Source organism: Meriones unguiculatus, chromosome 4 (assembly GCF_030254825.1).
Source record: "Meriones unguiculatus strain TT.TT164.6M chromosome 4, Bangor_MerUng_6.1, whole genome shotgun sequence".
In the NCBI taxonomy this organism is placed as follows: Eukaryota; Metazoa; Chordata; class Mammalia; order Rodentia; family Muridae; genus Meriones; species Meriones unguiculatus.
In genome coordinates this window covers 131,209,770-131,353,948 of record NC_083352.1, presented here as the reverse complement: position 1 = coordinate 131,353,948, position 144,179 = coordinate 131,209,770, and the positions used below count along the sequence as shown (strand labels likewise).

The following is a 144,179-nucleotide window of genomic DNA, read 5'->3' as shown; positions in this document are numbered from 1 at the left end:
CATCATCAGATTTTGGTGACCCCAATTTTCTCCGTCTTTTCCACCATTAAGACTTGGGAGATATATGTCCTTGGAGACATGAGAATAAAGTCAGAATGGAGTATCATTGTCATAGGGAAGAGCAGGTGACTGTGAGTATGATGTGTGTGTGTGTATTTGTACACACATGTGAATGCATGCATCACTGTTTAATACATTACCTATTTCTTCTTGAATTTTATTATATTTTATGCAAAGAATTGCTGAATAGTCATTGATCCATCTGGTCTCCACAAGTACGCTGTTAGAAATGCATTACTTATCTATATGTTTGAAATGTTGAAATAATTCAGTGTTGATCCTTTGTGAGATAGGTTTGCTACCTTTAAACTGAAGTGACAATGACACCCAAGCCAGCTCAAGTTGTGCTCACATTCTTGATGCCTCTAACAAACCAGATCCTGCATGTGAAAATCCTGTATGTCACTATTAAATTGAAAAAGGCCTGAAATATCAAAACCTCACTTCTGATAGAGAAGGGAATGGGAAAAAGGCAAAGGAATGGTTATTCATGCGTTGGTGACAACCTGCCACCATGAATAACAGCGCCCTTGCTCGCCTCTTCTCGGGGCTCGTAATTTCTTTCCCTGAAGGTGTTTTACCTACACAGGAAGAACTGGGCTGCGGCACGTCTAGTAAAGATTATTTTTAAGGCCTCTTAAAACGCACACGCCTGTGTTGAGGTTACAAGCCTTTCTTTTTGCATACAGCAATGTCCAGCTCATCTCAGCTGCAGGACAAGATAGAGCACAATGATTTGCCATGTTTGGTCCTGGGCTTTGTGACATTCTGGTGATATTAAGAGAACACACTGATGAGAGAACTTCTTCCTGAACATTACAAGCAAAGGAGTACAGATTCAAGCTTTTGCTACCTTAAGCTACCCATGCTATGGGCTCTAAAGGTAAACAGCCGGAGAACATGGGGCCTTTCCACATGAAAGGGCTTGGATGCCATTTGAAGTAAAACACAGCACTGAGAACACCATCAGGCAAAGTGTGGCTTCTGGGTGTTTTTCTGCCCTTCCATTGTTTTAGCAAGGGGTTGCTGCTTTCACCAGTGCTGACAGGCGCTTCAATATGACATGCTGGCCAATGATTTTTTTATGATTTGTTTTCCTCTTTCCTCTTACGAAGGATATTTATAGACCTCTAGCTGCATTTGCTTCCGATTTCCCAACCAGCTATCTTCTTGGGTGTGGATTAAATGTAGATCTGGGTGTTGAGAGATATTTACATAAGTGCTGTTTGTGAACACCAAGGCCGTCCGTCTATTATCGCCGGAACATTTAAATCTTAATGACTGGCATTGTTGTCTAAAAGACGTTGTTTTTCCTGCTGAGAAACTGCATTAGATTCAAGAAAAGGAGCTCATTTCCATTCCCTCAGCAGTCTCTCTAGAAATGACATGCAGTGCTTGAAACTGTTTATTTCCAAATTCGGGCCTCCCTCGCATCAGTCATCAGCTTCAATTACCAGTTTTCCGGAGCCGAGCCGTCAGGCAGCCTGACACCGGGGTCCGGCCTAATTCCCACCTTCTCCAGAGTCAAGAGCATAATGTGCGGATGAAAAGGTGCAAAATAGCCTGGACTTCATTAGCATGCAGGGCCTGGCTGTTCATTTGCTGGCTGCCAATGGAAGTTCTGACACTTGGAGCCTGCTGCAAAATGAGAAAAGTCCTCTTCAGGGGAGATGGGGTCCTTGGTGGTGAGAAAAGGTCATCAAAAAGCCAGCCGCTGTCCTTGCTCCCTGCTCTCCACGACTGCTGATTGATTCCAGGAACACCTCATTACACGCCGGATCAACATATTATTGCCATGTTCTGGGACTGAATTGTTTACAAGTGTCTTTATCGCCAGCAAAGGCCTGCCCGGAGATGCGTGACTACACTCATTTGGCTGTGACCCGCCAATTATGTGTTATCCGATACGTTGCTGGGTATCTTGATCTTTGCCCGGGTCTTCTCCTGGCATCAACACAGTCCCATTTACTACTTCTTTCCACCACTCTTTGGGAAAGTAGCCATTAGTCTGTCAGTGTGTGTGTGTGTGTGTGTGTGTGTTACCTCTGCCACAGGAAATATAAACATCTTTGCTCAATTTCTTGCTGTACATGAGGACCATAGTAATTTGAGGGAAAGAAATTCTTCTCTCTCTCCCCCACATCTCTACCCTTCCCATGGCATTGAGGAAACCCACACAATCTTCTATCAGTATGCACAGCAGAGAGCTGAGCTGCCACTGCCTCTGCTTACATACAGGCCCTACGAGAGAGCTGTCATATTTTATTTGGGCTGAGCCACTGCAAGCCACTGCACAGGACCATTTTAATCTTTCATTACAGACACTTCTATGGCTCCATAAAAGGAAGAGTGGAATAGCAACTCGATTAAAAACTCAGTGAAGAGATTGTGCAAACCCTTTACCCCCAAAAGAAGAGATAGAGCTACAGCTCCTACCAGTGCATTCAGCAAGGACACTTGGTTTCCCTTCCTCCATTGGTGACTATGAGCAAAACTTCATAACCTTGTTGAGATGCAACAACTTTCTTTCATTTTTATGAATACTAGTTAGAAACTTAACGACTGCCAAACACTTGTACCACCTCAAGCCAATAGCATTTAAGGGGCTGTTGCTCTTAGTTTCTGATTGCTCTCTAAACTGGCTTTTTGTGCGTTTTTCAGAGTAGTACACAGAAAAGCAAATTCCAAAACATTTGCCTCTCTTTTCCTGGAAGCGTCCATCCTTGGAAGTAGACACACTCAATAGTGATCAAAATGACACTCAAGAATATAACTACCCTCTGAAAGGTTACAGCTCTGAGTGCATTTATTTCTTGCAATTTGCCAGATAAGTGTGCTATTTATGTTTTTAAAATTAATTTTCTCCAGGCACTTTTTCCCCCTCTCCAATTTTTTTGAGAGGAGTTTTATAAAGAGACGGGGCTCTTTTTGTCCTTTCTGAAATCTCTCTGGCCTGGCTTTTTGACAAATGACTAACTGAAAAGGACAAACAAAGGCACCCTCATCAGAGTGCTTCAGGTAAATTGGAGTCAATGGAGAGATGTTTGCTCCACTGGCATTTAAGCACACTGCAAATTCTGTAGTGTCATCAACCAACAAACAGCCTGGAAGAGAAGATGTTAGGAGGGGTTACTCAAGGTCTCTTTTTGGAGGGATGATTGCACGAGGCTAAGGTTTGGTCAGGGGATAATGACGGAACTAGAGAACTAGAGAGCATGTTTACAGAGGTTCCCAGTGAGGAACAATTGTCAGTGTGTGGAAGACGAAGAGAATGACAACAAAAGTGACTCAAAAGTGAGGTTTACCCACAGGGAAGTGTTTCTTTTATAGTCTTAGATGGTAATGATGTAGCAGGAAGAGTGTTCAATCCATATGTAATTTGGTAGTGAATGTTCCAGGTAAAAGGGACATCTCCAAACTTTATAGCAGCTCACATGCTGTTTCAATCATAAAATAGAATTCCTTTCTCTTGCGGTCTAAGAGCTTCATCCGCTCTATGAATCCCCCCTCCCCAAATCGACACCAAAGTTAATCTTCGATTAACAGGATGGCCAGTAAGTATACCTACTCTGGTATTCTTTCCTATATTTAGGAGTCCCAGGTACACACTTATACTTCTGCTGGTGGGGCGTATGCACACACAGACTGCAAGCACAGTGACATAGTGAAATGATCAGAGAATAACAAAGAAGACTATTGTTCTAAAAGATTTTATTAAATACAATTTTCTGCTTAGAAACAATATATATTTACTTATATATTACTCCAATGATCCTGTGAGTTGAGTGTGGCTACCCTCACTTTACAGATGAAATGTTTCCACATATCTAAAAGAGGTTTTCTATATGCTCAAGAGCACACAGCCACTGACAGAGCAATTTAAACCTAGGTATGATCCATGGCAGACCCTATATTCTATTCTTCCTCCTGCGTAGAGAATATTCACTACAAACCTCCAAGAACCCAAAACAGCACATTTTCTGCACACAAGCTGCACAAAATGGTGCTAGCTGTGACAATGAGTGTGTCAGAAAAACCATCCTTTATTCATCTGGTACCCTTAGCCAAGGAGTTAGCTGAAGCAAGCCCTCTTTGGCTGATATAGTACATTTTTTATATAAAATGATTGTTCAAGCCAAGGATTTTCAGGAAAAACATGTTCAAGGAACTATACAAATATTCCCCACTATACAAATACTCAGAATCAGCTGAGGAAGTCTTGTCAATCTTAGGAGCTTTTGGTCATTCTAGTTGTCTGTAGAGCTTCCTTTGGTGATTGTACCAAAAGAAGAAGAAGAAAAGAATAAGGAGGAAAAGGAAGGAAGGAAGAAAGGAAAGGAGGGAAGGAAGGAGGGAGGGAGGGATTAAGGGAAAGAAGGAGGTGGAAAAGAAAAAAGGAAAGAGAGAGGGAGAAGCTCAAAGTATTCAGTGAACATCTTTGGGTCATGAAAGCCCATTCTTCCACAGGCTTGCTCTGTCTTTGGAAAGTTAACACATAAGAGTCAAATCACAGCATAGGAGATTAGACTCCAGAGAATTGCGGGATATCCACCAACTAACTGCCAAGCCACACAAGCTTTTTCATTTGTTCTGAAAATTTCCCTCTCTTCATATTTACATGTTTCTCTGCATTCTATGAGCATGTGTGCTACTTTCTACTGCCCAGAATAATAAATAAATAAATTTGGTATGTCTTCTGCACCACCAGCCTGGCTGAACTGAAGGGAGATGATTCATCCATGAGAATACCTCATTTTCAGGTGTCCATTCCTCAGCACCAGCTAACCTCTGATCTTCCAGAATATTCATTTGGCTCTACTTTCTTCTGTAAGAGAGAGAGGAACATTGTTCTCATCAGTTAGTTGACACTAAGACACAGATATTCAAATTTGCACCCTCCCTATATCAATTTTACCTCCAACAGTTCTTACTCAACTTTTTAAAAAGGCCACTGCTTGACCAGGGGAAAGAACATCATGGTGAAGCCACTAGCATCTGGGAAGAGGAAGCTGCTCAGGCCCTCCAGGTGACCCATTACATTCACAAGAATTTCTGCATGTAGATTTATGTATGTCATCCAGGTCTCATTTATGATAGGAGGATTTTTAAAAATACTTAATTTTCAAAATTAAGTTGACTATTGTAGGATAAGATACTAGAAATGAGTTTTACTCCTCTAGATGTTAATATAAGAGCAACAGATGCTGGTCCCTCTCTCTGCCTGGCCCTCATGGCTGTGTCCTTTGTACGTGTGCGAACATGAACGAAGAATCCACCACCTGCTCCAAACTGTTCAAAGTATCCTTGGAATTCTAAGTTCTATCTTCTGTCCTGGAAAACTCAGCAGTAAGTTGTCAGTCACAAAGAATTTCACAAGACAGTAAATAATTAAGGAAAACTTAACAAGTACAGCTAATAAATGTCCTTACAGTTTGGGTGGGGGAGTGGACTAAAGATATTTGTGGACTAGCATGTTGGCAATGGCTTCCTATGTGATGTGTGATAGAAATGTGTCCTGCAGCCTGCATGGGCAAGGTGGACAGTCCTCAAGTTCCTCCCAGCTCATGAAACGCCTTTCATCAGGGAAAGTAGCCAGTTTCTCTTGCATCTAGCCCAACTCCTTTGAGTGCTTTGACCTATAAAATGAGACCAGAGTGACATCTCTTGGATCTTGGACTGTCTAGGCCTTCCAAAGACCCACGTTCTCCATGGCTTTTCTCTTACAGTCCAGTTGTGCAGGTGAAATATGTTTGTTAGGCCATAGAATGATAACAGGCCGTGTGAGTATAGGCTCTGGGAGATGAGTGATCATCTTAGAATTTCTACACAAAGGCTGACCCTCTATGAAGAAATGTCTTGTAAGTTCTGCCTGAATTTCTGACCCACAGAAAATGTTGCTTTAAGCTGTGAAGTCACAGAGTGGTTGGTTAAAAAGAAAAAAAAAAGTAGATACATGATATTATTCAGCATTAATAAAGGTAATTCGAGAGTAAGTAACTGATTTCCCCATTAAAAGACAAAAGTAAAATAAAAAACAAACTCATATGGTAGTTGAGAAACTCTTAAGTCTGCAAACCAATCCAGCTGGAGTAGGCATTTCATATTAGGAGCTAAAAGAATACATATTAATGGTGAACCCAAATAACTTTAATACAGAAAGTGGATCTTAAGGTCATTTATTTAAAGTGCTCAGTGGTGGGTGTCTTGTCTGTACTCTTTTCCTTTTTATGCATCAGTGTGTAGCAGTTCAGTGTCCACTCACCAGCACCTTGGTTTTCCCTTCTGAAGCCAACCTGGCCTATGCAATAGGCCAGAGTGTTTATGAAGTCATGCTCACAAAGAATGGCCTTCAGCCAATAGCAGGGGTGGCTGGAGCATGAAGACTCCAACTCACATGGGCTCACAGTCTCCCTGGGTCTTCCGAAGAGTTAAATTCTAGTAGTCCACAATGACAGTTTGTTTTACAACATACTCTAGTGGAAGTCCTCTTTCCTGACACCCTAAAGTTGCCTTTCTTTCCATCTCTCAACTAATGGTGCTTTCTGGGGTCATCCTCTAAAACACTGCTTACTTTTCAAGAAATACAAACTATTATATTCTCCTTCCATAGTTAAAAAACAAAACAAAACAAAGCTAGGGAATAATATTTTTTTCTGGATATGTGACATTAAAAACATGAACAAAACAATGAAAGTTGTAAGTCAAAGTAGAAATTCATTTCTCCCTGTACAATATCTCAGAGTAAAAGAGATGACTCTGATCCAGGAGGGCACCGTGGGACCACAGAGCTTCCATCAGCATCCTTCCCAGAGAGCGAAAAGGAAGAGAGAGGCATGTGTGAACAACAAATGTGCAAACCAATCTGCTTGTGTCCTGTTGGTGAGAATGTAGTCATGCGGGCCATATACACATGCAAAGGAGGCTAAGAAATACAGTTTAGATGGACAAGAAGAGATCACAAATTGGTGAAAAGTGGCACACTGTAGTTTACAGCATAGAAAAATAGACAATTACTTGAGTGCCTGAAGTTAATGAGTGTACAGGAGCTTTTCTGCCCACCACCTTTCTTCTTTATATTCCCACTTTGATTCCAGCCATGCTAGGGAAAGTCTCAAATGCCACGCTGACGGATCTGATACTATATGGGTCTAACTCCCCTCATCACAGAATTAGCATAGCAGAACATGCTCCTGAATTCTTTCTCTGGCTAGGTTTACTGGACCTGCCTCACTACAATCCTGCCCAAGATAGAAAAGGAAATAACTGGGGATCTAGCAGATAGTGACCAGAAACTTTGACAATCATCTCTGGAGAACGTTGGCTTGCTTCTGTAGTTTCCAAACGTCCGAAACCCACAAAGACATATCCTTTTGGGCCAATATCACAGATAGAGATAACACTTAACTTAGGAAAGTTCATTTAGGTATTAAAATAGAAGACAATGAGAACAGACCCTTTATTTGGGTGATCCTGTTCATTGCTTTTTTGTGAATCACGTTTTTTCAAATTCAAATTTTTATAAATTTTGAGTGTTAAGCTGACCACATATGTAAACAAATATTTTTTTTCAGATCAACAGAAGTAAATAAGTTAAAAGAATTTGTTTACAGAAAGAATTTCATGACTATGCATTATTCATAGCTTTCAAGGAAAAGTTGTATATCTTAAAGAGCCTACCTTTGCTTTCCAGCACTAGAAAAAAAATTCTTCATTTTAATAAAGAACACACTGAATCTTTAAAACACCATTCTGCCTCTTGGCCATTAACTTTTCCCCAAGACATAAGGTATGCATTTTCTTTTTCAACATTGGTAAGAAATTACAAAAGTTTGTGAGTATTTTTATTCTTAAATTTAAAACTACATTCATTCATTCATTCGTTCATTCATTCATTTGGAGGAAGAGAAAAAGAGAACACATGTGCCGTGGCATGTGTATGGAAGTCAGAGAACAATTTGTGGGATTCAGTTCTCTCTTTCCATCACGTGTGGCTTGAAGATTGAAATTCAGGTACTCAAGCTTGGCGGCAAATGTCTTTCTTTGCCTGCTGAGCTGTCTTACGAAACCCCAAGACTTTTGTCCCTTACATCACCAAATACCACTCATTGCAACAGCTCCAATATTTTGAGATGCTCGTGAACAAGAGGAGGAAGAGCTATGTCTGATTTGAACTCTACACAGCAAGTTGGTTACCTCCACACACACTGGACCAGTTTCTGGTTATGCTCAAGCCTCTCCAAAGATATAGCTGCATTAGGAGACTGTATTCGCAACACATGTTTCATCAACAAAGAGCCAAATATTTCTAAAGGCGATTGTTCCAAACTTTGAGGGTGTCCAGGAAGCTGTTCTGAACTTAGTTTCATTAGTAGAAAAATAATCTCAACTTTTCCTGTTTTGTGTCTTTACTCACATAATCAAAGATACAATCAGTCATCTGCCTTCTTGTTTACTAACCACTTTCCTGCCTATGCTGCTTTAAAAAAATACTCAGGCATGTAAGGAAGATGAATATGGAGTATAAAAGAACCCAAAGGGGTAGGTTGTGTGCATAAAAATGAGTAACACCAGAGCTGGAGACTGAACAGTTGAATATGTTGGTGTTTAAAATTAGAATGGCTCCCCAAAGAATTGATAATGTTCCATTTAAGGAAAAAAAATGTTTTCAAATCATACTGGGAGACTAGAGAAGTCTGAATCAAAGTCAGAAATTAATAATAATAATAAAAAGATACAGATACCCCCAATCGTAAATAACAGAGACAGTTTGTATGCATGTAAAAGCCTGCAAGGCCCCACTGTATCTACAGTTCTGTGAGAGAAACCTAATGAAATGTAAGAATAAAATGTTAAAAATAGAAATGAATGCACCTAGGAGAAATACGACTGTCCTATTCGTGTGCTTCAATGACTTGTGTTCTGGAAAAGTAATTCTTCAATTGAGCCCAGGCAAGCATTGTATTCATTGTAAACTTGTATGTTTAGACCTAGAGCCTGAAGGGTTTGCCTGCCTTTAAAGCTCAGTGCTATCAGGGGCTCATTAGAGTAGAAGGATAAAGGTCTATCGCATTACTGGCTCGACAGTACTCACAACTTCTGGGTAGTTTTCAGTGGCTTCAAGTACTTAGATTGTCAGCGGTGTGGGAAATAGAAAGTAGAATACCGAATGCATGAGGTGTGTACATCAAACGTGTGGAAATGTATAGACGGAGATAAAGACTCTTGTGGAAGCCCCTGTTATATTGAAGCCACTGCAGAACAATTCCAGGGTAAATACAGATTTGTTGTAGACAGCTGCACTGCACAGGTTGCAGGAATTAGAGTGGTCTAAGTCTCATTCAAGATCAAATGGCTCCTTTCTAAACTTTATATCTGGAGGAGGCTTCACCAAGGGTGGCGGGAAGATAAAAGAACATAATGACAACCATGACATCTTCAGTGTTGCAGGCAGGAACAGAGAGGGGTAGGTGTCTAAATTTGGACTGGGTTTGACATAGGACAGCATCATCTTATAATGGCTGTTTCTCTATTAGGGCCAACGTAAAGCTTTGTGGGGCCCTCTCCATCTGCCTTGTGCACACCTGAGCTTTGTGAGAAGCTGCTTTCAAGATACTGCTGGATGAATCATGGCGGGATGGAAGAGGTATGTTCAAAGAGCATGGGGGCCAAGAGAACTCACCTACCCTCCAGTCCTGCCTACTTTCTGTATGCATTTTAAAAAACAAATAACCATTGTATGTAGAGAGAAAAATGAAAGGCACCAGAACCAACATAGTGGAAAATTAATCTCCATCAGCTCCTCCCCCACACCTTGGCTTTATTCTAGCTGTGATCCCCCAAAACTGTTCCCTGAGCTGTATTTTTTTCCCATGTTACAAGTTCAGTCACTCAGCTGTAAATGGGTTAAAGGAAACACCCTGCACCTCTCAACACTCTCCCCAACACCCCAAGTCTTTCCTACACACAGCGAGCGAGCGGTTCAGTTCGCCCACCCCCAAGACTGCTCTTTCGTCACGGGCAGAGTCCCTGATAAACGACCTGCCCTAACCCTCAACACCCAGGCTGTGTCTTTTTTTTTTTTTTTTTTAAGGGTTAGGGTTATTACTCAATGATAATGACTTATTTTACGCATTATCTTCTGCTGATGTTTAAAAGATAGGACATTTGTCAGGTTGGGAGCCTGAGCCCCTCAGAGGACTACCGGAGACCCTGCCAAAACGTTTCAAACTGAATAGTCATTGGGCAGCCAGATAATTCAGAAACTATTTGTATGAGCTGTTTATCAAATTATTAACCGCACAGATGTTGTTTGGTTGAAGAGCAGCTGAATCCGCTCTCTGGCAGCCGCGGAGACAAAGGTCTCCAGGAATAATTGGAGATGTGCACGGAATATTAAATTAATTTACTGCTCTTAATTCTTATGCAAATTTTGACCTCTGATGGTGCCTATCAATTACCCCGAGCGCAGTGAAAGCGAAGGCGACAGTTTCTTTTCTTTGCTTTGCTTTTTTTTTTTTTCTTTTAAGAACTCGAAAAAGGAAATATTTGCAATAAGCAGACCGTAGGAGCTCTGCGTAACTGGAATTGTTTAATTGAATTTCCAAGTTTTAGGGATGTCCGTGGAGGATAAAACCCCAGGGTGCAGAAGAGGGGTGCAGGGGCCAGAGGAATTTGTAGGTTTGGTTGCATAGCAGAAAAAATATATGTATACAGTACTGAGTAGAGAACGGTGCGTCAAATAAGATGGGAATTTGCAGGCTGCCTGGGGCCTTAGTTCTCAGGGCCTGGAGGACCTTGTCCTGGCTGGCAAGGCGGTGGCACAAGAGCTCACTTCTGGAAACCCGCAAGCACAACGTCCAGCGCCCAGGCGCCTTTGCGTGGCGTTTGCTGGACCGCTGCTTGCGGCGTCGCTGACTTCTTTAACTGTTTTCCCATCTTCAGCGTCCTCAATCAAAAACACTTAAACAAAATCCTTTGTTTGAAAACCCAGATCTTTACGCCGCGCTCCCACATTCAACTGCACTGAAATCCCGGGTGGGCCGAAATAAGGTGTGATTGTCTCCTGTGTGGACACCCAACTCGTTTCCCTGAATTGAGCAAATGCCAGGGCTTTGTCTGCACTTGTGGCTTAAACGCTGTGTGGTTTCTGCGCCCGGGTGGTGGGCTGTGAAGACTAGGGTCTCCGAGTCTTTCATCAGCGTTCTAATAAGGAAAACCAAATCGGGCGCATAATGTCATCAGCCCTGGCCCGACCTTGCGGGGACCTCCGCAGCCCGAAGATGTCGCCAGCGGCCCCCGGCGCAGCCGCGACTCGTCGCCTTTCAGCTCTCGGCGGTCCCCACAAAAGCCAGACAACAATATCAATTAATCATGCAGCGGGCAAACAAGGAGATTTATCCCGCGACAAACAGCCCCGCCGAGAGCCGCTGAATGGGCGTGATTAGCATGTGAAAAGACAAGCAAAACTCCGTGGTTCAACAGCTAAAGAGCAATTTGATGGGACTGGGATGGGGAAATTACTTGATTAGCGTCCGTCGGAAGAGAGCACGGTTCCAGCCCTTCAGCCTGGAATCCAACTGCGGAACAAAACGCGCTGGTAAACGCGGCGACCTGGGGACGGCGCGCGAGCGAGGGTGGCGCGGGGACGGCGCTGACACGCGAGCGGCCGTGGGGGGCGGTAATGGTGGGCGAAGTGGCTGACCGGCTTAGCCACTCCCCAACGCGACCGGAGCGTGACAGCAGTCCCGCCGCCTTCACCTAGGCTCCGGGCCTGGACGGGGCGGGCGCGACTGCCCCAGCTGGTGTGGCCTGCAGGTCCCTAATTTGCACTCTCCGGACTCCGGCGTGTGAGGAGGGAACGGTCCTTCCTCGTCCCCCCGGAAGCCTCCATGGGTGTCCCCGCCCCACCCCCACCCCGGGGCAGTCCGCTGCCCAGCCCCAAACCAGTTGCTGCGGCGCGCGGCTGTGCCATGGGAAGCCGTGAGGTTCGGCTTGCGCAGGCAGTGAACTCTGCTTTAGGGCCGCTTTTCCCGAACCTCCGAACTTAACCGCTCTGTTCCAGCCTCTTAAAAACAGCCCTTCCGGCCTTAGCATTTGGCAAAAAGGGGGCGGGGGGTTGGGTCGTGCGGCCCCCCGGGAGGAGGTGGGGAGTTGAAAGGGGCACTCCGGTCGAGGATGGCCGGCCTGGAGGCTCGCGGGTGGGCCAAGCGCGGCGCGAGGAACCACACCGCCGCCTTGGCCTTAACCGCAGCCTGGGGCGGACGCCAGATTTCTCCCTGGGATCTGGAGTTCAGTCCCAAGCCTGCCTTGGGTCCCTATACACAAAGCCAGACCAAGAGGCGCGGGGAGCCGAGCCCTACGCTTTCCTCCCCAGTTCCAGGGGGCGGCACCCAAGGCTCATGACCCAAATTTTTATTTGGGCCTCTTGGACAGAGTTTTATCGACGAGGAAGAAGTTGATCTGACCAAACGCTGTGGAGGCTAAGGGTTCTCACAACAAGGCCAAAGGCAGAGTGAGAGCGCAGTGAAGCCCTCTGCTCCCCAACAGCCCGTCTCAGGTGGACAGCCCACGTTCGCTGGACACCGCCGACCCTGCCCGGAGCGCCTTCCCCACCCGGAGGGGAAGGCGCTCCTGGAACCTTCCCTAAAGGCGCACACCCGCACCTCCCTTCTCCCTGGCTCCTCCCAGTCCCACCGAAAGGGAAAGGCTCTCCAGGAGGTCGCCAACCGCACAGTCTAACTAGCCCCCCAGGAGACTGTCTTGCTCCTGCCAGCAATGGGGGCGCGCCGAGGCGAGCCCTCAGGACCCTCCCTTCATTTTACCTAGGAGAGGAGGAATCTAACCCACCTTCCCGAAGTACATAAACACAAAGAAAGGCTCCCAAGGACAGGTCTGCCAAAACTATTGTCTTACACACACTCCGTTCCTTCGCATGAAGGAACCAACAAGCAAGGAGCCTTTTTTTTTTTTTTTTAAGTGCACGAGGTTGGTATGGATCACCCCGCCAGCAGAACAACGGTCGTTTAGTTGACCAGTGCAATCAAGCCATAGCAAAAACCGGTCAACGCTCAGAGGGCTTTTGTTTTCCTTCCAAAAATGTCAGTGGTGGTGGGTGCTCAGCCAGCCAATGTTCTCTGCTGACTTCCGGTCCTCTCCTCTTTCCCACTCTCCAACGCAACCTTCCGCCTTCTGCCATCGAGGCGGACCCTGGGGGTTCTGGGTCTTAGACCGGCTCTAGCGGCGAGCGTAGAAAGCAGTGCCGTGTTGGCGGTGGTGCCCTTTGGGTCTGGGGAAAAGATACCCGGGGACCGGAAGGGCGAGGCAGGGCTAGCGAAGCCCAGACCTAGCGGTCCTCGAGTACGCTAACCCTGCAAGGCGGCTTAGCGGGACGCAGAGACAGAGGTGTCCCGCACCATCTAATGAACGCTACCGCGCCGTGTGTTCGAGGCGCTTCCGGGGCTGACTAACGGGGTGCATTTTAATTCCAGAGTCAAGTGGTGGAGCCATCTCAAAGTTGGAAGCGGGGCGGGGGTGGGGCGGGGGCGCGGCGGAGACTGCCCAGAGTTGCTTTATAGTTATTTTTGTAAGTTCTGCCCGGTACCCACAGTATTGGCCTGAAAAGCAAAAGAGGCCGCTGCAATTTATTCCAATGGGCGGTTTTTAAGAAGCTGGCAATTTGAACCGGCTGGGTGTTATTTAGTGCGATATGAAATCAAATGATCCTATTTCTCAAATAACAGTGTCTGTGCGGAGAAGTGAATCCTCTGAAAGGGTAATTGTCTGCTGATGGTGTTTCCCATTATACCCGATCTTGGCCTAAATGATGTTGGGCCGCAGGGCGGAGAGTGGGGTGAAATCAATGCACGCCAGCTCGCTCTCCGGAGGAAGAAAAGGTCCCTGTGGGGCTTACCCGCAAGTCCAGCGAACAATGCCGCCGGTTGCACCACCGATTTGGTCTGCAGATCTCCGACATCGTCAAACTGAAGTGATCTTAGAAATAAGAGAATAAAACTGACTCTCCTTTCGAAACTTTAGGGATCCTTCGTGTCTCGGCACGGTTGAGTCAATAAAACCCAGTTTGGTTTTATCTCCAGTTGGGAAAGAAAACCCAGTTCGGCCATGCTCCCACCTCCCTGCCTCAAGTTAACACCGAGAACGCGGAGCAGTTCTTTCCAAGGCGCGTTCTCTGGGCCCTTCCCGTCGGGTGGCATCGGAGCCCGCATTAGTCTCCAACCAGGCAGCGTTTGTTGCCACAGTGTGTGCAGCTGGCGGGGAGAGAAAGGTTGACACAGGACTTTAAAATTTATTAGATCCAAGCTACGGTTTCTGGCCGAAGCTGATATGGGGTAGCCGTGTCGGAGTGAAGCACGGAAAGGAAAAAAAATCGAAGGATTGGTTTAGTAACTAGAACAGAAGTGACTCGCTGGAAACTTCTTGTTGGCCTTGGGGCGTGTCAGCACCTCGGAGTCGAACAAAGGCGATATTCTGGGCGGCCTTTCTTCAAAATTCTGCCTTATCTGCTGAGGCAACAGCTTTGACTATAAACCGTCCTTAATTATTACTTAACACACCTTGAGGGGAATGGCCTCTTGAAAGTCTGAGCCCCGTGAAGAAAAAGGAGATCTTGGCAGGACCAGGTTTTAAGCCACTTAAGGCCAAGGACCAAATCAGCTTTCAGGCACTTCCCCTTCACCCCCACCCCCCACTCTTCAGAACTTTTCCCATTCACCACCCACCCTTCAGAATTTTTTTTCTTCCCTAATGAAAAAAAAATCCTGAAATTGTAGAGAGTCTACATCTGTTAAGTTGGAGGCATTTCAGGCCACCCTCTTAACATCGGTGTATCGGGCTTGTTTCTGCTCTAGATGGGTAGGTTTCTTTTCATTTTCTTTGGGTATGTGTAAGTATATTTGCCTGCACAATAAGAGACCCACATGGACATACATGGACATACACGTTTTTATATAGCGACTTATTTTCAGGTGTGTTATTAGTAATTTTCTCCCCTCGTTGGTGCTATTTTTAAATGCTCATAGAAATTGGGGGGGGGTCGGTTTTTTTTCATATCTAGGAAGCTTACAACCTTTTCTCTGAAGGAGATGTGGCCACCACATCCGTGGCCAAAAGCCTCTGACACCAGCACGCTTCCCCGCGGTCTCGCCCTTCGCCCTGGTCGAGTGAAAGCGGGCATCTTGGTTTCCACTCGCGCTTTCCCCCTGGATACCGTTTCTGGGCTGAAAGTTCAACCCAGCTAGGGGTCATCTGGAGTTCTGAACATGTGCTTTCATTTTCACCCTTCTGCTTTCACTCTCAGCAAATCTCTGGGGTGCAGTTTCTTAGGGTCCGCTCAGGGGGGCCTACCCATCCCTGCCTAAACGGTAAAGCCTAAAATAAGATTAGGAAAGAAGAGGTGGCGCTCCCGTTGTCCCACCAGCAGCCTCTCAGGACCCCTCTGAAGTGGCGTTCCCCAGCTTGGCTGGACCGAACGGAAGGGACGCTAGCCACCTGCCTCGCCCCAGGCCCAGCGGAACGCGGAACGCGTAGCGACAGGCTCGGCCGAGTGACAGCCTCCGCCCTTTTAGGGGCGCTGCCTGCGCTCACTCTCCTTGCGAGGTCAGTGGTAATCACACCCGAATCTCAGCTGAGCCCCCTTCAAAAAGCAAAGGAGCCCGTTTCCCCCACGATTCAGGCTCCCTTCTCCAAACAATTAGAAACCCCGAGTTCCAGTTTGGTTGGAGTCTCTGCGCGTCCCCGCGCCTCGGTATGCTGAGGCAGCTGAGCACGCCTTCTGGGTTGAACCCCGGGATGGCGTGAAGCCCGCTCGGCACTAGACTTGGCCAGGGTCTCCCGGCTCAGGAAGAGTGGCTTCGGGCGGTCCCACCCGACGGTCACCAGGCCTGTGCACAGCAGAAGCCACTTAAGTCAAGGTGCGCGGGGGCAGGGGCCAGGTGGAGACCCAGAGTTCCAGGCCTAGCGTCCCTTCCTTCCAGCAGCGTCGTAGCCCCAGAAACATCCCAGACTGCTGCGGAAGGAAGACTTAAGATCTGGCCGTTTTCCTGCGACCAACGGCTTCGCAACGAGAAGAGCTGCGCTGCGCTGACCCACGCTGCCGAACGTCCACACCTCCCCTCCCCTCGGCCAGCGACCCCTTCCCCCACCCGGCTTCCTCCTCCTTCCCCTCCCCAGACCCACTGACCTTGGGAAGGCGCCGGCCCACCTTGGCGGAGCCTCTCCAGGCAGCGTTGGAAGTGAGTGCGCGGCTCACGCGCTGCCGGTACCCGCTGGCTGGTCCCTGTCCCCTACCGCGGCCGGGAGTGCGCGGAGCTCCCATCCCCCCACGCCTTATAATTTAATCACATGAGATATTAAATGATCAAGCCGCTCATTAATCATCGCTCGAGTTATTGAGACTGAGCACGGCGCCTTGTGTTTTGACAGCCCAGAACTGTTCACCCAGCTCCGGGTGCGTCTGGGTTTGGGGGAGGGGGCTCTCTAACCACTCCTAAGAGACACGTGAGCCCCACGCGGATTGATGAGACCTCTTGCTTAGAAAAAGATTTGGAAAACGCAGCCCCGGCTTTAGAGTTCAGCTGAGTTTGTCGGAAGCGCAAACGCATCCTTCCCGGCCCATTTTCTTAAAATTCAGATTTTAATCTGGATGATTTACATAGATGATGGTTGACTTTAATCAGTAGTATCCTCATTATCAGTTTTTCAGGGGAGGGTGAATTTGACTGAATCCCAGCATCTTCTTTACTCACTGTGGATGGTGGGAAGTTGAAGTGGTTGAAAATCAGATGGAGCCAGATCAGTGAAGACATTTCCAACCATAACTTCCTTAACTCCAGTGCGATGAGGTTGTCCTGTTTTTCTGCACACTGCAAAGGAGAATAAAGAAAAAATGTTTATAATTTTTACAGTTAAATGTCTGTTTGAAGGTTTCATTTTTAAACCATAAACTCATTTCATTTTCATGCTTCCCTCTTTTCCATTTTTACTAACTGGATCCTCTAAAATAAACAAACTAATCAATGTCACGTTATGATTTAATTGTACACACAAGAAACAAGTGCCTATCAGGAGTTTTCTTGGGTAGAGCAGTGTGGCCAGCCTTCAGCATTTAGGCTCACAGACCCACAGAAAAAATAACATAAAGAAAGCCATTCCCATCTCCAGAAGGGTGACAGGGACACTCATCTGTCAAACAACATGGACGTTTTAAGCCATCCACTCTGAAACTCACCTTTAGAAGAAATCGCTCATGCCCAGTCTCCCAAAGCTGAGCATGGAGTGCCAGGAGGGGTCAGTCTCTGTGAGAACAGGCTTCGGGGAAGCTCAGTATCAGTTAAAGCTTTAAAGTTTTCCGAGCAAATCTTAGCTCCAGCCAATTTGTTTCCTCTTTAAAAACATAAAATAGGCCAAGTGGTGTGCTGCTCCTCCAGCACTCGGGAGGTAGAGAAAAAGAATCAGGAGTTCAAGGTTATTTGTAAATGAAAAGCTAGTTTGAGTTCAGCATGACCTACAGAAGACCTTTCAAAAAAAAAAAAGACCCACCTAAACCAAATCAATAAATAAAAATATAAAATAAAACAAATAGTAACCCAGGGTATGCTCAAAATCCTTAGAAGCTAAATTAGGTTTAATTTTCCTCCCAGAGTATGGGGCCAGTTTAGTCAGCAAGTAACCACACAAAGCCTGGTCCTGCCGTTCTGTTTCATCACTGAATACCATCAATAATATTAAACGTGTCTAAGACTATTCATGAGATATTTTCTCTCCTGTTAGTCTGTTGTCTGCATTTTTCTACCCTGCTCACTAACACACAAAGAGATAGGTATCAAGACCCAACACACATACATGCACTGCTAAGTGAAATTCATAAATCCTACAGAAGTTAGAGCAGGGGACAGAAAACAGAATATGGCATGATTTCTTTTTCATAAGCTAATGGAGAAAAAAATATCTTGACTATCTTTATCCTGGAAGTCACACCTGCATCTTTTCCAAAAACGACAGGGACACGTGTTGTCAAGGACTAAGAAATCACTGTGTATCCTAGGAGTTAAAGTGGGCTGTTGGCAAACGCCTGTGTCAGAGGACTTTGTTCTAAACATGGACACTTTGAACATAACCTGAATTAGTGGCCTTACTATTATCCTCTTCCGAAATGTGGATTGAGGAACTATGCTACTTTAAATGCTTCAGAACAATGAAAACAAAACATTTAATTGATTAGAAGCCTCAACATGGGGGGGAAATATTTCCATTTACTTGTTTGCACTGTCATTCTTTTGGTTTTGTTTTGTTTTTGACTTTTTGAAACAAGGCTTTTCTAAGTAGGCCAGGCTAGCCTAGAATTAATGGTTCTTCTGCCTTTCTGGGCCTGGGATTAAAAGTCTGTGCCACCACATCAGTTTCTACTGCTGCCTCTGTACACATCATTCCAGGGATGTCAGAGGGGTGCTTATGGAATATGAGCTTCATACAGGGACTTGATGGAACTTGTTCACAACTCCCAGCCAAGGCAGGAATTCACATTTCTCACTTCCCAGCCCAGTGCTCTTGTTTAGGAAAGCTAATTGTTGTAACTTTTAAATTAGATATGCCTTGTAGACTCTCTGCATCATCCAGTTTTGTTTTCTGAACCTTTTTCAGAATATGAAAAATACCTGGGAAGTAACCTCACTAATGGGAAGGCCACAGCCAATCAGTTAAATGCCCTGAAAGTAAAAGCACACTTCCTGGAACAGTTCTATCTCATGTCAACTCCTGTCTGAGTTTCTGGTGGCCTGTAGGTTTCAGATTTGTCAAGCCTTGCATTCACAGGCACCAACCCATTTAAATTTATATGCATACTCACACACAATCATTCTTTAATACCCACCAGATAGATATTTACTGTTAGACTCTCCAAAGATAAATAAAATAAAATAAAATCCATGGGTGTTCAAATTCTATGTAAAAAGTCACAATATTTACATACAATCAGGACACATGTTCTTTACATACTTTATTTGAGAGAAAGGACTTAGGTATGTGATTCTAATTGGCCTAAAACTGGTCATATAGACCAGGTTGGCCCTGAACTTACAGTGATTTTTCTGCCTGACTCCTGAGTGCTGGAATTGCAGAAGTGTAAACTCAAGGCCAGCTTCTGGCCTATATTTTAAATCATCTCTAGCAACAGTATTTAAGTAGTTGATACATTGTACTGTTTGTGGATTGATGAAAAGAAAAACAGGTCTATTCAGTACAGGGGACACCTTTGTTGGCCTACCTCAACACAACAACAAAGGTGTGACATAAAAAAAAAAAAAAAAAAAACACTGGGATTCAGCAGATAAAAGGACTTGCTTCCCAAGCCTGGAAGCTGAGTTCCAGCCCCTGAACCCAGGTAAAGGTGGAAGGAAAGAATTCACTCCACAAAGTTGTCCTCTGACCTCCACATGGGCACTATGGCACTATGGCATACACACCATGGCCCCTCCCCCCATGTAGAAATAAACACAATAATGAATGTTAAAGTGCTTTCTATTCCCAGTTGGCTAAATCAAAAGATGTGATACAAACCCAAAGATTCAGAGGATGACTCTCTCTCTCTGTGGGCATGCATATGCACACTCATGCGTGAGTGCGTGTGTGTGTGTGTGTGTGTGTGTGTGCTTGTGTGTGTCTCTGTGTTAAAGATTTCTTCTCTGGCAGAGCATGGTGGTACATGCATTTAGCCCTAGCACTCAGGAAACAGCATTCAGGTGGATCTGTGTAAATTCCAAGCCAGCCTGGTCTACAAATAGAATCCCAGGACAGCCAAAGTCACACAGAGAACTCATGTCTCAACAGAACAACAACAACGGAAACAAAAACAAGATTGCTTCTTTAGAGAACTGTGATATAGGCCATGGGCAAGACCCCCCTAGCTGAACCCAGGAACGTAAGAACTAATGGCCAACCTTTCTCAGAAGCCAGAAGGGAAGTGCTGGCGGCTCCATCCTGAACCTCTGTACCTCAGCTTCATCGTCTCCATAGTGATCTTTTCCTACACTGAATTTTCAGTGCTCCCCAAACATACTTCTCAAAATACCCAAGGATTATTCATGAGCGATTTCACAATCCTTAAATTTATAGTGTGCATTTTGTTCTTGCTAAGACAAGCAAAATACAAAACAATGAATAAAACCCTGTAAGACAATATGAACAGATAAGTGAATCATAAAAAATGTATAGTCTGCAGAGGTTATGAAGTCAGACAGTTGGTTGGTTAATGTGAAGGAGATTATTTTGTTTTCATGACCAGGTTGTTTAAATAAACATCAAATATTCTGTGGCTTCATGATAGTTTTTGTTGATGCTTTTGTACCTAGTGACATTGACCTAAATTCTATAGACTTTCTAAAGAACAAGAAGTCACAATTTTCTTTAACAATATAGCCAAAACATACTGATAAACATACTTAATAAAGAAACAAACTTAATAAAGTATTAAAAATAGTTAACAAAGAAGGCAAGAAGTCTGATTATTCTACTATTCTTGGATTCTTAGTTCTAACTTTTTTTTTTTTTTTAGATTTTTAAGGGTGATGAAACTTTGTATTTCACTACTACCTCCAAAGCTGATAAAATCTTCATTAACAATAAAGTAAAAGAAATGACTTTATTTATTTAAGTAGATTTATTGATGTGTGTGTGTGTGTGTGTGTGTGCGCGCACACACACACTAGTTTGTTAGAGTTGATTCTTTTCTTCTACCATTTGGGTCCCAAGGTCAAACTCAGGTCATCCAGCTTGACAGCAACCATTTTTACCTGCTAAGACATCTCAATAGCCCAACATCTTTTTGTCCTTTTATTGTTCAAAGATAATGATGACATCATTTCCAACATGTACATTAGACATATTCTTACAGAGAAATTCATATGTGAAATAGTAAAAAAGCTTAAGAAAAAGAAGAAATTAGCCAGGCCTTTTGTCACAGAGCTATCATCACAGCCACTCAGGAGGCTGTGTCAGTAGAATTATAAGTCCAAGGACTGCCCAAGTAACTTAGTAAGAACCTGTCTCAAAATAAAAAGCTTTTAAAAGGCTAAGGTAGTAGCTCAGTGATAGAGCTCTTGGCTAGCATGTGAGTATCCCCAAGTTCAGTCCCCAGTGTTAGAAAAGGAAGAAAGAAGAAGGAAAGGAGAGAGGGATGAAGACAGAAGGAAAGGAAAAAGAGAAAGGAAATGAGAAGGAGGGAAAAGGAGAGAAGTGTAGAAGAGAAGAAGGAAGAGAAGGAAGGGGGGGGGGTAGGGTGGGCCTTAGAGAAGGTAGTGAATTATATAGAATGTTGACTTACTGTTCTAACATTTTCTAGAAACTAAGCTTATTCTGTGTGCTTTTAGGTAACTAGTTTTTCATATTTTGTATTTTTACTTCTGGAGTATAAAATTATTTTATCTCATTTTATTTTTCCTTTTTTATTTTCTTCAGACAGAGCTTCTGTCACTGATGACCCCATGTCCAGTGTTATCACCATGGCCACCACAGCCAATGGTTGATGCTAACTTTATTGAGCATTACAAGTCTCACTGTAAGTGGCTCCCAGCAGCCAAAACCAGCTGGTGATCCAAGAAAAGATTCAGGTTTAGGTCCCAAAAGCCATTTAAGGCTAATGTCTCAAAGATAGAGGAATGGAAATGGTTTAGGGTGTTAATAAAACAATCCCATGGAAATAGAGGGAGGGCCTTCCAGCAGTAGAACACATCTGTAAGGGTGACATAGTGCTATAGGTTTCAGAAAGCCCAGAGGTGTTTGTCAGTAGCTCTCACAGAAGCATAGCAACACATGCTTCTGTTGCTGGAGTTGTTAGGGTCAGACCCTGGAACCTGGCAGCCGAACAAGCTAGGTTTGGCAACCTGCCCTCAATATGCCATTGAAAGAGACAAGTAATGGTAAAAAAGTGAATAAAGGGACTTAATTGATATGGCCACATTAGGAAGTGGGACAGACGCCCTCAAGTCCATCTTTGACATAAGGTTCAGGTTCAAATAGAGGACAAGAGGTATATATAACTAACTAGTCCTGGTCAAGCTGTGCCCGTCCATCACTGACCTGTTATTGTCTGAGCTGCAAGTCTCTCTGGAAAGGTGGCCTAATATTTTCAGAGCTGCCCCTCTGGTTAGCACCAGGCTTGTGGAGGAAATTCCAACCTCTTGGGGGACCAATGATTTAATAGTATGATTGCTAAAGGAAAAGACACAAATGTCTCTCTTTACAAATGTTTGCTCCTGCCACAGTGGCTCCACTGTCACGAGCACAGAACATGAGCATAGCTGACAAATGACCCTTAGAGTAGTGCAACCACGGTGGGGCTGTCACCGTTGTCTACCCTGGTGACATTTCAAAGTTGAGTCTACAAATTAGAAGTTACTGCATTAAATATCACCATCACTATCACAGCACATGAAACAAAATGAACTTCTCAGTGGAGGGCTGCTTAGATGAATTGTGTCAGGTAGTACCCACAACAGGAAATGCCTCACGGCTATCTGGAATCTTGAGGTGCAGGGCAGGAGAAGTGGCTCAGCAGGCACGAGAGCTTGCTGTGCTTTGTAGAGGACACGGCTTCAGCTTTCGGCACCCAAATCAGATGGCTCACAACTATGTGCAGCTTCAGTTCCAGGGTATCCAGCACCCTCTTCTGGCCCCCTCAAGCACCTGCCTGTGGTGCACACACATAGACCCCAGTGCACACATATGCACATAACATAATAAAAGATAAAATAAATCTTGATGTAGGCATATAGATGTCTAAATATCTCTCCAAGACACATTAGCCAAAACACGAAATACAAAACAGTGAGTAAAAAGTAGTTCGTGGAGCTGGCCAGACGGCTCAGCAGGACTGATGACCTGGTTTTGATATCCAGAACTCCACATGGTGGAAGGAAAGAGTTGTCATTGACTTCCACAGGCAAATACAGCATGTGTCCCCTCTACCCTCAAAAAATTAAAAAATTATATTTAAAGTAAGCTGGGTGTGGTGGCATACGCCTGTAACCCCAGCATTTGTAGAGGCAGAGGCAGGCAGATCTCTGTGAGTTCGAGGCCAACCTGGTCTACAAAGCAAGTCCAGGATAGCCAGGGCTACACAGAGACAAAACAACAAAACAAAATTCAATTAATATCATATCTACCTAGAGACACAGACAGGTATGTGTTTTTAATAGCTTAAGAATGCCACAGTAAGAAAGCAGGGGGATTGGGGATTTAGCTCAGTGGTAGAGTGCTTTCCTAGCAAGCTCAAGGCCCTGGGTTTGGTCCTCAGTTCTGAAAAAAAAAAAAAAAAACAATAACAAAGAATAGGAACTCTTAGAAGCCAGCCTCCACATAAAAGCGGAAACAAAAATCTAGGCCATTGCATGAGGCAGGACCATGAGGTAAACAAGGCCCAGTCCTTTGACCCCACTCTCTGCTGCCCACAGCTTGTTTTCTTTCCTTCCAAACAAACAACAGCAGCTGGTGTTGAATGAATACTCTATCAGGCATAATTAAAAAACAAACAAACAAACAAAAACCATCATACCATTTACCACATCTAATCTTCTCAACAGCCCTGAGAAAGGAGGGGATTGATACTGCCACCATTGTAAAAAGTGACAGATTTGGGACACAGTAGCGATAAGCTTTCTGCCCAAGGCACACAGTTTGTAAGAGCAGGCAACAGTTTACCACATGGATGACGCATCTGAGTCAAAATTCCCAACCTCTGTTCAACCACACCTCAAGGACACAGTGTAAGAGCCTGGAGGAGGGAGAATGTTCTCCGTGGCTTCACCATCGAGGTGCCCCAGGAGTGAATGAAGCCTACATTTCTACAAAGACTCATGGATAACTGAGCACAATGAGAAGTGCAACATTCTCCACCGGTGCCTTCTCACCCTGTAAACACGAACATGTAGCTTTCAAATTAAATGGCATTCATTATGCAAAACTCCTTAGTTTTAACCTGCCTGTCAGAGCACCGTCATGAGAGAAGCTGAGAGTGTCTCTTTGTTTCCAACCCTTGTAGTTAGGAGTACTTGTTGAACCCTGATGAGGAGTGCATCCAAGTGGCAAACAATTACGAAATCCACCAAATGATTTTTGAGGAGAATCTTGGCATTGTAAGATCAATTCACGTGTGTTGTCAGCACCTACAACCTGCCACGCATACACCCAGGGCTGCGGACCTGACCCTGCCTGGTGCACAAAGCCGTGGTCCAGATACTCGGGGGGCAAAGTGTACAAGGATTTGGTGCTTTAGGTCTAGCCCCTCAGTGGTAGCCCACAGAGGTACAGTCATGGAGAAATCAGAGGGGCTGATTCAAGGACTTAATTGTACTCTAGGTAGACAAGGGCAGTTGGACAAAGGGCAGCGCTAGCATACTTCCACAATATCCAACCCAGTACTGAAAAAGTGAGTCTAGCTCATTAAGAAATACCTCTAACATTTAATTTTCCTGCTTCTGCTCTTGTAGTCTGTATTTTGGCTATTACTTAGTGTTCTGGTAACTCAGTTATCTTTGAGACTCTTTTAGTTGTTTCACTGATTTGAAACAAAATGAGGAAATTTATTCATTGGCATTTTTATTACTTACTAATGTTGCCAGGATTAAAACCAGGGCCTCATACATGAATTCTCTGTTCTTTTATTGGACCGCCAATATCTTACTCTCAATGTCTCAGAGCAAAGTGCTCTTAGCAGTCCCATACCTTTCCATATTGGTCAAGCTTCACTAGAGAAACAGAACCAGCAGGAGACACGTTGGGAGGTAGGGTGGGAATTGACTTATGGACTGTAGGAGAAATCATCATTATTTCCTTTTTAGCTGAGTGGATCAGACCCATCTGGGTATGGAGATGCTGTGGCTTAGATTCGAATTCAGTGCATCCCCCGGGTGTTCATGTGTTGGAAGCTAAGTCTCCATCATGGTCTTGGTCTGGAAGAGGTAACTCATTTCCCGGATGGTACTTAATGCGGAGTGACTATGTCATCACTGTGGATGCTCCTTTCAGAAGACAGTTCAACTTTGTGAGACTGTAAGCTGGTCTCCTAGGAGTGTGCTGCTACTAAAACTACCTAGAACCTGATGATCTCACTGTCTTCCTGCATCACCATGTGATCTCTGTCATAGCTGCTTCATCATTCTAATGTCATCTGATATTAGGCCCTTGCCAGAGACTAAATCAAGAAGCCATTTGACCTTGGTCTTACAGCCTTTCAAAATACAAATGAATAAACCTCTTTCATTTAGAAAGTACCCAGCCCCCTATATCTTGATAGCCTAGAAAAATGAACTAAGAGAGGGTCATCTACTTTTGTCAAAGTCTCCTGATTTAAATATTAAACACATTTAAGAAAACAATTTTATGGCAACATCTAGACTCATGATTGATCAAAATAGCACCATGGCCTAGCTGGATTCTCACATAAAATTGATTATTATACCTCCCTTCTTGTTCCTATCGCCTTTCACCCAGTGTCTTATCTCGCTTCCTAGTTCCTGCCTTCCCACTGTCTGGCGTCTTGCTGTCTTCTCTTTCTCTTTTTCTCCAATGTTTCCACTTTATGCCTAGTTCTGTACTGTCCAAGACAACCTTTCAGAGAATTCCATCTTGAACTTCTAGCTTCTAGAATGTGACACAACGAAGCCCATTGCTTTAGCCACCTACACTGTGGTACTTTGCTGTAGCAGCGCTAGCATACTTCCACAATATCCAACCCAGTACTGAATTAGCTGTAGGAGATACAGAAAAAACGAAGGCAGGGGCTGGAAAGACGGTTAAGACAGCTGGCTGCTCTTGCAGAAGATCTCGGTTCTATTTCAAGTACCCACAAGCTCACAACTGCCTGTACCTCCAGCTCCAATGGGATCCAACACCCTCTTCTGGATTCTGAGGAACTCCTTCCACACTCCCACCCTGTGTGTGTGCATGTGGAAAAAGGGGTAGAACGTTTACCTAACATGCACAAAGGCTCAATTAAAAAAAAAAAAAAAGAAGACACAACATTTCTCTTTTAAAAGGTAAAATTCCCATTTCAACATATTCTCAAAATCTGTGTCATCATTTCATTAGAATAGTCTGGGTGTTGGGGTTGGGATTGGGGCCTAGTCACTCACAGGCCTCTAAGGGCTTACAAAAGGTATGTGCTTTTTTTTTTTTTTTTGTAGTGAAACTTAATTATATATGTACAAGTTACTTTTCTCATTGCTGTGACCAAATCCTGACAGAAGCAACTTAAGAAGGATTAGTTCTGGCTCATGGGTTAAGAGGGAGTTGTCCCCCATGGTAGGGTAGGAATGGCAGAGTTCATGATGGCCAAAGTGTGCAGCTGCAGCATCTCATGTCTGGATAGACCCAGGAGACAAGGAACGGGGAATTTTGACATTCTTATTTTCTTTGTTTCTATTCAGTCTAGCCCTGCAGCCTGTCGGATGCTACAGGCTACATTCAGCATGAACCTTTCCCTTCAGTTAAATCTCTCTGGGAAAAGCCGCATTGCAGAGATGTGTCTCCTAGGTGATTCCAAATCCAATCAAGCTGACAGTGAAGGCTAATCATCACACTAAGATCTGTAAAACAAACCCTGGTATACTAGCCCTGGATCATGTGGATAAACGGGTTGATGCAGCAACTAAAAGCTACATCAATGCTCATCTAACAGCTGGAGGAGCGGGTCCTGCACTGGCTGTGCATATCACAGGCCAGTTCTGGCCCTTCTCTGGCCACTCCATGCAAGAAAAGGAGACCCCAGAGCCAAGTGCATACCCACAGAGGTTCACAAACACACATCTCCTAGAACACAGTCCCAGGTACTCAAACTCTGAGTGGGCATTTCCCACTCAGAGGTTCCTTAACTGCTTCCCAGGGCTTTCCTGCACCATTCTTGCAGGGAGCCATCACTAGTGTTCAGCTTTAGGCCAAATGAAGGCTGAGATACACTTGCTGCTGCAGGTGGGATTTGTCGACTGGGAGAAGGCAGAGCACACACAGCCCTGCTGTGAATGAAGCGGCTCATTCTGCAACCCTGAACCTGGGATGGGAAATTAGGGAATGGATTAGGAAAGAGTCAGAGAGCTATAGATTCCACCCTGGATTTCCACGTTCTTATATTGGTCAAGACAGGAGCAGAGACCGTATTTTGCTTATAGCCTGTTTTGCTGGCTTACGACATTTTAATTAAATAAATTGTGTGTGTGTGTGTGTGTGTGTGTGTGTGTGTTAGAGTGCATAAGTGGAGGTCAGAGGACAACTCTGGGGAATCAAATCAAACTCACATTGTCACACCTGCAAAGAAAGCATCTTTCATTTGCTAAGCCATTTCCCTAGTCCACATGTTTTTTTTTTTTTTTGTTGTTGTTGTTTTGTTTTGTTTTTGTTTTTTTAAGATAGGGTCTATCAGGCCTGTCTGGAATCAGAGATCCTCCTGTCTCACCCACTGCTTCCTGGATTCCTGGTGGGACCTGGAAAGGATCATCCTGAGTGAGTTGTCCCAGAAGCAAAAAGATACACACGGTATATACTCACTCATATGAACATACAACATAGGATAAACCCACTAAAATCGGTACATCTAAACAAACTAAGCAAAAGAGAAGACCCTAACTAAAACGCTCAATCCCCATCCTGAAAGGCAAAGAGGATGGACATCAGAAGAAGAAGAAAAAAACAGGAAACAACCTAGGAACCTGCTACAGAGGGCCATGCAGACTATCAAAGCAGATGCTGAGCCTGATAGCCAACTGGCAGGCAGAGTGAATGGAATTTTATGTAAGAAGTGGGAAATAGCAAGAGCTAGAGAGGACAGGAACTCCACAAGGAGAGCAACAGAACAAGAAAATTTGAACACAGGGAACTTCCCAGAGACTCATACTCCAACCAAGGACTATGCATGGAGATAACCTAGAACCCCTGCACAGATGTAGCCCATGGCAGTTTAGTGTCCAAGTGGGTTACATAGTGATGGGAGGAGGGACTGCCTCTGACATAAACTGATTGGCCTGCTCTTTGATCACCTCCCCCTCAGGGGGGAGGAGCCTTACCAGGCCACAGAAGAAGACAATGCAGCCATTCCTGATGTGATCTGATAGACTAAGATCAGAAGGAAGGAGAGGAGGACCTCCCCTATCAGTGGACTTGGGGAGGAGCATGCATGCAGAAAGGGGAGGAAGGGTGGGATCAGGAGGGGAGGAGGGAGGGGCTTATGGGGGGATACAAAATGAATAAAGTGTAATTAATAATAATAAAAAAATTGAAAAAAAAATAGTTGACCAAAAAACAAAACAAAACAAAACAAAAAAACCTAAAGGCCTTTGTCTCCCGGGGCCACTCTTTGCTGACCAGCAGGGGTGACCCCATTGCACAATGGTTAATAAACCTCTTGCTTTTGCAAAAAAAAAAAAAAAAAAAAAAAAAAAAAAAGATAGGTCTATCAGGCCTGTCTGGAATCAGAGATCCTCCTGTCTCACCCACTGCTTCCTGGATTACATGGATACTTTGCCCAGCACAGATTAATTTGTACCTTTCAACATTTAGGCAGACATTTGTTGACCTCTGAGCATTGCATTGCTTTCCCTGCTGACCAATTTAGTATTTTAAGTCAGAGTATGATAGACATGTGCAGGGGACAGGAGCGCATTATGTCCTGGGATGAAACGTGGACAAATGCTGCCGGAAATACCTGGGATTTATTATGTCTAGATTTTCAATTGAGTTTTGGTAATTGCACATTCCAGGAATGGTTTACTGTTGCCAAACTTTTTGACATACACTCCTCACCTCCACCCCATGGAGTCCTGGCTCACCATTAAAGAAGTTTTGGGGGCTGGAGAGATGGCTCAGAGGTTAAGTACTCTGGTTGTTCTTCCAGAGGTCCTGAGTTCAATTCCCAGCAACCACATGGTGGCTCACAACCATCTGTAATGAGATCTGGTGCCCTCTTCTGGCTGCAGTATACATGCAGGCAGAACACAGTACACATAATACATAAATACATCTTAAAAAAAAAGAGAAGCTATGAATTAAGTGACTCTTTGCCTGAAAGTAAAACCACTGACTTGAGAAAAGAAACCTAAAAATATCTAGAATATGGAGACACCGTGATTACATGTATATGTGTGAAACTTTTTTTTTTCCTCTTCCAAGTGGGTTTTAGGATACAGTTGTCTTTCTTCAGGAAACTTTTTGCCATGTTGATGGAGGCAATGATAAAAGCTGATTCTATGTTCTTGGCCTTTAAAACCACTATTCCATCTGAAATTATCTAAGGCTAAGGTAATCTTGCCGTAGCAGCCTGCCTAATTCATTCCAGGGCACCCAGGCTTTTCCATCATCACAGCTCAGCTCTGGGACACAGGATTTATGCCATGGCGATCTGACTGGCCCGAGGCCTTTCTGGAGGACTGGCTGCAGAAGTTAATTGTCTTATTCCGAAGCAACTAGTGAGAAATCAAATCTTTCTCTCCTGCAAAGGTTGACAGCAACCTGACAGTGAAAAACATTCCAAGGACAGGATGGGACAGCATAAGTTGTTGAGTATTTGTTTTTTTTTTTAATTATTTATTGTGTGTGTTTTAATTAATTAATTAATTAATTGGAGACAGGGTTTTTCTGTGTAGTCTTGGTTTTCCTTGAACTCACTCTGTAGACCAGGCTGGCCTCGAACCGACAGATATCTGCCTGCCTCTGCCCCTACCACCCGGTGTATTTGGGGGTTTGTTTGTTTCTTCTAGCTTTTTGTCTTGCTTTTTATTTTTTTTAAATTTACTTATTTTTTTATAAGTTACAGTTTATTCACGTTGTATCCCAGCTGTAACCCCCTCCCTCATGCCCTCCCAAACCCACCCTCTCTCCTTCTTCTCCTCCCATGCCCCTCCCCACGTCCACTGATAGGAGAGGTCCTCTTCCCCTTCCCTATGACCCTAGCCTATCAAGTCTCATCAAGACTGTCTGCGTTGTCTTCCCCTGGGCCTGGTAAGACTGCCCTCCACCCCCATCAGGGGGAGGTGATCAAAGAGCCAGCCACTGAGTTCATGTCAGAGACAGTCCCTGTTCCCTTTACTAAGAAACCCACTTGGAAACTGAGCTGCCATGGGTTTGTTTTGCTTTTTAAGTGCTGGTGGCCAAAGAACCTTGCCACAGTGTCTCTCAGCCTGCAAATTCTAAGATGGTAAAGGGTGAAAAGCAGGAAACTGCATCTGATAAAATGAATGCAGTTAGGATGATTCTGCAGCAGGAGCAGGGAAGAGATACACAGCTGTAGCAGAGAGAAGACACAGTTCTCTGGGCTTAAGTAGACTGTACCAACAGGGCTCTCCGCCCTGCACCTCGCGGCAGATTGCCCCGCCTCCTCGACGCTCCGCCTCCTCGACGCCCCGCCTCCGCCACGCCCTCTTCATGCGGCCTGGCTTCTTGTTTACCCGCGGTGCATGCTGGGGCGGTCTCCTTTGGCAACGCAGGCCCTCCGGCTGTCCCGAGGCAATGCCGCGAGGGCGCGGTGGCGGTGGCGGCGGCGGTGGCGTGCGCCATGCCCCCGCCGCTTCCGCGCCCTTGGCGAACGCCAGCTACTACGAAAGGGTGGGCCAGCTCCAGCAGGCACTGCGGGACAGGTACGGCCGCGGGACGGGGCAGGGAATCGGCGGCGCCACTGAGAGCTTCGGGGTACCCTGTCCAGGTTCCTTCCCCTTTCCCGCCAGTAGTTCACCAGGCTTGGGGACTCGCTTGCCGCCTCCCCTCCCCCCCCCCAGCTCCTGATGGCGTCAGGAGCACAAAGTTTACTAAAGATGCCCTCATATTTGAGTTAAGCGCACAGAGACTATAACCTCCCATGGCAATTGAAGCCTGGTCCCTCAGCCTGAGGATGCGGCCGGAAGTGAGAGTGGGAGGTTTTGTTTGTTTGTTTTGGTTTGGTTTGGTTTTTTGCCTGCCAGTCTTGATCAAGCCTTGTGAATTTCTCTAGTCCTCTTCTACACGCCCTCTTCACTCTTCAATTTGTCATGCTACTTTGACAGCTGCACTGCATCAATGATGACAAGTCCAGAAACGCAGGCTGGAGACAGAGACAGAGAGACAGAGAGTGAGAGAGAGACAGAGAGAGAGAGAAAGAGACACACACAGAGAGAGAGAGAGAGAGAGAGAGAGAGAGAGAGAGAGAGAGAGGAGAGAGGGAGGTGTTCGAACCAGGAACGCAGGCTGAGTGTGTCTGGGGCTGCCTAAATTTCTCGTAAAGGGATGAAATTTTTAACGATTTTAGCTTGGAGGGTTGGAATTACCTTTGATTAAGACATAAAAAGATGGGAACCATTGGAAACGGCTAGATCTAAGAATGCATAAATAGAGAAAATCATAAAGCAACTGACTATAAATAACCACATGAAAGATAAGTTGTTGGAACACTTATTTATCTGCCAAATTAATTGGACTTAGAAATCTCATTAGTTGACAAGAAAGGAAATGGATTTTTGGATCTCTTGATAAACAAAAACATTTAATGAGTGTTAAAGTTACAGAATCATTCAGATGGAAGGGGAGCTGTAACAGTTCTGAGATGATAACAGTAATTGCAGGTGGGTAAAGTAAGTGGTTTTGTAAAGGTGTTGCATCTTATGCTAGATTGAATTTTTGTCAGTTCTTTTGCTTTTGTAAAGTATTTACCACAGGCCTTAACTGTCCTTTCCATGTTTTATCTTCTTTCTACATCCTGTTCTCTTTCTGACACACTCCTGCTTGCCTACCCTAAGGATCTCTTAATCTCCCACTTAAAAAAATTAACCAGTTATGGGTATACTGGTGGTAGTGTATGCTGAAGAAACAGAGATAGAAGGACCACAGGTTCAAGGCCAGCCTGGGATACATGAGTGCCAGGGCAGCACAGTGAGACTCTGTCTCAAATATGTGTATGTGTGTGGGTGTATCTTTTTTCAACACTTTGTCTTCAGCACGCTTTCTGCATTCTCAGAGAGAGCACAGCTGACTTTTTCTTTCTTTCTTTTTTTTTTTTTGCCAACGGTGAGAATTTTAGGAGGGAAGAAACAGCAAGTAACAGACCCTTTGGCATGCAGTGCAGTATATTGGTGGAGGAGGTGTTTTGTAAAATATTTGAATCCATGAGTGAAATCCAGGAGTCAATGAGCTAGTGTCTAGGTGTTACATAGAACCCATGGGCTCACATTTTCACTAAATAATGACCCTTTCCCAATTATCCAAGCTGGTATTAAATGTCTGCATGCCAGATAATTAAAAAAGCAAGACCTTTTGTTTCAGTGTCTTTTGCTCACTGCCTATTGTAGTTGAAGAGTGGTGAAGTTACCTTGGGCCTTTACTTATTTGTGTTTCATAGCCAAAAATCTGATCTTAGAATATTGCTGACTTAGATGACATTCTTTTTGAACTGATAATGGTGAGTTATTTTTGCCTCCTATGCTAGGAACACCTGGCTGTTTATGGTCCTTATGGTACGATAACTGTGTAATGATTATCCACTTTATGGTTAGCACTTCTTGCTTTAATTATTAAGCAAGATAAGGTTGTTGAAGTTATATAAGAAACGAGTCAAATTTTATGGCCTGTTCAGGGTCCTGCATTTGAAGATTTGTTTTTATTTTTAAGTCTGTATAAATCTGTTGCCGTGTGTGATCATTTTTCATTTTAAGAATCTCTAAGTAACTTTAATTAATGCATGCTACACACAGGTAGAAGCAAACAACTTTAGAGAGAGCACTACAGTAAAAATATGGGCGTAGAGGAATTTTAGTTCAGAACATGGCTGTTCTGGCAAGAGATCACATCCAAAGACCTTCTAGGTCTATGTGATCCAGCTGGAATATAAACATGCCTTTAATCCAGGAGACAGAGGCAAGCAGATTGAGTTCAAGGCCAGCCTGGTATAGAGCAAGTTTCAGGTAAAGAAAAGCTTAGATCCAGGCATGGTGGTAACTGTGTCTAATACCAAACAATGAAGGGAAAGTTACTTTGTAGAAGGAAGCACCCATGTTTGAAAGTGATGTCTAATTGAGTGACAGAAGCAGTGAGGAATCAGAAAGATTTGACAGAATAGAGAAGCCCAACTCTCAAAAAAAAAAAAAAAATTAAAAAAGAGAGAAAAAAAGGGAAGTTACCTTATGGTCAGTGAGAGAGAAGAGACAGTTTTACTGGGACAGTAACAGAGAGATGGGTTGCGGAGAGAGAACTCAGTTGAAGACTGAATAAGCCAGAAAATGAAGAGGAGCCAGGAGATTAGAGTAGATCTCTGGAGTTAGTTTGAGGTCAAGCAGAGCAATTCAGAGGCTGAGAGAAAAGCCAGGTTGAATAAGTCAGCTGGGAGAGGAGTTTGAGCCACGATAGCTGGCTCAGTAAGTACGAGAAAGGGCGAGTTTATTAAGCAGTAAGTCTCAGAGGTTGAAAACATTTTAGGCTTAGGTTAGATGGTAGAGGCTAGAAGCTTCCAGGACTAGGCCGAGGCAGTAAGCCTCCGAGACAACAATTGAACCAGGAGAAGAAGAGTTCCTTTTAAACATGGGAACATGAGTGCCCATGACAAGTTGTGAGACCTTAAAGAATAAAGGGTCATCTGGCCTTTTTGAATCTTGGTTCTTCATTAGAACATGGGGACTAGATTCATATGTGAAATAAGGACTCACTTTTTTTTTTTTTTTTTTTTTTTTTAAAGCTTGGGCTGGTGAAATGGGTCAGGAAATAGAGGTACATGCTTCCAAACTTAGTGACCTGAGTTTGACCCCCAGATCCACAAGGTGGGAGGAGAGAACCGACTCATGAAAGTTACTCTCTGGCCGTGGCTGCGTGGCCGCACACATACCCACACACACCCACACATTATAAAATTAAAAGCCAGTCTCAGCATAGGGACCACTGTCTCTTACAAGTCTGTGGTCATCTGAAATATTGCTAATTGATAGCAGTCAGAAATGCTTTATCAGTTTGGAAACTTTGAGGAAGCAGAGATTTAACAGCTCCAGTGAACACAGTTCTCCCTTCTCGGCCTTTTTAGAGGCAGTCATTGAAATGTTAGTTGATCTCATAGTTGAGCTTTTCCTTTGAAACTGTTGTGTTTTGAACCCCAGCCATTTTCTCTGTATTCACACATAGGTGTAATTTTATAGCTTGAATGTTTTTCTATGTGTATGTAGTGCTTTCTCTGCATTGTCCTGAAAGTCAGTAATTGAATCTAAAAGAGTCTAATGGAGCACATGCTGCAGTGTGTATAGTGCCCACAAGTGTGGTAGAAACATATAAGTGGGACTGACGCTTAACAATTACTGTATATAAAAACATCCTCTGAAAGCTCCATTAACCAGCCCAGGTATTTTCAATGGTGATATTGATTCAGGGTAAACATATCATAATGGCCCAGAATTGACACTGAGATACTAGCTGAGTAGAGTTGAGGGCGATGGAAAATTGTAGTATTGAGGCACAAACAGAATAAGAGCCTTAAAATGAAGAAAATTCAGCCTTGTAAGAACAGCCCAGCTGTGAAAACCCAGTGGATGGGTCCCAGTGACTGAAGCATGGGCTATGAAAGCATCTCAGATCTTGCCATTTCAGAGATTCTGACACAAAGATTTGATCTGTAGGCATTACATGGTTAGCCTACCAATAAGCCTTCCTTCCGACTTCTTTCAGGTAGATATCCAGTTTTCAGGCCTTAGGTTTAAACACATGAAGGATTAACCATTGGGAGATGGAGCAGCATGGAGGAGGGAGTTGGGTGAGGCATTGACAAGATCAGCACCATTTTTACATGGAAGGGAGTCACAATGTGTCTGTGGTTGCTAAGATATAAACTGTTAGGGGAGAGGAAGTGTGACCAGCAGGTGTCTGTATCCACAGAGGATGGAACTGAGAGAACAAAGCACTTTACACCATTACTAAAAAGAACTTGAAATTTCTGGGGTGATGGAGTTTCAAAGAAACTGACCCCTTTTCACTATATACTGCAGATTCATTTTTAAAATTATGCTAAAATAAAACCAAACTTACAGCAGAGTTTCAAACATGGGACAGACACAGCATTTCCTTCACCCAGATTCTCTTGAAGTCCCAGTGATATCATATTTTCGGGTACTCTTCCCATACACCTATCTAAAGGGACTGCTGTTTTCTGAAATGTTTGAAACTGCAGATATGGTGGTCCTTGTCACTGAAATCTTCAATATACTTACAAAAAGACAATGCTCTTCTCTATGGCCACACTGCAGCTGTCCCAGTTACCCTGCAGTCTCTCCGTGTCTGTCCGCACTCTCAGGCCAGACAGCACTTGTCCTAGAAAAGCCTCTTTTCTTTCTGTTTCTTTCTGGTGTAGAGTTTTAGTGGGAAACATGGTTTTCATTTGGAGTGCCATGCCTCTTCTTGCAATGATTTTTTTTGTTTTGTTTTGTTTTGTTCCTGACAATGTCTTAAGTATAACATGTTTTCTAGACAGTGACCCCCAAGCTGGGTCTGTTAGCTGATTCCTCATGATCAAACTTCAGCATTTAGTCTCGGCAGTAACACCATGGCAGCATAGCATCCTAGGTGCACTTACAGGATCTTTCTGTCCTTGTAACTTAAGCACAGCTTTCGGTACCATCTAGTCATTCATTTTCATGAGTCAAGTACTAGTTGGTTATAAAACCCTTGAAGATTTAATAATCAAGATCTCAATACAGATTTCTAACGTGGAAATAAATCTACCATGTCCTTTTTACTTTTATTCTTTTCAGTCTTTTGTTTGCTTGCTTTTTGAGACAAGGTCTCGTGTGTCTCTGGCTAGCCTCGAACATTTTTTTTTTTTACTTTGAGAATGCTTGTCAGTTTTTGTTTTTCAGATAGGTTTTTCACTGTGTACTCCAGGCTGGCCACATTGTCCTGAACTTCTGGCACAGATTTATAGGCACGTACTGTGCAGTGTTCTGCTGATGTCAAGATTCTTGAGTTTTTACTTCCTATCAGTTTTCCCTTTGTTTCTCCTCTTTGCTTGGTGATAGCTCTTTGTTTCAGCCACCCATGACATTATCTCCCCTTTTTTAAAATAATTTATTTAATTCTTATTTTATGTGCATTAGGGTAAAGGTATCAGATCCATTACAGACAGTTGTGAGTTGCCATGTGGGTGCTGGGAATTGAACCTGGGTCCTTTGGAAGAGTAGTCGGTGCTCTTAACCACTGAGCCATCTCTCCAGCCCCTTTCTCCCTTTTTTTAACTAGATGGATGGGACAGTCTCACAAAAGTGTCATTTCAGAGAACACCATGGTCTAAATCCATTAGCTTATACAATATAGTGACTTTTTTATTTTTATTACAGTGAAAAGAAGAGACTGGTCCTGGAAAACCAGCTTTATGAATACAACAAGTCTGATAAGTACAGGTAAGAGATGACAGCTGTTAGTTAAAACGTAATATCTGTAACTATGTGTGGTAACCGTTAATCCTAGTGCTCTGGAGACAGCAGCAGGCAGATCTCTGTGTGTTTGAGGTCAACCTGGACTATAGAGTGTGTTCCAGGCCTTCTAGGGCTATATGGAGACCCTGTTTCAAAACAGGAAAGAAAATTAACCCCTACTTTAATATCATAATTTCTGTAGTTGAAATATTTTTATTATTCTTTGATTTTTCTTGTATGCTAATTTGAAGTAAATGCTATAGTTTTATATTACAGTTAATAAATATTTTATTTTTATGATTTAGTTTTTGTGTTAGTTCAGAAATATGGTTTTGCATAAATACTTTAAAATAAGATAGTATAGTCTTGTTGGTTTTGTGGGTTTTTTGTTTGTGTGTTTGTTTCTTTTGGTTTTCGAGGCAGGGTTTCTTCTCTGTGTAGTTCTGGCTGTCCTGGAACTCACTCTATAGAGCAGGCTGGCCCTTAAACTCAGAGATCTGCCTGACTCTGCCTCTAAGTGCTGGTATTAAGGCATGCACCAGCACCAGGCTGCCTTTTTTATTTTTATTTAAACATTTTTAGCTTTTGCAGTGAGTAAGGCATGTAATTCTTACAGCTGATCTCTTAGCTTTTATCCATCTTTCCGCCCTTTCCTCAAAAACTGTTGCCCCTAAGAGGACTGCCTTGTTTCTCTCAGTTAGGGCAGCAGGTTGTTTTGAAAGGTTCCTTTTACTTTTCCTCATAGTATTCGTCATGCTGCAATTACCTGTTTGTCTTCCTGTTAACTGTGGTTAGACAGTTTTCATACTTGCACAGCTAAGTATATAGATGATTGCGTGGATGCATGCATGACTTCCATGACCAGCTTTAGCAAGAATAGCCACGAATGAGGACTAGAATTTGGATGGAGAAAGCATGGTTACTAACCAGCTTTACTAAGTACCTAGGTCAAAGTATGTCAGCGTCTTCCTCCATTACTGTCATTTGTTTCAAAAATGTAGGTATGGGCAGTAAAAACAGTGGCAGATTGTTTTATCCAGAAGGAAAAATGAAGGCAGCCAACCAAGTTAAAGCCCAGTATCATTAGCACGATAAATAATCTTCTGGGCTGGGGAGATGGCTCAGCAAGTGAGTCTGGCTCTGTAAGCCTGAGGACCTGAGTTCAGATTCTCAGAGTGCACATAAAGCCACACGTGGCGGTACACATGGAGATGGTAGGCAGAGACCAGAGCAGCCCCAGAATCTGAGCCAGCTCGTGTGGTGTAAGTGGTGGTGAACAACAGGAGACTGTCTCAAACAAGGTGGGGACTGGCACGTGAGGGTGTCCTCTGACTTACACACTTATACAGAAACACTTCCCCTCCTCCCCCTGGCCCCAGAGATGGGGGGGGATTTCTTAAAACTTGATGGCATAAAGGTAGAGGTTTAAGATCTGTTACTGGGGTTGAAGAGATGGCTCAGAATTAAGAGCACTGTCTGTTCTTCCAAAGGTCCGGAGTTCAATTCCCAGCACCCGTATGGTAGCTCACAACCATCCATAATGAGCTCTGGTGCCCTCTTCTGGTGTGCAGGAACATATGCAGACAGAACTATAAATAATAAAATTTAAAAAAAACATCTGTTACTGATTAATTTTGGAAATTCCCAGCACCTTCAAAAATCTACTGGAAAAGTAAATATTTATGTGGATGAGATAATATAAAATATCTTATTGGATCAGTAATATAACTGTTCCATAATAAGTGCTCATTTGTGGTTCAGATAAAGGAAATTAGCATATTGGCTATGAGAAGAAAAAGTTGTGTACTTTGAGCTGTCTAGTATGTCTTTTAGTATTACAACTTGGGTAAGAGTCTCCAAAGGTTTTCACAGAATTTATATATTATTATATAAACATATTTTAGTAATATGTTGTTGTAATGTCTAATACATTTTTACATTATTTAAATGAAAGTTTCTGTATTTTATCTTTTGTTTTGTTTTTGTTTTGAGACAGGGTTTTTCTGTGTAGCCTTGGCTGTCTTGGACTCACTTTGTAGTCCAGGCTGGCCTCAAATTCATGGAGCTCTCCTCCCTCTACCTCCACAAGTGCTGGAATTACAGGCATGCACTGCCACACCTGGCTCAGTTTTTGTATTTAAGATTTCAAATTTTGTTAATTTTGTGGACTAAAGTTTATGGTTTGATTATGTATGTGCAATTAATTTAGAAATTGTCTGACATATAAATGCTGCTCATAGGTTGTCTCTGCATCTGAATATGGCTGAGACGCCACTCTTGAAACCATATTTCAGTTCAAGAAATAAATCCAAAGCCTGGCATGGCAGTGCACCCTTTTAATCCCAGCACTCAGAAGGCAGAGGCAGGCTGATCTCTTTACAGTCAGGCTGGTCTATAGATCTTAATTTTGTTAAATTTGATTTCTGTTACTAAAGAGCTACTTTTTTGTTTTTAAAGAGCTAAGATGAAATGCACAAAACTAAAGAAATACCTGAAGGAAATATGTGAATCTGAAAGGAGGGCTCGTGTTCGAAACCAAGGCTATTTACAGAAGTTCGAGCGTGTCCAGGCTTATGTTGAACAGTTGACCGTAAATACAGAGAAGCTTCAAAGACTGAAGGTAACATCTTGTTTTCTACAGTGTGTTTTGGAAAGCTTTTCCAGAGCAGTGGCAGGCAGCACTTTCAGTCTAAACAGGGTGATTTGTTGGTAGAATGTGTGAAGTTCAAGCAGCATTCAGGTTCCTTTTGGAAACTGATTCCCTCTTTAGATTAAGTCCTTGTTTTTTGCTTGTTTGTTTCTGTTTTTCATCTTTTTGTTCTCAGCTGGTCTCTTTAGGTCAAGTCCACTAGGGCTGGGGAGCACTGGGAGTAGAAATGTCCCTTCTGGGTTCTGTGCCACACTGACTGCTTTCCAGGCTCCCTTTATTCCGGCACCTTAGTCCTTGCAGTACGTGTCTATATGGTGTTCTGCATGTTTCAAGGTTGCAAGGCCAGACACTCAAATTTCTTCCCTGCTGTTTGCAAAGGTTAGCCCAACAAAATACTGAGAGAAGTTGTTTGAGTGTTTTTCCCCTTGTGCTCTAGCCTAATTGTATTGCAAAAATTTCAAATTTACAGAAAAGCGAAAGGACTTTTTCTAATGGACACACATTCTCCACTAGATGCAATAGTTATGATTATTTGCTGTATTTGCTTTGTATGCACGGTGGGCTTTCCTTTCTGAGCAAAGTCCCCTGCTTACATCATGACACTCCTCCTAAGCTCTTAAGCACAAAGGCAGTCTCCTGTACAGATTCATGTTATCATCCTTAAAACTAAATAATCCACAGTATTATTTCATACTCAGCTGCTACTCACAATTATCCAGTTCTTTTAAAAGGGGAACACATTAGAGTTTACTTGTTATTTGAGATATATGTTATCACTGTGACCTTTAAAGTCTATTTTAATCTAATTTCAAATGTTTTTATTGTTTTATTGTTTTCAATGACATTGGCCCTTTTGAGGAAGTCAGCCAGTTGCTGGTCACTTGGAATTCAAGTTATGGTTTCCTGTTCCAGGATCTGCCCCCACCGCCTACCCCATCCCCCATGCACTGGAAATGTGGTTTAGACTAGCACTACTTGGCAGAACTTCCTACAGTGCTGAGAATGCTCCGTGTCTATGCAGTGTTCTCTGATACGGCATCGACTAGCCATCCATACACGGCTGTCAGGCCCTGATGATGTGGCTTGACACTGTGCTGCAGTTTAGTTGATCTGAGTTAATAGTCACAGGTGAAGCATGCCCCCTGCCATGTCCAGTAAAGGAGTCCCTGGTGTCAAGTAGTCCCACAGGAGTAAGTCAGTCTCTGAGCTGTTGGGTAAGATGGTGATCTCCAGAGGCCTGTTTTAAGGTTCCTTACCCTCTTCCCCTTAGAGCATAGTATATAATCTGTGGAGTGATGGCATCACTGGAAGATCATGTTCTTCACCAGCAGTTTGCCTACTCTTTGCAGATCTGTGCATGAGTCTTCCTGAGAGAATTATCGTAATGGAGGTTGTCAGAGTGGCAATTTTTCAATTGTATCTTCCATTAACTGACTTTCTTCTGTAACAAAGAGTAATTTTTTTCCTTGCCCCTCCCTCTTTTTTTTCTTTAATAAAGATTTATTTGTTATGTATACAGTGTTCTGCCTGCATGTATGCCTGCAGGGCATCAGATCTCATTATAGATGGTTATGAGCCACCATGTAGTTGCTGGGAATTGAACTCGGGACCTCTGGAAGAGCAGCCAGTGCTCTTAACCTCTGAGCCATCTCTCCAGCCCCCCTTCCTCTTTTTCAATAGCATGAATGTTTATTTAATTAGTATATTATCAAGATTTATTTTTGTTTCTGTTCTTCTAAACATAGCCAGTAGAACTCTATTTTTGGCATTGGGGATTGAAACTAGTACCTTAAACATGCTCAGCACGTCCTGAGCTACACTTGCAGCCACTGGGAGTCCTTAGATGGCTCCTGTGTCCTTTCTGTATGACCCTTTGGATTCTGAGCCTTTTTTCCTTTGGGGCAGAGCAAGATGCTATAAGTATGCCTTGGTCTTCTCTGCCTCAGACAGACTTAGCCTTTTACCTAAGGAGTTTAAGCAGAGAGCAGAGTTGAAGAATCCCCGTTCTGGGATTAGCTGTGTTTAAGCTTTAGCAAGTTTTGCCTCTTAGTATTCCAGCCAAGTGCTTAAAGTTGAGGAGCAGTTGCCATTTTCCACACTGTAAACTATTCAGAGATTTCACATAGAAAGTAAAGCAGCGGACAAAGCAGGGATAAAGGAAACAATAGAAAATTCCCTCTTATTTTTATATTGTGGCCTTATCCCATTATTGATTTCTTCTTATAATCAATTGTAGAAGGAAAGATTTGCAATCTTATAAATCTCTATAATTTTTTCTTTTTATTCTTTTTGCCTGGCTACAATACTTTTATTTTTTTATTTATTACAATTTATTCACTTTGTATCCCAGCTGTAGCCCCCTCCCTCATCCCTTCCCAATGTCTCCCTCTTCTTCTCCCATGTCCCTCCCCCAGTCCACTGATAGGGTAGGTCCTCCTCTCCTTCCATCTGACCCTAGCCTCTCAGGTCTCATCAAGTCTGGTTGCATTGTCTTCTTTTGTGGCCTGATAAGGCTGCTCCCCACCAGGGGAAAGTGATCAAAGAGCAGGCCACTGAGTTCATGTCAGAGACAGTCCCTGTTCCCCTTACTAGGGAACACACTTGGAGACTGAGCTGCCATGGGCTACATCTGTGCAAGGGTTCTAGGTTATCTCCATGCATGGTCCTTGGTTGGAGTATCAGTCTTAGAAAAGACTCCTGGTTCTGTTGCTCTCCTTGTGGAGCTCCTGTCCCCACCGGGTCTTTCTATCTCCCCCTTCTTTCTTAAGATTATATTGAGAGTTTTCGTTAATAATAGATATGTTTTAAAAACTTGTGAAATGTGTTAGGAAAGAATATCAGCATAGGGCACCACTTTTCAGAAAAGAACAGCAAACTATATAAGAATGTGGAAAGTTTTACTTACAATATATTTTAAAAATCACATAGATTAGGTTGATTTGAATTTTGGATAAGAAGTCCTTTTTTGAAACAATTCTGTTGATCACTAAAAGAATAGACCATGTAGCTACGTTTGGAAGAACTATATGAGAGCCACTTAGCACTGGGATTTGTCAGACACTCTGAATCCAAAGCTGCATGCTTGGTGTATGCCACGGACCCCGAACACTAATGTCAGAAACTCAGCGAGTGATACCGTTAATTCAGCTGTAAGCAGAGGTTTGTTATGGGAGTTGTTGGTCTTTTTTGCCAGTCCCCAGCTTGGCTGTAGGTATGACAAAGTCATCTGTTCATTGTTATCAGATCTTTACCTCCTTTGCTGAGGACCTTGGGCAAATTACTTAAAGAGAAAGATGTTCCGAGGGCATTGCCTACAACTCCAAATGCTACAGAGTTTGTCCTTAAACAGAGCATAGTTAGTATGCATGAACTTCAAATCAGAAGAATTCCAAGAATAGAATAAGTTAAAGCAGTTTTTTTTTTTTTTTTTGAGAGGTGGAGGTTTTTCTTCAGTTGCATTCCGTTAGTTTCTCCTCCTTTGTAGAGATAAGCCCACCTTATTGTATATAGAAAGCTAAAGTCTTTTAAAATGGCCTAAAAGCTGAAAGAGAATGAGCTGATCTAATGGCTCAGGTTATGATTTTCTTCTGTGGCTCTGGAGCAGTTTGAGGTGAGAACTGATGGGCAGATGCTGGACAATTAGTCTCAGACTCCTAGAGACAGGAAAGCCTCCTGGGGTTTTGAGAAGCCCTAGACAGATACCTAGATACTGGAACTGTGGAGCACCAAGGAAGGTTCCAGAGACATATATGGAGTATTTATTTGCTAAGATATATACAGCCTCCCACACTCATGTCAGAGCATTCAGGAAGGGTCATCACCAGGGCAAGACTCACGTGAAACTTCTGTCTTCAGTCTGAGGTGGTAGCCTAGGTTTTAGGAGCTGGGCTCTGTTTGCTCGCTGCTTCTGGCCTCAGCCTGTGATGTAGCCCCCACTCCCCCTGCTTACATACACATGTCCTCTCTTCCCATCTGTTCCACCCACTATCTTTGCTCCCTCTCCCGTCTCTGTATCTATCTTCCCACTGTTTCTCTGCATCTTTTTCTGCTTGACATGCTCACACTTTCTCATGGTCACACATACCCATGGTGCTTTATTTAACCTGCTGAACAAATTGCATTTTCTTCCATGTCCCACATTATTTCACACATGCCTTTGGTTTTTTGTTGTTGTTGTTGTTATGTGTGTGTGTGTGTTTTGTCCTGCCTTAAGTCTGTTTTATCTCTGTACTTCCTTCATGTTTTTTTTTTTATAATTTTTTTATCCATCTTTTATTTTTTTCTACTGTGGTTTTCTGTCTTAGTATTTCAGTGCTGTTTCCTACCCAGAATGTCATTCATAGTAAATCTAAGTAAGCACTGAGACTTGAGTGCAAATTAAGTCTTGCATGTTTTTGGACTGGTTCTCTTATGATCTGTAACTACCTAGGTAAGAACTAATGTAGTGTTAATTATATCCGATGTATACCTTTCTAGAAAGCATTTATGTTAATAGCAAGTCATTCCAAAGATATAGTCTCATTGTATAGAGATGATTTTCCTGGACAATTTTCATGAGGTTATATGTTGAGAACAAATCTTTTGAGTGCTTATTTAGATTGCTACTAAGCATGTGACAAATACTGTAGGCAAGCTATGATCTGAAGGGGCAAATCTCATTTTCAACACCTCAGTGTCTTTTCTTGTTAGTATATGTGTTAGTTGTGTAAGGCATCCTCTCTCGTGTCTTCCAGTGAGATTCCACTATCTAGGGGGAAGTACTGGAAAACTTAGGGGGAGAGAAAGCCAAAGATTTACCTGAGAGTCCAATTGAACAAGCTGTCGCTGTGCCCATCTTCAGTTACAGCATGTGGAAGTGGGGCTGCTCGTCTTAACCATCTGTTTCATTCACCTGACGCCCCAGTCTGTAACTGAGAACCAGCTGTGCAATTCTAGAAACCGGGGAAGAAAGAAAGAAAGTAGTAGGGAAAAGATTGGTGGTGGTCAGGCAAGCAGCAGTTTGGGGAAGGGAAGCTGAAGGAGTGAAATGAGAATACAGAGGAAGCGTGGGGAGAAGGGACATGTGTCATGAGCGTGGAGAGATATCCCAGAAACGTGAACTATCTGTACGAATACCTGTCTCCTCATCGTATGGTCCAGCTTGTTGTTAGCAGCTCCTAGCGATTCAGTTGACATCAATGCTTGACATGATGTGAACGGAGAGGTCCTCTTAAGTTTGGGTGAACAGCATCACCAGTGTCAGGAAGCTGCACAGTCATGGACAGAGCGTTGTTAGCACAGGGCTTAACTCAGTACTGTTTGTTTATTAAAACGGTCCCTCAGGCTGGGGGAAATGGTGAAGGGGCCAACCTAGGGATTCTAGACTCGGTGATGCTGCTGGAACAAGAGGTGCCTTGCCCTCAGATCAGCAAAGCTAACCATGAAAAGTCCTTGTGTCAGAAAGGAAATGAAGACTAGAGGAGTCTATGCCACAGAGATAGGAGATAGTCCAAGCCCTGATGTTTTAAAGAAACAGGAAAAAAACACATAAGGGCCTATCAGATAAGAGATAAAGAATGAAGCAAGAGAGTGACTACTGGAGGTTAAAGATGCAAAAAAGGTTACTTCTTCTGACATCACATTAGGCATTTTGTCACATTAGACATTTTTAGTAAGAACAGTCTTGGGAAAATTAATCTGCATAATATTTTAGAAATAAGCTTTAAAAATAAAAAAAATGTTTCAAGACAAGTCTTGTTGTGCAGCCCAGCCACATGTGGATTCACCATCCTCCTGCCTCTGCCTTCCCCAGAGGCCTACGTTGTGCTTGGTGTGCATCCTCCTTACTGAACTCTTAAAAGTAGCAGAATTCTTTGCTTAACTGCTGCTGGAGAGAAGGTGAAACTAGGGAGCCCTGTGCTTGGAAACGTTCTAGCATTCAGAACATCAGGTAATTATGTATAAATTTATGGTAGCACAACTCTGGTTTCAAAATTTATTAAACATTTTTTCTTTGATCCATAATTTAGAAAGAGTACCATAGTTCAGTAACATTTTCAAGTGTGTTTTGAGAACAATCTAGATCAGGCTTTTGAGGTTACATTTCTTCCTGTTCTCTTGAAGCCCTTATGCAGTTATCATTTGCATTATAATTCAACATAATAAATTGAATAAAACACTTTTGCTTTTGTGAGAAAGTGCTCTGTGTTTGGGAAGTGGCTCTGAAATGATTCCCCAACAACCAGTCTGGTCTAGTACTCACTAATCATAACCATATATATATGCACACACATATAACGGGGCAATTTTATGTGTTTATATTTTATGTCTTTATTCTTTATTGTAATCCATCTCCTGTCCCTTTTAAGATATTTTTCCTGGTATCTAACAAGTATTTAAAGCTTTTGGACTTAAGAACTGAGTATGTCAGAGTTCAGAGGTGTACATACAGAGCAGAAACATGTAAACTGTATTATGGTAACTGCCTTATTCCATGATTTTTGTTTACTTTATCATCTGATTATATCATTTGCCCTTGTTTTATGAAAACTTTAGCTACATATCTATTTGATCATTGCTATCCTCTGTCATGCTAATAGCACCTGTTAGAAGAAAAAGTCCCTCCATGTTATTAAAAATGCAAAAATGCATAATAGCTTTTCAAATGTTGAGGTAAACGTTCAGTTTGGGTTATTGTTACTTACGCATTTTTTTTTGGTCTGCCAAAACCAATTTTAGACCTATTTTCTGTTCAGGCTAAGAGCTAAGGAAGCAGCCTTTTATCCATTATCTCATAGGTATGTTTCTAATTGTCTCACCGCTTAATGCAGAAACGTCCTGATACTTATCTGTGATGGGCCGCAATCAGCGGCTTTTTAAAGCGTTAAGTAGTAGTATACTGAATCAAAGTACTTTTCATGCTGTTCATTTTAGAGAAAGGCATTTTCTGATCGAATCATTTTCATCAGTTATAGTGAGGTAGTGATGTAGACCTCTTGGTGAAGTTACCGATGCTCGAGCAAGCTTGATTCTGACGGTCTGGCTATTCTTCCTAGAAAAGAAAACTGATTGAAATTGATGACCTAGCAAATAGTATACCGAATTTTCTGTGACTTTGTGGATCATGATAATTTAAGGTTTAATGTGTAATAACAAATCTTAGGATTTATTTTTCTCTTTTTTAAGCTTTAAAAATAGATACCTAATGTCTAACTTTTATAATCAAGTAACTAGATTTTCTTGATAGCTTAAAGAAAATACCAAGATATTGATGTGTGTGTGTGTGTATGTGTGTGTGTGTTGAGGTCTTATTCCATAAACAGATGAGAAACTAAGAAAAAAATCCATTAAGCCTTGTTTTCCTTTAAAATGTATGTAATGTTTTGTGGAGTTCAACTTTGGTACATATTGTTTGTGAAGCTGCCTGTTTTCTAAGATAAGCTGAAGCTCTTGGCAGTGTCAGCTTTTTTCTCTATTGTTTTATGTTGCAAAGATGGCAAGATATAGGGGAATTTTACTTGTAATAGCATCTACCACAAAATCAAACTTTGTTTGTATTTAGACTGAATATGAGGCTGAAATGAAGAGGATGCGCTTACTGTTGAAAGACAACATGGGAACAAAGGACGAAGACAGAGCAAAGGTAGCACAATAAAGCGATGAATTTTATGTTTCTAGACAATATTTAGAAACCTTGTATGTTGAGATTTTTAAATAAAATAATCTTATTATAAAGATTTTTGATAGAACCATGATTATCTAAATAATTTTGCTTATAGGATATTGTTTTAATGTCTAATTTAATTAAATTTGCCAAACAACAGTCACTTGGACTTAAGATTTCAAAAAACCTCAGGGTTGTAGAAGGTAAATTGTATTTTCATCATTAGTGTTTTGTAGCTACTTTTTATTGGATTGAGAAATGTTTTAAATGAAAATAAACTAAGTATGGTGCTTTGATTCTTTCCTTTGTATATATAATTTTGTACATTTGAACCTTCGCACAGACAAAGTGGAAAGAAAAGATTGCATATCTAAGCAATAGACAAAAAGACCGGCAAGGAATTCTTAAATAAATTCCGCTATGTATCTGCTGTAATACAGGCTTCTAATCCTTCCGCCTATCTCCATATAAATGATTCTGCTCAAGACCATAGATGTTTTTCTTCACTAAAAGCAGTAAAGCTCTTTTAGATGAAATGTCTAAAAACATCTTGTAATAACTTGGAGCATGCTGGCAAGAGTAGTCACTTGTGACTATGTGTGAAACCCCCTCAGCCAGTCGATATTGTAATAAGCAAAAATGGTAGCATCACTCCATTATTCAGAGAAGCCAACAGCGTGCTTGTTCCTTAGGCTGCAGCATTCATTAAGAAAAGCTTACTGGGCTGAAAGCTGGAAACAGATGATAACGGGATATGATTTTCATATTTAATGCTTTCCTTGGAAGAGTATGTGTGCTACAGATTGATAGAAGAATCAACTGCTACTTTACTAAAAGACTTTCAGGTTTGCCCTATAGCTACCGATGGAATCATTCAGCCAAGAAATTAACTTTTTCTCCTTTTACCTGCTTTATATATCTGCTAAGCAGGCTGCCTGGCTGCCAGTAAATGTTATTATGCAGTTAACTGTTTGGTATTTAAGACTCTTATCAGAAAAGAAACAGAGGCCACACTATTTTGTTTTTATGGTAGGAGGAAGGTTTTAGTGTGCCTTTCTTCCTTGCATTAGCAGGCATTAATCTGAGTTTACAGGAAGTTTTAGTTTTCTTTTCCCATAGATTAAAAAGTTAAAAAGCTAGAATTTAGAGTATTCTTTAAACAGTATGATACCAAACACCAAGCACCAGCAACCTTGGTGTATGTGTGTGTGTGTGTGTGTGTGTGTGTGTGTGTGTGTAAAGGCCTTTAATGATAAGTGATTTATACAACGTTAGATATAGGGCAAATGTGGTGTGATGTGATAGACTTTCCAGACCAGACTGACAGTTTCTGTTTGACATTTGGTCAGGAAATAATTGACGTACTTTTAATCTACAAGCCAGTTTGTTCTTTTTCTGCTGTTCTTGATAGACATGTTCCAGTTTGTCTGTTCTCTGTTGTTTCTGATAGACACATTCTTAGTATGGCTGTATCAATGACACTTAAGTAAAATGGGAGAGAGCCACCCTACCCTCCATTTGCACTACTGTCTCTTTACCTTGCCTATAGTTATGGAGTTTCCACTTGATAATTACAACAGGGTATTTTCTTTGTACTGAAAGCTGTCATCTCCTCAAAAGCTTTGACTATTGGTTGTAATAAGAATCAATTAGATAACATTTTGAGGAATTTGTATCTTGCCTTTTCTAATTTTCCCTTGATAGCTAATCAATTAAAAGGTAAACACACTGTAGCAAAATCATGGCTTAGTTAATCCTCATTAAATGCTAATTCCTGAATGAGTCCTTATCTTCTGAATTATGTTGTCTTTTGATTGTAATCCTAGCTCTCCCTCATTAGGCAGTCATAGGAATCTGTCTCTGTGTCCACTCACTGGTATCTGGGACTTTCTAATGCATAGTATAGTTGTGCAACTATTCTGTTTGACAAGCCACAGTAGGCCTCTTTAAGAATGTCTTAATTCCTGCTTGTGAGATACTTCTCACAGAGCAGTGTTCTTTCTGAGACACAGGGAAGTATGCAATAAGTGCTAGTTAGTTACAAGGATGAACTTGAGCTGTAGGAGAGAGGTGAGGCTGCTTCTTCTGCAGTGCATACACAAGCCTTTATAGAGGAAATGGTGCTTGGCAGGCCCTGAAGGATGAGCAGGACAGTCGTCTTCGGCAGTGTGCACTGTTGGGAGTGGTAGCATTGCTGATAAAGGGGTAGGATAGGGAAGCTAGGAGGTAATGACCTTCAGCTTAATTGGGCTGAAATCCAAAGAGATTGTGGGATACACTAGAAAATGAACTTGGACAGGTGTATCGTGAAATCCAGGTACCCATAACCAAGACTCTGTTCAAGAACTGAGCTTTCCTCCTGGAACAGTAATGTGTGCCTGTGTACGTACTAGTGTGTGCTGGGGCAGACAAAGAAGTATAGACTGGTTATATCACTGGACTGAAGCAGGCCTGGAAATCAGGGTCAGGATAGGTGCCAAGAATGAAAGCTATTAGGGTAGCCATTGCAGAAGAAATCATTGATGGAGGAGAGAGGCTAGATCAAAGCTGTAAGGCTATATCATAAAAAAAAAAAAAAAGATGGCTTTGGGGTGTAGCTCAGTTAGAGTGCTTCCCAGCATGCATACGTCTCTGGTTTCAGTCTATCAGTATCCTGTAAATCAGGTGTGGTACGCACCTGTAACTCCTGTACCTGGGAGGTAGAGGTAGGAAAATCAGACATTTAAAGGACTCTGCAGGGCTAGAAAACTGCGTGGGACCAGAGACGCTCATCACAGGACTGACGGTTACTTGGGAGTGCTCCCTCTGCTGTTGTAGGGATCGTGGGATGACGGCCCTGTAGGTTGCTGCTCCACTCCTTACAGCAGTCATGCTCTTCTGCTATGCTAGGTGCTGCCCTGGTGCTGGACGTGGTTGTTGTCTCATTGTAGAGCAAGGCCAAAAAAGGTTAGTTAGCCTCCCCCGGCTATGCAGATGGAGCTAAAATTCAAAGCAGGCCATTTTGCAATAATGCCTTCCAACATACTTTGGGGAAAATGCTCCTTAGGACAGATTCTCAGTGAGATGAAAGAAGCTTTTGGTGCTGCATTTTTACCTTGGGAATGAATTGGTCTGTCTTGGTTCTGTAAGTTCAGCTGAATAAAATGAACCATAGTGAGCACAGGGCCCACCTCCAAACTGTTCCAGTTGCCTTGGTTGCACAGAAGAAGATGTTTGAATGGAGAAAGCCCACACATACACCAGGGTCAAGGTGAGCCTGCTGGACACGATAGAGTGTTGTAGCAGCATTAGCCACCAGCTTGAGTTCATCTGAGCAGAGGTGACCTATCTGCTACTGGGAGCAGCCCTGCTGTAGGAGAGGCAGAGCCTCAGTGTTAAGAGGGTGAGGACAGTTCTTCCTTGCCCAAGGGGGTGACTGCTGTTCTCAGCATCTGAGCACTGTACATAAAACCAGCACAGCCTGTGCAATGTCAGGTTCATAGCCAAGAGCTGAGGGAATAGTCAGTTTGTGGAAGGGAAACTGATATCAGTGCCATGGGATCAGGGAAAGGAATCCTAAAGCTCAAGTGCCCCTGTCGAAAGAGCAAATAACTTGGGACTCTTCTGGAAGCAAATACCAAGACAAGGATTTATTGCAAGTAGTTACAAGAGGTAGGCCCAGAAGCACAATCCAGGAGGCAGGAAAGTGGATGAGAAGGGAAAGCAGCCAGTGAGTGTATGATTGAGTAGGTTATCACTGTAGCACCTGACACTCAGATCCACTGGAGACCTTCAGAAGACTATACAAAACATGTTCCAGAAGCACCCTGCCCTAGGGGAGGAGAAGGAAGACTTTTGTCCTCCAGCTTAGCCACTGAGCTGTGTGTCTGGCTCCACTTCTGGACTGCTATGTGGCTGTCAACAGACGAGCAGATGCTCAGCGGCCAGGGAGCACAGGTACGGTAGGAGAATACCAGGCATGTACGAGGCTAATGAGGCCCAGGAGTTTGGGACTGGCCCTCTTCCAACTGCTGTGGGAAATAAGCAGAAAAGCTTATTACTAACAGATATGTAGAAAGGCCTTGGTTTTTTTGTTTTTGTTTTTTACCTTAGCAGTTTTTTCCTTAGCAGTTCACAGTGCTGCACTCACCAATAGCTTTCTGAGTCATTGCTCAAATGGAAAAATACAGGCTCATTTTAGAATGAGTCTGAGCACTTCCCTTTGTGGGGATGGTGACCTTTCCTTCTGTCATCCTCAAAGTTAAGATGGCATCTGACTCTGAGCTATGACAGGTAGAAGATAGTCATTCTGTGTCCAGCTTGGGGTCTTTTCTGTTATTTTTTTCAGCTGAGGACTGAACACCAGCTCCTAGAAACGTGTTGCAAGTGCTCTACCACTGAGTCTCATCCCCAACACTTTTTTTTTTTTTCGGACAGGGTTTCTCTGTGTAGCCTTCACTGTCCTGGACTCACTTTGTAGACCAGGCTGGCCTTGAACTCACAGAGATCCGCCTGCCTCTGCCTCCCAGCATGCTGGGATTACAGGTATATGCCACCAAGCCCGGCTTTTTTCTTGGCTTTTTAATTTATATGCTGGTAATTCAGAAGACAATTAGAATCTATGCTCGATTATGGTACTTTCTCAAGAAGGTTGAGTTATTTAAACAAATTCAAAGCCCTCGACAAAGTAGGTACAAAGACCCATTTTTTCAGGGTTGTGTAGGAAATGCTCTTCTCTCTCAGCTCACAGACTGAGAGGGCGTTATTAGCCTGCTGAGAGCAAGGGAGAGGGCTGTTCTCTCTCTGAGAGATGTGCCCTGTTTCATTGGCAGTCACAGGCGCATGGAGCCTGCACTATTGGCATTCTGCCTCCTAAGTGTCTAAAGGGAAGTGTGGTTCTAATCGTCACTAACATCACATGGTCTTACTGTGTTTCTGTTCTCATTCTAGGGGTTTGTATTCAGGTCTGTATGAGTGTGTGTGTGTGAGTATACATATCTATAAACAACCTTACAAAACCTAAAGTATTTTACTATTTACTTCCAAAGTCAGGAAATGAGTGCTCCTAGAAATGAGTGCTCCCAGGTCCCACAATGGTGAGTGCTACAGCCTGAATCCAGACCCCAAAAGAACCGACTAATCTGGAGTCTTAAAAAAACAAAACAAAACATATTTTTTGTTTTCAAAGTTTATTTTAGTCAAGAATCTTAATATGTCATCAACCCCACTTTTTAATTACTGTATAAAATAATTTGCTTAAGAAAATTATGGGAAAGGCCCACTCTTGAAGGAATCTCTTCCCCGTAATGCAAAGGTCGTCTGTGGGAACATTCTGCCACACAGTCGTTTTCCTTTGCTCACCTCTGTGGTGGGGTATGTGAGAGCATGTTAAGTTGCAAAGGCTCTTACAAGTGGGAAACTTAAAATCCTAGCTACAGGGGAATGTCTTGTGGAGCGAGGAAGAAGGTGAAAACATGAATGAGAAGGGCAAGAGAAGTAGGAGCGGTTTAGCAAAGACAGGTGTGTTTGTGGGAAATGGTATCTTTCCTCCTCTGTCATGACACAAGGGAAGCTCCAGAGGAAAACATACATTGTTTTGTTTTTTTGTTGTCTTAGCATCCTCTACAAATCTCATGTGCTTATATTCAGTAAAATACTACATCATTAGAAAAGCTGTTCTGTGTGCAGCTGAAAGCTTGCTGTGACATCTCCTGTTCTGTTCTGCATTCAGCTTGTTGCTTCTCCTTCCCCTGGCTATAGAGGGAAAATCCATTAAGAAAAATTAAAATGCTCCTAGCAGTTTCAAAACACCAATGTGAACAAATACATCATTTTCTAATAGAATAAGGACCAAGACTTAATCTGCTTTGAAACTGTAGTTTATACATCAGTTCTAAGCTTGTTGATATCTATATGCCTGTCCCTTTTCTCTCCCCCAGTGAAAATAGCTGTTAGCCTCTGGTCAGCAGTAAGCTGTGTTCATTTGCTTTGCTCTTATTCTCCCTAGCTCCCCCAAGTTTTAAGAGGTGGAAGATGGATAGCTGGGGCAGGAAAAAGAAGAAGAAAGCAGAAATCTCAGATGATGGATTTACTGCCAGTTTATAACTACAGAGCAATAGAAGGGCACAGACAAGCTAATCATTATGTCAGGTCCTTAAGTACTGACGCATGCACCTTCTTTTGGCAGTAATGGCTGTCTCTTAGAAGCCTTTGAATGCCTAATGCTGGCACACTGTTAACAACACAGGAATTGGGAATTCTTGCTCAGAAACTGCTCTGAGAAGACTCATAACTTAAGGTTTTCCTGATTATTTTTAAAAGAAAAGAAAAAAAATCTGTCTTAGAACCTGATGATAGCAAATGGGAGAGCTGCCATCCAACAGAAGATCACCTGTCTTTCACCAGAGTGTTTGTTTTGTGAATGTGAAGTCAGTTCAAGCAGTGACCAACCCTGTAGCGAGTGGCAGTTACCCACAAGCTTCTCCTGCAGTTTTGTTAAGGAAGCTTAAACAGTTGCTGGTAGGAGTGTAAACACATATCAGCCACTTTAGGAAACAGGTTAGCAACTCTTAAATACAGAGAATGATTGTATTAACCATGAATTCCATACCTATTTACTTGAAAACATATCTGCCCTAAATCTTGTACTGAAGTTCACAGCAGTAGCATTTTCAATAGCCAAAGTAGTAATAATGCAAATGTTTCTGACTTGATGAAAGGATAAACAAAATATGGCATACATATATATAAATGACATAAGATTACATATAGATATAAATCATATATATGATATATCTATATCATGATTAAGTCATGAACAGGAAAATACTGATACATGTTACACCATGAATGAACCTTGAAAATATTATGCTAAGTTCAAAAAAAAGTCAAAGAGATCACATACTGTATAATTCCATTTATATAAATTGCGTAGTATAGGCAAATATATAAAGTTAGAAAAATTAGCTGTTGCCAAGGTGTTGAGCTGGGTAGAAAGTATTGAGGGAGATTTTCTGGGCTTTCTTCTTTGAGTGATACAAAAGGTTCTAAAATTATAGCAGTGGTTATATAATTCTGTGAAAACACTGAATACTATAAACTGATCAATTGTGTACTTTGAAAAGGTAGCTTTTATAATATGTAAGTTATATTTTGATAAAACCAGGTTTAAAAGTTCAAATCAAGTTGAATTTATGAAATTGAAAGAATAGGACAGTAACTATAATTACATTTCTGACATAGTCTTACACAAGCACATTTTATTACTGTGTTTAGAATGATCTTTCCTCAGGTATAGCTTTGTTTATTTGTTGGTTTTCATTCACCACATCTTAGCATTTTCCTCATTCTTTTACTTTCATGTCCCTCATTTTGCTGATATCATAGGGCTTCCTGATTTTGTATGTATATGAACTATGTCTCCATAGTGGGGTGTTTGTTTGTTTGTTTCCTGTTAGGTTTAGCTCCTTAAGATGAATTTCCACACAGAGTTGCTGAATCCAAGAGAAGTATATTTAGAACTCTCACTGCTAGATTTTTCTTTTCAAATATAAATATATGTGAGACCGGCCTCAAATTTGTAGTCTTCCTACCTCTGCCATCCAAGTGCTAGGATTACAAAATATGCACAGTTGTGCTCAGCCTATAATTTTAGAAGTAATTTTAAGATTTGCAGAAATGTTACGGAAGCAGTGTGAGGAGGGCCTCTGGCCCCACACCCTGTCCCCACCACGGTCAGCAGCCCATGCTGCAGTGGCAGAACGCATACTTAGGACGCAAAACAGGAGCGTGGTTTACTAATAAGTGAACTTCTGGCTCCATTTAGCTTTTGCCAGGTTTTCTATTAATATCTCTGGGCCCAGTTCAGTAGTTTATATTAAAATTTGATTTCGACCACATTATTTATTTAGTGTTTGTGTGTGCATGTGTTTATGTGTGTAGACTTTCGTACAACATGGTGCACATGTAGGAGTCGGGACAACTTACGGGAGCTGAGTCTGCTCTTTCACACAGCGAGTCTCAGGGATTGAACTAAGGCCGTCAGATTTGGTGGCAGGCGCTTTTTCTCAATATGATTTTTAAAAATTTAATGTAACATATAAAATGATATTACATTGTTTTCAGTCTTGTTTTAAAGAACCACCCTTCAAGAGAGTATCTCAAATTATTTTGTTTACTAGGAAGAAAACTAGGACTCAATCAACGCCCACCCCTCTCACTCTCATTCTTCTTGCTCCTTACAAAGTAGAAACATTCTTTTGTGATTATATTACACAAATGAATAGTATAAATGAAATCTTAAGGAAACATCAGTCAAATACATTGAGAGACACTATGCAGGCAGATAACCTATATTCTTAAAAAATGTCAAAGTCAAGAATGAGAAAGAAGCACTAGCCATCTGCTGCAGATTAATAGAGACTCAGGAAACACGAGCTTAAACTGAGTCTTCAACTTAGAACAAAGGTAACTAGATATAAAGGACATTATTTGGGCAATTGACAAAAACTATTAATTACAAAATAGAGAACAAAATTATATCCTAATTAAATTTCCTGATTATGATAATGAAGCCCACCCACCAGGACAAAAAGTGCGCCTCATGAGCTTTGGAAACACACAGAACCAGAATACATGTCTAAGTGCACACTCACATGTGTATAGAGCAGGGAAGAGTGGCTAAGAAATGGTGAAAATACAAACAGTTGGTCAACATTGCTAGGCTACTTTTTTCTATGATTCTTGCAACTTTTTGTAAGTTTGAAATTGTATCAGATTCTAAATTCTCAGACACAGGTGCACATATGTGTTCACACACATCACTTCAATTAAATAAGCAGTGCCAGCTGGACATTCAACAGACCAAACCAAAAACTTAGGAACTCCCTCTTGAGTCTCTATAGATGCTCAAGAGTTGGCTGTTTGGGTTCTGGTGAATGATGTCCCACAGTGAACTTTCATTTTCATGTGCAGTAAGTATGCTCTTATCATAGCTCCTAACTTAACACAGGTCCCTAAAATCTAATGTTGTCATTCACTGGTATGTTCCTAGAGTTTGTGGATAACTCCAGTATTTTGGCAATTTTGGCCATGCTTGGCTGAATCAGAGAGCACTGAACTACTGACAGGGGCATTGTTTTCACTTCCTTTGGGTCTGAAGCTTTACTGTAAAATCTCATTATGTACCACTTTTCCTCATTGTAAGATGGACATCTTAGGTTGTTTCTGGCATTTGGCTTAGTTCTCTGGATTTTGCCCAGTGAGAATTGACTTGAAGTCTTTTGTTTCTCTTAGTGGGTCAGAGAGGTTGAGAATTATTGGTTGTAGGGAGTATCTCAGTGACACTTCAGTTGGTCTTTGCCATGTGACTTTTATGCCTGAGATGTAGTTGGCCTTTTGATTTGTGTCTTCATCTTTCTTAGAGTGAAAAAGAGAGAGAGACCATTAGAACTGCTGTATCCTCCATGGACTGGGTTAGTAGCCAATGTGATAATTCCCTAAATTGATAATTTGTTTGTTTGGTTGGTTGGTTTTCAAGACAGTGTTTCTCTGTGTAGCCTTCGCTGTCATGGACTCACTGTGTAGACCAGGCTGATCTTGAACGAACAGAAATATGCCTGCTTCTGCCTCCTGAATACTGGGATTAATGGCATGTGCTACCACACCCAGCTCCGTAACTGATCCTTAAAGTGAAAAACCAAAGGTCTCTGAGACATGTGTCTGTGATCAGTGATGCCTTGGATCACTGTTAGGCTTCTAGTTCAAAGCCCTGACACAGTCTGCTGGACACTCCACAGTAGGAGCCCATTTCTTGGAACCATGTATTTGAAAAATTGTTTGTTTAGAATAAGGAAAGTATTTGTTGAACTAGAGTAGTAGTAAAACAGTTAATTTTTGCTTACCAGAGATACTGTCTCTGGGATGAAAACTTCTGAAATTCAGACGGGTCATAGAGGAAGGCTTCTCTCTTTCCTCTAGACAGCGTGTCTGTCCCACTGTATTTTCATATTATTTACACTCTCAATAGGCACAAGCATACTTTTCCTAATCTTAAATTAGACATATAACTTTTGGGGGAGGGAAGTAAGGGTTTTTTGTTCACCCCTTCCAAATGTTTTATCTGAAGTGCCTGCACCTTTTTCCCAGCAGTGATGAGTCCACTGTCTTCATATCCTTAGCCACACTTGATATTGCTTAACTTCTTATGTGGCAGTTACTGTGGTCTGAATCTTTGTGTCATTCCCCCAGTGCAGATACTGAGAACCTCGCCCCCGAGATGATAGTGTTGGAGAAGTGGTTAAGGCAGAAGTGCATAACACACATAAATGATGCTAGTAATCTACTGAAAAGGTCTCTCTGAGTTTGAGCCTTGAACCACTTGAGAACATGGACCTAAAGTCTGCTACTGCTTTTTGATCTTGCCCTTTGACTCTATTAGGGGGATAGATATCTGATATTGTGAACTCCCTACTCTTTGTTTTTTTAATATTTATTAATTCAACTTTTAATAAAAACTAGCTTTTCTATGACCCCAGCTAGTTCCTCAATAATTGAGACAAAGACTTACTGATTTATTTAAACAAGCTTTATACACAGTAAGGGGCAGGTATGAGTTAAGCTAATTTTCTAAGCTAGTCTAGCTACCTCCTAGCCATGCTCCCCAAGTTACTTGTCAAATTCATCCTGACCAGTCTGGATCTGCTCCATCAGGCCATGTCCTCTTTCTCCACCTTCCTTCTCTCTCCTTTCTCCTTTCTCTTCTCTCCTCCACCGTGTGGTCTTTTTCTGAGGTCCCCAAGCCTGGGAACCAAAGTTCTGCCTACTTGTCTTCTGCCCAGTTACAGGCTGTCCAGCCTTCTTTATTAAACAATCAGAGATAATTAGGGAGCAAGTTTATGAACAAAGACCAGTGTACATAAGAGTGCACACTCCAGACTGCAGCCAGATCTTGGGGCCCAGAATTTATCATTTGTATACATAGCACCAGACCAACCCCCAACAATTCTTCTTTATGTGATGCTTGGTTCAGTTTGCTCTCTTTCACTGAGAATTTTTCACCATTATGCATACTAGTGATCTTGAGGTTTTTCTGTGGTATCTTTGCCTCATTTTTGTGAAGAATCAGCCTCAGATATTTACTCCTTGTCTGCTTTTAGAAAAGCTTGGAAATGTTTGGCATACATCTTTCTTTAAACATGTGGTAGAACCCAGTTCCTGGACTTGTTCTTGTGGAAAGTTATGATCACTTGACCTATAAGTCTGTTCAGATTTTCTGCTTTTTCTTGAATCAGTTTTGGTAGTACCTTTCTAAGAATTTATTCAATTGCTGGGGTATTTCAAGTTATTAGTATAAACTTATTCCTGGTTCTCTCTCTCTCTCTTTTTTTAAGGGAAAAATTAGTAACTACCTACCCACTTACATTTCTGATTTTAATGAATTGAGTCATTGCTGTTTTGTTTTTTGTTTTGCTCTTTTTCTTAATGAGTCTGTTTGAAAGGTTTTTAATTGATTGGTCTTGTCAAAGAATCATCCTTTGATTTGTTGCTTCCCCTTTTGTGTCTCTGTTCTCTAAATGTTATCTGTGCAGTAATCTTTCCTATTTCTTGCCTTCTGTCTGCTTTGGCCTTAATTTTTCCCTTTAAAGCTAATGAGTATAGATTTTTTTAGTTTTCCCTGCTTTACTTTGTTGAGCTCTGTCTGTAGGTTCATGCCTTTCATCTAATCTGGGAAGCTTTCGTGTTGCTTCTTCAGAACTCCTCTTGTTGGAAGGCATTGTATGGGACCGTGCTGCCTGACCACCTTCAGCATGGTGGGTTTTCCCGGCCCAGCTAAGCCAAGTCTTTCGCTGAGTCTGCAAGAAGACTCAGTTTCAGAAGGGAATGGAACAAAGCAGAAAGATCAAGAGAAACATCCCTGGGGCTGCAGAGATGGCTTGGTCAGAATACTTGGCTGTAACAAGCATGAGGACCTGAGTTCAGATCTCTAGCATGTAATGTAAAAAAGCCAGCACAGTGATATATGTGTGTAATCCCAGCACTAGGGAAGCAGAGAAAGTGGAGAGCCCTGGAGTTTGCTGCTCAGATAGCCCCAGGTTCAGACAGACCTTGTCTCAAAAAATAAGAAAAAAGTGAGGAAGAAATCTGACATTGACCTCTGGCCTCCATATGCATACGTACATCTGCAAAAACATGTACACATAGGCATATCCCCCAACCCCTGTTTCTGGAGCAATCTTTGGAGCCACCTACCTCCAGCACTTTTTCAAAGCTACATTAATGCATATTTTTCCCACTTTGGCACTCTTATTACAAGATACAGACTGTCCAGAAGTAAAAGGATTTGGAAATAGCTGTAGCTCTGCCTTTGTGAAGTGTGAGTCTGAAGGTGTTGCCAAGAGGGTTGTGGAAGCAACAAACAACTACCATTTCAGTGAAAGACTTCAGCTGTGTTGTTTTATGCCAGCAGAAAAAGTACATGTAGAGCTTTTTAAAGAGTAGAATGTGCCATTTTCTTAGCCATCATATCCAGCGGTGAAACAGGATAATCAGAATTGGAAATGTGGGCAAAAAATAGAAGAATGACTTAAAAAGAAACAAAAGTTACTCCGGAAGAGATTAGCTGAAGAAAGAATTCATTATAGTTTTCCCCATCCGCTTTACCTTGTATGCAAAAGGAGGTTTCAGGCTTATAGAAGAAAAAAGAGAAAAGAGCTTCATAGGGCACTCAACTCTCCTGAGAACACTGGAGCTAGCTAGCCTGCCCTACTCCAGTTTGTATACCATTTTTGGAAAGACAAAAAAAAATCAGAAGTGGCTGAAATGAGTCATGATAAAGATATTGGAATTGCTTTTAAACAGTCTATGTCCATTGTAAAAGAAAACATCCAGGAACCTCCACACCTATCCACTCAGGGAAACAAAGACAAAGAGAAAAAGCAATCAGTTATTCTAAGTGCAAGTGCATGTGTTCTGAAACAAACAAACAAAAAACAACAACAAAACACCCCAGTGATCTCATCATAAGGGCAAACTATTTTTTTTTTTTTTTAACACTAAACCACAAGCGGTGACAAGACTTTTGGAGGAGAACATACTGTTTGTTCTGTGAGTAAGGAGAGCAGTGAGTGCTTTGGCTGCTGTGCCCTTCCTGAAGTCTAGGGGTGTGTTCCGGGGCAGTTGTGGGGCTTGCTTTGTCCTCACCCTCCATCTTCTAGTTTTCAGATTTGTGGTTCTCTGTAGAGTGAACTCTGGCTGAGTAAAAGGATCACCATTAGCTGTAACCCTTCATCACCAGTGAAGAAAGATCCCAGTCCCCTTTGACCATCTGTTCAGTGGTTGCCCACTTAACCCAAAACCAGTCTGAGACTTCAGCATCTGGTGGCTGAAGTGGTAAGATATATGGCAGTGAGAAGATAGTTCAGGTGTTAGTACAGGTTTGTTTTTGTAGTCAAGCGCTAATACAGATTCAGAAATAGTCTGTTTTCAATGAAAATGTTTCTTTAGTTTTTGGTGGGCTACCCTGATTTGGTAACTACCATTTTGCTTTGGTAGTATGGAATCATGTTCCAGATTCAAACCATGGCTGAAAAATAAACCTTTCTGATAGGGTTTGTTTACAGGTCAGGCTTAGGGGCAGTAGAGAATAATACCTTTTCACTTATGTTTAAGTTTCTGGTGCCCTTGAAATGTGCTTATGCCAAAGTTATAAAGATATTGCCACAACCCTCGCACTCCATAGCTTTTCCTTTCACCTGGGACTTTAACACATTTGCTATGGTGACTGGTGTTCTGAGTCTGCAGTTTTCTTCTTCTTTTTTTTTTTTTTTTTGTCTCAGATTGTGCAATCTCAGTGTACCTATCTCAACATTGCTAATTCTTCTGTCTGTTTAGATCTGCTGTTTTGCCCTTCTAATTCATCATTCCAATGATTGCACTTTTCAACTGTAGAATTTCTTCGTGGTCCTTTTTTAATAATTTATGCTATGGTTTATGCTATGGTTTAAATCTAGGTTTAAATCTTATGCTATGGTTTAAATCTAGGTTTTACTCATACCTGGAAAGTGAGCTACATCTCTAGCCCTATAATTTATTTTGAGAAAGTATCTCAATGTGTAGGCCTGGCTGGCCTGTAATTCTTCATGTAGACCAGGCTGCCCTTGAACTCCCAGGGATCTGCCTGTCTCTGCCAGAGTGCTGGGATTAAAGTGGTACCCTACACATCAAGCTAATTCTTTTGAGATAGTATTTCATGTATGTCACAAATTCTCTATGTGGCTAGACGGGCTTTGAATTTATTCTTCTGTCTCTACCTTCCAATTTCTGGGATTACAAGTGTGCCTGGCCCTATAAAATACATCTTTATAATATTCTCTATTTGACATTATTCTCTTATTTAAAATGTCTCTGTCTTCTTTGTCTACCTGTCTGTCTCTCCTGCTCCTCCCACTTTTGAGGTGGATCTCGGTAAACATACCTGCTGGCTTCAAAGCCATTCATCTGGGTGCCTCAAGTGTCAGCCTCTGGAGGCTGGCATAATTTAAATTCTTTGGAGATCATTTTATTTAACTGCTTAAACTTATACAGCTGATTATAGTTACTTTAATGCCTTTATCTAGAAAGTTTAATACCTGGACTTCCTCAGAGATAGTTTCTACAGACTAGAAATGCTAATTGTGTAAGAGACAGTGTTTATTATTTATTTTTATTTCATTTTTAACTAATTAAATGTGGCAGTTCAGAAATTTCTACCCTTCCAGAATTTGTCGTTAATTGCTGTTTGTTTTGTGACCTAGTTATGTAGAATTTGTGTTATTTATCATGTGTGGTCACTGAGGTTTCTATTAAATTTACTTAATAACCATTAGCTTTCTTTAATGACTGAGACTAGGAGTCTCACATCTTTGCTAAGGGGGTCTGGGTATACATTGGACATACCTACACTACTCTGAGCAGGTCACAGCTCCACCTTGGCCTTCAGGTCTTGCTTAGAGCCTCAAAATGAGCTAGAATTGAGAGCCCAAGCACTTACTTCCTAGAAAGTCGAAGTCATCTGGAGTCCCAGGAGTGTACCAGAACCCTCCAGTGTCCCCCCTCCCCACAGGCACTTTGACTACCTTTCTTTCTGAAATGTGTGTAGCCTTTTGTGCTACCCACAGCCTTAGGCAGCTTCCACATTAAATAACTGCTTCTGATTATTTTCAACAAACTCAGCTCAGGAACAAAGCTGTTTGCACTGGGTTAGCTCAAAGGTAGGTCAAGTCCAAATAGACTCTTGTATGAAGTCCCCCAAGGAACTACCAGATAGTCAAATGATGACTGTTGTCTGGAAATGGGGCCTTGAGAGAATTCTGCCTCCATTCCTCGTCAGCAGTTGCTTGGCTGGTTTTCTCTGAGTCCAATTGGCCAAGTTGGCTGACACAGAAGCTTCCTGTTCTCTTCAAGATCTAACTGGTTCTCTTCAACAAATGCTCCCGGATTTCTAGAAAGCTGGTTAAGCTCCAGAGTTCTGAAGAGTTTTTCAGGGCTGTCACCTCTGTTGCAGAGTGGAGGGTTTAGTGCTCTTGATTCCATCACCTTTCTCTGGCATCTTTGATGTTGACTTCAGAGTTGGGGGTGGGTAGTGTTTTGTTTGTTATTCCAGGGTTGGGAGAGCGAGCCAATGTTTGAAGAGAAATGTGGCCTGGATTCTGTCATCATTCTCTCTAGACATTTCTTGTCTTGCAGTTAGGAGCTTATTACTTCCATTTGTAAAGCAAAGGTGTAGAGACAACATTTTGCATCTCCCCACCTACAGAGTAAGCCTCTGGGAAGTGAGGCCCCTCCTGCCTTGGGAGTGCTCTGGCCCTCTGTGAGAAAAGCACTTAGCTTCATGCTTGGAAGATTTCATGCTTCTTGCTTGTTTCCTGATTGGCACCATGTCCCCTGTTCAAGCCTTGCCCTCTGCTCGGCTGTGCCGGTCTTGTCTCCTTCTCCTCTACACTTTGAAGACTAGTCTCAGATTTCACACAAACATTCTAAGAAATTTAGATTACTAAAAATTGAAACAGCTTGAAGATGGTTAGGACATTTTGATGTTATTTTGATTACAAATTGCGAATACCTATATATGTTGTGACATGCTTTATTGCCATTGTGAAGGTTACCAGTGAAAGGTTTTATTTTACACACAACACTTGAAATAGAGTTTGAACCTTCTCACTGTCTGTCCTGTGTGCTTCCCTGGTTTTGTTTTGTTTTTGTTTTTGTTTTTGTTTGTTTGTTTATTTAATTCTGTCAAGTTCCTTTACAATAGTGCTGAATGATCTCTTTATAGAGTACTTTTAAAACTCACTACTTTTCAGGAAATGACACTGGAATAAGATATGCATAACCTAAAATTTACTAATTTCATTTTATTTTGGCCATGCCCTTCAGCTGGATTAAATGCACACATTTTGTTTTTCAGAAATGAATTCTATTGTTCTTCGGCAATAGTTGCTTTCTACAGCAACATTGTTTTTACAAAAATAATCTGGTGTGGTAGAGGTGAATTCATTAAGTGGGAAGGCATGTTTTACCTGTGATAGGGGTTGATTTCAGTGGTTATGCTTCCCCTCTCTCCTTCCCTCCATACTTAACTATCATATGCAACATGTGTAACTCACACCTCTTTTGCAGGATGCAGTGCAGGCAGGAATTAACTCAAGGACAGCCATGTCAAGAGGATTGTATCAACCAGCAGCAATCTTTATGGGCCGCCAAATGTCAGCCATCTCAAGCATTGAAGATTTCAGTGCAGAGCAGAAATCTAACCAACCCACAAAGAACTTTATAATCCCTGACCCACATTCACACCAACAGACAGCCCCGAGCAGTTGTGTGACAGACAGCTGTGTAGCACAAACTAACGGTGACACACAGTGCTTAAACAAGGCTGACAACGTGGATGGAAAGGCATCTCTTCAGATGGGCGAGAGAACGCCACTCACAAGCTGTGCATTGTCTGAGGAAGAACTAACTCGGTGCTTGGAGATAGGAAGCAGCACACGTCACAGTGAGGGTAATTTATCTGAAGGCAGAAAGTCTGCCGAACCCCATTCCTTGTTGCAGGAAAGATTAAGTCCAGAGAACAGAACCGCTGATTTAAAGTGTGACAGTTCCAGCAGATCGGAGGGATCAGACGGAGAAATACTGACACAAGAACATATTGAAGTCGGGGAAGAAAGAGCCAGCCCGCTGGTCCCGCTGATATCAGTTTCAGAGCACCGTGCATCTGCAAATAAATGGGCTGGAGAGAAGCATTCCGCGTGGGGAGGCCTCTCAGGCGAGATGACAGACCAAGGTTGTTTTTTTTTGTTTGTTGTTTTTGTTTTTTAGTGCTGATTTTTCTCAGTGCTTAGCTTTTTTGGTCATGAGCTATAATTTTATCTCTTTGAGCAAAGAAATGACTTTGCCACTAAGTTCCATTCTAATGACTTCTTACATGTGTTCATGGAAATGCTTCAAAAGATAAATTCACCAGTTTTTAAAATCGTATGTTTAAAAGGCATTTAAAATATTTTTGAGGGTTAAGGGTGTTCAGCTCATGGGAGATGTGTACTTCCATAGGAGGCCCTAGGTCACCACCACTAGACTTAGACCCTTCCAAACAGATAATTTTTGAAAAGATGTAAATACTGTAATTGTGGATTGTTTCTACATTTTAAATGCGACTGTATGTGTGTGTGTGTAAGCATCCTTATAGGGGAGAAGGCATACCTGTGTGTGCATGTGGCGGGAAGACAGAGGACAAGCTTGGGTGTCAACTTTAGAAAGAAAGGCTAGTGTTTCTTTGAGATGGGGCTTCTCGTTGGCCTGGAGTTCACCAGTTGGTCCAGACTGACTGGCTAGTGAACCACAAGAATCCCCGTGCCTCCGCCTAACCAGGGCTGGAGATGTAAGCACCCCACTCCGGGCCCTGTCTTCATGTGCACGCAGGGCACTGAACTCAGACCCTCATGCTTCTCAGGCAAGCACTTTATTGACTGAGCTGTCTCCCAGTCCTGTGTTTCTGTATGTTTGCTGCTTTTGTTTTTGCTTTCCTTTTTTAAACAGAGTCTCATTATATAGCCCTGGCAGGCCTGGAACTCTTTATGTAGACCAAGTAGGTTGACCTTGGACTCTGGAGGTCCTCCTGCAGAGCTTAGGGTGTGCATCACCACACCTGGCGGACTTCTATCCATTTTTTTTAAGGGATGAAATTCTGTTCTGTTACTTGGATCCTCTCAGAACACTGTGACCATCAATGCATACATTTTTCCTCTTGCAGATGATCTTGCCCGTGGGGACCCGAAGTCACAAGAGGTCTTCCTACACATGCGAGCAGAGCAGGAGGAGGAAAGTTCATGCAGCAGCAGTGACCTCACAGTTTCTGTAAGTGAAGATGATCTGATTTTAGAGAATCTGGAGTTACTGCCAAATCCAGGAGCCAAGAGGGAGGGTGACCATGAAATGCAGGCCACACGATCAGCCTACACTGAGCAGCAGAGAGATTCGCTCTTCACTGACTATGTTTTGCGGACCCAAGGCTTTCCTGATTCAAAGAAGGAATCCTCCCTGGACTCACCAAGACAGTAAGCCCGTCTTTTTCTCATAGTCATTCTGTGCTTAGCTGTATACGGTGTTTAGAGTCCACTCCACTTGGAAAATATTATTGAGCACTAGCTAAGATTGTGTAAGTTGTCTAATCTTATAAGTAGGTTTTAGGTAAACTCTCATTTGCTTTTTTTTCTTCTTTCTTCCTATCCTTTTTGCAAATTTTAAGATAACTTTTAAAAGTCTGAGTGTCATTGAACTGTGGTGATTGGCAGTTTATAATTATATCCAGGCAATCCCTGGTAAATTTACAAGTCACTAAACCTAACCCTTATCCTTATTTTTTTTCAGCCCCTACCATTATTCTTTTTTTTTTTTTTTTAATGATGTTGACATTTTGCTCCCAACAGAAGAAAGAAGTAGCTAAACTTATTAGGAACTCAACTTTGGGAACTCAGAACTTTGTATCTAAGTATGTACTTAATCCTTGTATTGCTTTTCATACTTCTCCTTGCATCTCTAAGTCAGACTTTTCTGGGTGTAAATATTGGAATCCCTGGTGCTCAATAGTGCATCAGTGTAGTACATTTTGAACAATTACAATGTCCAACTCATAAAAGCTAAGGTATGTATTTTTACACACACACACACACACACACACACACACACACTCCTTCACAAAGAGAGAGTGCTTGCCCCCCCCAAATCCTGACCCCCAGCTTTCAGTTGCACTAACATATTAGTTGCCTTCCATCCTAGCAGTTTGGGTAGTAAATGTCAAAGTGGGTGTTCTTCTAAGAGTTGGTGCAGAGTACACGCCCTGTGCATAGAAGTGGCACAGGGCTCCACAGAAGTGGTTGCTGTCTGAGAAATTGGATGCCTTGGAGAGGGAAGCCTGGAGGATTTTTCTATTATCATGCTTTTTTCATCAAAGAGCTGTAGGTGTTACATAATATACAAGTACAGCAGAAACATGACTAGAGATAGAATGTTTCTATTTTGTGTTTTCAGGCTTGTTTTTATGGCAACATGCTGAGCAAGATGGTACCTCAGTAGGCTAACTATGGACCAGTATATTTATCTGGGACTTGGTGGTTTACTGAGGTAAAAAAAAAAAAAGTTGGAAGATGCTGAAGTCAAGACTATTCTATGTCCTAATGTCCTGCATGAATAACTTTTTCCTATAATCCTAAATGTAAGGATTTTCCAAAATAGTTTTCAGATCATCATTAGAAAAAAGGGCATTTGGTGAATTTTTCAATATTCATACCAATAAACTCCCCACCTCAAAATGAAGAGGTCAGTCACCAGTGGTTATTACTATGCTGTCAGATTTGAGCCTGTTGATTTTCTGTGGTGAAAGCACTCTCTAGAAATTAGATTTAAAGGGATTTTCTTTTTATTGCATTTATATATTTAGTGTTCATGTGGTGGGGGCAATGCCAGTCTGACACAGAGCTGCACTCGGACCCATACAAGTACTGTGCAGGTGTCTTTTTTCCATCATGTGTGCTGGCATTCCACTGGATAGAGGCATAGGGCCCAGTCCATCTCTTAGGCTCTCAAAGTTATGTTGCAAAGGAAGGAGAACATGGGATGGGAAGCATTTGGTCATCTTTTACAGTCTGCTCTAGCATTTCAGGCCAAATTCAGATGAAGGAAATCTCATTGTGGCTCCAAAGAATTAAGAAAGGTTTTGTAGGCAGTGCAGTTTGTGGACGTTTGGATAGGCTTTAAGTTAGGAGGAAAAGGGGAGGGCAGGTCTAGAGGAATCAGGTATGCAGACACAAAGGATCCCGAGGGATCGGTGAGTCCTACCCCTATCCCCTGTGAGAACTCACTGAGGAGGGGTTCTGGGAGGTAAGGGCAAGTAGAGGTGGACCTTGACTAATGAATTTGGAGTTCATTTTCTGTGTCGTGTGGGACTGTTGAAGATTATTTTAGGAGAAGGACAGTGAGAGGAGTGCCTACTTTACAAGGATTAATATAAAAGCATCGACTCCCGCAGGATTAATCCTCTACTTGGTGGGCAGAATTCTGAGATGGCTTCAAGATTCCTGACCCCTGCTATACATCACCTGTGTGGCCCTCCAGCCTCAAATGTCAGAGTTTGGTAGATTTCATTCCTCTAAACTATTCTATGTTATAGGACAGATAAAGGGTTCTGCAGACTTCATGAAGGTCCTGAATCAGTTGACTTTGGGCTAATCATGATGATCCAGGTGGGTCTGACCTAATCAGATGAAACTATAAAAGAGATTGGATTTTGAGCAGATGTGATAGACTCAAAGAAACAAAATGCCATCTTGTGGCAGGGAATAGTTTTTATACCTTCCAGGGACCAAACATTTCAGTTCTCCAGAAGCAAGGAAAGGAATTCATGGAATTGAACCTTAGGTGAGATTGCAGCCCCCAAAGACACCTTAATTTCAGGCTGGTGAGACTTGAACAAAGGGCCTTATTCAATTATATCAAGATCCTGATTCAGATACCGTGAGGTATTAAATTTGTGTTAGGTACCAGAGTGCTGGTGATTTGCTGCGCAGTGGTAGAAGGTGAAAATAAGAATTGGAAGTGAGGTTTGCATGTCTGCAAGGACTGTGTGAGCAGAAGCAGCTGTCCATAGTGACAGTGAGGTTAACTCCATATGTTTACGGTTCAGTATGAGAGCACATGGTGATAATCTACACACGCAAGGGGAGCCCAGTAGCCAAGGTAACCTGGCTCGCCCTCACCCTTCACCTACATTTTCTGATCTAAGTGTAGATCATGGCCAGTAGATGGAGACCAGAAAAGTTATGTGCACACGTACATCAACCAGCAGTTTGTCTCTGTTGTTTCTCTAGAAGGTATAGCATGTATTGATCTTTATGTTTTGTTCTACTTACAAACACACATATCCACATCATAGTCGTATGCAGAATGCGTTAGAATAGTTTCACTGTCTAGAATCTCCTGTGCTCCATCTACACAGCTCTTCTCCATGATCCTGAGCTATTGGCAAGCACTATCCATTCTTAAATATTTAACTTTTTCTTTACTTTTTAAGGTTATAATATATTACATTATTCCTTTCTTCCTTTCCTGCACCTCCCATGTACCCCTACCCTTGCTCTCTTTCAAATTTGTGGCCTCTCTTTCTTTGTTTTTTTTTGTTGTTGTTGTTGTTATGTGTGTGTGTGTGTGTTTTCCAAAACACATAAATACAATGAGCTCAGTCTGTATAATGTTACTTCTCTGTGTGTTTCCAGGGATGACCATTTTGTGTTGGATAACCAATTGATCTGATCTTCCCTGGGGAAGACTGTTTCTCTCTCAGCATTCCTTAGTTGCCTGTAGTTCTTTGTCTAGGCTTGAGGCTTCATGGGCATTCCCTTGTCCATTTTGGCATGTTTATTATATTATAGTTCTTATTCATGTCACATTTTAACAGGCATGTTCATGAGACTTTGTGGGTATAGCTTCTGACATTCCTAAGAGGCACCATCTCATAGCAAAGTACCTGTTCTCTGGCTCTAACAGTCTTCCCTCCCCTCTTCTGCAATGTCCCTGAGCCCTAGATACATAGTTGTGTTTTAGATGTTTGCGGCAAACTAGGTTCCACAACTGTGCGTTCTAGTTGGCATGGTTTTTTAAGTATTGCTCTTTTTCCTATCTCTATAGCCTTAGCTTTTCAGTGTATCAGAGGTGAAAGCATGTGGCATGTAGTCTTTCAGACTGACTTTCTTTTGAGCAGCATTCGTCCTAGGTTTCTGTGGCTTGATGGCTTCTCTCTTTCTTTGTTCCTTCCTTTCGTCCTTTCTTTCTTTCTTTCTTTCTCTCTTTCATTCTTTCTTTCTTTTTCTTTCTCTCTCTTTCTCTCTTTCTCTCTCTTTCTCTCTTTCCTTCTCTTTCTCTCTCTTTCTTTCTCTCTTTCTTTCTTTCTCTCTTTCTTTCTTTCTCTCTCTCTCTCTCTCTCTCTCTCTCTCTCTTTTTCTTCTTTTTTTCCTTGAGACAGGGTTTCTCTGTCTAATACAGCCCTGGCTAACCTGGACTCACTTTGTAGACCAAGCTGACCTTGAACTCACAGAGATCCGCCTGCCTCTGCCTCCCAGATCCCAGAGTGCTGGGATTACAGGCATGTGCCACCATGCCTGGCTTCTTTCTAACAATGAATTATATTCTACCGTCTGGAGATATCACAATTTATGTATCCATTTATTTATTACTGGACATCTTGGTGTCTTACAGGTTTTGTCAGTTATAAAGAAAACTACCGTAAAAGCCCATGTACAGGTTTTTCTAAACATACAGACTTTCCACTTAATTGGATAATCAAGAGAGCAACTGCTGGGCCATATTACAAAGTCTCTGTTTAAAAGAAACTTTAAAATTACTGTACCATTTTACATTATTACCAGCAGTGAATGAGAATTTTTGTTGTTACAATTTGCATCAGCATTTGCATTTGGTTTTCTTGTATTTTGTTTTGTTGGTTCTATTTTTAAAATTTTAATCATTAATTGGATATGTAGTATCAGTATTTAATGTACAATTTATTAATATGAAGTGATATTGAGATTTTTTTCATATACTTATTTTGTATCTATATGTCTTTAATGAATCTGTATAGATCTCTTGTACATTTAAAACTGTTTACTTTTTAAAAGATACTTTATGTGTATAGAGTTTTGCCTACATGTATGTCTCTGAATTACATGTATATCACTGCACACAGAGGCTAGAAAAGGGCATCGGATCCCCTGGAACAGTAGTGACAGGTGGTTTTGAGCCTCCATGTGGTTATGAGACTTGAACCCAGGTCCTCTTGAAGATCAACAACTGCCCTTAACTACTGAGACATCTCTTTAGCCCTCTCCTATCCATTTTTAATTTTGTGATTTTTTTATTGTTGAATTTTAATGAAAATGTCTCTGTTTTGAGTAATAGCTTTACATTTTAAGTTCTAGTTTTTTATGAAAAGGAATATGTCTTCTCGTAGACTATGGCTTTATGGGGTTTGTTCTTTATTTTCAGAAAAGAGATTGCAGAGATTTGGTATAATTCATTTTCTAAATGTTTGCTAGAATTCACCAATGAAGCAATTGGCAGATTAAACATTAGTTCAGCTTATGTAATTGCTGTAGGCCTATTTAAATGACCTATTTCTCTTTGTATGTGATAGCTCCTATCCTTCAAACAATCTGTCCATTTCATCTGATTATCATATGGGTAAACATATACTTGTTCATACTGTTCTTTTAGGCTCCTTTTGATATTTGTAACATCAGTAATGAAGATCTGTCATTTCTCAATTTTGTGACTTCTGTTATTTGTTTTCTATCATGCTAGCCTGGTATAAATATTTGTTTTATCACCATCACCACCCCCAAACACACACATACACACAATTTCTGTGTTGAAATTCTAACTCCCAACATGACTGTATATGGAATAAGACCTGTGAGAAGGTCCCAGAGGTTACCTGAAGTCATAAAAGTGGCTGGCACCTTAATCTCAGGGCTGGTGTCCTCAGAACACCAGAGCTCTCCTCTGCACGTGAGGACACAGATAGAAGGTGGCCACCTGCAGGCCTTCTCAGGAACTGAAGTGGTCACCCTGATCTTGGACTTTCCATCCCCCAAAATATGAAAATTACAAATGAGTTGTTTTATCCACCAAGTCTGTGGTATCTCAGATATGCTCTAAAAGCATACTTATTAATCATAATAATTATTTTATTATTTTAGATTTGTCAGGGCACGTGGTGTTCTTGGTATATGCCCTGTGTGAGTTTCAGAATAGATTGTGGTGGTGTTGGATGTAGCGGTCCACACATTTCAGCGATAGCTAACTAATGTTGCTGTTTAGTTTGCCCACTTCATGACTGACTGTTCACAGGGCCAGTCAGCTACTGATGGAGGTGAGTGTACGCCTCAAACTATAATTATGGATTTATCTCTCTTTAAGATTCTACCAGTTTTAACCTATTCATTTTGGTTCATTAAACATGTACATATTTCTAGGTGTAGAATATTTTTGGCATTTATCTTTGTTTTTTTTTTTTTTTTTTACATATACTTTTCTAGATTATGGTTTGGGATGTGCTAGTTACCTTGGAATTCTTGGCCATTGTTGCTCTAGGTGTTTTCTCTGTCCCTCTACTCATTCGCTCTCCTGGTACCCCCACAGTATGCACGTCATATCCTCTGCGCCAGTCCACAGTTCTTGTCTAGTCAGTTACCTTCTTTCCTTCTTTCTCTTTACTTGTCAATCTCAGGCTTATTTTGACATTATCTTCAAGGTCACTGAATCTCATGCTTTTCCTCCCCAAGTCTTCTATTTCGCCTATGTTGACTCCAAACTGCTGTGCTCAAGGAAGAAAGAAAAAATAACCTTTGTCTTGACATCTCAACTGGCCACTGATGGTTTTATTTCTTTCTAATTGTTTCTGTAATGCTAGGAATCAAACCCAGATCTTGTGCATTCTAGGCAAACTGCCACTGAGCTGCATCCTTAGCCTCTTTGATTCTTTTCTTTTTAAAAACATGTCAACTTTTTATTCTCTCTTTCTTCCCCTCACCTTCCCTCTCCTCCCCTTTCTCCCTCTGAGTGTGTAGGCATGTACCAGTACCATCACACACCCATGGAGGTCAGAGGACAGCTTTTGGCTGTAAGTTCTCTCTCCCATCTGAGAATCTAAGGATTGAACTCAGGCCATCAGTTTTGCCCACTGGGCACCTTTACCTGCTAAACAACCTTGCTGTCCCCTCCTCCAGTGCTCTTTTTAATTATCTCATTTCTAATAAGCTCACCACAGACTTCTTAAAAAGCAGAGTTGGGGTTTATCACAAACATTTTGACATAGATTTAAGCATGGGTGTGTACAGAAAAGTGCTCAGGATAGGGTGACGTACACTCAGGTACATCACAGGCCTTCTGTATTGAGTTTGACTCTTACCTTTTTTGTTTTGAAATTTTGTAGATGAGATGGACATGGTGGTCCCTCCCTGCCAGCACTTGGGAGGCTGAAACAGGAAGACTAAGCTAGCCTAGCGTAATAATGAGGTGGAGGGCTGCCTAGGTTACAAAGTCTGACCATGTCTCAGTGAATAACACTAACAAAGCCAGAACAGTGATGAGGAGAAGAGGAGGATAGACTATCTAAAATTATTCTCTCTATGCCTATACAGTAAAATAAAATTATTCTCTTTTCTATTTATACTCCCATAATTGAAAGGTTAGTTTAAGTTCCCACTTTGATGTAACCAAAATTTCCTCATCATTTGCTAAGCTCAAAGCTCTATACTGTGAAAGATGACATTTTTGACAGCTCAAACTGGCTGCAGATTCTTCGGTGTTCCTTTGAATTTGGGTGGATTTATACATGCTTTAGACATGGAGCATGATGGAATAGCCACTACATGGCTTATAACAGCCACGTTATAACAGGCAGCTAATTATATCAGGCTATACACCTTTCTGCCATGTTTGCCAGAACATTTAGTTTTTGAGCCTTGAGTTTTCCATCCTATCAGAAGTCTGACTGTTGAGGCTGCTGCACTAAAAAAATGCTGCATGGATGCGTAGTATTAGTATCCAGCTGAGCGTTCCCCTTCCAGCGCTCCCACCAAGGTGTCAGACACAGAGGCAGCCTTCTGGGACTTGATTAAATGGGTCTTTCCACAGTGTCATGGACTGACCTTCATGATAATGTGACACAGAAGTTCCATTAGTCAAGCTCCACCTAGTTCCTAACTTAAAAAAATCATGAGATACAGTGAGTTGAAGTTTTAAGCCACTGAGTTTTGGGTGTGTGTAGCTGGTTATGAACCTGTAAGTAACTGAGTAAGCAGTATATAAATTGGACAGTAAGCATTAAGCCCCTGATGTAACCAGGATTGTTCTCACCCCTGTGATAGTATTGATTGTACCTGTGTAGAGGTGGAAAGGAAAGAAATATAAACTGATGAACATTCTGCATGAAAAGTATCGTGAAAAAAGGAATTAGGATCCTAAATGGTTAGAAACACATGGATACCTTTAATGGAAGATAATAAGAGAAAGTCCTTCTGGTAGGTCAAATTTGGGGGGAAACCCTATCTGGGGGGAAGGGGATCAAGAAGAAGACATTGTAAGGGACAGGGTATGAGCAGGTTATAGATTTGCTATTTTAATATACTTCTTAAATGTTTTTTAAACAAAAATAACTTGAATTGCTGAAAAGCCTCCATAAGCGTTCTTTTTTTCAAATGTAGCTTTCTAAGCTTGTTGTGTATTCAGCTATTAATTATCTTGATGTGTCAGAATACTATTGAATATATATTCACATAACAGGAGCACTGTCTCAGAATGTCTTAAACAACAAGCACATTTGTTTTGTCAGACTTGTAATATCCCTTGGTTCTTTGTTCATTTTTTGTCAACAAAACCTCAGGTACTTCCATTTCTCTGCTCAGTCATTCTTGACATATTGTAAAATGGCAATAGCAATTTTATTGTGGATGGAATCCTCAATCTCTAGTGTGACGGTATGTGGAGGTGAAGCCTTTAAGAAGTAATTAGGTTTGGATGAGGTCACAAGAGTAGGGTTCTCACTGAAGAATTAAGTACCCTTAAGAGAAGAGACACAGGAAAGCTCCTTTTTCCACCGTGTGAGACCATAGGAAGAAGGTAGCCATTTGCAAATAAATCTAGGAGTGGTTCCTCTTCAGGCCTACCACTTGATTTTAGGCTTCCCAGCCTCTAGAATTGAGATGTGTAGATTTGGGTCATTAAAGCCCTTTGTCTGCAGCACGTTGTTGTAGTACTCTGAGAAGTCTCACATACCAGGGATCTCATCTAGACTCTTCAACTTTCAAAGATAAGATTCTCTTTCTGTCTGTCTTGTTTTCATTTTCTTTTGTGAAGAACAGGGGAAACCTTCAGCTGACTTCTCTTCATATCATATTTGGTCACAGGCCCATTATGAAAAATAATATTGGCAGTATGTATGTATTATAATTGATTTGAAGTAAAGAAGACTTTTTTTGGCAGAAGACCAAATAGTATTTTATTTAAAATAGTAGGCTCTCTCTCCTCCTTTTCCTCTTCTTTCTTGCCTTCCTCACTTTAACTTATATTCAAGGGCTATATAGCAGGCTATGTCTAGATTTGACACCCCAGATTATACTAATAGTTTCCTGACCCCTGGCTTAGACTTTTTAGGATCCACTCCTGACTTGAGCATGGAGCCTTTCCCCTCTGAGTTATGTGAGGAGATGTTGAATACTCATCAAAGATGAGGTCCCATAAAAAGGAAGAAGGGGAAGGGACATTGAGTAGTCACTTGTGCTGCCACTGAAGTTACTCAAAAGAGGAGCTTGTAGGGCACAGTATGGTTGAGTGGCAGAGTGTGTTTTAGCACACATGAGGCACTGGGGAAGAAAAAGAGAAGTCGTGGCTGTAAGAAACAGCCAGGGGCTAGAGAGATGGCTCAGCCATTAAAGGCTAGGCTCACAACCGAAAAGATAAGAAACAGCCAGACAGAGGAGCGTGATATGAAGACAGAACTCCACGCAGGGAATTTTCTTTTGCTTTTAGTACTAGACACTGAACCTAGAACCTGACCTTGCACTAAGCTGTTTAGGCCAGCCTTACACTCACTGTAGCCCAGGCAGCCCTGGAACTATGGTCCTGTTGTCTCAGCCTTCATAGCACCTTGATCACAGGCCTGTGTTGCCAGGCCCAGCTCTAGGAAGGCTCTTGACATGTGAGTCTGGTGGCTTTATAGTGAGAATGACACATTTGACAATTTTATAATAAAAGAATACTATTTTTATAATCAAAGAAAAGAAGTAAAGTAAATAAGCCCTCAAATGATGTTTTGTAGATGTTGTAAGTTGAATTGTGTGATACCTGCACAACCCAATAAGTTACTGATAAAAATCGCTATCATATACACTCTAGATTGGTGAGTTTTATAATATGTGAATTGTATCTTAATAAAACTGCTTAATAAAGACAGCATCTCCTGGGCCTGGAGAAGTGGCTCAGCAGTGAAGAGCACTTGTTGCTCTTGCAAAGGACCCAGGTTCAGTTCCAAGAACCCACATGTACAGCTCACAGCCATCTGTTACCCTAGTTCCAGGGGATCCAGTATCCTCTTCTGACCTCTTTTGGCATGAGGCACACACAAGGTGCACTTACATACATTCAGGCAAATACATACATGTAAGACAAATATATTTTAAAATTATAAAAGAAAAACTGTGTCCTGAACCTAAAACTTAAATACATAGACCATAGGTATGAGGTGTTTGCTCATGGAGGCAAAAGTACCTTCTGTTCTATGTTGGTATCACATGTCACAACTTTCATTGTTGACCTTGGAAATCATTATGTAATAGAGATGCTTTTAATAACCATTAAAACACACACACACACACACACACACACACACACACAAATATCCTTCACTCTGTCCAAAATATGCTATAGTTTATAGACAAATATTTAGCATATGTATAGTAAAAGTAAAAGTGAAAAGAAACAGTTTTATATCATATTTTATATGTACTATCCTTTGATGTCTTTTAAAAATTCATTGTCTCTGTGTCCATTAGGGCTCTTTTTCTTGTATATAGTAGAGAATCTATTTTGAGCTGGTTTAAGTGAGGTGGGAGGCAAGTGGACAAGGCTAAGAACCCAACAGTCCCATCTTCTACTGCCTTTGCCCACGGCCCAGTAGGGCCAGTGGGTTCAGATTCCCATTTCATGGCTTCATTGCTCCTAGATTTGGTCAGTTGTCAGGCACTGTAACCTAAGGTCTTTGTCCTAGAATGCTAAATCAGAATTTCTCCTTGACGTGACCATATCACATACCCATTCCTCACATAGTCACACTAGCAAGTAGAGTGCATCATTAGTTTCTCCCTGGCCCCCATGGCTCACCTTGAGCCTCACCCAGTTACATGGGCTTTGGGAAGAGGGGGCTGTCAACTCATCAGAACCTGAGTTCTGTTCCTAGTAGCTGTATGGTAGCTCACAGCACTTTATCCCTCTTCATCACTGACTTCACTTCTCCTCATTGCCATCCTCCTTTGGTTCCACATGGCCCACCTTCCCTTTCATTCTCTTTTTAATTTATTGCCTTTGAAGAAAAGCCTTTGAATCTATTGGTGACATACTTGTGTAAAAAAACCAGATTCATTTAAGGAAAGGATCTGATGTCTCCTGGTAATGACAGGAACTACATTCATGAAGTCTTATCAATATGACTGCCCAAACATGATCTGAACAAGAATGACATGCCAAAGTGGATGGGAAAAATCTACTAGGCCTGATCCCTACAAAAAGAATAACAGGCAACTAAGGAATGCTGGGAGCTGAAGAAATAGTCTTCTCCAGGAAAGAACACGCCAATTGGCTCTCCTGACAATGTACATAGAAGTAACATTATATAGACTGAACATGGTGCATTTAGGAGTACATATGAACATATACACCACACACTCACACACAATAACAGTGAAAATGCAGCCACACATTTGAAAGAGCAAGGAGGAATATATGGGAGGGTTTTGAGGGAAGAGAGGGGCCCTTCCCCTAACTGAGGCGCCTAGTCTAGTCTCAATAGAAGACACACCTGTTCTTATTGCAACTTTATATGCCTAGGCCCGAGGGAGGCCTCCAGTTTTGAAGAGAGAGGGAGGAGGAGTAAATGAGGGTTAGGAGAGTAGGATGTCCAGGAGAGGAGGGAGAGGGACTGAGGTAGGGATGTAAAGTTAATTAAAAAAAGAAACATCCTGCTGACCTAACATTCCCTGAATTCAGATACCAAGAGAAGTGTGTTCATCTGGTGCCCAGATTACACCTAGGAGAGCTGGTAACTTTTGTTTTCTTACTACATTTGGCCTGGTGCCTGTTACAATTCACGTGTTTGTTTATTCATAACAATGTGGTTTTCCACTTTCTCCTTATCTTGTCTTTTGGTTGGTGGCTTCTTTCAGTGGCTTCTCAGATGAAGAAGTATTTGAATCTTTCAGTCCAATACAGTGTTGACTGACTCCTTGAAGGGTTCAACTGTAACCCAGCACAGGCTCTTCAGAAGTCCTGCTTTGCTTCTCCCATACTGAGTACTGAACAGCGGGAGGCACATGGTAATGGAAGGCATTTAGTGCTTTGGAGAGTATTCTCCCTGGCTACTGTCACTTCCTTGTCCCCCTGAAGGTGGGCCTAGGGCAGAGTCAACACTGGAAGGACAGGCCCCACTCCCCAGAGGAAGATGATGCTCTGTGCTGGACCTCACTCTCATTCCTTGAAGTTAATTGGCTTACATAGAAACTCTTTTATTGGGGAAAAGTGACGTACTTCTAGGACTTATGGGGTTTGTCTATATCTTCATTTTGTTTTGTTTGAGATAGTCTCGCTGTATAACCCAGACTGGCCTTGATTGAACTCACATCCTCCCACCTCAGCCCCTGAAATGAAGATACAGGCCTGTGTCATTAGGTCCATCTTATTTTAGAGTTGTGAATGTTGCAAACCTAACTGCAATTTCCCTTTCCCATAACCTTCATGTCCGTTCTGAGTCCTGACCCCATGTCTGCCGCCCTGCTCCCCCCCTCCTTCCTTTACACATGCCCCTGGGTCTGTGTGTGTTTGTACACACAGAGTGTAACAGCACAACAGACTCGGTTGCTTTGCTTTTTCTGCATTTTCAGTCATTAGGCCCCAGCAAAAATGATTCTACCGTGACCATGTGAGGTGTCTTTTTTTCTACAAGGACATTCTAGAGCAGAGTTCTCAGCCTGTGGCTTGTGACCCCTTTGGGGATTGAATGACCTTTTCACAGGGGCCACCTAGACCACCAGAAAACACAGATGTTTACATTATGATTCACAACAGTAGCAAAAGTACAGTTACGAAGTAGCAACAAACATAATTGTTTTGGTGGTGGTCACCACAGCATGAGGATGTGTGAAGGGGCCGCAGTATTAGGCCGGCTGAGAAACACTGCTCTGGAGCAGAACCACCTCAGACAGCATCTAGTAAATGCTTGGAAGTAATATGCCTATAGCATTTTTAAGACTTCCAGAATACAGGGTTCAGTTATGCTGAATTTGGGAAAGGTATGAAGTTGTGTGATTATTACCCCTGGAAACTCTGTTTTTCATCGGATTGTAACGGTAAGTTTAGCTTTTGTTTGCTTTGGAGGTCCGTTTATTCTTTGTTGGAAAATTCAGCTAACACCCTTATAATTAAACCCCTCTGCCAATAGGTCAATAATGTTTTAAAAGAAACCTACGGAAGTAAGAATACACTTTTCAATCTTCATTTCTACCCATTTGCGGCTAGGATTTTTTTAGTCCAAAGTGTGGAATCCATAGTTATCAAAGAAATAATGGCGTGAAAACACTAAAAGACATCTACAGCTACCATTAATGATTTTTGGCTACTATAAACACTGACAGGTTCAGGCTGGTTATCTCTGCTCAAGGGTGGAGAGAAACATCCATTATAAATTCTCCCAGGCCTTCCAGCTCCTCATTAAGAAACTTTGGGGGGGAAAATGCAGTACAAGAGGGGCCTGGTTCTGAGGATGGAAGTGGAACAGAATGATGAGGTCTGTGGGGAGGCCGAAGGCGAGGAAAGGCAAGGGTGTTGCTTGTGCAGTTTTGGCGACAATGAAGGGGACCTCAGTTCAGCTGGACGGCACCTTACAAAATGTAGCCCATAATTCGAGCTGTCAGCTTAATCACAGTGCTTCCAGGTAAAGAGAAGGAGCCCTTGTTTCCTGGGGAAAGAGAAGCAGTGTTGTTTGCTGACCCCTGCTCTTCAGCCTGCCACAGACCGCCCTGCTCTGCTGGCCTTTGTGTTGCTGTCCCCTCCTTCTCTCCTTCTGGTCATTGTGCTCCCTTCAAGTGGCCCCCTGGAAGGGACCACCCAGGGGGCTGTACAATAGGGATCGAGGTAGCCACCAAAACATAGGTTTTGTAAGACAGCCAGTCAAAAGAAAAATACTGTTTAACTATGTATGTGTTTGTCCCTTCTACAATCGTTTTGTGTAGCACACAAAACCCGTATACACACTTCACAGTGGCCTCACATACAGTGGCTCCAGCCGTCAGGTGTCAGGCTTGAGATAGTCACAGCTAGTTTATTTTCCCAGGCACTGATTCTTGCTATGGTGTTATTTACATTCTTGGATTTATTGCCAGGAAATTTGATATCAAAACAAACAAGTTGCATTGGCTTTATTTATATTATCAGTAGTCCTCAGATCTGGCGGCTGGACACTATTCTCAAATAAAATTTGTCTGTGATATTACTTAACAAAAGCTGGCAGCCTGGAATTCAGTCCTCAATGGCCATTTACACCTCTAAAAGGATTAACTCTAGCCAGTTTTCCACTGTTTAAATCTTAATTTGCATCCTTCCTAGAGGTAGCACTTTATAGACCTTCAGTACCTGTAGGTGAGAGGTCACTAAACCTCTCTGTGACTAGTGAAGGTGCTAAACAGCTTTGGGTGACAGTGTGCTACACAGATTGAATTAGTATCTCAGACTTGCCTTTTGGCCCATTAGCTCTGTTATAGCCGGTGCGGCCCTTGTGTGCGCTGCGTGAATACATTCTCCTACAGCTGAAGAGGACTTTAAATGTGAGCTGTCGTCAAATTTCTGTAGGACTGAAATATAAGAAAAAAGAGAAAGAGCGAGAAGAATGGTAGTTTTAAAAAGTAATCTTTTCTGTCTACACTGCATAGTTGCAGTTTAAGGGTGCCCCTTGTTTAGCTTGCCCTGTAAGCAGCGGATGAGTCTGTCCTCTCACCAACACAAAGCAGTGGCTGTGTGAGCCTTGCCAGCCCAGCACTGACCTGCAGTGATTCTCAGAATACAGAAGGGGTGCAAAGGAAGCTAGGTCACGAGTATAATGGGGAAGAAAGAGTTATGATTTAACTGATACAATAAAAGATACTTGGTAGGAATGGAAATAGAAAACTAGGGATATTTTAATGGCTACCTCATCATCAATGCCACTCTTTCTCCATTATAAAACAGTTGGTCATTTATTCACCATACATGTAATTTTACCCATGAGAGTTCTAGCCACTGAAATCATTGAGGTGAAACAATTATATAGATTGTTGATAGTGCAGTTTTGAGGATAGGAAATATAATTTCAAAGAATCCTACAGTCTCCAGATTCTCCATGGAACACTTGCCAGACAGAGGGACGGTAGAGAGTTGTTTTGTAAGAAAATACCACTGCTTTAGTAAGTGCTAAGAGAATTTAGAGGCACAATAGCACTCGCTGCTCATCCCAGCAGTAGGAAAGCTGAGGCAGTAGTACTAGTTCCCGGCTGGGCTGGAATTGAAGGCGCAAAGCGAGAGGATATTGAAGAGCTTAAGGGTATTTGGAAGTGACAACAGTGTCTTGGTGCATTGAACCTTGAAGAAAAGTTTTCGGGTGTTCCAGAAGAGCTGAGCCAGGCAGAGAGCTTTTGGAGGCTCCAAGGAAACAACCATAATTAGATTAGTTTCAATTTTTTCTTACTTTCAGAGTTTGTGGGACAATGACTGGATCTGTTCATTCAGCCTCACAAGGGTAAGAGGTGTTTGAGGAGGGAAATAATTTTAAAGGATGAATATCTGTTCTTTTTGCTTTTATGTATCTGTATATATACGTCTGATAAGAACAGAAGAACATCCAGAAAAGAGCCCATCCTTGATTTGTACTTAAAAAGGAACTTCTAGTATATGAGTTTGCCCAGCAAGTTAATTTTAAATATATTTATTAAAAAACAAAAACAGAAAACATGGACACACAGACCAAAGTTTCTCAATGGGCTTTTGGTCTTTTTGCCCTTGTGAGGCTGATTGAAGTTTAGGGAAGAAAAGAAAAAAGCTGCCCAGAGCTTTTACAAAGAATATTCTAGTTTTGCATACCTGAACCTTCCCTTCTTACTGAGAATTGTGCTGCCTACTGGTTTTGTCCCTCTCACAGAGACAGCTTAAGAAAGGAAACACTTACTTGGTTCATAATTCTTAGTCCATCATGACAGAGTCTGTAGCAGAAGGAACGTGTGGCTGAGCTCCTTGTGTCATGGTGAACAGGAAGCAGAAAGGACTAGAAGTAAGGCCAGGTTTTAACCCTTAAGGCCCATTCTCAGTGGTCTATGTCCCCTAGCTGGATCCCAAAGCAGCACCCCCTTTGGGGACAGTTCACATTCAAACTACGACGGGAACCATTTGACCTCAGCTGCAACCAAAGCGGATCACCTCCCCCCAACCCTCTTCCTCTTGGCTTTGCCTATTAGTGGCTGTGGTAGCTGTGGCAGGGAGAGGGGGAAACTGGGACTGGAGGAAAGGAGGCCAGGGCTCCCGGAACCTGGACCAGGAAGAAAGATAGGGCCAAACTTATGAGTGGTGGAAATTTTCATCAGACACTGGAATTGGAAGGTCAGTTGCCTTTTTCCTTTCTTACCTCTGTAGATGTGGGCTGTTCCTAAATTACTCACTCAGTACTCAGGATATGCTCTTTAAAAGATGATGGCTTTTGTTGTTGTTCATTTGGAAGTTGAGTTTCCTTCCTGTGGTGGTTTGAATAAGAATGGCCCCCATAGGCACATAAATTTGAATGCTTAGCTTCCAGAAGTAGCACTCTTTGAGAAGAATTAGAAGGATTAGGAGGTGTGGTTTTGTTAGAATGGGTGTGGCCTCATTGGAGGAATTATGTCACTAGGGGTGGGCTTTGAAGTTTGAGAGGTCCAGGAACTCTCACTTTTTCTTTTTACTTTGGGATCAGGATATCACTCTCAGCTAGTTTTTGAGCATCACTCCTGCCTGCTGCCAGGCTCCCTGCTAGGATCATACTAGACTAAGGCTCTGAAATTGTAACTGAACCCACCTAAATGCTTTCTTTTGTAAGAGTTACCTAGATTGTGGTGTCTCTTCACAGTGGTAGAACAGTGACTAAGACACTTCTCTAAAGTTTTATTCTAGGTGTGAACAAATATAGTGTTTTATGATTATTTCACCTTATTTAAAATATTATTTAAAACTTTAAACAAGTAACATTATGTAATTGAGCTTGACACTATTTATGACCATTTGAGGCTGTTTTTCCTCATGGAAAATAAAACAGCAGGTCAAGCATACTTCACAGCAACTGAAACACAAAACTGAAGTCTCCAAAAGATAACCCTCACAGAAACATGAAGAAGTCATCAGGTAGAGATGAAGAAAAGGACATTATTTCTGTAGTCCTTCATACAGGAATTTAATATCTTTGACACTAAGGAATCCTCAGCACGTAATACTAACATTAAAGAAAAATACAGTATCATTTTTCTTTTCTATGATTAAAAAATTATTCCTTAGTTCATGTGTTCAGCCTGAATTGGCATTGTTTTCTTTCCAGTTGTCTCCAGGATTCTTTATTTTATCTCATCGCTCCTGGTGGTCTTATTCACCTGCCTGGTGACATTCACCATTGACTCCGGGATCTCTTACTACTCTGAAACTGGCTTACTTCTGGGGGACCCTCTTCTTCTTTAGGCCAGGTATTCTTCTGGAATGAAGTGGCTACTTGATGAAGCCAGGAAGAGCCAGGATCCAGATTCTACCTGGGCAATAAGCCTTTTTTTTTTTTTTAGGAACAATAAGTTAGATTGGTCTGAAAGGTTTAGGGAAGTAGACTTAAGTTGGGTGATGGACCCAACAAAGGGCCTGGCCTAGAAATGAAGAAAGCCAGGCAAAAGCTTGGAACTTGGCTGCAACTGGAACACCAGTGTCATGGGTGACAATCAAGAAGTGGCTTGAATCTAGTGGCTCATTTTCATTTCCTTTTCTCTAAAGATCTGCTTCAGAATTGGGATGAACTGAGTCTGCCCTTATTGCTCTCCCTGTAGCAGTCAGCCTGCAGTCTTCTTTAGCTCTGTGATGTCTGGTACATGACCATCACATCAGTTCTGTAACATGCCTAAATCACCACTAATTACCAACAAGCAGGTTAGCACATTGCTAAATAAGTGTTTTTGGTTTCTTTTTTGTTTTTTTTGTTTTTGTTTTTAAGTAATCCTCGTTTTCTTTTCTGTATATGTATACTGGGTATTCAACCCTCAATGTGAGGAGCTACTTCAAAGCAGAAACACTGTTTTGGCTTTAGCATTTTCTCTCATAGTAGTTCAGAATCATGCTTCCCACCAGTAGACATTGTTTGTCTTTTGGGAGGTTTCTTGGTACAGTGACAGAGCTCATCTGAAGTAGTGGCCAAATCGTTAAGATTCTCCCAGTGGGTAAAGTAGCCACCTTTACTCTCCATACCTTCCATTTCTCACTAAAATTAAAGAAACTTTACTGCAGGGGAATCTGAATGGAAAATAATAGTCATTTTCTGCACGTAGGAATAGAAGATGTAACCCACACTTCAGCCAGAAAATTGCAATTTCTTAGCAGTGACAATTTAAATAAATTTTGTAGGCTGTGGAGATGTAACTTCGTAATGATTGACAGTATAAAATTAGCCTTTTCTGCTGTTAAGATTATCGGCATTCCCATCAGTTATATGGGATGTGGAATGAGATTGCCTAGCTGTGGATTTGAACCTCATTAAAGTCATCAAAGGGTTAAAAGTTACTTCCTCCAGTGGGTGTAAAACTGTCACAAATACACAAACAAGTTTTTCAAATTGCCCCGTTTTACATCTTTGTAGAGAGATGTGTCGTGGCTGCATTTTTATGTCTAGATTATATTACAGATATATTTCAATAAACCACAAAGAACTACCGGAGCCTCTAGAAACAGGCAGTCTGTGCTTAAATAAACATCTCGGGCGGCACCTGTTTTATTTTATAGGCTCTGTAATCACAGTGACATTCTGAAAGAAGACCTTGAAGCTTGCAGAACAGCTGCCCTTCACAACTTCCTAGACTTGAAGCTGGGGTTAACAGCAGTGCAGGAGAAAAAGGTATCTGGCATGAAATGGCTGCTGTGGTGAGGCAGCCATCTTGTCCCAGTGCTTCAAAATCAAACCATTGACTAGTAGTGAAAATTAGCCCACATCGCCAGCGCTTGCCGCCATCAGTTCAGCCTTTTGGCAGACATCTATTTTTCTATAAATGTATTTGTTTCTTATTATTAGTGAACTGACATCCTCAGCACCTTCTGGTAGTAATGTTTCTGAGGTTTGGTTTGTTCATAAATATAAAAACATATACTTTAGTGGGCAGGGGGAGGGAGATGTAGCCTTTCAGTCTGGTGAGAAACCCAGGATTTTTCTACCATAGCTACCAACAAGGAGGTCCACAGCAGATCTAAGCACTAGGTGTGTTCCCAGAGTCCAAGTTTACTCCAGATATAGACCCATTAGTCCAAAGATGGTTCTTAAAATGTGAGTCTCAGGACTAGAGTATCAACAGGAGCTGAGAACTTCTATTTGAAAAGCACTTCGTTCAGCCCTACCCTAGACCCAGTGATTCAGGAACTCTGAGGGTGGGGCCCAGCCATCTGGGCCTTAATGAGCCCTTATTATTTAAAGTCCTTCAGTTTAAGAACTTGAAAAGAGTGTAAGCCTGGGATAGGGAAAAAGGGGCGCTACTGGTTTCTAGAGTGGGTGAAACATGAGCCAAGATTCATATACTTCCTTACTGTGTTAGAAATCTATTCCAGACCCTTTATGGTCTTAGAAGCTTTGTTGCATCTGGGTGGTTTTGTTTATAGCATCATATGTATCATATGGGATCTGTAGTAGGGACCTAATGCATTGGCATAAGTGTTGCCAGTGTCACAGCTCTGCGTTTAGGAAAAGGGCTGCCTATATCTCTTCTTACAACATATCCTCACTGTTTACTTGTAGAGAACAAATTATTGCCCAGGAATTAACAGTGCTTGCTTGTTAAAGACTATTGATGGATGGTGTCCTAGTTACTTTTCTCTTGCAATAATAGAAGCATTATATGAAACACCAAGACAAGAGCAACTTACATAAGGAAGGGTTTATTTGGGTCTTACGTTTCCAGAGGTATAGGATCCATCATGGCAGGGAGCATAGTAACAGGCAGAAAGACAGGCATGGCATTAGAACAGCAGCTAAGATTTCACATCTAGATGCTCAAACAGGAGGCAGAGAAAGACACCAGGAATGGCGAGAATCTTTAACACCCCAAAGCCTGTCCCGGTGACACACCTCCTCCAATAAGGCCTCACCTTCTAATCCTTCCCAAACTGTTCCGTCAACTGGGGACCAAGTATGCAAACATGTAAGTCTCTAGGGACAATTCTCATTTAGATCACCACAGTTGGAACCTATGAGCTAAGAAACAGAGCAGCTTTGTATCTGTTTGGCTTCCATCCAGTGCTGTCTTCTCTATCTTTCAGGGACCACATAGGCTGTTTTATGTTAGTGATGATTGTAAATAGGGAAGAGAAGTACATTTTTTTAAGAGTAAAATTCAACTTATATCTAACATACATGGGGTTCCATCGTGGGCTAGGTAGAAGTCAGGATAATTGTCTCTGGAGAGATCTTAACAGAGAAAACTTCATTGGATTGGGTGGCCCAATTTACAATACTTCTGCATTTTCATTTATGATCTCTGAGCTGGAGGAAGCTAGAAGTAAGCTTCCTGTTTGTTAACTTCTCTTTTTCTATCACATTTTTATCATGCAGAATAAAAGCTACTGTCTTAAAATCCTGCTTTACAAGGTGATGAAAGAAGCTAGCTTGGAGGGGTCTTTCTAAGCTTTGTGGGTTGATTGGTGATTACAGGTTACAAGTCTCTTTAACCAATCTCATTACTTTTTATCGCTTTTATATCTGTTTATATACAATTTGGCATAATCCGCTGTTGTGATATAGAAAGTGTATTTGCATTTATAATAAATGAATAATAAATTTATAATAAATAATAGGTGTAGCTCCTAAGTGTGAGAATGCGGTGATAAGATGGTCTACATTGGCTAAACTGGGATTGTTCGTCCAGAATAGAGTATTGATTTCCATTATGAAAGATTTAGTTTCCTATGGTCTACAAGCTATATATAAACGTCAGCCTTCCATAAGATGTGATTCCTTATGACAACACAAATTGTAAAATTAATAGTTTCCAAGACTTTTCTCTACTGTGATCATTCTTTAAAATCAGATGAAGCCAGAAATGTGTGCTGTCAACGTTATGCTCTGTTGCAGTTAGAATTGCCGTGTATGTTGTCAGCAGGGATGCTGTTTATAAAGCACTGATCATCACTGGCTCACTCTCTAGCCTTGGGGAAAAAAATGCTAAGTGTTTGTGGCCTTGGGAGACAAACAGTCAGATTTTGAAACACAAATTCTTTCTGATTAATTTAAATCACCAAGCCCCCCTCTGCCTTTTTTGCAACAACTTTGCTGCATCCTTAGTTCCCAGGAGTTCCAGCAGGGAACTTCCCCAAATGAAGTATTCTTCTCTGATGATCTTCCCAGGGCCACAATAGTTAACAGGCCAGCTTGGTGAGCCATTCCAGAAATGCAGATTTGGAGAGAATGGTTTGCTTCTGTTGTCTGACAGTTAATGTCACAAATGCCATAGAATTATAAGGCAGGAAAGGCAGAAAGGCTTAGCAGGTTATGAAAACCTAAAAGCCTACTGAATAGATGAATGTTGGTATGACTGTGGTCCTGCTTTGCTCCTGGCAAAACATGGCACTCATAAATGTCTTACTAATTGTGCTCATAAAGTAGGATACCTGTCCTAGAACACACTCCAGAAGATAATGTGAAGATTTTTAATTCCTAGTCACAAAAAGAAACAACAAGAAGAAAAAAAGATAAAATCACTGCTTTCATTGGTTTTAGTTAAGCCAAGAATTAATTTTATGTTATGCCAAGAGGTTCGTATGCAAAGCTTACTGTTACTAAGTAGAGGGCTAAATTCGTATTTTAGACTTTTATGAATTAATATGATTCACATCATTTGGATATAAAATTATTTAAATTTTCTGGTTTTTTTCTTCAGCAAAACACTTTAATTAGTTTTATCATATATGAAAAATGTTGTTAAGACTTCTATCATTTGGTGTATTTTTTCCAGGTGCAACTAATTCTCTCTCTTAGTATCTACTTCCAAATATAATTATTCTCTTAAGCTAAGGGAGTGAGCTTTACGTTATTTGTAAAGGATGTAAAATTTCCTCTGCTTTATTTTACTTAAATTCAGAATAAAACTCAGGACAGCATTACTTTGCATTTAAAACAGTGGTCAAATTGTGAATGTGTAATAAGTCAGTTGGAGTTAAGGAAAAGCTGATACCTTCGTTTGGATTAGAGAAGTATATAAATTATGTGACATCAAACTTCATTTTTTGCATTACAATGTAAATAAATTTTCTTTCAAATTTTTGTACCACTTTGTAGGTTTTCACACTTAGTGTGTTCATGTAGAGACTGAGAAAAACTCTGTTGAAGGACAGTTGTAAACTCTTTGCCCCAGGTTTCCTGAGATTAGTCAGGAAAGTGTGATGGTTAGCTCAGCTTTCCAGAAGTCCTGTGTCTCCTTTAGCCACTCATTTCCTGTTTGGCCTGTCACAACCCAGTTAATTGACTTTGTCTTTTTGTAGAAATAAATACATTAATTAGAAGAAACTAACCAGGCTGGACTCAGAAGGAGGCTGCAGCTGGAGTGTAGTAACAAAAGTCCCCCACCTTGACTTTGCCTCTGTAGAAAAGCATGTGGTCTAAACATCAGAGCAAGCTTCTCCCGTAATTTAATTTACCTAATTGCAAATATCGTTCACTCTAATTAAACTTGCTTTCAACTATAAGTAATTGAATTACTTGTTACATCAAAGATACTTCATAAAATGTGTAGGTGACAAGTCAGTGCATTTTCCAGTAGGAAAATCTAGTAAGAAATAGAAGTAAAAGTTGCTTCATCTCATAGAGCCATTGAGGTGTGCTAGGAACCACATCATCAAGTGCTTTCTATCAAATGAGTGGGAAGTCTTGAGTCATCCTTGAGAGTTTTGGAGAAATCTAAGACCTCACCCATCTTATTCCAATTGAGGAAAACTTTGGTTTGGGTCAAACATGATTGTGTTATAACAGGACATGTTAAAGAAGATTCTGGGCCAGGCATATTGATGCACACCTTTAATCCCAATACTCAGGAGGCAGAAGCAATTAGATCTCTGAGGTTGATACCAAATCTGGTCTACATAATGTATTCCAGGGCAGCCAAGGTGAACAAACAAAAAGATCATGAATTAAACCTATAATTGCATTTTATCATGAACATTTTCAAATAAAGACAGGCGTGGTAGCACACACATGTAATCCCAGGACTTGGGAGTTAAAAACAAGAGATTTGATGAGTTTAGGCCAACCTGAGCTGCATAATGAGCTACTGGAGAGAAAGGGGAGGGAGAGATAAGGGTAGAGAGGCAGAGAATATGAAAATGACCAAAAGAGATGAGAACAAAACAAAAGAAAAGGAAAGCCCCCTCTGGGACCCCAGAGGTAGTGTCAGGGGAGTAGGAGACTATTCTGGCTGTTAGCATGCACAGCATCTCAAGATAAATGAAAAACAAGTCCAGAACCACACAGTGTTCCATGTACTGGAAATCTGGCCTGAACCGTCGGCCATAGACTGCAATAAAACTCTCTAGGTCTCTAGAAGAGGGCCAAGCAGTGGCGAAGGCTTAAAGGTGCTGGGATCTAGTGAAGGCCAGCAGAAAGCTTGCTGACAGCTTTTCTGTTACGTGGAGATGAAAAGATGCCTTTAGTTATGGTACCCACTGCTGAGCTTAGATACCCTGAGATTTCGGGGCCAGTGACACAAAGAACAACACAGGAAGTATAAGCACCACAGAGGTTCTGACCCAAATAACCAGAAAAGGAAAAACAAGATGACTTGAGATAGTCCGTGTCCGCACTCTGGTGAGTGACCACATAGAGACAGATACCATTTAATATCCAGTATGAAATGTTATACATTACTTTGTTCTGTACATTTCTCGCTTTGCAAATTTTTAAAGACAGGCTTCCTCAAAGGGCACATTTTGGCCTGGGGCTGAGGTGCTCCCTGCTTTAGCTTCCTTGGTGCTGAAATTATTTTAGGTTGCATGATTGCATTTCTTCATTCCTTTTAGAAAACTAGAAAATAAACATGTTTAGTTATCTATGTTTGAGCACCTGATAAATAGACCTCAAACCAAAATTGGTCAGAAGAGATAAGGTAGTTTCATATTGATTGAGGAAATAGTCCTTTAAGAAGCTATTATAATTCTAAACATATATGCACTGAATATTGGTATACCTAGTTTCATAAAACAAGCACTGCTGGATGTAGCCATATATGTACTCAATACAATAATTACGGGTACTTCAGTTCCCTGCTCTCACCAATAGACAGGTCAGATAGACCATAAAAATTAACAAAGGTATGCCTCAGTGTTTAGTGTACTTGTTGCTATTCCAGACTATCTAACTTAGGTTCTTAGTACCAGCACGGTGGCTCATAGCCATGTGTAACTCCAGTTCCAGGAGATCTGACACCTCCACAAGTACATACACACAGGTAAACGTGCACACGTGTACATACACAGAATTTTTTAATCTTTTAAAATTTAGCAAATAGAGATGACATAGATCAAATGATTTAGAAGAACTCTTTATATTATCCCATCCAAACACTGTAGAATACAGGAGCTGATGAAACTGAAGATATCGGTAAACACAAAGCAATTTTTAACAAATATAAGAAAATCAAAATAATTTGATATAGTTTGTTTGATCCTAATAGAATAAATTAGAAATTAGTAGCAGGAGCAGCTACAGAAGTACACAGATTCATAGAGACTGAGCAGCATACTACTGAATGGTGAATGAATGTGTCATTGATGAAATCAGGAAGACATTTTTAAAATTTCCAGAATCAAATGAGACTGAAAATAGGATGTACTAAACCTATAGGTTATAAGGAAAAGAGCTCTAACAAAGAAGATTAGAGCTATAATGCCTACATTAAAAAAGAAAACTCAATTTAATGATGCATCTTAAAGGTCTTAGAAAACATAAATAAATAAACTCCAAACTGGTAGATTAAAAGAATTAAGCAAGATCTAAGCAGAAAGTCATGAAATGAAAACTAAAAGAGTGATACCAAGAATTAATTAAACAAAAACTTAGTTTTTTGAAAGATAAGATTTCTAAGCCCTTAACCAATGTAACAGTGAGAGAGAGACAGACAGACAGACATTTGCCAGTCTGTCATGTTGTCTATAGTCCCAGTCAGTATGGAGGAGGAGGAAGAGGAGAAAAGAGAATTGCACTAAGTTTGAGGTCAGCCAGGGCTATATAGTGACAGGCTGGGGGTGTTAGTGAGGAGGCTAAATTAATAAAAATTAGTAAAATTTGATATGAAAAGTTAGACAGTGAAAGTCAGAGGTTAGGTAGGTAGGGCATGCTAGTGGAGTCACAGTTTCTGTTCTCAAGTTTACTGCAAAGTCATAGAACAAAACAGCTAGATCAAAAACAGACATCTTGGTCAGTGAATAGAATAGAGGACCCACATTAAACCCACATAGCTACAGTCGCCTGGCTCTGACAGTGTCCAAAAATGCACATTGGAGAAGAGACAGCTGCTCCAACAATGCTAGAAAATTGGATATCTACGTGTAGAAGAATAAAACTGGAGTCCTGTCTCTCACCCTGAAGAAAATTTAAAAATCTGTTTAAGTGTTTCAGTGTAATACTTGAAAGTCAGAAAGTGTTATAGGAAATGGGGGTGGGGGACCTCAAGGTGTAGACAAAAGCAAGGACTTTCTGAAAAGGATTCCAGTAACTCAGGAATGTTATTGCATGAAGCAAAAAAAAAAAAAAGCTACATACCAAAGGAAATGCTCAAGTAAAGAAGCAGCTGCAGAATGGGAGAGATTTTGCTAGACATCTCCTGACGGAGTTAACCTTTAAACTATAGAAAGAACTAAAAAAAAAAAAAAAAAAAAACACCCTACTAAAACAAAAGCAAAACACCCAGGCAATCAATAAACAAATGTAATATATGTTATAAAGGGCCAGTACACCTCTGAAAGCTGTTGAGCAGCCTTAGCCATTAGGGGAATGCAATGAAATGTACGCTGAGAGTCGGTCTTACTCAAGTGAGATTGATCCCTAAGCAAGCAGCAAAGGTAAGGATGTAGGGCATGGGGAAGGTTGGTGGGAGAAACTTTCACACTGGTGATAGAAATGAAAGTGAGTCCAGCTGCTGTTGAAATCGGTGTGGGAGTCCCTCAGAGAACTACAGACAGCACTACACAGGGGCCTGTTACACCAGTCCTAGGTATTTGTCCAAAGGACTTTTAAGTCAACATGCCATGTGGGTACTTGTACATGCATGTTCACTGTAGAACTTCACAGTCGCCGTTAGGAAATCAGCCTAGGTGTCTGACAACAGATAATGCGTAAACAAAATGTAATGCATATGAACTGTTTATTCCACCATAAAGAATGAAACTATAATGGTCTTTGATGGGAAATAAGTGGAGTGGCAGTCATTTTATTAAGCAAAATAAGCCAGACTCAGACAAATAGTATATGCCTTCAATCACTTCTGGATCCACTTCCGCATCCTAGATTATATAGAACTACATCAAATAATACCCATACCTACACCCGAGAGAGAGAGAGAGAGAGAGTGTAGTCCAAAACATTTTTAAGGTTTGTTTATATTTGTTTTTACATGAATCAGTGTTTTTGTTTTTGTTTTTTAATGAATTTATTGTATTTCAGTGCATTGCAGTCAGTATCCCTTTTGCTGCTCAAGTTCTTCCACCTCTGGCCTGAGGGTGGAGGACGAGCTGAGTCTTTTGACACATCTCAGTGATTTTGGGGAATGTCCTTAGTTTCTGGTGCTTCGTGATGTTTTGGGTTCATCTGATGAGTTTCCTGCAACCAGACTGGAAGGGAGCCTCTCTTGAAAGGAGATGCATTTAGTTTAAGAAGGACAAGTGGTACTGTTGTACTCACACTTCCTTCTTAACTTTCCATAATGGTACTGTCATTGTTTTCATTGTTAAGTAGGCCATAATAAAAATGTCACATAAGGATGTTGTTGAGATGGAGATATGAGTAATGTCACTTACTGACACCAAGCATGGCTGTGTGTGGGTCTTAAAATATGCTGTCTCTAGGTCACAGTTTAGATCATTTTGTCAGACTCAGTAGGCATTAGTTATCTTGGCTTTGCAAAACTTCCTGACTGTTTCTGTATGCACTCAAAGCTGAAAATTCTTGTTAGCAATGATACCAAAACAAAACAAGTTTTTAAAAAAAGAGAGGTTTGGGAAAGATAACTTAATGGATCAAGAGATATGTAGATCCTAGAGAATAGAAGACACCCAGTGGCCTCTGGCCTCCACATGTGCACACATAAGTGAGCACAACCAGAAATAAAATACACATATACACACACTTAGACTTACACACACATACATCACACACACACACACACACACACACACACACACACACACACAGGGGATTTGAACACAGTTTTGTAGTCTCAAATATGTTAGGTTCTTCTTGATATACGTTGTTCTTGTAACTTGCCTATGAGGCCTTTAAAAATGTGAGAATACTCTTTAATTCACCAATTTCTACATGTACTTATGGATCTGTAGTGTGTTTCCCACTTATTTCTGTTTTACAGAGCTGAACAAGTACCAGATTGGCACTTACTGAAGACACAAGAGCAGTGTGTGAAGGAACGTGATAATTCTCTTAAGGAAGAGGTATGTAGTGAGGCTGTTTTCTTAGTAAAAAACAAAGGTTAGAGTTAGTAAGAACTTTTCTTTAGATAAGTTCCAAGATTATATAAGCTATTCTTCTGGGGAAGTAATATATTCTGAATAATAAACATATTTGAAAAAATAGTAACAGTAGTAAATGAGGTATTGTGACTGGCTGATATTTTTAACTTTCTAATCTTGGATTTTTGTGTGTGTTTTGTGGAAGGCTCTAACTCCTGACTTAATGTTAATTCAGGTCCCGGAGATGGCTTAAACATATCTACCAAAGCGTCTTCACAATTTAGGAGCATCTGGAACATTCTGATTTCTATTTGTATGCCATACTTTAAAATGTGATAAAGTCACTCATGTTAAACCAACAAATACATTTTTGATCCCTTATTGTACATTGTGCACAAGTATTAGACCAGATCCAGTAGGAAGGGAGAAATACATGAGACGCGGCACTCTCCTTCTGAGGCTGGTTACCAGGGCGCACATGATAAAACGGCAAAGAATGTGTGCTCTCAGAAAGGGAGCCCAGCTACCTGGGGAAGCAGTGAGAGAAGAGCTTACAATGGAGGGAGCATGGAGACATGTAAGGTGACCTTTAGAGATAGGCTTTTGACTAAGTGGGGCTGGGGAAACTGTCTCTGGGGTGACAGAGAAGGGCTGTTAGGAACCAAAGAATAGACTAGGACACCTAACACAGACGAGGCAATAGAACCACTGTTGTTGTTGTTGTTGTTTAAGTTCATTTTTAATTGTGTGTGAGGGTGTGAGGGCGTGAGGGCGTCTGTATGTGGGAACACAAGTGAATGCACGTGCCTGTGGAAGCCTGAAGAGGGTTACGTATCTCCTGGAGTTTGGAATGCTGCTGGAGACCTTTGAGCTAATACAATTTCTCCTAAAATTGGACTAAACAGGCAGTTTCTGAACCATGAAGGTATGGCTGAAGAAATGTACAACACCAAGGAATAGTGTTTTTACCAAAATGATGGCATGCCTTGTAAACCTCAGGACAACATCTTGTTTCACTTTCTGAAGCTGTTTTGATATATGTAGCGCACACATGTGCATGAGGGAGAGAGAGATGCTGGGAATTGAAGCCAGAATCTTGTTCATGTTAAGCACATGTTTACCATTACTCCATATCCCAGCCCATATCATCCTTCCATGATTAGCTAAATAGGGTATCTGAGTAGTTTCTGTGTATTGAAAAAGGATAGATATTTAGTAGATGTGATGGGTTAAATCTTTCTCATTAGAGAAAATCTTAAAAGTAACTGATTTTGAAAATTTAAGAAAGCTCCATTAGAAAATTCAAAATCTAATGAAGTGCAGGAATATTTACTTTGATCTCTTGGGTAAATGGCTAATTAAACAGCCACATGTAAATGATGTTTACCTGTGGGTCCCTGTGCTGTCTGCTCCAGTCAATCCCTTCTCTTGAGTAAACACATGACCAAAGCCATAGAAACTCCCTGTCCCCTAGAGACCAGATAAGATCTGTCAGCACCCGCACAACCTGGTAGGCAATTACATAATTGAGCTGCCTGCTTTTAATTCAGAAAAATTTGTAATTACTTTATGTGTGTGTGGGGGGGGTGAGTTGGGATTGTCATTGAAATACAAAGTGGCTTAATGCTCCTTTTCTCCCAAGTGAGGGCTGTTTCCACATGGGAGAACTTTGACACAGAACACTTACTGATGTCACTCAGAATTGGTCTGGTGCTGCCCACACACAGATTTTATTTACCGGAAGACATGGTCCCTACATGATGGACTGTTTTCTGATATCTCTTATATATTCATTCCCTGGCTCTTGTGATTATTTCTGTCTTTTAATTGCTGCACAAGTAAAGCCCCTTCCTTTAACTTAACTATAACTGGTACTGGTGCATGTGTTTTTCTTTAAACACTGAAAATTATTTCCCTGTAAGCAAGAGGAAGGATTATGAGGAAGTGGTAGTTGAACCTGGGAGCTGTCATCTGCTGCCGTTACACCTCAGAAGCTGTGTGAGAGCCACTGTGTGCATGTAAAAGAGAATTTAATTCTGCTAAGTGCTCTCACCCTTAGTTTCTCTTTGGGCTCATGTTGCCCTTATAAAAGTAAGATTCCTTTAGAATTGGATGTGATTTCTTTGAAGAAACAAACAGAAAAATAAAACAAAATTTTGAAATGTCAAACAGAAAACTGCCTCTGTGCTACTGTCCATAAATAATACTGTTGATATGAGGTATGGCCTTTAATATTTAAAGTATTTGTAACTAGGGCTAAGACTATAGCTCAGTGTTAGAGCACTTGCTTTCCACACACAAAGCCCTGGGTTCAATCTCTGGTAAAACACACACACACACACACACACACACACACACACACACACACAAGCAAATGTTGCACTGTCTAGGTATGAGACTTCCTTTCCTGCTTGCCACAAAGTGAATTTCCTTTCATAGTATCACGTATTCTTCTGTTTCATTTTGAATGGCTTTATATAGTCCCTGTCCACTATACAAAGCCCCGCCCTGCCCACCATGCACAGTCTCCTGACTATTTTTCTTTTACTTGCCTGTTGAACATTTAAATTTATTTCCCCCCACTAAGAAAGGCTTAGCGAATATTTGCACAATTCAGGTTTTCAAATATTTCATATTTCCTTAGAATGAACTTGTAGGTACAGAATAATCAAGTCAAAGATATATATATATATATATCTTTCAGATCTTTTTCTATGCATTACCAGATCTTACTCTGGAAAGGTCGTGAAGTTAAAAAAGAAATAATGGATGAATAAAGCATTTGTTTGAGTTCTTTCTAAAATTAAATGCACAAAAAATTTTGGAACCATTTTGAGAGGTGAAAAATGACATTCCATTTTTGTGTTCACTTGACCTTGCTCTGATGCGGTCAACCCCTACTTCCTCACTGTTCATTTTCTACTAGGTGAATGATATTTTATCTTTACTGATATATAAGAACTTTTAAAATATACATATGTACATTTTGTGGCAGTATTTTTGGCACCTTGATCTTTGCTTTTTATGTTTTGGGTATGGTGTCTGTTCACTAATAGTTTCATGTATCTACTTACACATTTTTATGTATTTGAATATAGTAATTGACAAACTTGGGGATATACTTTAAGAGTCACCCCAGATGATTCTTGTAGTTCCAAACATAACAGGATCCGTATTTAAACTGAACTCTGATGAAATTCTAGAAGAATTAAGCCAGCAAGTTTAAGAATACCACTCAGTGACACTCATAGAAAAGCGGAGACAACATTAGCTCTGAAATATAAATGTGTCAACACCAGTCATTTTACAGATGGTGTGTGCCCTGGCCTTTCATTCCCAAACCTGTCTTCTGGTTCTAGGAAGACCAGGGACCCGCTTGATGGTATTGGCCAAGGCTTCAGACTGCTGAGAGCAGTGGAGCACCCCCATTCTCCTTTCAAGGACTCCACAGAAATCTAATTAGAAGAGAGCCTTTATTAGTGGCAGACAGGTGTAAACCTGTGCATGGGCTGTTTGTAAGCATGATTCATGGGGAAAAGCCAGTGCAAAAATTGTTTCAGAAGGTGAGTCTGCAGAAGCCGTTCAGTCCCACCGCGAGGTGTGCCAAGCAGCTTGTTGCTCTACTCTGCACTGGGTCTTCGCTCCTGTGCAGTACGAGGGCGTCTCCTCAATAATAGATAAGCTCCTTCCAAGCGAGAGGTCCTCAGAAGGTGCACAGTTCTGGAACATCTGCAGAACACATGCCCTAAAAACATGTCCTGAGAGATGGCTCATTCAGTAAAGAGAACCTAGGTTTCATCTCTAGGACCCATGTTAAAAAAAAAAATCCGAGAATGTTGCTGCATACTTAGAAATTTTGTTTTTTAAATGTATGCTAAAACAGTACTGTTAAGAGATTAAGAAATTATTCTGTGTAGTGGTGGCACACGCCTTTAATCCCAGCACTGATCTGAGGCAGACGTAGGCGGATCTCTGTAAATTCAAGGCAAGCCTGGTCTACAAAGTGAACAGCCAAGGCTCTGCAGAATAACCTTGTCTCAAAAAACAAAAGTAAGAAAAAAGAAAGTGTTACCAATTGTATCACACAGTATATTTAGAAACACACACTCGAAGTTCTATCAGAATGTATAGATTATTTTAAACCCAAGAAAATAAAAAGTTATGGATTTAACTGTCAGATTTCTAAAGGTGAAGTTTGGTTTTGAATTCATACTTTAAGATGCTTAGCTTATAGCTAGGCTTTCTGGGCACAGGCAAATACAATCAGGGTGGGTCTAAAAGTACCTTGGGCAGTATAAGGATGCTGTCCAAGGAGGCTTTCCTTCTTCCTTGCAGCCCTGAGGAGCAGACAGTGAAGAGGTGTGTATAGGCTGCGAGGCTGTGAGAATGATAGCTGGTGATGGGAACCAGCCTGGGCCTAGCTTCGGGGGCAAGGCACCATGTCCGTATCCCAGTCTGCTGAAAAAGAAGTCCTGAGCAGTTCATCTACATAGACTTGTCAGAATTGAAGTAAAATCCAGGGACAGTTTATGCAAATGAAGGCAAGAACCTAACCACCTAACCATTAACACTGCAGCGCAAGGCCCTAGCTACAACGCTAACTTAACACCAGAGCCACTGGCTAAAAACTACAACTCCTTAACACACCACCCCAGACCCGTTTCTCTAGCTTCTATCATAAGCCCTGGGTCCAGAAGCATTACCTGCCCTAAGAAAGTCAGAAGGAAAAAGCCTTGCAGCAAGGTTAGAGCCAAAGGCAGTGGCCTTGAGCTAAATCTCAGGGCTTGCTCTTCCTTTCTCTGCTTCAGTGGCCTTCACATCTGAACATCTTTTCTTTCTGCTATGCTAACCACCAAGAATTGTGTATTTCTTCCTTATTCACTGAAAGATTGCCTGTCACCCAGATACTCAACTACATAGAACCTGAGGACCTTTGTCTAATTCTACCAGCCATATTGGCCTGTGATATCTTGGGCCATTTCTTACAGATTTGGGAGGACACTGCCTCATATTTTCTATAATCGTCAATCAACAGGTCACCGCCACTATCATGAGGGTGGGGCAAATCACCAGTTTCTAACAGAGTGTGTACTCTGGCAGTGGACAGTGTGATAGCAGTTGTCTGGCAGATATCCAGCTCTCATGATTAGTGTATTGTTACATCCTAGGAACAAAGTGCTGACCTCGAAGTTAGAAGACTTAGTTAAGGAGGCTCTGATTAAGATCACTTTCCCTGTACAAATGGGATAGTTAGTGTCCTTTGTAAAAGGATATGGGGTGGAGGGTAGCAGGGGAGTTTCCCCAGCTCCTCAGGATATTCCAAGGCAAGCGTAGACTTTTAGCCTTGGCTAAAATTTAAGACTCAAAAGCAGGTCAGTTATCTTTTTGCTGAGTGTATTTTTCTTCTTTAATTCATTTTTATTTTATAGTTATTTATAGATATGTGTGCCTATATGTGCACTTCAGGCATGCAGCATCTACCGTGTTCTGAAGAGGGAGGCAGAGCCCCAGGAACCGAAATTGCAGGCTGCCTGACAGAGGTGCAGGGCACCAAACCACGTCCTCGGCAAGGACAGCAAGTGTGTTTAAGTGCTGAGCCATAGAGCCCCAGACCCTAACAGATCCAACTCTCGGCCATGAGTCTAGAAAGCGGGACTCACGCACGGAGAGAGCAAAACTTCCCTTCAGAAAGGAAGGCTGAGGGTCTGCTTTTATGTATACCAGAGGGAGACTAGGCTGTCTCAGATAAGCAAAGGTGATCTCAGCTCACAGATCTGTTTCTCAAGTAGGACATTTGTGTAGTACATAAGGTTCAGTCTTCAAAAACATTATTGTGAATGAAAATTGATACATGGAATTAAATTGTGCTGGCAAATTTAACTAATTTTTATCATATATTTCGATTGTGTGTTCCCTTTCCTCAACTCCGCCCAGGTCCTCCCCACCTTCCTACTCACCCAGCTTCTTGCTGGTTCTCTCTCTTCCTCTCTCCTCCTCTCTTATTTTGATCTTAAAGACATTTTAACATCAGGGAACAAATCAAATTCTAAGTAAAGTTTAGCTTAAAATATATTTTAAATCTGAGTCTTTGAGAGCAAGGGGAATACGGTTCTTGTTTGTTTTGATTTTTTTTTTGTGTGTGTGTGCTTTCTTTGAAACACTGTAGGCAACAGCATTATTGAAAAAAGTCCTTACAGAAGAATGTGACCGTAGGTCAGCTATTCACAGTAATGAATCATCTTGCAGCATGCCGTCTATTCTGAAGGACAATGACGGAATAAAGGAGGCAAAACCCACTCTGCGGCTCAACAGTGTTCTTACAAGGGAACAAGGTAACTATTGTTTGCAGTGTCCACAGCAAAAAGGCATTCAGAGGCAGTGCCACATCCTCTTTCTCGAGGCATACATATAAAATGCCACTAACCAAAGCCTTTCTCAGTGTTAGGCGCATGGTGTGTTTCTTGTTCTGTGGTATACTCCAGTTAATGTGTATGATCTCAGTCTGAGGAGTGGAAATCCTAAGTGCAGTTGTGTTGAGACCTAGTGAAATAAATGCTTACAGAGTAGGAAATCTTAAACCAATCACCTACCGTACCTTTTAGACAAGACGTAAGTTAACAAAAAACTGTTAAGTGAAGAGATAGTGAAAAGTAAAAGAGTCATATCAAAACTCCACATACAGGGACTGGAGAGACGGCTCAGTGGTTAAGGGCACTGGCTGTGGAGGATTCAGGTTCTGCTCTCAGTATCCACACGGCAGTTCACAGCTGTGTATTTACTCCTGCTCTTATCTGGCCTCCAACAGGCACCGGGCACGGCATACATGTGGTGCACATACATATATACATACATGCAGGCAAAACGTTCTTGCACACAAAATAAATCCTAAAACACACAGGACCAGGAGTATAGCTCAGTGGTGGAGTGCATGCTTAGCATGTGTGAAGCCCCAGTTTCTACTCCAGTGCTGAAGAATAAGTCTGCTTCATAATTGTGGTTTTAACTTTTAGAAGTTTCAAGTGGCTGCGGAGATGAGAGCAAGGAAGAAAGCATAGCTGCGGCTCCAGTCACAGGTAAAGCTACAAGTGCCACCGGTTTCAGTCACTGAATGCAGTCTTACTGCGTAACCAGACATTCAAGGTTAGCCGTTGGTGGGTCCAGTGACTTAGCGAGGTGGAGAGAAAATAATCTCAACTACTACGTGTGAGCTGTGTTACCTACCAAGGTGGTAAATAGCCATGTCCACCGAGCTCTTCAGCTTGCCATTGAACACTCAGCCTGGAAACATCCTCTGTCATACAGCTCTGCAGCACCTGTAGCCATGAGAGACCTGTCAGTTGGCCAGGGTGAGCGTCCACTTACTAGATGACAAACTATAGATGTTTCTGATTTTAATTTTTTTCTTTCCTGTAGTATTTGAACTTAAAACTACTTAAAGCTAATGTTCTAAAAAATAAGGTAGATAGAAGTTTGCTAGTGCCTCAGGTACAAAAGCTATCTGGCAATTTAAAGCTCTCACTAGTCATGCTTCATCCATTAAGACCTATTAAGACTTCTGCACGTGTATTAGGCGTGTTTATAGGTGGAATCTCAATTGTATCATTACATGTTTTGGCTTAGAACATTAGGAGGCAGCAATTAGTATTCCGCACAGAACCGTATTTGTTATACATGTAAACTTATTAGATCCTTATTTTGAAAGTGGCGTGCTGCTTCATTATAAATTCAGAGGTCTGGCTTTCAGTATTTATGCAGGCAAATACACCATTGTTGAGGTTCTGAGGCATGCGTCTGCATATGAGGTACTTTCATTCTTGTTGACAAGCAAAAAATGGAGTTTCTATGAGAGCACTTATTATGTGTTTGTAACATTTCACTCCCTTATACCTTTATTTTTAAACATCTCCCCCCCCCCAGTGATGTTCATTGTGTTTTTACTTGTCGATTTGAGAAAATGCTGGTGGGGGGGGTCCCTGTGATTTGTTTGTTTGTTTTTATTGTTGTTAATACAAGAAATGAAGATGATCCCTAAATTGCAGATATCCACGAGGTCATTTGGTTATCTTTTTCTTATATTTACCTTTGAGTGCATAGGTATTTAATGGCCCCTGAATGCATTTCAATTAGGACTATAAGCCTGTAATCACAAAGGGTCGTCTGTAAAATAAGCCATAGTTCTCAGAGCCCACCCTCCATCTATCAGTAGTTGGCAGAGAATACTATGCTTTAGTGTATACAGGACTATATTGAAGACTCTCAGAAGAATTTGAAGGAAACTGAAAAGTGTGAGTTGCCATTTCACAAATGGGTTATATAGTTGAAGTTCTTTTTTGTTTGTTTGTTCATTTGTTTATTGGTTCTTTAGGGGGGTTAAGACAGGGTTTTTCTGGGTAGCCCTGGATGTCCTAGAACTTTCTGTGTATTACCAGGCTGGGTGAAGTCTTCTTAATGGCTAACATTATTATTATTATTATTATTATTATTATTATTATTATTATTATTATTATTATTATTTGTAAAGCATGCCATGGAACACACATATCCACATATATGGGACCTTTAAAAAAATAGCAGGTACAATTGGAATATCAGCTTTCTCAATACAGTGTAATCATCCTTGTTGGTTTTCTGCATCACATGTTTTTTTTTTTAGGGGGGAGGAACCTTCCTAATAAATGAAACTGATTTCTAATGAGGCTTGAGGCTACTCTGCTCAAATCACATTGGGGTATTAAGATTGGAAGCTACTAATAAAACTCTTCCTCCGGTTGACCGGAAAGTTATAATGGTAACTTCCGTGTTCAAAATGCTCTTCAATGTGCTTCTTTCTCTGTGGACTTGCTGGCCTTACACTTATTTTAGAAAGAAATAGGAAAGCAAGAGGGCAAGGCGAAATCTAGGGCAGGTTCTAGGCTGGGTGGAAGACTCTGAAGTTACACTGTTCTGAGAATGAGTCATGAAACGTTAACACGAGAAAGGCACATTAGCTCTCTCTGTGTATTTGAGGAGCTGCTATGTGCAAAGCAGATCACTTACAAGGCATAACTATGGAGTGTAGATCAGTAACAAAGGCATGTTCTAGCTCTTCATTTAATACAATGAAGCTAAGAATCTTCCAGGTATGAGATTCTGGCTTAAGAGCCTGAATCGCAGCAAGCCCTGTGGACGTTTGTTATAGCGCATGTCATTCTTTCATTCTGAGGCTGATTCCCACTGTACACTAAGGGAATCAATGTGCCCACATTCTAACATCTCTAGTTCCCCTTCTTACTTGTATGTCCTCCCACACTTAAGCCTTTTTAGCAGAGAAGTTCATCCTTAAAGATTTCTCTACACTTACAAAGGCATCTGCTTTGTTAGTTGTCATAGAAAAAGTGTTTTCTTCACCAAGATTTATATGGAATGTCTCTCGGACAGCACACATTCCCTGCTTGACAAGATGGAGTATTCCATAGGCTAGTCTATTGTTAACAGTCTACCCCTTTTTACTTGTGTAGTGTTATTACTGAAGAATCCAGATGAAGCAAATATTAATGTTATACCTATAAATGTGTGTTTCCCTCTATGATAGGTAATACACCATTTGCATGTTTAAATTATTAGCCCATTACTTGGACTTAATCTTGGGATACCCAAGGACAGAAAGGACTGCCCCTGCCCTCAGTAAGCCACAGCCATTTCTAACCCTTATAACAGTCCTTTAGGACTCAATTTGAGTAACTCATTCTGCTGGTCAAACAGAAACAAAGGTTGGGGCCAGGTCAGTGGATATGGAATCCAAGTCAAACTTGAGGATTTGATGTTTTCATTCCTCCATCCTGACTTGTTTTAGCAGGAGAAAGGCAGCTGTACCAGGGCATTTGGGTCACTTAGATCTTAGTGTTTATTAGCAAAAGGTGAGCCTACCATGGATGATCTGGGGAACAGTGATGGGCAGCCATACCTTCCCTTTCTCTTTGGCTACACCTGGAAGAGTGAACTGCTTGCGGAATTTCCAAGGCTGGACTAAGTGGCTCTCTATAAAGTGGGGCAGGTGTGAGCACAGCTGGACCTCTGAGGCCATGTGGAGGGCATAGGGTGTTCTAGTCCATTACCCTGGAAACAGTCAAGCCAGGAAGAAAGTGATGCTTAGTAAGATCATAAGAGAACATGTTCCTCTGAAGTACTCACATCCACAGTGATGGCATTTTTATTTGTATTCACCCCAGTATCCCTTTCAGTACCAAGCTTTCATCTAAGCAAATGATACAACTTATATTAAACATAAAAACCCAGCACCTTACATACTGTGTGCTACACAGTGGATCCTTAATTTGTCAAACAAATGAATGAAAATGGGGAATTAAGGAGTTTCCTTAAATGCTTGTTGATTCAGTCCAGAACTCTGTCTCTTTCAATCATTCACTCCCCCACCACTTTTCCCACCCCACGTGCCCATCCTGGCAAAACTCATCTCCTTAAGCTGCATGTGAAAAGGGCTGTCGGCTTTTATCTCAAGAGGATTAAGCCTCTAAGAATGTCCATTCAGCCTCTCATTCTTTTAACACCAATTCTGTTGGTCAAGCTGTGTTAAAAGTGTTGCTTCACTATGCCATTCCTCCTCCATATTCTTTGGCCAGCTGGAATACTCTCCATCGTCACACTGAAGCATCCATGGAGAAGCTTTACAGGGCAGCATCTGCTTGCAGGGTGATGCTTGGGTTCTGGACACCACCTTCCCAAACCTTAAAGCCTCTGTTTTATACCAGGCTGAAAGGAAGCTGGAAGCGTACAATGGCCAGGTTGTCACTGGTGACTGGATTTACCCCGGGAGAAAAGAATGCTGTGACAAGTTTGGGCCACCCAAGTGTAATGGCATATAACCCCCAGGACAGCAAGTTCACTAAGAATGCTTTTTCTTGTCTTGTCCCAGAAGTGCTTTACCCAGAAGAATTAGTTAAGATGTGTTATCTTTTGTGCCTGGGTCAGGGAATTTCCAATGAACGTGAAACCAGAGCATCGTCTGCTTTATCGTTGTTCATGGTAGCCAGCATCTCTGTCAGCCTGCCAGCACCTCTGCCACTGAGCCTATTACCTGCTGCTTGCACTTGGGGGACAGAGGCGTTTAACGTGGATGTGAAAGATTAAAAAGACCTTGCTGAGGGCTGCTGTTGGTTAGTGTGCCTGCATTGGAGGACATGTGCTCATAACTGAGGGTTCTCCCAGTGAATATGTAATATAATTCCATGTGGGCTTTCCGTGCTGTGCTACATCAGAACTTCCCTGTAGGTACAAGGTATAAGCATTTTATTACACACTCAGTTCTGTTTTCCGGGTTGAGAATTATGGAATAGGATTCTCCAAACTGGATGAGGAGTTGTAAAATGACCTTTATTTTACACAGGCAGTTCAAATTGAGAGAAGAGGTCAGGATTTAGACATTTTGATAAAATCAGGAGTCAGGGAGAACATTGTTTTCCTCAAGCTGCTGTGGCGGTGCCAAAAGCTCACCAGGTGAAGTGCCCTGCACTCCTAGCCCCAGATGATCCTTAGCTACAACAAGAGACGCAGTGGCACTAAGGGAAAGCTTCCCTGAGTGATACATTTCAAAAGTGAAAACAAAAATAGCAGGATGATTCTGTCACAGTTTAGGATGCAGAAAGCCAAGGTACCACCAGGGTGGAGCTCCAGGGAAGAATTCTTCCCAGCTCTGAGGTTCTGGTTTGCCTCTGGGCAAACACAAACACTGGAGAGATGCAACAACCTCCTTTGTTGTGTCTGCGTCTGCTCCTCTTACCAAGTAGATAACCAGTCATTGGGCTTAGGGTCCTATGAAAGTGCAGGAAGATGCCATCTTACCCTCCTTAACTGTGTCTATTACCAAATAGGATCACATTCTGAGGTTTGAGTGGATTTGAATTTGGAGCCCACTATAGGGTTTGAGGAGGGCTTTCTTCATAGTTTACATTTCTAGCATTTGGGTCACCTCATACCCATTATTCCTGGCCATTCTATAAGTAACAAAGATAATGTTAATATTTCTGATTCTTCCCATCATAGAAATTATTGAGTATCAGTTGCTAGAAATGTTTTTATAAAACTGTTTTGGACTGAGAATGTAACTCAGTAGTAGAGCTCCTACTTAGCTTGCATGAGCCCATGCATTCAATTGCCAGCACTGGAAAGAATGTTTCTATTCTTTCCACTGGAATGTACCGTTAAAACCCAGCTTTTAACAGAGAGCACTAAAGTTTTTAAAAGTTAAAGGATCCCTGAATTTGAGAGCCGAAAATTAACCTCCTGTGATTAAACAGTGGTAAGCAACAAGCCGTTTGGTTGTGAAGTTTTGCAGGAAGTACAGTTACCCCTCATATACAAGGGGAATAGGCTCCAGGACCGCCTTGAATACCAAACTGCACACATGCTCAACACCTGTATAGAAGATGGCTTGTTATTTCCATCTGGTTTACAGGTCTCCTTCCACATGTGTTAAATCATCTCTGGATTACTTTTAGCACCTAATATGATGTAATGGGACATAATAGTGTACGTTAGGAGGTAATGACAAGAAAAAAAGTTTGTAAATACCCAATACTAACACTTTTTTTTTTCCAAAATATTTTTAATCCATGTTTGGTTTGGATCGGCGGATGTGGGACTGAAGGACACAGAGAGGCAAATCTAGTGCCCTCAGAACTGTTTCAGTTCAGCTTGGGAGCAGCTATGAAAGGTCAGTGACATGCCCAGCATTTATTTTTAGGGTTAATTGTTGAGTTGCTGCCCAGAAATTAAGAGTAGAGCGTAAATCTCTTGTCTGAGGCTGCAACAGGCAACCCCTGTGACTTAGGAGTGTTCCTTGTGCATCAGCAGCACTCATGAAAAAAGCAGGGAAACCTCACAGTGCATCTGCTGAGCCATGTCTCTGGGGAACACTGTTAGCACAGGAGGTCCGGATGTGGAGGTTTCCCTGGGCAGACCCATGCTGATGCTGCCCGCACCCATAGACCTGTGCATAGCCTTTTTTCCTCGTCTAAATACACAAGCATCTTCTATATTTTCTGAATTGTATTGGCACCCATATTTAAATATTTTTTCATTTTTATTTGAGCAGATTAGTAGATACTTAATTTATGGCCTTAAAATGATAACCTGTGTCTTTTCAATTAATTTTAGAAATATAACTTTTGCTTTTAATGTTATTTTGCAAAAGCAACTGGGTTTGCTTCATCTGCAGTGCATCTAATATAACATGAAAAAAAATTTAACGTGTAAAAATACATAAAAACTATAAATAGAACCTTAGCGGGCTTTACACAGAAAGCATTTTTCAATTTTAATTTTTAAAATTTCTACCCACTTCATATAGGAACAGTACTTATTCGTCCTTAGTTGAACGCCCCAGTTCTATGTGGGTTCAAGGTCTGGTTTCCTTGCTGCGGTGATAGTATTGTTTGTATCTCCTTTTGTTATTCCTTTCCAGACCCAACTCTTTTTTTTTTTTTTTCTTTTTTCATTAAGGATTTCTGCAAAAGCAATGGGCAGATTCCTTGCCTCCATATATTCCTTAGAGGCTGGTGAAACACATGTGTATCTTGTAATGGGCTGTTAAAAGCACTTGTTCATCAGATATTTTCTTTTTATTTGTAGATTTAGGAGTATTTTAGCAGGTGTACATTTGCATATAAAAGAGAATAAAAGATAAGAAGTTGAGGCTTTTTCTTTTTCCCCTCCTCAGCGTCATCTCTCTCCTACCCCCTTCATTCAGCATGTTGTCACCTTTTTTTCTCTAGCTGCTTCTATTTCCTAGACCCAAAATGCATATCAAAAAGAAAAAAAAGCGTATTAGAGACCCCTCAGCTTTGCAGGAAGATGGATGATTGTGTTCTGGCAGCTTATGTAACAAAGTAGGGGAAATATATTTATCTCATTGTGTCATCAGCCTGGAATTAGAAAACAGGATAGGTTTTAATTTATTGGCTGGATACTACATGGGACATAGACCCTTTACCTTGTTGTATGTTTTAAATTGCAATATTTTCTACTTTTTAAGCTAAAATTTGATATAGAGTTGGTGCTTGACTGCAGGATTCAGAACCAAAAACTTGAATATGCATAAACATATAACGTTTCTGTGTACGAAGAGAATTGCCTTCTTTTAAAATGTTGGTTTCATCTAATTGCTTTTATTACTCTATAATTTTGAGTGATTAACATTACAAATGAAAGAAGTGTTTCCCTGGAGTTCCAAGACACAGGCTGCTATGTACATCAAGCCTTTAACAGCTACCTACCTCGTCCTCAGATTTATGCCTTACTTCCAGCCTGGATTAGGTTAGATGCTTTGGCCCTTATCCTTTGTTTGTAGCAGCCTCGTTTTCACTTCTGCACGTTACTGTTTCTCCCTTATTCATGTTACCACTCCTTTTATAACTGGATGGCCAAGGCAGCACACTGCAGCTTTAACTGCTTGATTCCTTACTCTCTCTTTTCCTTCCAGAAGAGCCTGGGCCCAAGTTACCAAAAAACTCCCAGGCCTTGCTTGGCCTTTTTGCACCGTGAAGTTGGCTTCCTGGCTAAGTCTCCTAGACTGTCGAGGGGGTGGAGAACCTCTAGGAAAAGTACGCTCTTGCCGGAAAGAGTCTGAAGCTGGTCCACAACACTTAACACCTCCCAGCTCACACAGCCTCTCCGGGTAGTGTTCAGTGAGAGCTTTCCCTAGCATCTGACATGTACCTTTGGCTGCAGCTTCTCTGACCCCGCTGCGCACACAGCTTTGCTGTCTGCAGGCAGGCACCCTCTCCTTAGCCCTTGGGATTAGATTTTTCACTGAACCCGACCTACTGCCTCTGCCCTTCCTGAGATCTTTGCATTCTCCCTCCCCTCTTTTAGAGCCACACACTCCAGGATAGGGGCCTGAGACTCAGGGCCTAGAGCAGCCTGGAGTGACCTGCCTACCCAGGATGCTGCTTATGCAGGCTTGGAATGGAGAGAAGCTATTCATTTTAATAGTGATCTGTGTGTAGACCCAGATCCACTTAAATGACTGAAATGAGTGCAAATAAGCTCTGAAAATTTGTCCCTGGGTCTTAATATTTAGGTGCAATGCAGTTTTTATTTGCAGCATTCAATTGGGAGGTAGTGGTAGGAAATAGCAAATTTGAAGCCAATTTGGGTTTCACAGGAGACCTAATTAAGGAAAATATGCATCTGAGAAATGCTAGCCCCATAGAAGAATATAAGAAACAGTTGCAAATAGTTGAAAGTAGAATGTTTCTCTGCTTTTCTTCATCTATAGAAACAAAAGCCTACCAGTTACTGAAGAAGTCTACCCTTCAGGATAATTCAAATGAAACTGAAGAGAGATTTGGAAGTCAATTTTCAAGTAAGTAGGGGCAGATTCAACACTTGCATCCTATGGCAGGAGGCTCAGGGTAGCAGCCAGGACTGTAATGGAAGAAGCATGGTTTTAGAGTTTGCTTTGTAATGAGTGGTACTGAGTTTGAGTGAGCAAGAACTCTTTCACCCGAGCAGATGAGCATTTGGAAGAATTCTCCCTTCTGGGTACATGGGACCCAGCATGGCAATAGCTCTCATAGACGCGATGACTCTCCTTGGTGTTTCCTGCATCTTTTCATCAACCAGGACAGACGCTGCTCCAAGATTCTCTGCCTCCATCTCCTCATCCCTCAGTCATCAGATGGGCAGCTTTGTCCATGTCCGCTCTTATAATGAAAGGACTGTAAATCCCAAGAAAGCTAACATTTAGGTCTAAATATACTTCCTTTAATCTACGATTTTATTTCAAATTTAGTGTTCTTATATTCCCCCACTATACATGTGCTATTTTCGTGGCTTTCATTTTATTGTACTTTCTTTTATGCGTTATTCAATTGAACCCTCTTTAGAAGAGGCATGTATTAGAGGAGACAGTACACAGCGACTTCGTTTCAGATTCACATGTTTTATTTTATGTGTCCATATGGTTTGCCTGCACGCGTGACTGTGTGCCATGTGCATGCCTGGTGCCCATGGTGTCAGAGGAAAGTGTTGGATTCTCTAGAACCATAGTTACTTGATCATGAACCACCATGGGGCTGCTGGGAATTGAACCCCAGGTCCTCTGGAAGACCCGAGCATCTTTAACTACCGACCATCTTTACAGCTCACAGTGGCTTTAATTTTCTATGATCACCGTACTCTATTCTTCCTATCAGTGTTGTGCAGTGATTTCTTAATGTCATGTACTTCTTGGATCATATTCAGATTTCCAGTTGTCTCAAACTTGTTTTCCGCAGACAGATTTTTTTTCAAGACATATGCTTAGGTGCATCAGAACTATCTGTCTGTATTTGGAGAGTACGTCTTTAGGTAATATTAGTGGTAATGTCATTTATTTTGGTTGCATTAGGATTCAGTTGAGCCACTTTAGATTAAAGACCCATCCCAGACCTGGAAGTGAAAAACTCCTGGGGACAGTCAGCCATTTTGGTGGCGACAATTTAACTCCGAAAACATAGAAACCATTGTCTCTTGAGGTATAAAGCAGGGCTTCTCTCCTGGAGGAGGTCCCTGTTGCTCTGGAAAGATCTTAGCATGCATCATCTTTCTTTTACATTTCAGACATACAGTCCGAATTGAGACAGGTCTTAGAAGGTATTTGTCCAAGGTCTCAAGAGAGTAATGTCTTGCTCAGAGCATAACTGTTTAGCAGGTGAACATAGTTAAGAAGACAACTATGCAAATATTTTTGGCAAGTGTATTTTTGTTTTTCTGTTTTTGTTTGTTTTTTATTGCTGTTGTTTTGTTGTTGTTTTTTGAGACAGGGTTTCTCTCTATAGCCCTGGCTGTCCATATCACTTGGTAAACCAGACTGGCCTTGAATTCAGAGATCCACCTGCCTCTGCCTACCAAGTTAAAGGCATGTACCACCACTGCCCAGCTAGTAAGTGTATTTTGGTACCTGATTGGGAGGTGCAAAAACCAAGTATTTGCAACTGGCATCTCTTGGATATCTATAAAAATTATACTACTATTTAATATGGTAATAGCTTATTTCAAATAATGCTTAATCTTGGAACAGCTCATATACTTATACAGTGTATTTAGATCATATTGTTAAGCTTTTCATATGTTAAGTAGCACTTCACAGGTTGTACAGCTAAGCACAGGCAGGTTCGGTTTCCTCAGTCCATCTCACAGTGATGCTGGGTGACTTGAAGGACCCCAGTAGTCTGGGGGTAGTACTGGGCAGGAGCTTCTGGTGCTGTTGGCTGCCCTTGGAGATGACAGGGCCTTGCACTCACTGTCCATTGCCTTCTTACTTCTGTTGTCCTGTGAGACGCCAAAGAACATCTGTGAGGCTGAAGGGAAACTTGCAGCCCTGACAGGCAATAGGGTTGGGAATCATCTTCACCTCTCACTCCTAAAGGCAGTCATGTTTCAGTTCCTTTCTCAGTTAGATGTTTGGGTCTCTGTCTCCAGATCTGTTACTGAGGAAACCCACTTCAGTTTTGAGCCCCACTTTTCATAACCCGAAGTCCTGTCCTGTATGAATGTGGAGAGTTGTTTGAGCTGAATGTGGACATGGTGCTGAAAGAGTTGTTCTGCCACACAGATTACATGCAAGCAAAGCGTTCACAGGCTAGAGTGCAGCAAGCCTGTGGCAGGGATGTCTGTGCACGCTCAGTCTGGGATCTGGGGTGACTTCCCATTGAAAGCAGATGTGCAACAGAAATCTCGAGGCTGAAGAGAGTGGGGGACAGTTCAGCCTTCATCCCCGAGAGAACGCTGTGTTGTGTATCGGCATCCTCAGCACAGGCTGAGAGAGTAGCCCTTATGGCTTCAGTGGAAATCTATTCTTTGTGGGATGAGAAACAGGATTTAGCCAAAGGGCTTACGAGTAGCTAGTGTGGGTGCCTGTCATCCAGGAGTATCAGTTATGTCTGAGAACTGGCTCCTGGTACCTGTTGTCTCCATGAGCCATTCTTGCCTCTGCCCTAAAAAGTGAATTATTCAACCCATGCTTGTCTGTGTATATCTTGGCCATTTCAAGCAGAGCTTGCTAAGGACTTAGCTCTAGGTCATATGGGTGTGTAGCACAGTTGAAGGAGGTCTTGGGTTCAGTCCCCATACCACACACACACACACACACACACACACACACACACAAAATGCATGAGTAACTAAAGCAAAAATAGTACAGAACTCCTAGAATAGTTTTGGGTTTTGTTTCGTTTTGTTTTTAGTTTACAAAGAAAATTTCTTTTCAATCTCCTATGAGTGTTTCGTCCCAGACTCAAAATCTTCTGTGGCTTGAACAGAATCTTCCTCTTGATTTTCTAAAATTACTGGGAAACTGTGTCTACATTTGTTTTGTGTCTGGGTGGTGGCTAACTCTCACTGTCCTTGTTTGTGCTTGTCACAGGTTTGGATATTGGCAACAACACATTGAAAACAAAGACAGCCCACAAAATCGCTTCGGAAGCTAGTTTTTCTTCTAGTGAAGGAAGTCCTTTGTCAAGGTAAAGTCGTGGAAGCCTTTCTGAATAGCAGTAACAGATGAGAAATGTCACTATGCAATGAATTCAGCCCTGGCTGCATGTTATGTTGTTGTGTGACTTGATGGAGGGTTATGGTTTGGGTTTTTTGTTTATCTAAAATAACAGTTGAAACTTTAGTCTACCTTTGAAAATATTTGCACCAGAGCCAAGTATTGTTTTGCAGCTGTTGTTTCCTTGGTTTAAGACTCAATTGACACCTCAGTGAACCACAAATTAGCGTTTACAGCTGCTCGCAGTAGGACTGCTTAGAGACCACACAAAGGAGGTTGTCAGGAAAAGGCAGGGAGAAGACATCGGGCCTTAAGAGAAATAAAGTGGCCTGTTTCTTCTTTCTAAGGCAACTGATAGACAAACAGGCAATTGCTCCGTATTAGTTTTTGTGTGTGGTGTTTTCTTTTTAAAACCAAGTCTTTAAGCCACGTTACTCGTTCCTTTTTTTGATGTGTTCTTGCTTATTCTCCTTAAAGAACAGAATTTATCTTTTTACATTTGTTAAAATGTAACACTTTTTACAAGTTTTGTGAGCTACAGTAAGTGAGTTGTGTGCTGCGTTTGCCATCAGCATCCAGTACCAACCACATAGTGACTTCCAGTCCCTAGGAAGCATTTACAATGTGGATCTGAACAATTGCCTGAAGCAGCACCTACTCCTTTACTTTGGGCTAAATACTATCTCAAACAGCCCAGCAAGTTTCCTTTGTGATAGCCTTGCTCATTGCGAAGGTGTCCTTTAGATGACTGCATTACCTTTGAATTTACTACTTGACCCTGCTGAAATGTTAAAATATGACCTTTTCATTTCTGCTGCTGTGTGTAATGTCCAGGTAACAAAACGATCTGACCCAGAAATGTCATAGTGAAAGGAAATGAAAATGGGAAAGAAATCTGTTCATTTTTATTTTACAAAAGTATTACAATATTTTAGGACCTGCACTGTTTGGATAGGTTGACTTTCTAAAATTTTTGCTTTTAGAAGCCTGATGGGTATCCAAAATACTTCTTTGTTTTATAAGAAATTACCTTTACTACCTGGTTCTGTTCATATTTTTGGAGAAAGTAGGAGCTAACTGAGTTTGGGAGAGTGTTAAATACTATATTGTTCGGGTTACTTGTACTATAAACTTAAGTTCTAGGTCTTTGAAGATAATTTTTAAAGGTCAGTAAATTCTGCAGCTCCCAGTTTTAATTTTACCATTTGGCTTAAAAAGATATCTCTTTAGTGTTTAAGATTATTAGAAGTATTTGTCTCCATTATATTTTATAGGCATTAAAACAAGTTCTCTCCCCTCCCACCCCCAAGACAGGGTTTCTCTCTGTAGCCTTGGTTGTCTGGAAACTCATTCTACAGGCCAGGCTGGCCTCAAACTCACAGAGATCTGGATTAAAGGTATCTGCCACCACTGCCACCTGGCATTAAAACAAGTTCTTTATGTGTGTTCTTTGGGAAGTTCTTAAACACACGTAGAAGCAACAGTATCATGTAGGACATTTTCACACCTGACCACATTTCACCAGAATAAAATTTAACTTTGTTGTTCTACAAATTAAAGTCAGGCAAATGAAGTCAATTTCCTAATAAATCATCATAAGTAATCTCATCACTCCCCTTTAAGAAAAATAAACCCACCAAAAGGTCTTCCAGGAACCCTTGGTTCTAGACACTTGATAGTAACCCAGCATGGAAGGCTTTGACACGGTGAGTGTGGCGTGGTGTGCTCTTCGCACGGTTGGGTTCTTGAGCTGGGTCTGTTATTGTGAGCACCCCGCCCTGCGCTTTGGAGAGCTCAGGTTTTGCAGTTTGTGCCTGGCTTCGCTGAAATTTCTTAGAGGCTTACATTTAAGGATCCCACTTACTGCAGTCACTCCTTGTGCTTTATTGCCTTTACAAGTGGTCTCGAAGCCCAGTACTTGAGAATAAACATAACAGTGCTACGCTGCTGTAGCACTTTTAAAAATTCTTCTTTGCTCTAGTTTGTTAGTGAGCTGATGAGCAACCTCAAAAAAAAAAAAAAAAAAAAGATCCTGTTGGACCTTAAAAAAAAAATGGCTTCCTCTGATGTCCTAGAGACAATAATTATGATGTGCTAGTTAAGCCCAAACTACAGCTGAGGGATTTTACTTTAAAGCAGGGGCTTGGGCGCAAAAATGCATTTATAGCTCTTTGTCTGCACCTCATTATGTGTGGGCCTGATTCATTGAGTAATTGGTTTGCAGTTGTTTACATGAGTATTAGGGCCTTCTTTTCAGCCGCCTTTGAGAGATACATTGTGCAAATGTTGCCCGTGATGAATGCAGGATGAGGGCCAGAGGGTCTCTCCTATTGGCTAAACAGTGCACTCTGTTGAAAAGCCAGAGAAAGGGATTGGGTGCTGCTTTGCATAGCAATGACTTTCTTAATAAGCGTTACAGATTAATACACACAAGCTATAAAAGATGCAAAGAGATACTCTTAGCACATTTATACATGCTCATTTCATTGTGACGGTGGCAGGGTCCCTGTGCTTTCATATTCCGTTTTGTAGAGCAGAGGCTTCAGTGTCTGAGCCGTAATAGAATCCGATGTTTATTGTATTATAAATCACGGGCAAGTAGGCCGATCGGCAACAGTTTATTATTAAAGATTCTTTCAGTGTAAATCTTTTTCTACCATTGTATTTGCTTCAGTAAAATCATTTTGTGGTTGAGTGGGGATGAAAGGCGTGATGTCCGAAGGAGTGAGTCCTAATAGGAAGCTGTTCTCTGGGTAAAGACCACTTGTTCCCTTTGTTCCGGTGCATGCCAGAGCGTCCTCTCCTCTGCAAACATTGTCTCTCTTTACCTTCCCCAGGAAGCAGCTTCACTCTCCAGGATCCATTTATTTAATGGAGAGTGTATCTTCAGAGCTCCTTTGTAAGTTCAGCTTACTGGTTCCCTCCAGTCTTCTGGTTGAATCAAGATAAGATTTTTGCCAAAAGAAAGGAGTGTGTTCTTGCAACATAATAGCCTGGGGGAAAGGTACTAAAAGTCACCAGGCCACCCGCACCCCTCAGCAGGGCCACCCTGGGTGGCCTTCCTTACCAGTCCTGCAGCCACAGGAGCAGCCAGCGGAGGGCACCAGCCTGCAGCTGATGATCAGATGGTGGCCAGAGCTTGCTCTTCTTTCTAGTCTGGTCATCTGTGTTATTTTCCCCAGAATGGTATAAAAATACTAGACGCTAGTTGTCCCTTGAAACAAAAACTAAAATTTCCTGGAGGTCCTTTTTGTACCTTTATGATAAGTGCCCCTCTCCATCTCTAGCTCAGGAAAACTTCATTGAGCTCAAATTTTACTAAATTAGAGGCTTCCTAAACATTCCACATTAAGTGTTATAAACATTTATATAAGTGTTATAAACATTTATTTATTTGTCTTGCACAGAAAATTTTTGCTTAAGAAAAATCACTTTGATTATTTGATGGGCAGAAGTAACAAGGTGACCCCAGGGCAGCGAAAATTACAATGTGTGCTGTAGGAATTCCAACTGGCCATCAGGGGGCACTGAGACTTTGTCAATTTAAGCACCCTCAGACTTTGGTGGCCTTTAAATTTTAAAACTGGTATTCCTGGAGATTGTTGGTACGGTCATTTTCATTTATTTTTTCATTCTTTCTGGGTTGCTTTTTGTCTAACATTTTTTTCTGAGAAATATGTCTATTTTGAAGAAAAATCGGTTAAAGATGCTATTTGAAAGTTTTTAAAATTGATTGCAAATCCACGGAAATTTTTGTGAATACAGCCTAGGTACCACATCTTCTCATTGGTAGGAGTGCCTCTGTGTGTGTGCATACGTGTGTGTGTGTGTGTGTGTGTGTGTGTGTGTGTAGACCAGAGGTTAATGTTGGATGTCTTTTCTGATTGCTCTATACCTTATTTTCAAGACAAGTTCTCTCAATGGTCCTAAAGCGCATCCAATTTGGCTAGATTGAGCTACCAATTTCAAGGATCTGAGTAATTTCACCCTCCCCTCACCCCTACCCACAGCACTCGAGTTACAGGCACACACCCAGTTTTCACATGGGCACTGAGGATCCAAACTCAGGTCTTCATGTCTCACAGCAGGCACTTTACTGACTGAGCCATATCACTAGCCCTGTGATATTTCTAGTCCAATAATAAGGCCCTAGAATGGTGAGGATGCTGAGGGCTATTTCTTAATTGTCCTCAACATTGAAAGTTGTATTCTTGGCAGGATCCAAGTTAAAGTTTTCAAGTGGACCCCAAGTCCAGTAATTTGAGTGTGTTTATTAATGGGATGTGGCTATTTTCCTCTGTTGGGTTGTCAGTCTGTATGTTGCTAGCATTAGCATATTCCCCAGGGCTTCCCCTCAGATTTGTCCTCCTTTCAGGACCAGAAGTAAATACCAAGCCCCAGCCCAACCCTTCTGCTCTTGCTGCTCTTGACGCAGCCCTTTGATGTTCCTCCTGCAGCTGAAACAGCCACATTCTAGCTGCTCTTGCAAGCCTGCCATGTAGACTTATGGCATGTCCTTCACAGTACCAGGTCAGATGTCATGCCCTGATGCAACATGCTTCTCCATGTCTTTGGCCTTTTTGATGTTTGTCTGGAATACCCCTTCCCTACTTCTACCTGAAACCTGGTTTCAGTTAACCCGATTTTCAGATGCTTCCTGAGCAGAGGGTGTCTGTGCCACATGCCCCTCGAGTGGCCCCATGGCATTTCTGTCACTCCCCAGCTAGGTATAGAAGCTGCCTTGTGTCCCCTCGTCCTGTGAGCTTCTCATTGTTGTGGCAGGTTTATCGGCAGAGTGGAGTACCTGCTGAACTTTCTGAGAGTGTGCTCTACCGTTCACTCAAGGCACCTTCTTTATGCGAGACGCTGGCAAAGTGCCTCCCTCACCTCTGTCTGGCATCACATTCCTGTCTGAAGGGCAGAATGCGTTCTGCCCAGTTATCTGCAAATGGTATGCATAGGAGAGGTATGCACATTTTCAAAGGGAAATCTTAGCTCACTTCAAGTTAGGTCCTCTTCTCAAACTGTTCCATTTCCATCTGCACCCACAGGCTCTGGAAACAGGAAGTAGTGGGCATGCTTATGGAAAGCCTTGCGGGGGTCTTTCCTGGCTGCTGCCCTGAATGCTGATAGACTTGTTTTGGCCTTGATGAGGATGTGTAGACTCTTGGTACATGTCAGAGGCCCAAACCAGTATTCCCAGTTGTGCCATTGTCTTGCTGCCTTTGTCCTCGGTGAAAATGAGTACTTTTGAAGGCACAGGTGGAGTGTGTTCTGCTTTCTTCCTTACAAAGTAGCAAGTTTCCTGTGGCATTTTCATTCACACTTAGTGTGCTGGTTCTTTTTTGTCAATTTCATACAAGCTAGCGTCATTTGGAAAGAAGAAACCTCAATTGAAAAATACTCACATCAGACTGGCTCACAGACAAACCTGTGCGGCATTTTCTTGATTGATGATTAATATGGGAAAGCCAAACCCAACCCCAGGTAGGCAGTGCTAACCTGGTCCTGGTTTGTGAAAGAAAGCAGGCTGAGTAAGCTGTGGAGAGCATGCCATGTAAGAAGTGTAGCAAGTAAGAAGTGTTTGTCTCCATGGCTTCTGCTTCAGTTCCTGCTTGCAGGTGTCTGTCTCGAGTTTATTTGTAACTCCCAAAATCTTGTGGCTGTAGTTATATGTGACTCTTCTATTCTGTTCCATTGATCTATGTGTCTGTGCTAATACCAGTACCATGTTGTTGCTTGGTTTGTTTTTGTTTTGTTTTGTTTTTAGCTCTGTGAGATGCCTTGAAATTAGGTATGATAATGCCTCTATCTCTGCATTGTTATGTTTTAGCTATCTGAAATCTCTTGTGCTTTCGAGTGAATTTTAAGAATTTTTTTTCTATTTCTGTGGAAAATGGTATAAAGTTTTTGATAAGGATTGCACTGAATCTGTAGATTGCTTTTAGTAAAATAGCAATTTTCATACCAATCTATGGAGCATGGAAGGTCTTTCCATCTTCTGGTATCTTCATCAGTTTCTCTAAAGTGTTTTAAAGTTTTCATTATAAATGTCTTTAACTTCCTTGGCTAGAATTTTTCAGGGTTTTGGAAGGTTGGAGCAATCCTGAATCGAATTGCTTCCCCTGTTTCTCCTTGTGTCTATTAGTGACATCCATGAGGAGCTGCCAAGTTTGGTGTGTTAATTCTGTATCCTGCCACTTTGCTGAAAGTGCTTGTCAGGTCTAGGGGTTCTCTGGTGGGTTTGTAGGATTTCTTTTTTTTTATAGAATTTGCAAACACAGACTCTTTCATTTCCTAGTTGGTTCTCTGGTATTCTTGCTCTAGCTTAGAGCTTCAGTACATTTAGTAAGTGTGAAGAAGGAATACTTCTTTTCCTTTCTGCTGATTTAACTGGAGCTGCTTTAAAGTGTTTCCTGTATGCTGTAACAGTGTTGCTGTAGTACTGTTGCTATAACATTGTTACACATAGCCTTTATTGTGTTGAGATACATTTCTTCTGTTCTGCGGCTTTGTAGGACTTTTGTCCTGGGAGGATGTTAGATTTTTGTCAGAAGTCTTTTCTGTGTCTACCAAAATGACTATGTGATTTATTTGTGTCTTGAGTCCATTCATTAATATGTTAAATTTAGGGGGCTGAGAGATGGCTTGGCCATTAGGAGCACTGGCCGCTCTTAAAGAGGACCTGGGTTCAATTCCCAGCACCCTATCGAAGCTCATAACTGTCTGTAACCCCTATTCTAGGGGACTGACACGCATGCAGGCAAAATGCTAATGTAAATAAAATACAATCAAAAGTTACTTCAAAACATGTTAAATTTATTGTTTTGTATCTGTTAGGCTTTATAATGGGGAATTTTGGGGGGATTGATGTCTTACTGAATTTGGTTTGCAAGCATTTTGTTGTGAACTTTTGTGCCTGTGTTCAGAGATATTGGTCTATCATTTTGTTGTTGTTGTTGTACCTTTATTGGTTTTAGTATCAGGAAAATACTGGCATTAGAGAAAGAGTTTGGAAGTGATCCCTTCCTGTTTCATGGAATAGTTTGAGAAGCATTGGTGTTAGTTCCCCTTTGCGAGTCCGGTAAAGTGACCAGTCAATCCATCTGAGCCTGGTCATTCGTAAATTAGATTTTTAGATGTGTTTATTATACTTTCATATGCATGAGCGTTTGCTTGCATATATGTATGTGGGCCACATATGTGTCTGGCACCTTCAGAGGTCACAAGAAGGTATCAGGTTCTCTGGAAGTAGAATTATGCATGTTTGTGGGTGCCAGGCAGGCGCTGAGAGCCAAACCTCAGAGCCCACTCACAGTGGCACTCAATCTGAAGCTCTTGTTGGCGGGTATCCCACAAAGCTGGCATCTGCAACATCTTGAGAGTCTCCAACACAGTCCAGGCTTCACCTTCACAGCTTCATCCAGTAGCTTCTCAGCCTCCATGGAGGGACACCCCTGACACACACCTCGCCTCAGCAGCTTTCTTTAGTTGTGGAGGGAGATTCCACAACCCCGTTCTTGGATTGTTGACTCTAAGCCAGAGCTACGTGGCCAGAGCTGCCAAGTTCTGCTGCTTGCTGGGGCTGGAACTCGGCCTCCTCTTTCAGCCACATTGCCCCAGCTTTCTGGTCCCTTCCCTGCTCTGGTCCTTTAACTCCTTTTCACAAGTTGGAAGCTAAAGTGAGTCAGGTCTTACCCTGAGGTCACCACTCCCTTTATTCCAGTTAGCATCGGCCTTTCTTTAAACTATTTTATCCTCTTGAGTACAGGACTTGGCTTCCAGCATCATCACCTTGCCTTGTGCCCTTTTTCTGCTCAAACTGACTGTACATTTTTTGTTTTGTCTTGCCCCACTTGCTTCTTTTCATTGAAAGTCTTCAGAAGACCGATCTAATAACCACACTCATGTGCCATAGTCAATGGGAGGCTGTCTTGAAGTCTCTGCCGTTACCAGTTAGCTTTGGTAGGCCAGGTGTGTCTAGAAAAACATGTTTCCTTTAGATTTTCCAATTTAATGAGTGTCCTAGTTTGCTTTCATAAACAATATGACCCAAAGCAACTTAGGGAAGAAAGGATTTATTTGGTTACACATCCCAGGCCACAGCCTATCACTTGAGGAAACCAGGGCAGAAGCTCATAGCAGGAACCCAGAGACAGGACTAAAGCAGAGGCCGTAGAGGAATGCAGCTTAGAGATTGACTTTCCATGGCTTGCCCTGCTTTCTTATGCAACCCAGAACCACCAGTCCAGAGGTAGAACAACTCACGGTGGGCTGCCCCCTGGATCAGTCATCAATGAAGAAAATGTTCCACAGACTTGCTTACAGATTCTTGAACCCACAGCCTTATTTTCACACCCATTCCCCAGTCTCTCTAGCACCTGGTGTTAGAATGCTGAGGTGGAAGGCAGAAAGAGACCAGAGTATGACTTCCAACAGACTGCACACGAAGCAAAGGGATTGAGGGGTTTGGGAGCAGGGAGGCTGTAACCCTTTCTATAAGCCAGAGGCTTGAGGGACTGTGTATGTTCATAGTCTCTGGAATTGTCTACCTCAAGCAGGACAGATTAACTCTGGGACACAGGATATGTCTACAAACATTCCTTTCTGGGCTGACCAATAATGGCTGGTTAAGGTCATCTGTAATCTAGTGGGAACTCTGTAGGAATCCCCTTTTACCACGAGACACTCACTCTATTCCCTGGTCTCTGTGTCACTGTGTACTCTTACACTTTTATCGCTTCAGGGTTTGACCTGTCTTTTTTAGCTTGCATGCTTCTTAGCTACAGGAGTTTTCCAGCTTCCTCCATTTTTAGCATCTTACAGTTTTGAGTAATATGAAGGTAATATGAAGTGCCAGGTGATATCTTGCCTGTGTGGATCCTTATGTTATTTTGCTTCTTCCTTCTTTCCTGCCCTTTACACCTTTACATAATGAGACAGTCTGCTTGTACATTACACTAATGCCAGGACTATTCTCTTGGAGAGCACCTAGGATTTTGTTCCCTGCTGCTCCAGCTCAAAACCTGACTCATGGTTTCTACATCATTCCATTTATTTGTTCCTGCTTAGAGAATGACAGAATGAGCAAACAAACTTGAACTTGATTGATGCCATGTCCACCACTGGAGGAAGGCAGCTGGAGCAGTTTTCCACCTCTCAGACTCTGACTTGTTACTTCAAGTGCTCATACCTATTGGGCTTCTTAAGAAGGATGTGCATTAAGCCTGTCTCCTCTCAATCTATCCCAGACCTTAGTTTTTCTTAGCTCTGTGCATGTTTTGTCAACTCTATTTAGAATTCATACCTGCACACCAGAATGACCAGGGGCTTTTTTTTCATCCAAATGTGCCAAAAATGCCATACCTCTTTTTGCTAAAGTCTACTTTAGCAACAGGCTCTCATGTGGGATCATCAGTGAACTTAATAGAACACTAGAAAGAAGGCATTGCTGACCCTTTTTATCAACAGCCAGACTGATGCTCGGAGTGGTAGGTAACCAACCCCGGGCACATGGTGAAGCAGAGTTGGGAAGCCCAAACCTAATGTGTCCCAGGGCTGTAAAAAACTGTGTTGTTGGGGTTGGTCTGGTGCTGTGTATTCAAATGCTGACTTCAGTACCTTGAGACCTGGCTGCTGCCCTGCCACAGGCATTGTGAAGTTGAATTATCCCATCTACCCACGTGATGAACAGGAATGTTCCCCAGTTATCCTTGCATGGCTGATTAAAAGGCCTGCAGTTGGGCAGGGCAGGGCAAGGTTTGAGGGCTTTGGGCATAGAGGATCATGGGAGAAGGAAACAAAAGAGGAGGAGAAAGGAGTGAGAGGCCACCATGAGTTAGGGGGAGAGAGAAGCACATGGCCAGCATGGATGGAGGAATTGGCCCAGATGACGAATAAGCAAGTATTTATGGAATTATGGAAAGGAAGCAGCCTGGGATGGGGCTGGGAGGTAAAGGTAGTTTAGAGGGTTAATATCTGCCTTGCCTCAGGTAAGATGAGGCTATTCTAAAATCTATCAGGTGTCTGTGTCTTTTATTGAGTGTGATAGCGGGTTTGATATTCCCCTGTAATAATTATAGGGCTAATAATAATCATTATTAGACCATACCATTAAATTAATAGCAATGCTGTGTAAATGACAGCAAGAAGTAATTCTGTACTATAAGCCGAATGGTTTTTATACTTCTACTTGATTGTTTGTCCTTCTTTGAGACAGGGTCTCTCTGTGTAGCCTTGGCTGTCTTAAAACTCGGTATATAGACCAGGCTGAGTTTGAACTCACAGAGATCCTCCTTCTGCCTTCTTCCAGTATTGGAATTAACCACCATGCCTGGCAGTTTTTATACTTCTGAATGATTGTAAAAATAGCACAAAGAAAAGTTCTGTTCCATGACATGTGAAAGTACATGAAATTCAAGTGCCATTGTTCCTACATGAAGTTTCGTTGAGGTACAACCATTTCCATTCATTTACATACATCTGTGGCCACAGAACTGAGTAATTGTGAAAGGCCATATGGGCTACAAAGCCTGAGCTTTTTACTAACTGGTGTTTTATAGAGATTCTTGGCCAACCTCAGCCTTACAAGTCAGAAGCATTCCTTTCACATTTGTGGAGATTAGGTAGTCTGCTTCCAAGCACTTGGATGGAGTGATAGCCTGTGTGTGTGGCCTGGAACTTAAAACTCAACCTCTTACTCTGAAAGGGGGAGTTCACATCGACTTTTCCCTCTGACTAAGAGTTGACTCTCTTCAGCACTCCAAGGAAAGGCCTTCTTCTTCCTCCGTGCCTGTCAGTTTTCTTTACATGTTTGGTGAGACCCGTGAAAGAGATGTTGACCCTAAGAGTTATATATAATAAAAGTTGACCTTGAATTACAGGATCACGGCAATTTTTAGAGATGGGTTTCTACAGAGAAAATAATTGTTTCTAAGACAACCAGGGTAGAGTAGAGAACACTTGAGAGCATCCTCACCTTTCTCAGTGATGAACTATGACATATGTAGTTAGGAAATAGGTTTCTTGCAAGAAGTCTAATAAAACTGACAATTAAGATCAACTGTACAATTAATTCACATTTCACTGATGTTGTTTCCTGCTCCCAATGGTTTAAATGATTCAAAGCCACAGAACATAGCCACAGAACAGACAGAAAAAGAGAGTTCAAGTGGCCTCATAAAGACATGGCATGCCTAGAATATCTTGTGCAAAGCAAGAGGGTCCCTGGCCTGCTCGGTGGGGCCTGCCCTTGCTGCTGGCTCAGTTCACTTGCGTTTGAGGACTTGAGTGGTTACAAACACTTGCATGGAGGACATTCACATGGCCACGGCCACATTCACAGCATTGTGTGAGGCATTTTCTTTCTCTTTTCTGTCCTTTCTTCTTTTTCTCTCCCCTGGATATTAACCCCTTCGTTGGCAGAGAAGACAAAGAAACTCAAACAACATGCTAATCAGAAATATGCAGATCACATTTTGTATCATTGAACATTGATCATGAGCCTGTCAGTAGGGCCCTATGCTTAGTAAAGTTCATTCATTCATTCCTCCTGAGCGCCTGCTAATGGCTAAGCACTGGGTTACTCAAGCCAGCTGGAACAGGTATGATCTTCACTTGCAGCCTAGAGGGGAAGGGCTAGCTTATCAGTTAGCAGAGGAAATGGAGGCAAGTGGAACTTTGATGAGGGACTCCAGCGGAAAGGGGCATGGGGATGCAGAACCAGGAAGCCCGGCATTGTTTGAGAGCCCACCTTGGGAAACACCATTCAGTATTTAGGTCTCTATGCCAATAACAGTGGGGAAGTTATTAAAGAGGTTTACATCAGAAAATGTAAGACTTACGTGTCTAGCATCTCAGTCCTGCTGCCTAGTGGAAGGTGAATGAAAGAGGGACAAATTACATGTGTTGGCATCAGAGAAACCATTGCAAACATCCAGATAGGAGTTTGCTTGCCGGTATGGTAAAAGTACATAGGAATTGGTCAGGGCCTTGGGAATTACCAGGAGGTCAAGTTGGCAGGCCATAGGTGTTGACTATGTTTGGCAAGGGATATTGGCGACCAGAAAGTTGGGGATGCCACTTGCTGAGATGGGGGAAAGGATGGTCCTTCTTGGTGGGGTAGAGGCCACACTAGAAGGATGGTAAATTTGACTACAAGTTGCTTTAGAAGAGGGCAAGTAGCACTACCAAATGTACATTGAACTTGTTTCTGGAACTCAGAGTAGTCACCACAGCTGTGGGAACATTGTGCTGTTGCTTCTGCATTGAGACGTTCCTCAGTCCAGGCCAGAAATGTCCTCTTTCTCAACTAGAATAACCTTGCCTTCTGGGGACCCTGCAGCTCTCAGCTCTCTGTCACCGGGCTCTCTGCCTTCTCAGTCCCAGATAGCAACAGGTTTGGCCCTCTTCCCGTGCCTCTTCCTATGCAGATGACAACTGTCTGAAGGCTGGCTGCCTCCCAACATTTTTATAATCTACCTCTGTTCTACCTCTACTTCCCGGCATGTAGCCCAGCTATCTAGCACCCAAGTATTAGGAGTAGGTAAATAAGATAACAGCCCATATGGGTTCATTGTACGTGTGCATACTGTGGTAGCTCGACTATTGGCTATCTGTTGCCCCTTTCGGATGATCAGAAGGGTGGTTATGCTCTTTATGGAGAATGACCATCATCACTACTGCTGGACCCTGGTCAGCAGCAGGTACCAAATGCCAAAGGAGTATTGCAAGATACTATAGAGCATGGAAAATGGCCTCTCAGGAGAGCCTGTTTCACTGTGATGACTGTATTAGAAGGCATATGCAAAACCTGTAAGTTGACAAGACTTGGACCAAGGGGGCATGGATTTGCAAGGGTCTCCCATCAAGATGGACATGGTCCTGGCCACGAGAGGGCAATGGTGATACCTTGTATAGAAGAAGTAAGTGTATCCCATTACATCTTTATTGACCACTTGTCCCTCAGCATGAAACGTGGAGAATTTAGATATAAGACAAAATGTAAGTGATGCTCCCAGAAGGTCTCTTTAAATTCACTAAATTTCACAAGGCCCTGAAAAGGCACACTGAGAAATTCCACTCCAAATTCCACTAATTTCCCCTCTTACATTCAGAAGAGGGGACTAGTACAAACCAAAAGCTGTAGACTCTCGCCTTTTGTATTAGTGGATACATAGAAAGCCAAACTTGGGTGCAACACTTGCTGTTTCCCACAGTGTGCTTACTGTGCCCTTGTTAAACTGTTAGCATTGTTGCTGATTTGACTGAGGTACCTGAACTTCCTCCCCAATGTCTGGAATTCTCTTCAGGTTTTTCCAGAGTTTGCCCCAAAGCACTGACACTTCGTGTTTTTCATTGACTGTCAAACAGAAATGGTCCTCTGCCTCCTGCTGCTGTGATCACCCTCCAACAGAGCCTACAGCACACAGGGACCTGCCAGGGCAGGGGCTGCCAGGAGGAGCACACGGTGGGCTGCAGAGGCTGGGGCGGTCCAGTGCTCCCTCAGCAGATAGCTGTGGCCGCCTCAAGCCTTGACACTTTTATTGCTTTTTAAGCCTGGGAAGGAAATATAAAACTTCTCTCCTTACCATAAACAACACCGCTTCTTCCCAAACAGCTTGCTGTAAAACTATTAGACCAGCTGTCAGTTTTCACCTTCTTATTTTATAGGCATGAAAGCAAAAGGGATCCAGTGACCACGATAAAGTCGAATGGTAAGAAATAAACAGACACCAATTTTCACGCCTCATCTTACACAAAAGAGTTACGTTGTATATTTGTCTCCTGTGTCCTTGTGTGAGGACTGTGATCTGTCCTTTGCGCCCAAAGACAACTCACGCAGATGCGCGTGAACAAGACCTTCCGTGGAAGGAGCGGGGAGGTGGCACGGCCCGCAGTGCTAGTGCAGCGTATTTAGAATTGATCAGCAGAATCGGTGCTTTCTACCTACAGGGTGCTTCGCATCTCTTTCCCTGGCCTCTGGGCAGCACCTGCAGTATCTATTGCTCATAGCTGGTAGGCCTCAGGCAGCTACCCTTACCAGTTTCTTCGCATCCAGTCCCTCCTGTTCCTACCTGGCCACTAGCATTTTAAACTTGATTGACTCTATTCACTTGCTACTTAATATTTGCCAGCATCTTTCACCAAGCACAGCAGAGAATATATATTTTCTCCAGTGGTATTCCTGGTTCCAGTTCTTTCCTTGCAAGGCCATATCCCCTTCTGGGGTTGCTTTACTGCTACCTTTGCTCATGTTCTTTTTTTTTTTTTAAAGATTTATTTATTTATTATGTCTACAGTATTCTGTCTGCAGTAAAGCTGCAAGCCAGAGGAAGATACCACATCTCATTTTAGATGGTTGTGAGCCACCATGTGGCTGCTGGGAATTGAACTCAGGACCTCTGGAAGAGCAACCAGTGCTCTTAACCTCTGAGCCATCTCTCTAGCCCCCATGTTGTTCTTTTTATATGAAGTTCTTTTTCTTTTTTTCTTGGAACTCTCAGCACCTTTTCATCCTTCAACACCCAACCTGCAACAATGTTCTAGTCCTTCTCCCACGGGCACGCTGGGGCACTTCCCTCCCATGCCTGGGAGGGAATAGCACAGTACTTGCCTAGCACGAGATAGAGGAGCCACTGTGGTGGCCCGCAGCAGCAGCAGGATGCTCATTCCCAGGCTAGTGTCAACTACGTAAGACCCTGTGGTAGTTTGTGTGAGAATGGCTCTCACAGGCTTATGCATTTGAATGTTCAGTCCTGCGTTAGTGGAACAACTCTGGTCACCTTTCCTCCCATCCCTCACTAGTAGTAATGGAGAGCACAGGTATGAATCAGGTGCCTGGGTGTAAATGAGCTGGACCACCACTGACACCGTGATTGTGGCCTGATTCCTACCCTCTTTCAGCTTCCATTTGTACAGTAATGTGCAGACAGTAATAGTATTCTAAGCAGGCTGTGAGAGGATCAGCTGGGGCCCTACAAAAGAAGCCATCTAAGAGCTGGAAGGTTATTCTCTGTAGACGTCAGTTCTCTGATTGTCAAGGCAGAAGGTGCTCTTGCTGCTCTACCACAACCTCTCAGCTGCCTAGACGTCACCTCAGCTCCAACTGGCAGATGTGCCCATGGCCTTCTACATGAGACAGTTATATCTCTGCCCCAGGGCTTTTGCTGGCCACACAAGCATGCCCAGCCCTTACAGGGAGCCAGAGAGTTGGCTGCTATGATTGGGAAATAATGGATGGGTAAACACTGTCTTACTATTTACTGGACACGATGAGGAAAGCTCTACAAAGTCTCTCAGGAGATCCTCTGAAGGACAGAATCCCAGTTGTTCACTGCCAGTGCCCATATCTCTCACCAGCTTCCTCTCTTCCTGGGTCACTCTCCCATTCTTCTTACCATAGGTACTAAGAGCACCTCCCAAATATGATGATAGATGTTCAGATCAACCAATCATCTGTGTATTACTCCACCAAGTCTTTTCCTTTTCTGATCAGCTCTTACAAAAACCCAAACAGGGAGATAAAGAGTGAAGCAGCAGCCATGGTGGGGGAGTGTCATTCCAGGTAGCCTAGGTTTTAATGTCTGTTCTAGAATAAAGAGGTGGACAGAATGGAAGAGCAGAAGAGCATTCTGCAAGGATTGCCTACAATCCAATGCAAAGGATCTAGCATGAAATACGTACATTTGTACAGGTGGCACAGTGCTCTTAGACCTTCAGCAGACCAGTGTTCCAATGAAGCAGTTTCCTTGCTGTTTTGAAAACCCGCTATCAGAGTGCAAAAATTAACAAGTTGTGTGCTTTTCTTTTCCAGCTTTCTGGGGAGAGTCTGATGACAGCAACTCTGAAATTGAAGCTGCCCTACGTCCTAGAGACCATGACATGTCTGATGATTTTGACGATTTTTATGACACATAAGCTGTTACATGCTGGAAATAAAGTCTTCAGACAAACTGTCACTATGTTCATGTGTAATTCCCAGCATACACATATTCTTCTAAGTTTTCTAGTTGTTAAGGGGAAAATAGACAATAATTCAAGTGATATTGCATGATAGGAATGTGAATAGGGGCCGGGAAGTAGTTGAATAGCACAGTACTTGCCTAGCACGAGATAGGGTCCCGAGTACTGGGGAGTGCTCTGGGGAGCCACTGTGGTGGCCCGCAGCAACAGCAGGATGCTCATTCCCAGGCTAGTGTCAACTACGTAAGACCCTATGGTAGTTTGTGTGAGAATGGCTCTCACAGGCTTATGCATTTGAATGTTCAGTCCTGCGTTAGTGGAACTGTTTGGGAAGGGGTGAAAGGTGTGGCCTTGTTGGATGAGGTGGGTCCCTGGAGGTGGGATTTGAGGTTTCAAAAGCCCATGCCATCACCAGTTAGCATGCTCTCTTCCTTGCTTCCTGGTTGTATGTCAACGTGTGAGCTCTCAGCCACTGCTCCAGTGCCATGCCTGCCTGCTGGCTGGCAGGTCGCCAGTCAGGATGGTCAGACTCCATTACTCTCTGGAATCATAAGCCCCAAATTAAATGCTTTCTTTTATAAGTTGCTTTGATCATGATGTTTTGTCTCAGCAGTAGAAAAGTTCCTAAGATGGGCCCTGTCTCAAATGGACATAGGGTTTGACTAGGCATTGCTTCAAAGATACAGTTAGCCAGTAAGGACATTAAAGCTATTAGTCTTTGGGAAAATGCAAGCCAAAAACCACACAGAGATCCCACTAGGACCCTGAAGAGACAAGTGTTAGTGCAGATGTGAAGAAGCCATACAGGCTGTTCGTAGAGCTGGATAGGATATAGTACAGCAGGTTTGGAGAAAAGCTCTCAAACACAGATGGCTGTGTGACCTGGCTGTTCCGCTGCAGGAGAAATGGTATCTACCCCTGTTGCAGTAAATTAAAAAAAAATATATGAGTGTTGGGCTTATTAGCCCTAAGATTATCACAGCAGTGTCATCTAACCCGCCATCACAAATACTAAGACGCAGACTCCTGTTAGATTCTATAATTGCCTTATTTACCTTGGGCCAGGCAGATACTTCACCTTTGCTGGCTCAGTAACCTCACCATCCATCTTCCAGCCCTGACCCAATGCCATCCACATTAATCCTCCTCATCTGGTCTACCTTCTGCCCATAACCCCATGGTACTTGCTTGTATTCTTCATCTGGGCTTCTTCACGCCATACTGTTGTCTTTTTCTCTCTGCCCACATGGTGGTGTGGTTTTGTTTTTGTTTTTCCTCTACATTACGCATTGTGGCGTCCTCCCTCTCTTCCTGACCGTCTGTCTCCTGTGAACCTAAAGCCTGGGAACCTTAGCCACACCTACCCCTTTCTGCCCTGCCCAGGCATAGGCTATTTAATCAACCAATCAGGTATGTCTTAGGCGGGTTTATAAAACAAGGCTGGGTGTAATCAGATCTTGAGGGCCAGTAACATCAGACCAACCTCCAGCATGCCCCAAAACATGTTTTTAAATGTCCATAGAAGTATTATTCATAGCAACTAAAATGTGGAAATAAATAGCCATCAACTGGTAAGTGATAAATGGGGGTCTGTCCACATAGTGGAATGTCAGCACTCCCTAGAAAGGAATGGAAACTGATACGTGCCACATGGGCAAACCTTGAGCATACTGACTGGAGGCCCACATAGCGAAGCAGGACATGAATTTACCTTAGCATGGGAGAAATTCCAGGAGGAAAAAGTACTAAATGTGAAAAGGTAAACTTGAATTTTTTTTTTTTAAGAAAAAAAGGGTACTATAACTATGACTTTGTAGAAAAGGAGAATTAACAGAGATTAAAACGCACAAACTCAAGAAGAGAAAGCATCAATAATATCATTACTTTAAAAGTTTTGGGTGGCAAAATTGCTACCAATGTAAGCATATAAATCATTGTTGAAACACTGAGATTTGTAAGATAGCTGTTTACCAAAATCTGCAAAGATCAAAGAGAAACATACAACTCAATGGAAAAATCAAAGTGTCCGAAGAAATTTCTAGAAAACACAATCAGACGTAATGAGGAAACCAAATGTATGATGTGATCATCTCCAAAAACAAGTACACAGTCAGACACTGTCTCGTACCCAACAGACTGGAAGGTTGGAGGACATTGCAGTGTGTGCTGAGGGCTTCAGCAACCGTACTTACTGCACTAAGGAACGTGGACAGCATGCTTCCCACTCCTGATGTAAACTCTGGAACAGTGGTTAGTGGTTCTCAACCCGTGGGCCGCCGACCTCTTTGGGGTTGAACAACCCTTTCACTGGGGCTGCATATCACATATTTATCACATACTTATAATAGGATTCATAACAACAAAAATACATTTATGAAGTCGCAACAAAAATAATTCTTATCAGGCAGATCTCTGTGAGTTGGAGGCCGGCCTGGTCTACAAAGAGTGCAGGGCAGCCAAGGCTACACAGAGAAATCCTGTCTCAAAAAGAACCCCAAACTACAATTTCACGGTCGGGTTCACCACAACATGAATGGGGTTAAAGGGTCGCAGCGCTCAGAAGGTCGAGAACTGCTGCTCTGGAACTTTACTATCCCACACAGTTGCTACCAGCCATGAGGGACTTTTGACTACTTGAGATGTGACTAATCTACATCAGGAAATATATACATTCATTAAAATTCATGAAAGTTTATTAATTTTACAGCGGACCTTTATTAAAATGGTTATGTTGGATATGTTGGGTTAAAGCATAGCATTTAAGGTCCAGCGAAAGTCAGGTGGTGGTGGTGCACGCCTTTAATCTCCACACTTGGAAGGCAGAAGCAGGTAGATTTCCGAGTTGGAGGCCAGCCTTGTCTACAGAGCAGGTCCAGGACAGCCAGAGCTACACAAAGAAACCCTGTCTCAAAAAATAAAATATAAATAAATAAAATAAAAATCAGCTCAGTCGGGGAAGGTTGTTGATACCAAGAACGATGACCCGAGTTTGATCTCTGGGTTCCACAGGGTAAAAGAACCATTTCTCAAAGGTGATCCTCTAACCTCAGCACGTTCCATGACACGTGCAGTAGCCACACACACACACACACACACACATTAGTGATATGTATATATCACTACTTCTTTTTCTTCCAGTTTCTTGTTATATCTTTAAGGCATTTCTTGGAAGGTGTTAAATGACATATGTGACTTGCTCTTAAAATTTTCTTATTCTACAGTAGGCCACAGCCACTCACTTTAAAGAGCTCTCAAAAGAAGCAGGTAACAGTCAGGTCAGTGCTGTTTGGAACAGCAGAAATTGGGAAAAGTTAGTGCCTCCAGTAAGAAAGCGATGAGAAGGACTGTTCATGGCTGGAGGCTGGGGAGCTGGATCAGTTGATAAGAGCACTTGTTGCACAAACAGGAGGTTCTGAGCCTGGATCCCAGCACCCACACAAAAAGCCAAGTGTGCTGACACGCACAGCTAGCCCCAGGAAACAGGAAGATTGTTAGGATGTGGTGGCCTTGAGCATAGCTCCACATTCAAGTGGAGATACCCCATCTCAAGGGAATAAGGGTGAGAGTGATGGAGCAAGACACTTGACATCCTTCTGTAGCCTCCACGTTTATAACTAGGCCTGTACGCCTCCCCTCACATGTATGCACATGCCACACACATACATCATACATAAGTACTTGCATACATACACACAATTAATTAAAAAGAGAAACACATTGCTGAATGGTTTATACCATTTGTAAAGTAAGTACGACACAAGGGAAGGACTCCTGACTACAAGCACTGTGGGTGACACTGAAATTTTGACATCAGCCACTCAGAATAAAAAATGACTGAGAGGAGGCAGCTTCCACACGTGGAGGAATTTGGGGATCCACTAACTCTATTTGTCCTGTGTTTTGTTTTCTATACATGCACAATTGCTAAATCATCCTTTTTCTTAAGTTGTGGTGAGGGCTGGGTTGTAGCTGTGTTGGCAGAGTGCTTGCCTAGCATGCATGAAGCCCTGGTTCAATCCTCAGCATGACATAAAATCAGTCATGGTGATGTTTGCCTGTAACCCAGCACTTGGGAGGTGGAGGCGGTAGTATTGGGAGCTCAGAGGAATCCTTGGCTACCTGGTGAGTTTGAGCCCAGCCTGGGCTATGTGAGACCCTGTTTCAAAAAGACAAAAAAATAAAACTATTACAAAACACATAAAATTTACCATCTTAACCGTTGGTAGGTATATAGTGTTATGCACGCTCACCTTTAAAACTGACACCTGTGTTATACTGTAGCTTCTGTTCACCTCTTTCATGACCATGTTTTAAATTTCTGTTTGATGAGTCTTCCCACTCTAGGTGTCTTGACATCTATCAGTCAGACACCTGTCCCTTCCTGAGGCTGGAGAACTTTCTGTCCCAGTTACAGATGGTTTTATGTAGTTGTTTGTCCGTGGTTGAACAGCCGGGCTGCTTCCACCGTCTGACTTGTGACGAATGCTGCTCTGACCATAAGTGTACAGGTATCTCTTTGATGTTCCTGGTTTCTTTTTCACTCTACAGAGTGGGCATATCCAGAAGTAGTTGCTAGATCATATAACAATTTGAATTTTTTTTTACATTGCTTGAGAGTCCTGTCCGTCTTACCCACCTCAATTTCTCCAGAAACTGGGTGAAGATCACCCAGTTTCAAAGGCTTGAAAATTGTAACCCGAAATGATGACTGCTGATCTGGACACAGGTGGTGCTGAACAGCAGGTGGAGCTGGAATGAAAAGCCGTTACTCGGTGTCAAAACTCCAGCACACTTAAAAGAGTAGATGCAATTAAGGAAAAAAATCTGACACTAGAGTCAGAAAACCAAGTTCTTGGGCAATGTATAGAAAACCTCATGTCTGCTTGTAATGTTTATCTCCTTGATACAAAAAGCAAAAGAAAGTAAAGTGTCTGTCTGTGGAGTTGCTGCTCTTTTTCAAAACCTTGGGTAGGATCTAAGGTTGTAGTGTCTATGTTTGCTTTCTAGAGTGTTTCTGATGGTGTCAGAGCCAAGTTAATTGCTACCAGAGGACTCCTTGAGTTTGTGTGTTTTGTTAATTACGGGAATGTACAAAGGTAGTGAATTTATAATTATAATTACCGTGTTTATCAAACTGATTTAGTACTTTCTTTTATCATATGCCTAGTTAGTAAAATATACAAGAAATAACCATGTTGTCAAGAAGTCATCAAAACCATGAGTGCATAGCTCTGTACACTACCCACCTCTCCTGCCTTGCTTCCATCTGCTTCTTTCTTTCCATCTCCTTTCCTAAAAGTGACTTGAATAGTTATCACCTAGTAACATGAGAAGCTACAGCCATAAAGTCTTACTAACGCAACTGCCAAAACGTGGGATGAACATGCCAAAGTGGACAAGGAAAAGCCCACAAAGCCTTAACCCTACACAAAGACCTACAGGTAACTGAGGAAAGCCGGAAGTGGAAGAGGTGGTCATCCCCAGGGAAGAGCACACCAATTGGTTGTCTGGTGTCAAACAGTCAGCCCTAAAGGCACACATTGCAAATAACATTATATGGACTCAACAAGTGATGTCTGGAAACATATATGTATGCAATAACAATTAATGCAAAAAGAGGCCATAAAGCTGAAGGAGAGTGGGGAGGGCTGTCTGGGAGGGTTTGGAGGGAAGAATGGGGGAGATATTGTAATTAGGCTAAGGGTAGATGAAACAGTCCATCCTACAGGGCCGCTCCTTAAAACTAAGGGAATGACATAAAACGTCAGAAAGTGTCTGAAACTGAGCAGATTCACTAGACTTCACCAATCAAAATTACATAAGCACTTAGGACTCTGAGAGCCTCAATCCTGCTGAGCTTCCTGGCAGTGGCTCAGCCCAGCTGAACTACCTGAGGAGTCACTCTCGAACCTGCCATTCCACAGTTTTGAGAAACCACCAGATTTCCAGCTTTTGTGAGCTGTCATCCATGACGGGTGATCTTCTGGTGATGCAACTGACTTCGAGTCACGGTTGCTCCTGTAAGTAAACTCTCACCCATACTCTTAAGAAACTTTCCATAATAAAACAATGGTTCACCAAGCTAGAATTTGGTGGCATCCTAACTTTCATCTGTCATTGACTCCCTATCTGGAGTGAGTAAACATTTCTTCACATCCTCTCAGGCATATGTCATACAATTGTTTTCAACAGAGAAACCCAATTCCAAGGTGAATTCAGTAAACCACTTAAGTTCCTTGAATCCTGTTCCTAGGAACCCAGCCCCATAACTGCCCGCACCTTATCAAGGCATAAATCCTATGAAGATAAGTCTGTGTTGGAGAACATAAGCCCCAAACAGTTGCCTGTATTTGCTACCACTAAATCTCAAACGTTATTCTCAAGTGTTTCATTTTAATTGTTATTCTACTTTTAAATTCTTTTAAAGTGGTCAGTGTGCCACCCTGCCCTCTCTGACGTTCTCTGTTACCATCGGGTTTGCTATGCTTAGCCTTTAGTTGTGTTACTGACTGACAAGATTCATTTGGGCTCCAGTTCTTTCTTCATCTTTTCCTCATTCTTCATCTTTTCCTCAAATAACAACAAAAGACAAAACCAAGCAACTGCAAATCCTAACAGCTTTTTTTTAATTCTCAAGCTTCTGTCCACTTTCAATATCCCTGTCACCGATAGTTGTGTCCTTAGCAAAGTGTTCTGGTGACAGTCAGATTTCATTGGATCAGTTGGATAAAGCCAGCAGAAACACATTAAAAATGATTGCAATAATTCTAGCTCCAAATCCAGGCAGATAAGAACGATATTACTCAATAACTTAACTTGGGTGACAGAACTTGTCCAATGGAAAGGCTTATTGGTATTCAGCAGCTAAGATTTCAAGTCCAGCTGCTTTAGGTAATGGCTGTAGATATTTGCTTCAAAATCATCTGGAAATCTCTGGCTCCTTGAGGTAGCCCCCTGTAAGTCTTTTGGAAAGACATGGTGTCATCGTGTACCTCCCTCCGCTAATGTTTTCTATTTCCTCAGGCCAGGCCAGCCATTGACACAGAGACTAATATTTGATGACAGATGGCTCTGGTAAGTCCATATCTCACTTTTGGAATGCAAGTGATAAGCACGTTCCTCTAGAGCCTTGTTTATTATACTAGTATTGTGCGCAAACTCATTAGATGGAAAGCATTCTGCCTGTCAGCTTCGTCTGACTCTTCCCCAGCTGTCATGCTGGCAGCTCAGAGATGGTGACAGATGATACTGACGGACGTTACCTTTGCCATCTCTTGCTTTCCCAAATTTAAAGCTACTCAACTAGGAGAACATGTTGGAAAAAAACTAGGGAGCCACTGTGCAGTGTGCTGCATTTAATCATCACAGTGGTCACTAAATGGCACTCAGGGGGTCCTGCTGGCAGGCCTTCCTAGCACTGGCAAGTGCACGCACGACCACCACATAAAATCAACCCAAATCTGACAGCATTACTCCCCCCAGTCCCACAAGGATGCTGCCAGTGTCACATGTGGCCTGGGCTCTGGCTGAGGACCAGTCTTGCTCCTCTCTCAAATATGCCTGCATCCAGTCTCAATGCACAAACGCTTCTCATTGGCATTCTGCAATGGTATAGTAGTCATTTATTCAACCACTCATTCCATAGAGCATTCATCAGCAAGGAAGAGTGCCAGACTCTACTCTAGGCCAGATACAGAAAGATGAATTTGATGTCTGCCCTCGTGGGCTTGCCTGTCTCACAGGGAAAGAAAAGTAGATGACCTGAATGTGAATTGTTTAGAGTAGTGTTTCAGCTGCTAGGACAAATGGGTAATCAAATGCAGCCAAATACATATACTCGGGGAATACTGGTTCTCTAATCACAGGTTCATCCTAGGGTTAGCAGGTGGCTCTGTTCACTTGTTTTAGACAGACTTCAGAACTCAAGCTGTAGTTCTTTCCATCTTGCTGCTCTTCCACCATCTCCAGGGTACCAAAGTGGTTTATGTTGTCAAGCTGGGCCATAGGTGATAAAAGTTGATGTCCTAGAAAAGAGAGGTCCTTCTCGTGTTCTGGTGAGTAGCAATAGCTTGCTTAAAATATGTCCAGAAGCCATCTTCATCTGGGTACATGCTGCTATGAAGAGAAAGGAATTTTGCTGGGCAACTGACAGTCCAACACATCATGCATTGTATTTCTCAGAGTTGAAAGAGGAACATTCCCAGAGAGGATGAGCCACGGAGTGATTAAATGTTCAAGTTCAGGACCAGACAAATGTACACTGCGATCCTAGAAGCTGGCACATATCTGACATCTGAAGACACTTAGATTGCCTAGAATGCCTGTGAATAGCTAATATCAGGCTTAGGTAAGGACATAGCCTTTGGGCTGAATCTCAAAAGGCCAGAGTTCAGCAAGAGCACAGCTGGAAACTGAGTCTCCTTGGGCATGGATGAGCCACCAGATGTGCAAAATCTGCACATCGTTTTTCCCATAAGTGACTAGAGTTTTCTCCCACCACAAGCTAGCGCTCTGTCTCTCTGTGAAAGCAACACCTGAGGATGTAAGCACAAATGAACTGAAGTTTGTGTGACAGTCCAAGCCAGGAGCTAAGAAGACAGCCACAACAGACCCCAAGATCACACAGATCATCACCTCAGAATGTAGGCCACGTTATTGCAGTTCATTCCAGGTCTGGCTCGTATAGTTCTCCCAGGCCGAGAGGCTCTTCAGGGATCCCAGGTCTGCTGAGCATGGAAAATGCTCTTCTGTGGCCTTCAATCAATGGCCTTTTCCACAGGTCACGAAGACTTTGTGAGCAGTGCGCTGTTCTTCTGTCTTCTCTCTCACTGAAGCCTTCCCCAACTTCCGGCAAAACTGTTTCCTTGGGAAGAAGAAGGTAAACTCCTCGGGTCCCATTTTGGATTAAGGAGAGGGGCTGCCTAGCCCAAGGGTTACCGTACCATCCTTTATCCTTTTATTCTTTTTTTTTTTTCTAAATCCACATTTAACAGTTTTACATAGCAACAGGTTTCCACATGACTCTTTCACGAATCCTTGGTTTTGATTAACTCCCTCACCTCCTCCTCTCCTTCCCCTCCAACCCCATCCTCGCTTAAACATGTCTACCCCTGTATTCCTTCCTCTACTTTCGTATCACATGATGTTCTACTATCCCCATCCTTAGTGCCTTCTCCCATTCATCACCCCTGTCTAGGTCCTTGTCCTATTTAAACATACAAATCTGAAATTTCAAACCCAGGATCCATATACGAGAGAGAAACAGCAATTGTCTCTCTGAGCCTGGGTCAGTTCCATCTATTTTTCCGCATCATTCACAATTTCATTTTTTATTATGGCAGAATGAAATTCTATGTGTCACATTTCCATTATCCACTCATTTGTTCATGGACATCTCAGCCACTTCCATAGTCTAGCTATTGTGCATAGAGCTGTAATGAACAGGATGAGCAAGTATCTCTGTGATAGGATGTAGAGTCCTTTGGGTGTCTGTCTAGGAGTGGTGTGGCTAAGTCATACGGTAATTCCATTGTAGATTTTTGAGAAACCTCCACACTGATTTCTGTATTGGCTGCACCAGTTTGTACTTCCACCAACAATGAATGAGGATTTTCCTTCTCACACATCATTTGCCAGCCTTTGTTGTTCTTTGTTTTCTTGATAATCATTCTGACTAGGGTGAATTGGAATCTAAAAGCAATTTTAACTTGTATTTGCCTCCCAACTAGGGATGTTGAATACCATTTATTGGCCATTTGTATTTCTTCTTTTAGGAATTCTGTGTTCAGCCACACAACCTGTCTTTTAATTGGAGTATTAATGTTTAGGCTTGTTTTGTATATTCTAGATATTAATCCTCTGTCATGTGTATAACTGGTAAAGATGTTTCTCCCTTTCAGTGGACTTCCTCTTCACTCCCCTAACCTTATTCTTTGCTGTAAAGCCTTTTAATTTCATGGGATCCGATTTATCAGTTGTTGGCAGTATTTCCTGGATAACTAGCATCTCACTCAGAAAGTTCTTACCTGTGCCTATATCTTGAAGTGTTTTCCTTTCTTTTTCCTCTAGCAGTTTTAAGTTTCAGTTGTTTCATTAAGGTCTTTAATATACATGAAGTTGATTTTTGTGTAGGATGAGAGATAAGTATCTAGTTTCATTCTTTTACATATAGACATCCAATTTTCCCAACACATTTGTTAAAAAGGTTCTCTTTTCTCCAGTGAGTAGTTTTTGGCTCAAAAAACATATGGCTATAGCTGCACAAGTTTATATCTGAATTTTTCTATTCTGTTTCATTAATGTGTGTGCATGTGTGTGTGTGTGTGTGTGTGTGTGTGTTACACACCTTGAAATCAGGTATGATACCTCCAGCTTTCCACCATCCCCTCAGGATTACTTTGTCTACCAGGGAATATTGTGGTTCCAAGTACTTTTTTATTATTTTATTTTATTTGTTTTTTTTTTTTTTTAAACAGAGTTTCTTTGTGTAGCCTGGACTTGCTTTGTAGACCAGGCTGGCCTCAAACTCACAAAGATCTGCCTGCCTCTGCCTGCCTGAGTGCTGGATTACAGGCGTGCACCCAGTTGGTTCCAAGTAACTTTTAAAATTATTTTGGAGCTGAAGAGATGACTCAGTGGTGAAGAGCATGCACGGCTCTTGCAGAGGACACAAGTTCAGTGCCCAGTACCTTCAGATCACAAACGGGTATAACTACAGCTCCAGGGGCTCTGACAACCTCTTCTGGACGCCAAAGGTACACATGCACATGACTCCAGTCCCAAAGCACACAGGATCAGAAATCACCTTTTAAATGATTTGTCTGTTCCCGTGAAGGGTGGCAGGAGAATTTTGAGGTGAATTGCTCCAAGTCTCTGCAGATCACAAAACTGCCATTTTTTTCTTTCTTTCTTTCTTTCTTTCTTTCTTTCTTTCTTTCTTTCTTTCTTTCTTTCTTTCTCTCTCTCTCTCTCTCTCTCCCTCTCTTTCTTTTCTTTCTTTCTTCTCATTAGTTACATTTTATTAATTCTGTATCCCAGCTGTATCCCGCTCCCTCATTCCCTTCCAAACCTTCCCTCCCTCCCTGATCTCCTCCCCGGCCCTTTCCAAGTCCACTGATTGGGGGGACCTCCTCCCCTTTCATCTGACCCTGTTTTATCAGGTATCTTCAGGACTGGCTGCAAAGTCCTCCTCTGTGGCCTAGCAGGACTGCTCCTCCCTTGTGGGGTGGGGAGGTCAAAGAGCCTGCCATTGAGTTCGTGTCAGAAATAGTCCCTGTTTCCCTTACTATGGGAAACCAACTGGTTACTGAGCTACCACGGGCTACATCCGAGCAGAGGTTCTAGGTTATATCTATAGATGGTCCTTGGTGGAGTGTCAGTCTCAGAAAAGACCCCTGTGCCCAGATATATTTGGTCCTTGTGGAGCTCCTATCCTTTCCACATCATACTAACTCCCCTTCTTTCATATGATTCCCTGCACTCTGCCGAAGGTTTAGTTCTGAGTCTTAGTATCTGCTTTGATACACTTCTAGGTAGAGTCTTTCAGGGGCCCTCTGCGGTAGGCTTCTGCCCTGTTACTTGTTTTCTCCTACGTCCAGTGCACCACGCATTTGTCTTTCTAAGTGAGGATTGATCATCTTACCCTGGATCCTCTTTCTTGTTTATCTTCTTTAGGTGGATAGATTTCATTTACCATTTTCACAATATTGACTCATCCACACAATGAACATGGAAAGTCTTTTCATCTCCTAGTGGATTCTTCATTTTCCCTCCTGGGTTGTTTAGAAAGTTTCATGCAGGGCTCTTTCTGATCCCTACTTATGCTTCTTCCAACTTGACTTTCGTGTGTGTGTGTGTGTGTGTGTGTGTGTGTGTGTGTGTGAATCATAAGTGGGGTTGTTTCCCTTATTTCTTTCTGGACATGTCTGGTCTTGTGTTAATTGTGTATCCTGCCACTTTGCTGAAAGTGTTTACACATTGCAGGGATTTTCTGGCCGAGTCTTACTGTACTACCTTTTGGTTTTGTTTTGTTTGGGGGGGTTGAGAGAGAGTTTCTCTGCATAGCCTTGGCTGCCCTGGACTCACTTTTGTAGACCATGATAGCCTTGAACTCACAGAGATCCCCCTGCCTCTGCCTCCCCAAGTGCTGGGATTGGAGGCGTGCAGCACCTTTCTAGTTTTTCATGTTTGGTACTTTTCACTACAGTACTATGTGAGGGCTTCTTTTTTGGTCCTGCGTACTTGGCGTTCTATGTGCCTCCGATGCCTGGGCAGACCCCTCTAACAATAGGGCTGGGAAACTTTTGCCTCAGTTTTATTGAGTATATCTTCTATGCTTTTGGTATGGAGGTCTTCTCTTCTTTCTATGGCCATAATTGCAGATTTGGTCTTTTTATGATATCCCAAAGCTCTCATGTGTTCTGATCATGTATTTGAAAAATGTATCAGCATCCTTAACTAAATATGTCAGTTCTTCCCCTTTGTCTTCAACCTAGGACATTCTTCCCTTTGGCTACTCCATTCAGTTGGTAAGGCTTTCTGTTGAGCTTTCTACTTAATTGATCACATTGTTCATTTCCAGCATTTCATATGGATTTGCCTTGAGCAGTTCTTTTTTTTCCCTCCTCTACTTTTTGTATACATGTCTGTGCGACATGCGCATTTCCACAGGTGTATATGTGTGGGGGCTAGAGGTCGATGTTAGGTGTCTATTCTGTACTCACCAGTCACTTCCCCATCTGTAGCTCTGCTTTGGACTTGGCGTGTTCTCCTCTCACGGATCTCTGGACGTTATCCTGCTTTGACTGATGGCCCTTTGTATGGACCGATTGCCTTCATACTCTTTGAAGCTGTCTAATGAAATGCATTTTGCTCAAAGAATCTCTCTTCTCTGAAATCATCAAAATGAAACTGTCCTAGTAGAAGAGCCGGCAGGGGAACACACTGAAAGGAGCCTCAAAGAACTGTGTGGAATGCTGAACATGTTCTGGACTTACAACAGCAATTACATGACCACTGATTCTGTTATCTATTTCTGAAAAGTAAACTGTCCTCAAACTTATTTATCTAAAACAACTGTATATCTCAGGAGTCTTGTGGAAGAGGAACTCAAACAGGATACAGTGGAGACTGAAGTCTGTGATGCCTGGAGCCTCAGCTGAAAATCTTGAAGGCCCTGGGGCTGACATTTTCTGGTTATGTACTCACACCCAAACCTTGGCACAGCTGCTTCTGTGCATAAATCTGTTTCCTGACCCTGCAGCAAAATACCTGAAATAATAACTTATAAAGTAGAGGTCTTTATTTTGGCTCATGGTTTCAGAGTTTCCCACACATGGCACTTGGTCCTGTTGTCTTGGGCCTGTGGCTTTACAGTACATCATGTAGGAACATCTAGAGGTTGTTCACTCTTCACCTTATGGTGTCCAGGAAGGAACAGGGAGGGAGAGATAGGAAGGGGCCTGCATTCCAACATCCTCTTCAGAGACACATTCTCCAGAGTCCCAATTTCTTCCGTGTACGCCTCACCTCGCTAGAGCCACATCACCTTCTTATAGTGCTATGGACTGGCTGCCAGACAGTTAACACATGAAACTGTTGGGTGTCTCAGAAGCAAAGTACAGCAAGCTGTCAGCAAGAGCATCTGCACAGCATTTCTCCTTGTGACTTCCTGACTTCCTTTACAGCACGGTGAACGGACTTTGAGGAGCAAAGGGAGGGATGGAAAGACAGAAGGATAGATGCAAAGGAGGGAAGAATGGAGACAGAAGAAAGGAGAAGGGAAGACCATAGGGAAAAAGAGGGAGAGAACGTGAATGAGAAATGCTTCTAGGTAAAGTCAATGTTGAGTTGTCTAACTTAGTTTTAGAAATTATATTACATGAAAGAAAGTCAGTAAAGCCAGTTCAGATTTGAGAGAAAGAAGTGCTGGAGAAAGTGGCCTATAATTTGCATACTTGTTTTAATTTTTATTTCTCTTTTTAGACTTATTTTTATTCTATGTATTTGGGTGCTTTGTCTGTGTGTATGCCTATGAACCATGTGTGCGCTTGCTACCTATGGTGGCCAGAAGAGAACACAGGACCCCTTAGAATTGTGTTATAGACAGGTTGAGCCACCATATGGGAGGTAGGAATCAAACCCGGGTCGTCTGGGAGAGCAACAGTTGCTTTTAACAACATCCTCTTCAACAAGTTGTTAAGTACCCACAGACCTATACGATTGTCAGAGCTCCCTGAATGAACACTTAACATGCTTGCATCTTATAGTGTGCCAGTTATTATTATTATTATCTTTTGAGATAGGGTCTCACTATGTAGCCTCAGCTGGCCTGAAATATACTTCAATTTTTTAAAAATAGAAACAAATATGGCCACCTAAAACTCGAAGCTAAGAGTGCCCACACCACAAACCCTTTGCCTTGTTTTACTTCAGAGCACTCATTAGAACCCATCACAGCATTACACTTCGATTGCATCATTGGTTTGCTGCCTGTCTCCCTCCCATTCCTGTTCACCATCATAGCATGACCATAAAATCAAGGACGGTAAGCACCTTATGCCAAACACTAACCTGAGTCCAGAACATAGCACTGTTCAGGCAGCACTTGTGGGATGTACAGAATGGCTCCATGAAGGAAAGCAGAGGAGACCTATGTAACTGGAACCAGGGGTCCAGGCAGGTGGGAGGTGTGCCCTGGACCGGGAGCAGTGAGGACTAAGGTCTCAAGTTCAGTCTGAGCTGTAATGATGGTCCAGCCTGGTTGCCAGCTTTGCTGGACTTGGCATCATGCAGGAGATACACCTCTGGGCTTGTCTGCCTGAATGTTTTGAGAAAGTTTTAACTGGGGAGGGAGAGCCTACTTTGCATGTGGGTGGCACCATCCCAGGGGCTGGAGTTGCAGACAGAAGAAAAGGCAACAAAAGAGAAAACTGAGCAAGTACTAATCGGGAAAAGTTTAAAAGTAAGCCCAGGCCAAAGTTTACCAAAAATAACAGTTCTGTTAGAGTGTAAGAGAAACCCCGTGATAAGCTGTGCATTTCCACAGCTCTCTGAGAACAGAGAGAGGAGAAGAAACTACGTTAAGCTGACATGGAACTGCTCCACGGTGGACAAGCAACCACATCGTGAGCAAGGGAGCTTTAGAGGTAGAGTAAGAGAAGCCAAAAGTGCCAGAAAAAGCACAATTTCAGGCACCTCCAAAACAACACTGTGGGCAAAGGGGAAGGCTTTTCTCAGAAGCCCATTTTCCCCAGAATTCAGTCTGTTATATATAAAAATATGTGTAAAGTTGTAAACTTTACTAGAGGAAGCCGCATTTTGCCACCTTTCCTTTCCGTGTAGACTTTGTCTACAGTGTAGACTTTTGTCTTGAAGCTGGTCTGGCTACCATGGGCCACTATCATCCACTGTCCCGTAGGTTTTGTTTTCAAAACACGTAGCTGGCCCAGCTGGAGTTGACCACCACCATTAGTCTTACATCCCATTTCAGAGCATCGAGCTGGCCCACCCACTGATCCTTAGTTCTATTTGGGCGAACTTGTTGTTCTGTACTTCCTGGAACTAACCTTCTTCCTAACAGTATCAGATGCAGGTCACAGATGTCACACTCAGATGAAACAATTAAGAAAGGAACCTCCAGATCTAGAAGGGTTCTTGGAGGCAAACTGGTTTAGTTCCTCCATTTTGGAGGGCTGTGGGAATTGAGCAGAGAGGAGGAGGAGCACAAAGCAGCGGATTTTAAAATCAGACCCTGCGATCCGGATTCTGAGACAAGTCTCTGCCCCACATCCCATACGGTGTCAGGAAGTTGAATTCTAGTCTGTGCCTGCTGCTGGTTAGGAAATAATTGAGACCGAATTGCATCATCAGTTTAAAGCTCACACTTCATACCAAAGGGAAAGGGCATGGTTATTTACATTTGTCATTATCACTTTCAGTTTTGGGTGATTTGATCTGCCTTTGGTGGTGGGACCAGCCATATAAAAAGTATTCTTGGTCATTCAGTGTGATCACGTGCCCCATCTGCTTCTAACCAATGTGCTTGCTCTCTGGGCAGAGTGAAGATTTCTAAGCCAGCTCTCATTCAACAACTGATCCCATGATAGGAAGACAGGAACATGTTCCTGCCACTCACTGCAAGAAAAGCTCCTGACTCCTTCCTTATCTTTGTTGCATGCTGAGAACACTAATTAATTTCAGGCGTTCTCCTATTGTGCGCCTCCAAACTCTGGAGTGGGAAGCGCTCCTACACTGTGCAGCACAAACCAGATAATGACTTGCTTTTGCATACCACAAGTGTTCAATCCTGGGTTGTAGTTCTTATTCAAGTTTCTTGAATGACTCTATTTAAGAGGCCCACACTGGCACAAAGAGACACACTAGTTCCTGTGGAAGATTCATTTCAGAAAAGCGTAGAGATTTGTAGGATGGTGTGCACCAGTTTTGAGAAACAGCAAAAATGACACTAAATTATTAATCAGTTTTAGCCTTCAAATTGATATCATCATATTACAAAGCAAAACTGAATACTGGCGATTTTTAAAATATACATTTTTCTCATCCATCTTGTTTTCCACTTCCTGCTCAGTATTACCTTAAAGCTATCACAAACTGAGCGCAGATTTTACGGGTTCGACTCTCGCTGTGATGACTTGGCGA

The 144,179-nt window shown here is 42.1% G+C and overlaps 1 protein-coding gene and 1 pseudogene across 2 annotated transcripts; both read left to right on the top strand.

The window, feature by feature from the left end:
• Nucleotides 1–30,496: 30,496 nt before the first annotated feature.
• Nucleotides 30,497–127,516, top strand: Kiz (kizuna centrosomal protein). Of its 2 annotated transcripts, XM_021646294.2 has the most exons (14): nt 30,497–30,686; nt 36,381–36,443; nt 38,916–39,078; nt 46,649–46,729; nt 63,386–64,049; nt 65,016–65,319; nt 92,929–93,010; nt 99,195–99,360; nt 100,039–100,101; nt 105,672–105,737; nt 108,303–108,389; nt 111,432–111,528; nt 125,229–125,272; nt 127,372–127,516. In XM_021646294.2, exons 1-14 carry the CDS (start codon nt 30,559–30,561, stop codon nt 127,473–127,475), a joined length of 2,112 nt encoding a protein of 703 aa, XP_021501969.1. In that variant the 5' UTR covers nt 30,497–30,558; the 3' UTR covers nt 127,476–127,516. The 2 variants fall into 2 exon arrangements, with proteins under 2 accessions (XP_021501969.1, XP_021501971.1); XM_021646296.2 differs by lacking the exon at nt 46,649–46,729.
• Nucleotides 127,517–132,221: 4,705 nt separating this feature from the next.
• Nucleotides 132,222–132,446, top strand: LOC110553978 (short coiled-coil protein-like; annotated as a pseudogene).
• The last annotated feature ends 11,733 nt before the right edge of the window (nt 132,447–144,179 follow it).

Excerpts from the sequence above, each read along its gene's own strand:
- Kiz (XM_021646294.2), top strand. The coding sequence starts at position 30,559 with ATGCCGCGAGGGCGCGGTGGCGGTGGCGGCGGCGGTGGCGTGCGCCAT. Across the intron at positions 39,079-46,648 it reads AGAAGCTTCAAAGACTGAAG|ACTGAATATGAGGCTGAAAT; the intron begins GTAACATCTTGT and ends GTTTGTATTTAG. Across the intron at positions 100,102-105,671 it reads AGCTGCGGCTCCAGTCACAG|GACACAGAGAGGCAAATCTA; the intron begins GTAAAGCTACAA and ends GTGGGACTGAAG.